The sequence below is a fragment of the Rhopalosiphum maidis genome, chromosome 3 (genome assembly GCF_003676215.2).
Source record: "Rhopalosiphum maidis isolate BTI-1 chromosome 3, ASM367621v3, whole genome shotgun sequence".
Classification (NCBI taxonomy): Eukaryota; Metazoa; Arthropoda; class Insecta; order Hemiptera; family Aphididae; genus Rhopalosiphum; species Rhopalosiphum maidis.
In genome coordinates this window covers 54,496,262-54,608,120 of record NC_040879.1, presented here as the reverse complement: position 1 = coordinate 54,608,120, position 111,859 = coordinate 54,496,262, and the positions used below count along the sequence as shown (strand labels likewise).

At 31.6% G+C, this 111,859-nt stretch overlaps 1 protein-coding gene across 4 annotated transcripts; it reads left to right on the top strand.

Moving 5' to 3' along the window:
- The first annotated feature begins 39,689 nt into the window (after positions 1–39,689).
- Positions 39,690–109,499, top strand: LOC113559426. Of its 4 annotated transcripts, none has more exons than XM_026965244.1 (9): positions 39,690–40,051; positions 76,671–77,961; positions 91,928–93,286; positions 95,133–95,773; positions 98,758–98,917; positions 103,746–103,896; positions 104,486–104,630; positions 104,710–105,250; positions 105,376–109,499. In XM_026965244.1, exons 2-9 carry the CDS (start codon positions 76,681–76,683, stop codon positions 108,475–108,477), a joined length of 7,380 nt encoding a protein of 2,459 aa, XP_026821045.1. In that variant the 5' UTR covers positions 39,690–40,051; positions 76,671–76,680; the 3' UTR covers positions 108,478–109,499. The 4 variants fall into 4 exon arrangements, with proteins under 4 accessions (XP_026821045.1, XP_026821042.1, XP_026821043.1 ...); XM_026965241.1 differs by lacking the exon at positions 39,690–40,051 and adding an exon at positions 49,233–49,411; XM_026965242.1 differs by lacking the exon at positions 39,690–40,051 and adding an exon at positions 63,093–63,297.
- Positions 109,500–111,859: the final 2,360 nt, after the last annotated feature.

Genomic DNA, 111,859 nt, shown 5'->3' with positions numbered 1-111,859 from the left:
AAAAAGTCAAAACTATGATAAATATGTCATATATATTATATGCCATTACAGTCTTAAACAGAATTCCTTATTTTTGTAACAATAAGTTAATAATCGAGAGAATATAACCGGAACAAATTGTTTATTTTATTGTGTTTTCCGATAGCCGTTATTAATGCGTTGTATTCTTTAATTCTTATTTGTTACATGAAAATAATTGTTTCATATTCGTTTATTTTAATGATAACTGTTATACAAAGTTAAATTTCTTACGTACCGTGAATAATTAGTGTTTAAACTTCGAATATATTATTACAATTTTATATTCGACGAAATTGTTAAACAATGTGTAGGTATATATATTAATATATTTTATACTAGGAGTTATTTTTTGCGGAAAACACTATTGGAAGATGGCCTCAGGATACTGTTGAATTTATAAAACATAATAATATAGGTACATTAAAACTTTCAAGTACCAACGAAAAATATTTTTAAATTACAACTAAATAACTGAAATTATTATTTTTCGTTTACATAACATATGTAATTTCATCCTAATTTGAATTTAAAATGTTGATAAAAAAAATTGTGCTTATAAACAATGTATACTCTCGATTATCCGTCGAGTAGAGTGGCAGGGGCATCCACGGATAAGCGTATTTCACGGATAATCCACAAAATTAAAATTACGAAAATATTTTAAATTTAATAATCAAAAATAAATTGAAAATTGAAATTTAACAACCAAAATTGCGATATCTTGAATATTAGGTTATAACATAGAACGACATATTTTCAATGATATTGGATAGACTTTTTTTTCATTAAACTTATCAACGTTTATTACCAAAAAGTATCGATATGTATTAAACAAGCGTATTGTATTTTACGTCATTATCGAGTAATCAGCTATCACAACCCAATTAAACCGAAAATGATATATAATTTAAAGATATAATTTTTTTTGTATACCTTATTTAAATATATAGATGATTCCGCGGAAGACAACGAATAATTGATAGTATATTGTATTTTTGAGATTTTTTGGTTACAATATAAACTACTTAAACAAACCTTGTATTAAAATTGTAATCTATATTTCTTTAAAAAGTTAATATTTAATACATTTTCAACTATACAAAATATTTTGTGTCATAATTTGAACTTGAAATACTTGTAAAAATACGATACCAATACACCTTTAATATTTTTTAATAGCTATAATAAAAATATACAAGAAAGTTTTTATTAAATTTTAAAACTTTTTATAGAATAAACTAATACAATCAGTCTTGCAACCGAATCATCTATTATTCGGGTTTATATTATTTAATATATTAGTTTTCAATAGTCCAGAAAACAAATAATGTAGGAGGCCAAACATCTTTTAAAATAAAATATAAATTCCTATCACGGACGCACGACAGTTTTTAGATATAACTATATTAATATCAAGTAATCGTAAAATAGGTAGGCATTTGTTTTAAAGGAGACATTGAAGTTCCGTATGTAAATTGATGCACCTTGTATAATGTTTTATACATTTTATAGTTTCATATAATTTTAATATTAGTAGCTAAAACTCATAGCATATTATAGCATGGCGTTATCACTGTCAATATTCAATACGTTGCTTTGTTGTTAACATTAGAGTACTAGATACCCATCTATAAGTAGCGTAACCAGGATTTTTAAGGGGGGGGGGCAAAATTTTTTTTTAATTTTAAAATTTAATTTTTTAAATATTTTTATTTCGTCCAGTCCAATGTTTGTACTCTTGGTGGTTATATTCTATGAATGTGATACGCTTATCAAATCACAGAATTCTTATAAACAATAAAATTTTTTTTTAAATTTAAACTCCAAATCGGTAAAGTACCTAAATAGCCAAAATTAATTAATTTAAATATTGTTTTTTATATACATATATATGATACGGTCAATAGGGCCGACTGGGGTATGGCTCCTGTGCCACTGCCATCAATATTTTATATTGTTATCAACTTTATTTCAATATTTGGGTTAATTATATACTAATAATGTATTAGTAATAAAGTAATAAATCATAAGTACTAATTATAAAAAATAATTTAATATTAGATGATTCGTTGTATCTAAATTAAAAATAAGATTTTATTTTAAAGATATTTTAAGAAAATATTAATAATCTTTACCTATAAAAGTTACATTTTTTATTCCCTGATGTATGAAACCTGTGCTTTGGAAAGCAATGTTTTCGGACATTCAGAAAAAAATACAATTTGCATTTAAATTCGTTCCCTAGTACCTATTACATTTTGAGGTTGTATATTTTATAAGTTGATACAATATGGTAGTGGTAAATATATATTATTATTATAATAATAATATCAAATAAAAATAAAATAAATGACTTTAATAGCTATATCAAAAAAATATGTCTCCCCTCAGAACCATTTTTACTTTTTAGTATACATTGGTAGGTATATCATTAAATTTAAATTTAACACACCCATAAATGTGACCCACTCGGCATCTAATGTGACCGGGAGTTGTAAGTTTCTACACGGTCGTAGCAGGTAAAAAATTGCATACGGTAATTCCTACAAATGCGATATGTAAGTTCTTTCGCGGTGGAAAAAAGTGGTATTTGTAAGTTCCTATACGGCTATACAATAAAAAAATTACAGTTCCTATGCCAATCGTACACTAATCTTACACCAATAGTTTATCTGTGTTTATTGGAGTATGCAGAGTATGTGTAATAATATAATCGCATTCGGTTCAATGGTTATGTGTGGTGCCTTTATTTTATAGTTAATAGCGATAGCAATAGTTTATCGATAAAGCTGAAATTTAAACTCCCTTTTTTCACATAAAATATTTACGACTTTTCATTATTGATAAAAATGATACAGAAACTTTATGTTGGTTGAATAATAATTATAACTATTTTCAGAATAATATACATTTGGTAACAATTTTGTTAGTACGAGTATTATTTGAAACATTCATAATATGTCTGACATATCCGTCTATAGTATACTCTAACTCTATATTAATCATATACGAAAACACGATGAACTAAAATAACAGTAGATTTCATGTTTAATAAAAAAAAGGCGAAAAACCGATAGTTTAAAATGATTTAAAATTTTTAAACATCATACATAAAAAAAATGAAAATACGTAGTGGTATGTTATAAACTTATTAATAAGTGTAGTCCAAAAATAAGCAACAAAAATCAGAAAAAAATAAGATTATGCCAAAAAATAAAATTGTTTAAATAACAATATTTTTGATTTTGAAATGTATGAAATTATATAATATATTATATAATACATTGTAATAATTACATTATACAATATAAATAACAACAGATTAATGATTAATGTAAAAACGTACATACTCACCTTATTTTTTAAGCATGGATGAACTTATTCATTAATAATTTTTCTGTTGTGTAAAAACTAACATACGTACCTTATTTTATTGTATAATAGGAACTTCAACATAATTTTTTGTTGTGTATGATCTAAGATTCACCCCAGCAGAGTTACTTGCATACCTTTTTTTCCTGTTTATTTTTAAAAGTACTTTTGATTTTTACTTTTGACCTTCTAAAGCAACAACTAAATCTGATTTGCTAGGAAAAAATACCCCCCCCCCCTTAAAAATGTTTAGATAAAAAAACATTTAAAGATCATGATTTATCTTTGAATTCAAATTTAACTGTAACAAGTGACTTACTGTTAAGGACACTCAACACATCCCACTCATTCACTATTTTATCACATTAACGATAATTTTTTGTGGTATGCATGTAATATAATAATAAAACTAATAATATTTTTGATTTAATTATGTAATTAAATTCACTTTTTTATGTCTTATTGTACTTACATTTCTAGTTTCTCCACATTTAACTGATGAACAACTTGATTTTAGTTTACAGTTGTACAAAGGATTTCTATATTATATTATATGATATTATATAATAGGTAGGCACTTAGAACTTTGTATTATTATAGTTTATTCATAACAAAGTCAAATGTTAATCTTTTAGCTAGTGCTCTCTCTGGATGATCTAATAATAATAAATAATGACTTCACAATAATGCACTGCTGTTTTCTAATTTTCTCTGATTGCGGCGTCTAACCATTTCTCTAAATGAGTTCTATTTAGGACTGTCATTACTTGCAAGAGAATCTGATTGATATGGCCATGTGGGTTAATGCGTTGAATTTAACGTTTAACATTTCTAAATGTACAATGACACTTTAGAGGGTCAATAATCCACTCGTCTTTACTTGCAATAACGGAGTAAACGTCCTGTAACAGTGACACGGTATAATACAATTGACTAGTTGAGGACATCTGTATCACTTTTGATCAAAGACTGAGTTTCCAGAGTGATATTGTAAGTACTAGTTGCTTATAAAGTCTTCAAATTGTTATTATTTGTTAGAAGTACTGTCGTCTATCAGTATTATGAATTTAAATTTTCTACTTCACTTAAGTCGTTAATATTGTTTGGTAGTTCGTCTCTATTTTATAGAATTAATTAAATACTTATTATTTGGCAATATAATAATTTCAAACTTAAATGTTCAGAACGTGAATTTTTAAAACTACTTATAATATTTGCATATTAATTGTCTAATTTCATATTAGTTTTGTTTACGTTAACAGAATAAAGTTGTTAAGCGTATCTTTATACATACTATTATTATATACCTATATGGCTATATACAGACTGTAACAGGACTATTTAACAAATATAGTAACATTTGTAATGGAAGTTTATCAAATAGTCTTGTTACACCTTATATATAACTATAAACTATATAAGTAAACTTGTAAGTTACAATATAATACATATTACATAATGCAATTTATTTTTTTGGTAACAAATATTGTTTTTAGTTATGGAATCCTGGATACCTATGTTCATATAACTATCACTTATCAGTCATCAGACAGCTTAAATTATATTAAGTTATATTATAATACTAGCCACTAGGTACTAGTTGATTAGTTTGACTAGTGATTAATTGTTGTATAAATTATTGAGTTTGACCTTTGGGATTTTGAGCATGCTTAGCGTTTATAGTTGCAGCATAATATATTAATATGCATTGTAATATTTGGTTCCTGTGCTATAATCTATGCACATACAAATGTAGTCTTCAGATAAAAAAGGTTAAGAATTGAATTAAATTTGGTTGGCTAGTCTCCGGTATCGTAATCTGTTCTTATAATCGGCTCCGGTAAACTTGTTGCAGAATATTATATATATATATATTCACAATCTGTTACTGCTGTCTAAAAAACAACGTATAATGTGTGAATTGTATATATATATATGTGTGTGTGTGTGTGTGCGTGTGTGTAAAATAACAATACTTGTATTAATAAGTCAAATGCATCAACAAAACTGTACACAGGGTTAAATGTCATAATAAATCCGATAAAAAAGTAAAAGTTCAACTGGCACGTTCACTATACACGTACCTATAGTTAACATATATAGTGAAGAGGTAAATTTAAACGAGTTGAAGACAGAATTTAATATTTATGAATAATTAGTTACAAATATTTTTTAATTTGTTTTTATTTGACTCGTTTATTGAATCATAGATATATTGGAATTTGTTGAATAGGTACATGGTACACTATATTATTAAGTGTTTTACAGTTATGACCAAGTATAATATATATTGTCTATTACTAACTCGTATTATAATATGATATAATATATACCTACAAGTCATAACTTTTAGTCTACTACCGTTGGTGTATTATGATTTAATGAATGCAATAATAGACTTTAAAAAAACAAAAATAGATTAACCAATTGGAAATTTATGTACTTAAACATAACCTGATCATCAATCTATTTTATGTTTATCCTTGATTAATTAAATATCAACTCCAAGCCATGACCTCTTCTCTCTGTTTATTCTTGTGACACATGAGTAGCATATTATATACTTATTATTTAAAAAATATCAAACTTGCTTATCTATATGAGGTTATTTTTATCCTTCAATATAATTTTATTACCTATATTCGTATATTACTTTTGCCACTAGATTAGTGAAAGCATTATGTACGCGCATAGATATAGGTTCCAGGTATAATATTGAAATTTAAAAAAGGTAAGATTCAGAGATTGAAAATACTATGTTAGATAATATGTAAGTAAATAAACCTGACCTTTCGTTAAAAGAAATGTGATATACACTATCATAATATAATATATATTCACGTATATCGTTAACCATTTCTGATCGGGCATGTAGATACTTAATAATATGTATGTGTCAAGTGTATGTGTGCGCGCGCACGACTGTATACATACCCAAATTACACAGTTACACTCACTACAATATTATTGTTTCTATTATTTTAATAGTAAAAAATTCAAAATAATATTATGTACATATATTTTAAAGTGTATACTCTATAAGTGTACATAATACGTATAGAGAGTTTAGACCGTAGGGAATAATAATGGCCATAAAACCAGTACAATTGTAAAAAATTTGTTTTTCGTATAAATATCTTGTGCATATTTAAAGTGATTGCGGCATGCAGCTATTATTATATTGTATTATTTTACGTAGAAAATAGCCAAAGATAAACATTTTCTACTTGGTTGAACTTATGCCTGAGTGTATGTGGTATCTAATGTAGTTTAAACATCTTGCTGTAGAATACCTGCAATTAATATATTTTATGTTATTAGTATAGTGTGCCTACAGTGTTTCTCAATCTTTGTATTATAACGACACACGCATTCATGTCCGCGTATACCTATTTCAGAGATCGCGCCTACCCAGCCGCGTAAATATTGGTAATACTACACGCGTGACGACCAGGCAAATTGATAAACATAAAAATGCCGAGAAATTTAAACCAGCTGTTTGTTGTTCTGTTTTAATAGTTATATACTGAGAATGGCCGTAAATAAAATAATCGAATACCACCAGCCGACCGTTTTAAATAACAAATAAAAATAATTGTCATATTATGACGACTACGGGTCTCCATCGGCTAGGCGTGCCCGACATCGAATGATGAAGACTACGCGTCAAATACCTATAGTTTTTGTAAATCGTATCTAAAATGTTTGAATATTTTGTGTAATTTAATATATACTTCATGACACAACTAGTGATTGAGAAACACTGGTATAGTACGATGATATGTATAATTTTGTTATTGTCAAAGTGCGTTTATAATGTTATAATATCTTATATTGCAATAATATATAGTCCTATGTACCTATTCGTTCGTTTCGATAAAGGGACACATATTTTCCGTTCCGATTGAAAATATACAAGCTTAGTAATGTTTTTATTATTATTATCAACATATTTGTTCAAGTGTATAATGAATAGAAATGAACACACACGTACCGTGTACAGACGTCAACATTTAAAAATAAAATCGAAATCTTTATATTATTTATCATAATATGTGTACATATTACATATTATATTATATGACATGTATATAAATATATATATAAAAAATAAAACTAATAATATTTATCTTTATTTTGTATTAGAGCTTCATTTTTATAGCCTCTAATGTTGACTTAATAGTTTTTATATTAAAAAATATATGAATTTCAGTTGAGCCATCACCATTTATATCTACATCTACAAATCTACAAATCTACAAAACAATATAAAACGTGAGTACGTGACAGTGTGACAATCGAGTATTATAACTAGTAACCAGCTATATAGTAGGTACTAGGTACTTAACTGTAATATGGTTTCGAAGAATAGTTTTTAAAATTATTTATACATCTATAATAAACATTATGTTTAGTTAATTTGAATTTAAAATATTATGCTTTATTTATATTTTATTTAAGTAAGTCATGGGAATAGTAAGCACATTATGACAGATTAACTTTGTATTTATAAGAAACAACAAAATCAATCATGTATATATAAATCATGTTTTAATAAAAGCTTATAATCTTTAAATACGTAAGTATCTACATAAAATTAAGAATTTGATGGTTTAAATATGTTAGTGTTCAACTATAGCAAAAAACAAATTTTTTTTTTATAGTAATTAAATCAAAATGTTATGAAACTGGTAAGCATCGACTCCATTTAAAAAATATTTATCTAAATATGTATAATATATAAAGAATAACGTGTACACATTAAATATATTAAATATTGATGTATGATAATATATTATAACTGCGTTAAAATATTATTCGTTTTTAAATTTAGAGGACGCCCGCATCTGTATTTGTTATCTAAACGTACGCAAATCTGTGTTCAGTAAAATCAATTTTGTGTTGTTATCTTTAGAGTTAAAGTTAATTGACCTAATATAAAATTTAAAGATAACAATATCACCTTTGTCTTACCATGATATACCAATACTTCCATCATTATTGAAGGTTTTTACTGACGATTATAATTTTATGCGAATTATCAGAATTTCAAAATTGTAATATTATTCATGGTTACAAATCACTTTAAAATTAAAAAAACGATGCAGTCTTTCCTTTAAGCGTGATAAAATGTCTATTTACTCTTATATCAATGATTAACAACATAAAATTGGTTTAGGAAAATTATATGTTTGTGTCTACTAAATAATCAAGTCAAAAAATATTTATTTATTTAAAATACTTATTGAAAAATTAAAAAAATTACCTTTTTGTTTTGCTAACCCTTGAATATTATTAAAATATAATAATATTATGTTTTAATACAAATTCAACAGATTAAGTTTTGGGTTTACAAAAAGTAATTGAATAATCTTTTTATAGACTAATATATTCATTTAAAAAAGTATAACGTTTAGTATACATTCACAACATTAACTATCACATATTATTCAGGTGTATTTATCTGGTATCGATTAATTTAACTTAAATACATCTTTAGTCTTACGTTATTTAAATTTATTATGTGATGTACATACTATATTATAAAAATATATAAAATATATGTATCTAATTAATTATTACTATAATATTACATTTCAACAATAGATACGTCAATTCGTGAACTTGTATTATATATATATATATATATATGTTTTTTTGTTAACGGTGAATATAGTTATGTAATCGGTTTAAAATGACACACAAATTCAATTGAATAATAAAAGTTTATATAGACTAAAATATTTCAATTGAATGAACTTGTTGCTGTATCAATATTGTGTTTTAGTAAACTGCACAACGAGCGTTTATACTTAGTGAGAGTAATGATATGAATGAATAAATTCCTATTATAATTGGTTTTTATTTGTAAGAAAAGTATTTAAGTATATAGATGTATATTTTATTTATTTGCTCATTGTACATAATTTACGCAGCTTTCGTGAGACTATATTATTATTTTTATATTATATAAATATAATATTCAGCACAATTCATCTCAGCAATGCAAGCTTAAGATATTTACACCTACGGGTTAAAAATATTTATTTCCTTTCTACTTAAGTGAGAGCACCATGATTTGTTTTCAATTACAACAGTACCTAAATTAAAATATACTGGGTAGCATACCTCTTTCTACTGTTGTCAGTATCTGGATACTCTTAGGCAGTTCATAACGGCGTGTAGCATTTCAATATTTAGTAGGTTATACCTATAATATATACCTGCTTGTCCCTGCTTGCACCGTTTATTTTATGTGTATTATAGATCGAATTATTTATATTTTTAACCAAAATGTTTTTTGGAACCATGTTTTCAACCACTCTGTGTAAATTTATTAAGTGAAATGTATCTATAGGTACATGACTTGATTAAATCATATAAAGATAGACTAAAAAATTATTTACCATGAAATAAAACAATCATATTATTTAAATTAAATTAAAAAATGAATTATTTAAATTATCATTTAAACACGCGGCAGTTCATGTTTATAGCGACAATCAGAGCAAACGGGTTTTAAGTAAACAATCAGATATATTATGATGTATGCAAAAAAAAAACAAGTATCCGAGTTACCGGCTAATACCGGCTTGGCCTCTCGCGTTTTGGCGTATGGGTATGGCAAAGTCATAGTATATACCCCACGGGACCGCAACACGCGTATATAAAAGTTTTGCGATGGTATAATAATATTATTTTTGAGATGGAGACATGCGACGTGAATATATATATATATATATATACATGTAACAGTTTCGTTTTTATTTTTGCCCCGTACGCTGTCGCAGAAATCGTACATGATCCATAAACTCACATGTATATGTGTGCATATATATAATATTTATGCACGTCAAATAAAAAAAAGCGATGGACCAAAAGCATCTCGTCTATATGGAAATACCAACGCCTCAACGATGTATGTTTCGGAACTTACAAATTTCCATATCCATCAACCGATAAAGAGTTGCGTAGTTATACGTTGCAGTGTTACACGCTAACCGCGTGTAATCAGACGAGACTTGTGCAGCGCAATTAAGTCGTTAGAGAACCGTAAGACCACTGCAGGTTATCGATATACAGCGACATGGTGTGATGATGTAAGGTTCGTTTTATTCGTGTATATACATATAGGGCAGGACGGGCAAGTATATTATATTATCATACACGCGCCATGCAAGAAAGTTTTGAATGCGACCAATAAAATTGGATAAGACATAACATATTGTGCACGACTTTCATAAAAATGCCGTACGAGTATGATCATGTTTATTTATTTATTGTCTGCGGGGGGCGGAAAAGCCACTCCTCCTCCATCACACTCCGGAACAACCGTATCGATATTATATTAGTAACGTTGGCGCAGCAACCTCTTGCAGCAGGTCCTACATGTTTAAACCGCGGGAAAAGCCTTCTCCCCGGTTCACGTGTACGCAATAATACATAGACAGATCGAGATGGATCGAAATGAAGAGAGAGAGAAATAGAGAGAGAATGAGAGAGAGATTGAGAAGAGAAAAGATAGGTGGTGACGTGATCCCGTCACGAGTGGGCTTAAACCTTATCCTCGTGCTTCACGACCGGAGTGCAGGATACGTACATGCGACTATTGTATTATATAATATATATATTACTATATAGCTATAGGGCACACTCCCGCGCGCGCGCAATCCATCAGGAGGGTCCGACGAGAGGCTGAAAAACGAACGTGGCGTCACAGAGCCGGTGGAAAATCAATACGCGGTCCCGTGAGTCGGCGGCGGCGCCGCCGAGGTCGTGGCCGAGCCGGTAGGACGGGGTACGCGGCGTTTGCCAGCGTGCGATGTTTGCGCGACGTTAGTCAGTCGGACGGACCTCTCTCGGGATGGACGCAGCGCGGCGACCGGAGGGCAAGAAGCGGCGGCGGCGGCGGCGGCGGTATAGTGAGCGCGGAGGAAAAAGGGATGACGAGGCCTTATATAGTCGTACTCTTCTAGGACCCTTTCTATGCGCGCATATAATATAAATATATATATATATATATATTATATATAAATGATCAAAGAGGGAGAGAGAGAGACAGAGACAGAGACAGATAGACAGATAAAGGAACAACCTATCCACACACATGCGATTTTTTATATTATTGTGTACGCGCACGCACGTATATAGAGACTTGTGAGGGGACGCGCGAAAACTGTGCGTGTATAAAGCCACGACTCGAGTTGCAGCGAGCCGGATTAAGGGATCTCCGGGGAAAACTCGATTGGTTCTCTCGGACACGCACTCGGCGGCGGTGGACTCACCCCCGAAAATCCTCGTCCGTACGCATTGCGCGTATATATCACATATAATATATGTATATATATATATATATATATATTTTTTTTATATTGTCGGAAAAACGGTTCCCGAGAAAACGCGCGGGACTTTCCTGTACGCGACCGTATAGCCGCCGTAAAGTCACGGTGGCTGTGTCCATTGCGATATCACTCGTGCGCTGAACAGGGTTTGACACGACGACATAACAAAGTTTTAAGATATTTATTATATATACGTCGATAGTACGCTTTAGTATATAATATAATACGTGGGTGTGTGTGTATATAGCGAATCAGACAGCTGTCTCGACGTCGTGGGAAACCAGATCGAATTCATGTATATAAATGTATAATACAATATTATTATGTAATATGCGTGTTGTACAAAATGCGCGCATTCGTCGTATCAGTTTTAATAAGTGTGTTAGAGCGCGGCTATGTATAGCGTAAACAGTGACTGCTTAAAACACGTATGCCTGCGAGGAGATGTAGGTACACCTTTTCAAGACGTCGCAATGTTTTGTATTCGAAATCTGAAACCCGATGGCTGATGCATTTTTAATAGACGTATATTATGACTGAAATGGCGCGCGGCAGCGGTGGTGGAAGTAGAGTCGTTTTGACAGTCACGAGAATCACGGAAAATATATTATAATATTTATTTAGTCCATACGTATGTGTATATATTATATATATATATCACGTTACACTCTTTCGACCGCTTATTTCAATTATGCAATGTATAATTGCGTTTGCTATAATGATCTTCAGTGTGCGATTAAGATATTATGTATTTAAATTACTGCAGTTTACCTATATCTAAGGGTATAATCGTCTGAGGTCTGACTACTGTAATCTGTAGCTTCTTAATCCGCCGACCGAAATACAACACAGGTCATAGGCGGAACTAGGAACAATGTTTGTGTTTTTATGTTTGGAGGGGTGGAGGGGGAGGATTAAATCTTTATATTTTTCACTTAATTGAACTGTGGAATAAATTTCACAAAGCCATATAAATTCTATTAATTATAAGTCTTTATTTGTAATTTATTTATAATAAACAGGTACTCTCATAAGACTATAAATTTGCGTTCATTCGCATATCTAAATAAACGTACATGTTTTCTATCATTTAATTTATTTTTTAATAAATTAACAAAATCTCTTTCAATGTTAAGTTTAGCCAGATTTGATTCGTCTTAAGTATTCTTGCATACCTACTGCAGCTTGTTCTTAGCCAATTTATTGTTTAATTAAAAAACATATTTTTCTTTACTTTTATTATCCAATATATAAATAGGGAGTACTTTGAAAATATTACCCTTCCTAGTTCCTATCTGGTTACGCTTATAAATTAATAAGAATAATTATATGGCAAGGCATTTTTAGTATAAAAGCAGAAATTATTTCAGCGTGTATATTCAATATTGAATATCTATATGACATTATAAATTTACAAAATATAGAATACAATGCTATAGATCAGGGGTGGCGAACTTACGGTACACGTGCCAAAGGTGGCACGTTGATCAAATTTCAATGGCACGAAAAAAATTGAAATTATTCAAAATTATTCTATTTATAATGTTTTGATTATAACTGTTATAAGAAATTCAACGAAACAAATTATATACATATTAATAACTATAAGTTCACCTACTTAATAAAATAATACATAATAAATCTGTAACTTTATTTTTATGCTTAGAAAATATAATTTCCTTTGGGCATGTGATAAAATTTTTAAAACTTTGATTGGGAAAATTTGACACTTGACCCCAAAAAGGTTCACCCACCTTTACTATAGAAAACAAAATTATTAGAATAGAAAATGTTAATACACGAATAAAACATTTTAAGTATAATATATAATTATTATTTATTAATTACCTACTTACATTATTTTAAAATTAGCAAAGAAAATGTTTTCCCAGCTAATCACTTTATTCGATTATTATTATTATTATTATTATCATTTTTCTAATGTTGTTATAAACTTTTAAATTACAAATTATAATATTATAATATTTAGATCAACCAAAATACGTATGTGTTTCGTCAAAATTATTATTATTATTACGAATAGACTTCAACGAATGTTTTATCCAGAAATCATGTTTAATACTAATTATACTTATTATTTTATTATTAAAGTTCCATGTTATAGGCTTGAATCTTTACAGAATAACTGAATAAGCTAAGTACAACTGTGTTAAACTAGTGTAAAATATTTAATTTGCATTTAAATATTTGTCAATAATGTTTTAAATACAATACACATATATTATAGAAATTCAAAAACATCGAAATTAAAATCTTAATTGAATCAATAAACATGTGAATTGTTATTACACAGTATACATATTTTTTTCATATTAAACTGTGTACTTAATGTATTTACTGCGTATAAAAAAATTAAGAAATTAGAAAATATGTTTTTATAAATTGTACGTTGATTAATACAAACATTTTAAAATTCCATTCATAAACCATACAATACGAATTCCTAAAATATTGTACAAATTAAAAATGTGCTGTGGAAATATTTTGGAAAAAAAACACTTGATTATATGGTTTTACATTTGATTAAAAAAAACTAAATCTAATCATTCAATTTTAATAGAAAGTGTCGTATAATATAAACTGGTGTATATGATCAATGGTAATAAAATAAGTTTTTTAATATACCTATACGGCTATACACTTGGTGCATTATTACTTATTATGATAGCGATAGATAAATTTCGTAAATTATAAATGATATTTTCAAAAGCCAATTAAAAGTAAAAGACGTTTGTGAATGAGTAACAGTTAAATATATTTAACGGAAGGTGGGAAGAAAGATAAAATAACTTACTTAGAGTTGACTACCATAGTATGATAGACTATAATGATAAACCGATAATCAATATAATTATGTTTAAGTCATAAGTATATTGTACGTAGCCACATATCATAATTAGAGCATGTAAGTATACATTTTATATTTTTAGTAGTTATAATTTTTAGGCACTGGTCAGTTTAAAAAATAGATATAGAAGAAAAATTATCAAACAATAATATTTTTCTCGATAAAGGTATAAAAATGATTTATGCATTACGAATAAATAACTCGATTTCTCACCAATTTAAGTTATCTAAAATAAATGCTTTCATCCCTAAAATATCCTAATAGTTGCCGAATCCGATTTCAATAATATAAAGCATCGTGTTTCGTCAAATTCTTCGAGTTCCGAAACAGCAATTTGTATTATTTTCAAGAAATTGGATGACTTCCGATTACCGATAATCATATGTATTATGTAATTACTTATTACCTATATAATATATTATTTCAATGTTAATGACGTTTTCATTTTCATTGTTCTGAGGCCTATGGGGTAGAATGTACGATAGAGATATTGTGATGAATGATTCCAAATGATTCATTGAATTCAAATTTAATACATACATGACACATGACTAACTCGTTATCAAGGTACTCGACACTTACTGTACAGCAGAGCAGTTACCTACTTACTACTTATTTTTTTTAAGAAGAATTTTTTGTTAATTATTTTTATTTTATTTTTTGAATTTTATAGTGGATTGTTAAATTATTCTTTACAATTATAGGACCCTCTGGATTGATCCCTCTAAAAAAAATCGTAAATACGATCCTATCATATCACAATTATTATAGTAATCAACGTAATTCCTTTGTTAGGTAATACCTATGGTAATTTACATATAATTAATTTTATTTTTAATTATAATCTAATTTATTCTTGTTAAATAATTTAATCTATTGGAAAGTGCTGAAATATAAATTAACAAACAATGCCAGCGAATATTTTACATCTGATGTTATATATATATAAAATGTTTACAGTATTATAGTAAGACTTTCTTATGCCATATTCGCTCGGGACCGACTGATTTTTCTGTTATAAAGGAGTTTTCGTTATACGGAGACTAAAATTTACGGGATGTAGATTTTGCGAGACTTGTTACTTTTTATTGTAAGGAGATTTTTGTCTTACAGGGAATCCGTTGTAAGGACGTTTTACTGAATATAAAATATTTAAGACAAAGAAATTACTAAATATAATTCAGTTACCTATAACTTTTTCTGGGTCAATAAATATTTATCATTGTTTATAAAACCGTTTATTCAAAAAAAGATTTTTGTACAACAGGTAAAGTAAATATAAAATATATACACATTTTTAATTTATGTATTACTATATTACAAATAAAATACATTTTAATAATTATTATTATTGTTTAAGCTTTAAACATCATTCAAATAAAGCAATAAGTTAGTATTTACGAAATTCGAAATTAATTTATAATATTATTTTTTTTTTCTATAATATATAATGTAACAGATCAGGAATGTATAATTTAAAGTTCATAAGATAATATTTTGCTGGTACCTATTTAGTGTTTAGGACTTATATTATTTACAAATTTGACAGAGAAATTGTATTTAATTAACAACTGCGTTTATATAGTATAATGTAAAGTATATCTGTATGTAGTTTAAAAATTGACTTTTAAAAAAATTTACTAAAATTATAATTTTTGAGGGTCATTAAATAAAATTACTTACCTAAATATTTGAATTCTCAATAAATAATATACAGCTATAGTCTTATATTTATTTTACATTTTCAAAGAGAGCTATTTAAAATAAAATAGTAAAAAGTAAAAAGTAAAATATTGCTTATAATTAGTTTTTACACGTTCAAATAGATTCTTATATTTTTTATTTCGAGCAGAGCGGAGCGAATAATAACGCGAAATTACACCAGTTTTCAATAAATAAATTGTTGTTTTGCTTTTATTATAATTCAGAAAGAAATTATAAAATTAAATAAATTATTATCAAATACTAATATTCGAGTCTCTAGTTTTACTATAAATTTATTATAAATTCTCAAACTGTTTTGGAATCGTTGAACTATTTATAGATATTTTCACTGTTTGAGCTATTTGCAATTTTTTATTTATTGATAAAAAACTTAAAATTTAATATAATTTACTTTCGTAATTGATGATTTAAAAATATCGAAAAAGACACAATTTTATATGAAATCACAAAAATGCATTATTATATAATATTATGAATAAAATGTATTATTCACTGCGTTCATATTATAGTTGCATTAACGTCTTCAGTCTTCAACACTTAACACCAGATTAGATAAAAAATAAATGAAAAAGCTTACATTTTACAACTATAATATGTATAAAAGGTTTAATAATGTCTTATGACTTCACGCGGTTATATACAATATTGTCTGGAAATGGAATCTCTTTGAATAATGAAAATAAAACTATTTCACTTGTATCAATTATTATCTAAGAATTGAACGTATGTATCTACTTAAAATATGAATAAATGTTTTTTTTTTCTGTATTGTACACTCTTCTCAAGAAATGTTAATCGGCTTAGTTGATTTGAGTCGTTTCAAGTTCAGATAATATTATGCGATGGTGAGAAACTTTTGTTCACGATATGGCGCTATTTATCCTTTGACTCGATGTTTTAAATACAAGTACACATCATGATACAATCTAAAATATTTACATTTATTATAATAATACATAATATAACTTACTATAAAGAATAACGACGATATGCAAATGGGACGAGGACGAAAATAACAAAAAACACCACGATACATTGTTGGACAATATTACACAAATAAAAGAGACACGTAGGTGGAACGGAACTAATTGAATATTTCTATTTACACTTAAATGTTATGTTTTTAGGCGGTTTATACTGTATATAGTATATCTCTGTGATAATCTTATTCAGTACCTATAAGAGAGACGCCATACTTCTACCGCATTGGCGTACTTTTAAATATTTTTTTTTTCCTGTGCTACAAGTTCGCTGTCAAATTAATATAACCAAATTTATACTAATAAAATTCAATTTCAAATGGTTCCTTTCCTTTCAGTGGGTCCAGTGCCCTCTTCAGCAGCCCTCTCTAGTACCTATATTTAGAACACAACTGTTTGGCCTTGAAATAAAATTTAACAAATCCACTTGAGTTTACTGTACAGGAGAATACGAGAATAAGAAAATGGAGTTCGTCGTCGTACGTGGACACACAACTTGTAACGTTGGATAAAACTGCTTTCTTATAAATATAAATCAAATCATTATTGTTATAAGTATTAACTTTTCAAGTATTTCTCTTGAGTCTTGTTGAATGATTTACGAGTGTAACTACGGAGATAATTTTAAAATATCATTATTATTATTACCTATTAGTGTAATAAAATATAATAGCAACGATATTATTATTTATAATGAATATTTTATCATAAATGACGTAATTGTCATAATTACTTGTCTATATAATCTTTAAAATATTTCAATTATACTATTCACTAATTTTAATTGCACTAGTCTAAATTTCAAAAACTTATACTGACATCCATGCCTATAAAAAAATATGGTTTTCTTAAACATATCCATATACAGGAAAAAGAAAATTTGCTCTATACTGTATAGTAGTTTTCAAGTGTAAGTATAACGTGATTGAGTAGGTTATTCAGTCATTGTAACGATTATGTTACACTTAAATTAAATTTGTATATAATCATTGCAAACGAAATAAGATTCTGGACGAAGACAGCCTGTCAATCTACTATCTATAGTTTATACGATATTTTATTTTTTGAATTAAAACAAAATAAATAAAAATTGTTTGAGAAAAAATCGGTGTATTACATATAAATATCTAATAAGTAGTTGTTGTATCCAACTTTTAACGTTATAATCGATCATAAAATGATCTGGCTTTAAGCTAGACATTTTTTATTTAATTTCCAGAAAAAAATACTCTGGAGAAATTAGAAATTATAATCTTGTATTTTATTTTCTAACTTTAATTGTCAAAATTGAAAATTCTATGAATTGCCAGCTACTAAATAATTTGTAAATGTTCGCGAATTTAATACATTTAAAAAAAATGTTAATTCAGTAAACACTTATAAAAACAAATTGTAACTGTATTTATTTTTCAACTAAACTTTTCTACTCAAAAACAATAATTTTATTATAAATAAATTGAAAAGAAACTCGTATATAATTCAAGTATCTACACTCTGTAGTAATTCATTTTTTATTTAATTGTAAAAAAACAAATTAAAAACTGATTTTCTTCAATTTGGTTTTGTTTTATTTCCTATAATTCGGAAAAGTATTGGTAATTTTTTACTTTTGAGCCCCTCTACTTCATTAGATAACATTAAATCACTTTCAATGTTTTATATTGAAGCATTTTTAATTTTTACCCATCCTGAATGTAAGGCCAAACAAAAAAGAACATATTGAATCCATTTTGAGTCAATTATAATATATTCTAACTAAATAATTTGTATTTAGGTACTTGTCAAATACATATGCGTTTATATTATTTAGTTCGGATATGAAGTTTGTTTATATGAATTTCAACTAGATCGTTTCCTGTCATATATGAACTTGTAGTTTAACTAATTTCATAATTAAACTGTTTTGACAGGTATCACTGGTATCAGAATCACATAGAAATATAATTTAACGAAATAAATAACTATATGGTTAGTGATCACTATCTGTAACTATAATATCTCATATTGTATTATGTTATAACAACTAATATGCCAATTAGAAATAAAAATGTATTATATTTGTTTTGTATCTATATATACATGGGTTCTTATGGTTTTTAATCAATCAATTAATAAATACTTCAAGGGCCGAAATTAATAACTATACGATAGAATTATTTTATAGGTATTAGGTACTTATACCTATAAGTGTGTATTGTTAAATGTTTCTGTATTTTTAAATATAAGGATGACCAATGTTTAAATAAATAGCTAAATTAAATAATATAAGTACTACCCACTTCACAAAATTGAAAAATAACGATTTATTATTTATTGCTTATGTAGTGATGTACTATTTTAGTAAAAAATACAATAGTGTATGATGGTATTTACATGATTTTAATAATTTTCAAATTAAACTCAAAATATCAATTCTATATTTCTGTACATTCTACGGAATTTTCAGTAAATGCCGCATATAATAGGTATATGTGTTTAAACGGTATAATACGAAGAAATTGATTGCAAACTGAAATATGAAGCCATTAAACATTATAAGTGGATGTAGTGAGCGTCTGGCCTTGTGCTGAGTCACCTTAAATGATCTGTTTACCGTTCATCATTTAAGAAAAATATGCAAATGCGGATTGAAGACGGATGAACCATATAATGGACCACAACGGAATTAACTTAAATGTATTGACCTTTATTGAGGGTCCAAATGTAATTATCTTTAAACAAATATTAATACAATTGGCGGAAATTTATTTATTTATTTATTAAGATTTAAGTTATAATATGCAATGCTGCTGCAACAATTGTGTATTTTTTATAAGTAGTAAAAATTAAACTTTAAACGGAAAGTGTAGTTTTTTTGTTGTTATTAATAAGAAAATAATAATTAATCATAATTTATAAATGCAAATTATTATTCATCTTTATTGTGTGTACATATATTATAATTATTATAATATCTATATAAAATTATAAACTAATATTTATTTTATATCAAGATAATATAATCCAAAATCAATAGTTATTAGTTAACACATTATAATGCTACTTTACTTTTAGCTGTTTATGAATTATCGACCTAATTATTTACAGTGGGTGTAAAATTTTTTCTATGTTTAAAGAAACATCTTAATAACGTGTTAGTATGTTAACCTATGTTAAATTCTGTTTTTTCTGCTAATGAATGAACTATTTTCAATACAACATATATATCGTATAAATTTTCATTCTGCGAATTGCAGAAATTTGATAGAAAGATGGTATAGATAATATTGTAATAACATAATATGATATCAACTTTAAATAAATCAATAACCATATATAGATTTGGATACATAATATATATATTGACAAATAACTTGTTTTTAGAACATCCAAAATGAATTTCTCTTGTTTTTCAAGTCCACATGTTTTGCTATCAACATTTCAGAGTGCTTATATTTTCGTTTATTAAAATAAATCTTGAATTATGTAAAATATTTTATTATGCATTATTTAAAACATTTTCATTCGAAATTATTTATGACCTTATTATAGGCATAACGATTAATAAAAAATGATGCACTATTATGTTTTCATTGGTCATATTTATTTATTTTTGGCTATACTGTTTTCTATTATTAAGTTAGTTCTTTAATAGATTAAGGATAAAATCCTAAACATAATTTTTTCCCGTTAAAATGTTTAATAATAATAGCCCCGCTATAGCTACTTACGATTTGCGCCTTTGTGGCCAATATTTACATCAACCTATCACCAACATAATAATATAATAATATTGCAGGTAGGTAGATATTGTATATTGTAAACAATATTTTGTTATATAAACGCTTAATCATATACAGTCGCTTTACCGACACGCTCTAGATTTGGTGTACTGGTATATAATCACTGGCTTTAGTAAGTCTTATTATTGATGTCTGTTTGTCTCAAACATAGACATTTCAGAATAACGTTATTTCATGTACAGCATAACCAACATAATTAGGCATTTGAGTAATGAATCACAGACTCATTTTTTGGGCGCATATTATAATAATAATATAAACTATGTTGAAACGTCCGGTTACAATTATAAGAACAATATTAAACAAATATTAATTTTATAGCTCATTTACGATTTGTACGCCACATTAGACAAGTATATTTTTTTACGCGACAGAAAGAGATACGGTTTTAATTGTTAAACCCAATGATTTATTTCGATGTTTATTGATAGCATAATATTGTTTGAACGGCATATGATGACTGACATTGTATTATATTATAAAAAATGTGTATTTAATATCATATATGCCGACAAAGTGCAGATAACGTAATGACTAATTTTTTCCTGCTTCGAGAAAACGTCAATGACGACATTTGGAAACGTCGTGAAATCTCACATTGCTGTGGGGCGGAGCAGTATCTTCCTAAATACAATTGGTCAGCAAATTACATATATACATATGTGTGTAGAAGAAATCTTTCGTTGAATCAGCAGAATTATAGATGATTCATGTGAAAAATCTCAACAGCGTTTAATTTATACGCAAGCAAAGCGTTTGCTTAATTGAAGGTACAGATAATTACGTCAGGTAATGTTGATATATAACAGGCGTGCACTAGGCAATTAGATAAAATACAAGCAATAAATTTAAGTATAGATATAATATATATATATATGTTTAAAATAAATAATATGACATTAAATGAAAACGTTTGTTTTAGTTTCCAATTGATAAAAAAAAAGTGATTGTAATAAGAGCTCAATTACTGTAGTTGTAAGTAGGCACACCTACATGGTGTATAAATTGTGTGTGATGAAAATGACGATTTTATGTTTTTGATTCAAATCTGTATCTGAAACAGCGCCGTAGACAGTACGTATTTCGTGCAGATTTAAAATATTAATTTTACTTGTCGAATTCGGTACTCGAATAAAACTAAAAAATTGAATTATAACCAGTGCCGCAACTACACCAATTTGGGCCTATGTGTTAATAAAATAATGCCCCCATTCCTCTTGAACATTTTTATCATTGGACTCCGGTTCCCTATTATAGGTTGGGGCTCTGGGTCTGTGTGTTTGACACACGCAACACACCCAGTTATTGCGGCACTGATTATAACACCGGTCGTATTTAATTAATTAAGGATGAAAATGAACGTAATTTCACCAATATCAGCAATGTTTTGCTAGCGACACATATCACGCGGGGGGAGGGGTCTGCAGTCACAGTAACCGCGGTAGCTGTGTAAAATATAGGTATTCCTCTTCGCGTGGATCGGAACACGTTTAACACACATTCCTAAAATTATTATAAATGCTATGAATTTTTTTTTTATAAGATACGTGACTAGTAGAATAAAAATAATAAATTGTTTGCGTCTCAGCGTAGATACATTTTAACCGGCAAGTCATTGAAAAACGAATTGTTATAGAAAAAAAATAAATCATCAATCCCAGCAGGCACAACGCGTTCTGTAAATCAATATAAGTACAACGCGTTGGAGATGCAATAATGAGACCCTTGGAGTGGCACATAAGTCTATTATTGGTGTGTATAAAATATATATGTGAAGTAAATCGTTAGCAACTTTCTATACAGGATAGGCCACCACGTGCGGTTTCTCGTTTCCCCCCCCCCGTTAGATCTGTAGGAAGGAGGGGGGAGACACAATGGCCTCATCCTGTGTACAATACTTATATAGAGATTTCTCAAAAACAGAATAGATATATTTATATACATAAGTGACACTTAGAAAGCTCGACAATTCCGTGATCTGTCGGTGTATTGCTTTTATAAAACTATGACCGAACGTTTGTATAATTCACATTTCACATAACTTTATAAGAGTATATAACTACTATTATATAGCTATGCGATCGGGTATTATCTGTGAATATAAAATATTATATGAATGTTATTATAGTAATAACTTATCACGTTATAATAATTGTATTATGTACGCGTCGATGAAACAAATATTATTATGATCTTCACTTTGTAGGTTTCAGAGAAATAGTTTTGCCAGAGTACGGCGACACTGAAACCCGAACACCGACCTTGGAGAAACTTATGCTAATATAAATAATATAATCTTTTTTTACTTCACGTCTTTTCTGTAGTCGTGTAGTCCTGGGCATTTTATTTTTGGTATGTCATTTTTCTCCGATCATCGTCATTATATAGTTATGCAGTATGTATATACTATATAATATTGACAAATCATTACTGGAAATTGAGTTAGGTACTGATTGTGAATATTATTATCTGTATTCAGCACGTATAGAAGTGTGTAATGTGTACAATGTACATAATGCATTTTCCCAGACGTACTTTCTTGATATTCCTTTGTAGAAACACATACATTATTGTCAATCACAAGATAATATTATTGAAATATAAACTAGTAAAAATTAAATATATTTTGTGATTAAAATAATAAATCAAATAAACATATTAATTATGTGTTTTTATGATTTAGTTTTCCAGAGTATTATGTATGTTCTAGACCTATACTTCTATTGTTAAATTATTGATCTTATTTAATCACTTAACTATTATTATTATTTTAATTTCTTATTATAATCTATACATAGTATTAACTTAACACTTAAGATAACAATTAATTATATTTATTTAAAATTTAATGAAACTATGTTATTAAGATTAAAAAATTATCATATCAGCTGTAATATACAACATTTTGAAATAAAAAATATTTAATTAAAAACTTCAGTGTTTTTTCAAATGCCAAATAACCAAGTTTAATATGAAACTTATATACTACCAATGTGGTAATTAAAACTTGTGGATTTTGAACATAATTATACATATAGAAAATAAGTAAATACTTCATAGTACTAGTGCAATAGTGCATACACATTTACACATACGTATAATGTACTTGCTGCAACAACACCTTTTAAAAATGAATAAAAATGTACTAATTAACTAGTCATCTGTGGCTTCTCGTGAACGTAATAATCGGCAAGATAAAAATTTCATACAACTACCGAAACATAATTATAATATTTTGAACACTAAATATATGATAAAGATAAATGTAATAAAAATTATTGGGATTATAAGAAATTAGATGAAATTTTGTCCCACGGTATAAGTAATGACTGATCAAAAATTAACTTTAGTTTAGATAATATTTTTTTTTGCCTAATTAGTAATTTTATAATATATTTTTTGCTCTTCTCCCTTATATATTATATTTGTACCGGTCGACCGAGGAAAACTATTTTCCGCCCTACTCGTAGTGTTACATGAACATGGGTCGTAACTGCATCACAGTTGTTCTGTAATTATATTTATAATACATTTTATGTTAAAAAAAGGTTTTCACACAAAAAAAAATTAAATAAATAAATAACTCAATCGTTATAAAATCAATACATCTACATCTATTACTCTGCTTAAATTCTAAAATATAAATAATTTAATGTAACTTTAAAATTACATCTGTAAATCATTGTATGAATGTGCCCCACTGATAGATATTATTAATAAATATACGATATATTATTTTGTAAAATATGTAATAGACAATTTAAAATCACAATAATAATCTATTTAAATATAATGATGTATAATTTATATTTAAAATCCAATCATATTATTATTTTGACAACAGTGTTTGATATTAGTAAATTATTTATAATAAGTTTTTGAGAGACTTTTTTGACGAAAAGGTCAAAAAGTCAAAAAGAGTTTATTTATTTTTACAAGTGTGAAGTAAATATCTACCTAAAAGATAATATTAACTTGATATTGAGAATTAATTTTAAAAACAGTTGTCGAAATCAAATAAAATATAAATATAATATATATTTCCGGTAATAATAAGCTACTGATTTTTTTTTTTTATGAATCTTTCGATGTATTATCTGAACAGTTTAAAGCTTAAACTTGAAATATATTCGTATACTTCAATCGTTTAATAGTATTATAATAAATTAACTTTGACATTTTATTTTTAAATAATAATGAATATATAAAAAGAGCATAAATAAACTTAGTATATTTTCTTTTAAAACCATTTTGGTTAAAAAAGTGTAAATACTTATTGATAAGTTCATCGATTTAACATTTAAAATTTAATTACGAACTTTTCAATATTTTAGATTCTAAATGGAGCGATGAATGTATTGACTTTACAATGATGTGTGTTTATTTGTTATGCCTGTGTATACAACAATGTAGTCAATAAAATGCTTAAATTCTCACTGTAAGAGTAGTTTTAAAATTATTTGGATAGAAAATTAGGTTTATTTTGTACTTTGAAGAGGTCAAAATCAATGTACCCTGTAACGAAGAAAAATTTTCGATAACCACTTTTTTACTATAAATTATTTAGCGGGCCATTTTTTTGAAAATGTTGATTTACTTATTCAGAATTCCAATGATTAATTACTCAATTATTAAAATGTTTACATACAAGAAAAAGAATTCTTCACATTATATTTGCGAAAAAAGTTTAAGTTCCATTTTAATTTGAAGAGTTGACCCTCGCCCATCCTCCTAAAATATAATAAGAGAATGTAAAAATTACAAATCGTTTTAGATGTACCTAAATAAAAACACTTTTGTGCTATACATTTTTTTCTATTTTGAAAATTTAAATGATACAATTACTATAACACAAATGTTGTATCACCTATAATGTAAATGTTTACACAATAACCTTAATTAAACCTATATGATTATCATTGATTATAATCGGACTTCTGGTCCATGGCGATTTTTACTATGCATTTGCTGATCGTTGACAACTTTAAGCGAGAACGTTGCTGATAAATCTATTGTAACACACCAACACATTTAGTTTTTATTCATGATTGCTATTAATCATTATTAACTATATTACCTATGTGTATACATATATATATGTATTATGTAGGTATATAATGTGGCAGCGATCGTTATCGTTGTTAAAAATAAAATTTGTTCTTATATTTCATAAGAAGATGTTTTTTTCTGAAAATGATCGTCGTCATCATTCATGAGTAAAAATGTAAAATGATACGCATTATACTGCACATTACAGATGATAATTTGAGTGGTATTTTGTTTACCGTAGTGACTGATTATATTTCGCACATTTTGAAAGTGAAACGATGACAACATCAACAGACGCTTTGGAAATACTTTGCATTGAATACTTTGCATCGTCGGCGAGGGTGGTATAGAATACCAGTGCTGAAGGTTGTGGCCTGTGACCTCTGTTGAAATTCTACTCAAATCCATCGTCTACGCGATTTTCCCAAAAAATATCTAAAATGTAATAAACGAAATACAAAGCAATATAGAAATTAAAATGACGTGCAAGTTCCGTTCAAAAAGGAACGCAAAATTCCATTCTGTATAGTATCAGGAATCTGCGTATTAAAAGCGTTAACGTCGCAGAGCTTATAATTTATAAAACGTTCAAAGCGATTTCAATAACCAAATAAACCAACTACGACAACAACAGCGGGGTTTAATCGCTTTAATATATTTTATAATATTATGAACACTCCTATAAACCACGAGTATTATACTTCGTCTATAATATACGTACCCAATTACGTTCGTAAATCGTAAGTATGTAATATTGTATATTATATGACGTTATTATTTATTTATTGTTTGACGTCTCGCAGTTGTCCTGCAGGACGTGCCATCACGTTATGAGTATCAATATATCGTAATATTATCTACACAAGACGCGTTATGTTTAATGTTTGGTATACCATTGTAGTACGAGATATTAATATATTATTGGAAACATCGATTTACCGTCATAACCATACATAATACATATATGAGGTATAATGTAATGAGTAATTATACTAACAATTGTATAACAAACACGCGAAATCGTGTTCAGGTCGAAATCCTAATTATAAAAATCATATAATATCTATAAAAGTACACACCATACATGTTGTATATGCTGATGGGTTGGCTGCTAAAAGTGCCCAAGAAATGAACCTTTAAAAAAACGTATACATAGCAAAACTTTAAAACGAATGTTGCATTTTATATCGTTTAGTTAAAGAATACTAAATAACTAATACATTAAACATAGATACCTATTACAGATAATACTAAATATATACATAATTATACATTAGTATTTTAGACTTTAGTTAATTCGTAATTAAAGTTCTATTTTTTAATGTGTATGTACAACTTAAACGAATGGTGTAACAAAAATGAAATGTCTTTAAATATTCATAATGTTCTTATATTTTTTTTTCTTAAAAAAATAATATTATAATTAATTTACATTGTATTTTAATTAAACTTTTAATAATACAAAATGAACTCGAAAATATATTGCTACTGATCTATGGGCTCTATTTAATACAGAATTATTTTTTGATAATCATATAATGATTTATTCGAAACAAATCATTCAGGAAATTATGGTTAAAACGTATATGTCTCAAGATTTCTATGATAATTCAACATTAAAACTTTTTATACTTGTTTTTTTTATTTTATATTTGGCTCAGGTTTCATGGTATTTTTAAAAATCAGAACTTGACTACTGTTCATAATAATTTTTTTTAATATTTATCTTATAGATGTAATAACGAGGTAATTTCTCATTCAATAGGTATATTAATATAATATGTGTTTTTTTTTTTAATAGTTTTATTAAATACAAGATACCAAATACTATGTTAGAAATTTTTTTGATAATTTCATTATATTTTGATTGATTGTCTCAAAATTCTAGAAAAAAAGCCCTTAAAAGTAATTTCAATCAATTATTCTAAAAACAAAGGTACATTTTATTTAATTTATCAAAATATAAAATATATACTATATTTATGATAATATAGTCAATTTTATTAGAAATTATATTTATAACTTAGATCTATCTAATATAATCTTCAATATGTTTTCTAACTGATTACATAACTAATGATATTATAATGTTGTACTTAATATATTTTTTTTATTGTGTATGCACTGTTATTACTATATTGTATTTTTAATTAAAATATAACTCAGTTAATAAAAAATATTATAACACAACATAAGTAGTACAAGTTAAAGTATCTTCTATATGTATGTGTTATTTTGGAATTGTTCGTTTTCAAGGGTTTATGTACTAATATATGATTACTTATTGGTTACCGCTTATGCTTATCCGAGAAAGTTATTATATATAATATATTAAATGAATAGATTTCTGACCTTCAGACAATAGATAAACCTACAGGCCAGTAAGAAAAAATTGATTGATATCTCCCCTATTTTAGGTGCAACAGTAAAAAAAAAAAACGATTTTTGCGAAAAAATGTCTTAATCCGGAATTGGTTCCGCGTGACATACCACTGTGGCGTGGTTCTGTTCTCAATCGCTTTATTGCGAATCAAGTACCATTATATACAATTCGCTCCGAGTATCCGCTGATGCGAATAGTTGATATAATGTTTATCGATTACAATGGATACACTACATTGTATAGTTATATAGAATATAAAATATAAACATAAATAATTTTTTTCATTTATATAAAATGTGAAGTATAAATTAATAAATTATATATATTAATAAACAAACTGTGGATAACGATATATTAATGCGTAATTACCAATCTAAAGAATTTTTAGTAGTTTTATATCGATGTATAATTTATTTACACAAAATATTTAAATTAAATTTGATTGAATTATTTGAGGAAACAAAATATTTCACAACATGTCCGTTCAAATAAACCATAACTATAACTATAACAATTATTCTAGTATTAATTCAATAATAATAATTAATAGCGATGGTTTATTAAAAAAAATAAAAATAAAAAAATAATAATTTATTAAGACTCCAAAATTAAAAATAATTATTATATAAATATACATTTTCAAAATGAACACATTTAAGTTTTCAAAGAGATTTGTAGGTAAAATAAAAATTGATTTAAGCAAAGGTTGTATAAAATAGAAAATACTCAAAAAAAAAAAAAATAAATATAACTTCATTCAAAACATTTTTTTTAAACGTGAATTGTAAACATTTTTATTTATTATTTCAAGTTAAAAATAAATAATAATTTTATTTTTATACACAAGTATATTAAGAATTAAAATAATAATAAAATCGATAAATTTTATGTTTTTTGTAGATTTCTTAAGTTTATTAACTAAAAAATAAGTATATTGCATATGCTCAAAGTCACGATTCTTCTAGAACGTTATCAGCTATATTTTATGCCTTTTGGATTTTATGAGTCTTTGAAAAATCTTTACACACATTATTTCTTTAAAAGAATAACATATTATGTCATAGTAGTGTTGTTGCCAACGATGAATATATTAGTGGTATAGTGGCCATCATACAATAAATTATTTAAATATTGAACACATACATTAAATTACTATTATAATTTATTTATTAAGATTTGGCAATATTTATTATTTAAATTGATTTTTTTTTTTTTTTGTTAGGGAGTGGGATTAGAGTGATAGCCTTTAAGATTAACCCTTGACATATTTTTAATTTATACCTACTGCTCTTATTATCGTTCTCTAATCTCTTTTTACCAAGTATTTCTAATCCTTTTCAACCTTCTATAGTTATACTACTTATACTGGGACGTAGAAACAAATTTTGAAGTTCCCAGTTGTATATTTTCCTCCATTTACCTGCAATATGAATACGTCTAAGTTTTCCCAAAATTATTTTAAAGAATATTCTGAGCTGTATACGTATTACACAATTTATGCCTGTAATTTTAAATTATTGAAGATTGCTTTTGAACTTAATTTGAAATAAAACTAATTTTATTATTTACATGTTATTCAAACTTCTTTCAAAATATGTCCATTGAAAAATAAATATACATTTGATATTAATATAAATATTTTACTGAATGCTCTTAATTCCAGAAACAATATAGTTCCTATAATTTAATATAAGTACTAAAATACGAATTTGTGGACAGTAAAGTAAATCTGAAATATTTTGTTTAAGCTATTATCAACAGACATGATATAATATAAAATATATTAGATTTGTATGCATATCAGTATATCACACACTATGAAATCTAGCTATTTACGTATTTATTTAATTTTATTAAATAAAATTAGTTGATTTTTTCCTGATTTTACGCTATATAACGTTCAGTAAATAATAATAAGTACATAAAAAAAAGCTATTAGATATATAACTATATAAGAAGTTTAGCCGGTAATTGAATCACGATGAAAAAATCATTATACAGAAATAATAAGGATACTAAGATTTTACATTTATTAAATGTTAACTTATTAGCTTGGCAAAGAAATTGCATATTTTAAAATAAATCACCTGAAGTAACTTATACTTTATTGAAAAACACAAAACAACTATCCAGTATCCTAGTATCCACGCCTGACTATCATCTACATCTATAATATCTTGTATAGTTATATGTAAATAATACGTACATTTAACATTGTGTATAAGTATACCCACACATAATACATAATATATATAAAAACTAATAACTTTTAAAACTAACATCAACCTTTAGTACAGTCCATAAAAATTTAAGCTCATTATGAATAATTTAGGTCTGTTTTAATTTACAATATTTACATACATGTATTCCAAAATATTCTAAATAGATGCCTCTGATTTGCTGCGTAGTAAATTAGTAACATGGTCTAATATAATTTAATTTTTATGTTTAGGTTGTAAGTTTAGGTAATATCTTTTTATTTTTCATCGACATATAAGAACGAAATTATATATATTTTGAACAAAACAAACGTCATGTAAGTACTAAGAATGCATATTTAAAAAGTATTGGAGATTAAGTCTTAAGCCTATATTTGTTGACTTATAACTATCATGTATACATAATTCGAATGTTATTCTCATTTAAATTAAGCATATGTATACGAGATTCTTACCTTCACTAAACTTTTATACAGCGCGGAGAACGAAACGATAGTTCTCGCTCACACTGAAGCTTCTGGGCAATATAGAAACTAACGTTTAAATAATAATAACGAGGTTGCAGTTAACAATGGTATCAATTTTGTTAGCATACAGATTTTTATACAATGACGCATCCAATGGTTAGTCCCGACAAAACAAAAATCTGACAGTTCTACGTATGTGGGGAGCTATATATATATAACGTATAAGTAATTTACTAATATGTAAATAAATGTTGTTACTTGTTATACCTATTGTAGTGTATATATTGAATAATGTTATCGGAACAGACTTTTTACTTTTTATAGATAACACAGACTATAGATGCTACCGAACCGAGACTTCAAGGTTTAAGCTTGTATCTAGTTAAAAAAAAAAAAATGTTACAAACTCTGTGTGGAATATTTTTGACAAGTCTAAAGGGGCAAAGATTAAAAAGAAACTATAAGTACGTTTAATCGTATTGACTATTTGAAATACATATTTATGGTTGAACAAATTGTCCAATCATAATTATTCAAACTAATTTTGCAAACTTTTGGAAAGTTTCAGAACGGAGTGAAGAATATATTGGTTTACAATTATCTTCTTCTTTTTTTTTAATTGTTGTGTGTCTGTTTACATTTTGGAGCAATGAATTTTCTCAAATCAATAAATATTGAAAGTATTAGTCGCTGCCCGCTAGTAATAAATTTAACCTTGTCAGTACTTATGATAGTTGAAAAAAATATCTTTCTAATAATTGGGAAAAACTAACAAAAAAAAAAAAGTAAAAAATCGAAATATTTACGCAATACCAGTTTTTATAAAAATCAATTTCCATTTTCTTTTTATTATGTCATCAAAAGTGATAAAAAATAAACATTCAAACATGAATAAATCATAAATGCTTTACAATAAATTATATACTTGTATTATGACCAAAGATATTGGATTTTTGGACAGTAAATTTATAATTTATTATAAAGTATAACAAAATATGTTATACATTTTTTTCTTATATTTGTATAAGAAATTTTAATAGAGGTAGCTTAATATTCTTTTATTTTATAGATATATTTTAATTATTATCATTATGATTTATAAAAAAAAATTAAATACTATTATATTTTAACACTAATTAAATATTTTTAAATATACTTGACGCTTTCAACGTTCGATGTTTTTTCAATGAATTTTTATTATTTTCTTATTATTTTTCAAGCATTTTATACATTGTTGTATAATTGTAGATCTTATATAATATAAATTCAGTTTTCGCATTTCGTAGAAACGAATGTTCTCTAATCTTCTTGAACTACCCAACCGATTAATTCGTAATTCCGCATAGTCATTCGTCTGAAATCATGTCATACTTATACTACCCTTACGTGACTCTCTGAATCACTAGGAAGTAGGAGTTTTAAAAAGGCCTTAGGATTTTTTAATTTATTTCTGTGGTATTATGAACAAAATTATTTGTCCAAAAGGGGATGTACGTATTAGTGTAAACTATTTTGAAATGCTTAAAAAAGATTTCCAATGACTTTCTTAGATTGTTTTTCTTTCATTGATGCTAATTTTTTTATTTAATTTAATTGTTTTCTTATTTTTGATAGCATTTTAGGGTTTTATTTTCATACATGCAAATTGTATGCATCTTGGTTCATTCAAATGGAGATTTTATTCATAATATTTTGATGTGCGTGAAAAACACGGCAAGCTTATGATAAAAGACGTTCAATTATTATTTGTGGAAACCGTAATATTATTGAATCAAATTGTTTAAATTTATTTCAACGGTAGTAGGATGATTCAAATATTTTTACGGGAAATAAATAAATAAATAAACTAAATTATTTTTTCTATTGGAGTAAAAGGAAAAAAATGAGTTGCAAAAGAAGACCGGGTAATACCTACTAGTAGTTAATAAAATTATAATAAATATTAAAAACATGCAATACAAGAAACTTTAAATTTTTCTTGTAGACAATTCTATTTTAATCATTCGTTTTAAATTCAGATGTAAAGATGTATAATTATTTTATAAAAAAAAATAATAATTAAGATTTATTATATTTTGTATAACTATTAAATATTAATTTATGACGATATAAATAAAATTACTTAGGTAGGTACTTACTAGTTTAAAACAATGTTAACTTGTAAACTTGTACATTATAAATTGGTCTTTATATTTTATTGAATATAAGTAATTTTTTTTTCAACTTTTGACATTTACATACGTACGATTTAAAATCTTGAACTAAACAATTCAAATTATACAAAACTAAACACTACAGGTACATTCGGCCGTACCTGTTTCAGTTAGTACTTATTAGATTGATTTCAAATGTTATGACTAGTATTCATTTATGCTGAAATGTTGTAAGATTAGTATTTGGTAGTTTATGAATTAGGACATTGTAAATTTCAAACGAAAATATACTTAATAAATAAAAGTGGTCCTTAAAAAAGGACCTCCCTATATGCCTATACACTTGATGATATTTCATAGTTTTAAATGAATTTTATATTAATAATTCTGCTCTTACTCGGTGCTATTATAGTATCATTAACAGCAAGTGGCAATACAAACTTTGTGGTTTCTTTCCAACTTTATTGTTACAATACACAATATACGGGCTATATGGTGCGCAGTAAACTATCTTAATTTATAGCCACCCATAAATGAAAAATACATATACATTTCAAGATAAAAATAACGTAAGTAAATAATTATAGTATGTAGATAGTAGATACGGCTCTATGAGGCAATGACCGATATTTGCAGCTCATTTGATAACTGCAGATAAGACGTACGAATTAATTTGGCGGGAAACTACGCAATAAAACCGCGAACTATCGGCGCCCGCGGTAGTGCGGTTAATGGTTATTGACGACCGACGAGTACCTAGGCAAGCTTCTTGTACCATGGTCTCTAGGACTTGAAATTATTTTAGGTATATACCGTGTATGAGGTCGGATAAGAAATAAAAACATAATGAACAGTGGAAAAAACTCTATTTCATCTCAATTGCGTTTTTTCTTTTCACCCACCGTCACGGGATGATTTTCGACGTCTAAAAGCTCACGGGTTAGTATTTTCTTTTGAGTATTTTTTCATTCAGTGAGATTTATGCAAATGCAATCTGTTATTGTGTTCGTGTGAATATGCATCAAATTTGTTGTTGAATACATTTCGAGGTAAGCTCTTGTATTTGTAAACATTAACATTTTTAAAAGTTAAAACGTATAGTGCAGATACTTTTAATAGGTATACCTGATATTTATTTAAAGAGTAAGACGATCGATTTATTATTCATTTGTATATAATACGTATGTCCATTTTTAAAATAATAAATCTTTAATGAACCTTAAAACATGACATTGTTATTAAAAAAAAAAAAAAAAATCGATTTTATCTAAAATTAATAATTATAACTACCTAAATGTATCTTTCTTGTTTATAATTATAGCATAAATTAACTTAAATTGTCACTTGGTTTTTAATACATAAATATGTATTTTTTTTTTTGAAACTCATGTATTTCAATGATTTAAGACTTTAGAACAGTAATGGAAAAAAGATCTCATAAGTTTTTAAGTTATAAAAACTTTCAAAGATTATGATTTTAGGTTCTTCGCGAATAAGCCGAAAGCTCTAGTTAACCACACGTTCATCCAATTTTTTTTAGAACTGACATATTAATATGTATATATTATTAATATATTAACGATTTAAAAACGATAGTGTAATCAAAATTCGTCACTCAGATATCGTATTGAAGTTATAACCATTCTAAGTATTTATCATTTATCACGGTAATTATTACGTCTATTCGGTGCAGATAATTTATAACATAGTCGCTAGTCTAGGTTCACAGCTGCTATAAGTGTAGGGAGCAACTATTCGTGTTACTTTAACAGTTTAATTAGCAATATTATATTACTAGAAGTCCCAAGGACCTCGAGCTTTGCGACAGTCAATTGGAGTTGGAAGGAGTAGAGAGCACTACTTGTCATACTTTAACTGACAAGGTGAAATTACACTCATTAAGATACTTGTTTCGATTACCTAAATAAAATTACAAAAATGGTTATTATAGCATAAATAAAATAATTTAATATACATAATAAAAATAGAATTTGTTTAGGTCCCGGTAAACTAAAGCATGCAGCGTATGTGTAAAATAGAGGTAATCAAGAATTCAAGATGGCTATAACTCAGAGTTGGGCAAAATATTATCTAGATAATTATTCGAATAATTCGAAAATGATATTATTCGAATGATTTTTTTTTATAATTATTCGAATAATAATGTAATTGAATAATTATCAAACAATGCTAATACAAAATACAAATATATTTGAATTCTTTACTTTCTAGTTTCTTCTTTAGATGTTCTAAATTTTTTTCATTCAACTTCTTTTTACTTTCATGTTAACTATAAGATAAAATTACTGAAAATTATTCGAATAACTATGTTTGAAAATTAGTCGAATAATTTTTTATTTGACTACCTAATCATAATCGAAAATTCTTTGAATAAAATAGTATCTAAATAATCATTTAAATAAAATTTTATTCGAATGATGCCCAACTCTGCTATAACTTAACCTAACCTACCTAAAATCCAATTTTTACATTTTTTTTTTTGTATCAATATTCGCAAGAATAACGAAGTTTCGTAATTTGAGAAATTTGTTAAGCCACACTCACTCTACATTTTTAAATTTAATTGTAATCAGATTTCCATTACATGGAAAATGTACTAATACTATATCAGTTTGCCTCTATCAGCAGTGTTACTAATTATAATAAATATTTTTTTTTTTCATTTAAGTTGTTCAAAAGCAATATAAAAGTGTAATTTATTAAATATTTTTTCATATCAATGATGAAATAATTTTATGATTCGACTTGAATCAATCAAACAATAGCTGGCCCTGTTATTGCATAATCAATATGAAGTTCATTATTAGTCGCGTAGATATAAATAAGAGGTATAGCTTAGACTTTAATGAGTACGTGTTTTTAAAAAAAAAAACAATTGTTATTATTTGTAAACATTTCTTAAAAATGATTAGTACATTTATATAACTATGCTGACAATTTAATGTTTTGAAATAAAATAATAATTGGAGAATGCGTAAATATAGAAGCCTCAGGCTTAGCACACTTATTCATCTTGTCGTTCCGGTTTTAATAGTCAACGATGGATGTTGATAACTAAAATATTATAAAAAATATATATATATATATGACAATAATAATATTATGTTTACAATGTTAAAAAAAAAATCCAATGAGCTTTCACATTGCAATAACGTTCTTCGGTGAATCCACTAAAGATATATTATATTTATTTAAATTAAACTATATGTGTACATAGGCCACGGCGCCACGCGATATTGTACGTACAATCAATGCGTTGGCAAAAATATAATTTAATTAATAATGTAATTTTTTATAATTAGAAGATTTATTATTCATGTTTGTAAATTTGTATTTAACGGAGAAAACCATAAGAATACAATAATATATGTCTAGTATTGATAAATATACAAATTTATATGTAGGACGAAATCAGTAAATAAAAAATAATGCATTAGCCAGCAAGGCTGGGCATTAACGAATTATAAGTTAAATTTAAGTTAGTTAACTCATTACTTTTTTTTATGATTAACGTGTTAACTTCAAGTTTATTTTATTCAAAAGTATCTAAATTAAGTTAATTTTCATCCGAAGAATAACACAAATAAAATTCAGAATTTTATAATTTATTTTAGAAAAGTAGGTTTTTGATAGCTAGTTGGTACTTTGATGAATCATTTTTAATTTCCTCCAGTAATTTTCTTGAGCGTAAAGAAAAATTATTAACAAGCAAGAATTGCTAGGGCGGAAGTTCGGCACTGGTATACCTAACGCGAATATGCGACTATAATGCATAGTGAATTATTATGCTCGATTAAAAATAAAATAATGCAATAATAAATATTATAAAAATAATTCGTATTTTAGTGTTTATGTTTGATTATTATTTGTACTCCATTTCATTTTTGGAATTTATTGTTTAGAATGCTTATTTATATATACATGCTCTCGTCATGCAATATGTTTTGAAATAGCAACCGCTGCAAATGCTTATAATACTAGAAGTATGATAATAGCCGGATGGTTATTGTCATTATTGACATTAATGAATAATGACGGTTGATGACATTTTACGATTCGAATTGTTTTTATTTATGTACATATTTAGCTGTAAATAGTGTATTGACTACGGGCATCAACCGTAATATTTCCAAATGCCATCAATATTCAATATTATAATAAATTGTAGTGTTTTCAATAATTATTAATTTTATTCTGTTTTTCTGTAATATAGATACATTATTATACTTATCAGTAAAAAAAAAGACAAAGAGGGGTTCTATCATATCACCCCCATAAATACGCCACTGGGCATGCCGACATCTGCACATACGTGATTTTTAGCACTTGGCAATCGTCGTGTTACGTATTTGTTACCTGTCGTCCCAGAGTGTAGAATAAACTAGAAAACTTATCGCTCGCAGCCCGCAGGTATCTATTGACATAATGCTCAAGTGGCATAACTCATGGTCTGCGGCCTCTTATAACTGAGGGAACACGAGCATTTAAGAACATTTTGCAATATCCTTAAATTAAAACCCCAATAAAATAAAAATATTGACGGATTAACTTATATTTCAAGTTTAATTTTATAACAATAGCGGTCTATCTTATTGTGTCTAAATTAGATTAATAACTATATTTACTTCTTGGTTATTTTGTACACCAATAAAATTAAAAGTTTAACATTTTTTCCAATTCCTATAATGAGTATATAGTATATACCTAATGTATAGCGCGTTACATATATAAAAAAAATCACCAACAGAGAATATCTCGAACTGCTTTTGGCTATCTGAATCGTATGATAAATATCGTATTCTCGTTGCGGTCGGGGTAAACGTCAAGAACACTGGACAAGACTGCCGATGGTGGCGGATGTGCGTCTGATGTCTGTATCACGTGTTAGTTGGTAGGAGGGGACGAGGAGGCAGAGTGGCGACTCAAAGGAATTCGCAAACAAGGCGATTGCGGTTGTGTCGTCGTTTAACTACAGGAAAGGCGCATTTCCGGTGTGGTGTAACTGGCGACGTTTTCCTTTCGGGATTGGAAAAATAACATTATTGCGAAACCACCGCACTCGCCGCTGCAGAAGTGTACACCTATATAGCTATACGTTATATTATAAAACCGCCACGACGACTGTGCGCAAACCGCCGAGCATATTGTGACGCGCGCGCGCCCGCATCGTAATGGTTGGCGGATGTGGGGTGGCGGGTACACGTCCGCGTCGCAGTGCGTTAAGTGTGTACGACGGCGGCCGGCTATATGGGGCCGTATAAATCGGGGAGACTCGTATAGCCGTCGTCGCTGCGCGGCGGATGACTAGCGGTGACGAATTCGTACCACCGGCCGCGGCCGCACAGGGTCCCCGACGTCGTTCGCTCGGGCGTTTTACGATGCCTTTCGTGCGCGTTCATCCGGTGACGGCCCGGAAGGGACGCGGGCGCGACAACTACGATGCGTCAACGTCAACGTCGTCGACGGCGGGGCAGACGTATAGGGGCCAGAGGCAGACGACGCAGCGGCAAACACAACAACGGCGGCGGCGGCCGCCATCGCCACCATGATATAGTAGTTGTTCCTCGTGCGCGCACCGACTACGACGACCGTGACACTCTGTCGCGCGGCTGTTATACGTCGTGTGGGTACGGACAACTACTACACACGGCCGGCTGAACTTTTGCACACGTTGGCAACATTGCGCCACGCCGCCGCCGCCGTCGAGTGTGTGTGTGTGTGTGTGTGTGTGTGTGTGTGTAGCTTATCGTTGGTTTTTTTTTCTGTGCGCGCCGAGGGCCATCCGCATCCGCCGCCAGCAGTAGCGTTACCGTCCGCTCGCCGACGCTGTAGCAGCCCATAACCAACAACAACAACAACAACAACAATAACAATAATGGCAATTTAGTATTTACCGATATTCCGACGACCACGCTCTCGTGTACCACATTATTTTTGTGTTTTACTCTTTATACGACGGTTCGGTTCGTATTAATTACTAATAATATAGTTGTAGTGTACTGCGTACCTATAGTACCGCGAAGTTATCGGTCGATGCCGTTTTTCTTCTTTTTTTTTTTTTTGATCTCGTCAGAGCTGCAGCAGTGTCCGCGTACATATATTTCTTTAATAACACAACGTTATTATATTATTATGTTTTAAATTGTTGGAAACAACAACCGATACCACCTATACCGATTATCTACATAATAACATGTAATGTGCACAGTAAATTATTCGTATACCGTAATGTTGTGATATTACATCATGTTAGAATCAGTGCCGTAGCGCGAGAAGCGGAACACCGCATTATTTCCCAACACGACGACGAGTCGGCGGGCGACGATCAACACGTGTTCGCCGGTCGCCACCGCATCAGCAGTGCGTCGTAGCACCAGCAGGGCAGCGGCATCGCCAGCATCGCGGCAATAGCCAACCGGCGACATCACCAACAGGAGCAGCGGCAGCACAGGCACCAGCACGACGGGCGGCTCATTCCGCCACGACGACCGATCGCGTTCAGTCGATGCCACCCTTTCCGCTGCGCTTTACGGCACGACAACTTCCAGCTGCATATTCTACCTCGCCGCCGTACTGTCTGTTACACGCGTGTCTGTTTGAGTGTATGTGCGTGCGTGACGCACCTCCGATGCAGCACTAGTAGCCGACGCGCTGAAAGTCGATCGCAGGTAAGAGACCGTTATGTACTTTTTACGTTTTTTTCCCGTATAATTATCTAAGAACCTGAACACGGTGTTATTACTCCGTGATTATTATTATTATTATTATTATTGTTGTTGTTATTATTATTATTATCACAAATCAGTCATCAATCGTAAACCGGGCGTGAAGGTATTTCTTACACCTATTTATTTTTATTTTAATAAAATTTATTTTTCGATATGCTATTGCATAATAAATTTGGTGGGCGACATTATGTATATAAAAAAAAAACCGAATAATGACAAGTAATTCAATTATTTTCATCTTGCACAGCTGGATATTTTTGTTCAAACCTTCGTCGTCTGTGATCGGCACGCATGGTGAACGCGAAAACCGTAATATCTGTTAAATTTGCTCTAATGCGTGTGTAGGCGCATCTGTATTTTTTTTTTCAAATATTTATAATACGCACTCTGTGTATGTCACTGTATATAATATTATGTGCAAGTGTACAGCGTTGCTGTGTTGTGTTTTTCTGCGAACCGTCGAATCGGAAACGCTGCCGTCGCCGTGCGCTAGTCACGTGTTTCACAATGTGACAATAATGTGAACATCGTACGCGCTTTGCTGTCGCCGTAGTGGCGTAGTTGTAGGCACCTTTATAATTTATTGTGATACGAATACGCCGAGCGCTATGACCGTTTTTGCGTCGGATACATTTTGTGCGCGCATTCGTTTTGCTTTCCTGTGATTTGGAATTTTGATTCATATGTAATTTTCTAAATATAGGTAGGTATTTTTAAGTTTTCGTTACCGGATAAGTGCTTCCCGAATTGGGAATCAATCGTTGACGCATCAAAATGTATACCCGTGGAGAAGGAGTAGGGTCCTAAATAATAATAATGATTGTAACACTAAGTAATAATAGCAATAGGTTTTTGAAACCATCGCTATGATATTGTTATGTTTTTTCGTTGATAATCGACACAATCGACTTTTGGCCATCGAAGAAACTCGATAAAACTTAATTTTCATTATTTATTTATATCATTTAGTTGTGTGTACTACTAATCTAGCAATAAAATATTATTATTTATTTTAGACTTTAGCAGTGTTAATATTAGTGATATATGTTAGTGGAAATAGAAATATGCCAATGAATATAATATAATACACATTGAAAACTGTGGCCTATAGTTGTAGCAAACTGCTGAGCGCTTTTTGTAGGCAATCTAAGTGCTTCCACCCGCATTCGATGTTTATCACCGTACCACGATATTAACCACGATATGAATGCTATCGCCACGGTGTCGAATATATTCCCACGACAAAGGTCAATCTAGACATAATATTATACGATTACGATATTTTGTAGACGTGCACCCACAATTGTGGTATTCGCCTTACAAATACGTAACTCTAATTTATATTCAGCAATTCACGGTTAGCTTCGTTAATTTTGATGTAAGTGAATTGAATATGTTTTCTACTTAACTTAAAAGTAAGAAAATTGTGTGTTTATACATACATTGATTTTAAGATATTTGGAAAATTTAATGTTCAGAAAAATCCGTTTTACTATATTGTAAATAATATTATTTATGTATTAATCTCATTATTTTAAAATTATGTGGTATAATGTTTTATTTAGGTAATAGGTAGGTCCCGAAATTTATTTTACTATTAACAATACTAAACGCGAGCTGCTGCGCGTACACTAGTAGTGGTGTAGTGGAGGGTATACGCGGGTATACGGCGTATACCCAAAACGTTAAAATTCTTAAATGCGTATAGGAAAGAAAATAAAACAAATACGCGGGTATACGGTCGTAGCCTTTTGGATGATAACCATATTACCATTTTGTATGCTCGCATAACTTCAATATTAATTCAAAAGGTAGATAAAATAAATAAATACTATCATATCATTATTAATTATCTTGTATTTAATATTTCAATTTAAAATATAGTAGCAGCTTTTGTTCTATTGGATACAGCTTTTATAAAAGCAGAGCTGGCTTAGGTCTCATCAAATCAATATTTGAATTTGGAATTTTATTCTCTGTATTATGCAAAAAAAAAAAATCATATTGGTCAAATCAAACTGTATAAATAGTAATTATACACTTTACAGCAATTTAAAGTGCTAAAAACAAAATTACATATTTCAAAATTATTATAATCTATTTTACAATTAATAATTAAATAGATTTACATTTTTTTCATACGGTTTAATTAAGTATTATGTTATATTACCAATTTATATTATTATATTATTAATTCAATGGTACAATGACATAATTAGGTTATCGATTAAATAAACATAATGAACCAGTCAGCTAAAATATTTTACTTCATATCTATTGCTAATACTAAATCACTATCGACCGTAAACAATTATTTTTTAAAAGAAAACAATTAGTAAGAAACTAAGAACTTAATATTAGAATAAAATTATTAAATTAATATAAAAAATATAGCATACCTATTAGTATTATTATAAATAATAATACAATGAGATTTTATTATACGTAATGACAGCATTCAATTTCCCGTAGTTGACAAATATTTTTAAAAACAAACTCACATAAGTTATTTTCTTACAGTATTCGGTACAATAAATGTACCTAACTAGAGTTAATTTATTTTAAACAAATTTATATATTGCCTTATATCGTATTTTCCTTAAAAAACATGTATAATATGTAGGGCATGGGTGAACTAATTTCCTCACGTGGAATGATATCGTTTGCTTGTCGTTGTAATACTATAAGGAGGGCTAGGATATTTAATCGTGTTTTTTAAAATATATTATTTAAAAAATAGTTATATCACCCAAATCTGTTTCTTTGCATTTAAATTTTAAGAAATTAATATTTATTTTGCCTTTTTATACTTTTAAAACTTAGGTCAGTTAAGATTTTAAGACTTGTTCGGCATCGGTCGATCAACAAATAGTGTCAAATACCCACCTATTTTCTTTTGATGTTTACCGACTTTTGGTCTATCGGGATTGTATCCGACGTGCCGACGTCAAACTAATGTGACGTGAACATAGTGCAAATTTGTGTGTATGATTTAAGCCTTACAATGGATTTTATTTTGACGAGTAATTGTTTACTTCTTTCTACCTTTTTCAGCGTATTTCTTGGTAATTTATTAATATATTATATTACTTTTTCTTATTTAATGTTATATCAGTTTTAATAATACTCCGTTATTATATAAATAAATTATATAGTTTTATTGTGTCACTTACTCGTAAATCATTATAGATACACCTAATTAAATAGTTGATTAATATTTTATATTTATAACTAAAATGCATATTCATACTTCTTAGTTTAGATTTTGTTATTTCGGTTATTTTGTTGTTATGTATTTAATGTGTACCTCATATTATATTTTATCTATGTTGATTATAAGTTAACGTATAAGTATATTATAAATGTATAAACAACAAACGTTATAAATCATGTCATTAAATTAAAACTACATATTGTGGTATTATTGATAATATGATATTTAAACCCCCATGTTGGATAACGTCGATTAGAACAAAAATATGTTTATTTCGAATCGTAACTATAACCTTTAGTATGAAATACTTAAATGTTTTATTTAATATCATAAAATAATTAATAATAAGTAATTGGTATTATTAGTCGACAATGGCAATAATATTATTAAACAACAAGATACAAATATATCATATTATATATATATTATACTGTCATTAGTTACACGTGTTCATATGCATCAAGATTCGGGATAGAATTTTATTGTATATTCTTTATTAGTTCTCTGTACAATTGTATTAAACCAAAACACGATGTAATTCTAAAGACATTGCGAACGTCTACGCAAAGATAAGACTTATAATACGTGTACAGTAACGGTTTTTGGCTCAACTTCAAAGAGCACATTAGCGAAATTAGCTTGACATATGATTTTACGAATTCTATTAATTATTATTATTATCACAACAGATGTAGAAATCTATCACCACGATTTCTACACTCAAATGTCTGCTATCTAATAAATAATAATATTTTGACTGTCGTGACATCGCATTATTGTAGAATAATCCATAAAACAATACACAAAATTAAATCAGAGACAAGGACAGTGTACCATATAAACTCCTTCGATATCTACTGTTCGATTAATTGCTAACTTCAAAAGTCATACGTAATATCCAGGGCCGGACTGGGTAGGGTGCGGCCCATTATCTCAAATATAATAGCGGTCCTACTCTCTCTGACCATAGGCGTATTTAGTTAAAAAGTTAAATGTAGTTAAATCCAACATAATTAATATATAACTTAATTAAATTCATATATAGTATACAAATAATTAATTAAACCCAATAAGTATAAAATTTCATGATAAAAGTTTTATAATAAAAGCGATGAGGAATTTTTTATAATTTCCAAGACATCTTATTGGAAATCAACCTCCTCCAAAACTAGTTTTTCTGTTGACATCATCATAAAGATCTCTAATCGTTCTTGGTTTAATGAGGAACGTAATCTGTTTTTATTATTTTCAGAGTGCTAAATGCACGTTCACAGTTAACTTGACTAACTGATAAACATAAAACAAATTCATACATAGCATATAAATTTGACAACGTTAATCTATTTTTAGCAAAACTAAATGTTCATATTTACTAGGAAATGGTTTATGATTAAAGAATAAAGACAAACGAGAATCGAGACAATATCGAATTATTATAACTAAAGTCTAAAAGTCTAAAACTCATAATTATACATAATACTAATATAATATTCTATATACTGCTAGACTGCTATTACGATTATTACACTATGCCAAATTACACCTATGTAGGTATGTCTCATATAATTCTATTATATCACATTACTATATTTTAGTAGTTACTTATGTACCGATATAATTGTATTTACAAGGCAACGGCCCAAAACCCATCTAAAGACAGCGGCCCACTGTCCTCTAGAACAGTAGACCCTTGGGCCAGTCCGCCCCTGGTAATATCTATTATCCACGGTAATAACTAAAAAATGTATTAATTTATTGATGCCGTTTATATATTTGACTTAATATTAGTAATGGCTTGGTGCATCATATTTATATATATATATATATATAAATGGTTTTGCTGAAAATAAACATTTATTAATTTTAATTATACAATTAGAAGCAGTTACACGGGAACACGATGACTTAGCATAGCGCCATATAGTATATTATATCATATACACAGTGGCGCAAATTATCACCAACTAAATCGTTATTTATACAAGTTAACAACACACATTTTAATTATTCCCATATTAACGCAGATTAAGATAGGTGTAATTAGATTAGTCTTAAAAATACTGTAAATATTTGCATTTATATTCAAAAACTATATACTTGTAACGATTAAAAAACTAAAAAAGACCTTTTTTATAAAATGGATTTTATTAACTTGGTATATTAGGTGCAAATATAAATCAATTTCCCGTAATTTTATCGATTTTAAACCGTGTTTTTCTACTATAATAAAGAGGGGTATAAATAATAATTTATAAATTTATATTCATATTAATGATTTGTAAACGACTCGTTGAACCTTTGTTGATTTAATTTAAACTTTAAATTAAATAATAATTAATTTACATTCTGAATGGTGGTCAGGCAGAGGAGAGTGGTTTGATATCGGAGACTGACAAAAATTCATTTCAAAGTGTTATTTTAATCAAAAAAAAAAAAGGGTCTATAACATAGTTACATTATTATAACGGATAAATACTTTAGAATCCCTCCAACCTACTGGCCTTTTGATGGTCTTACCGACAGCGATAATTTCCCCCTCGAGTACATAGCAGTAAATTATTGCCGCCGCATTGGCGACAAGATATCTCGCGCATAGTGCTGTAAAATATGCTGATGATGCAATGCAGCTATCTCTTGACAAGGCCCTAGAAAAATCAAGTTCAAATACATTTCTTGTGTTTAAAATTCAAATTTTAAACTTGTACTGGGAAATTAAAAAAAAAATGTTTTACGTTCATACACAATGCACACAGGTACGTGGTACATAAATTATATAATTACATATTATAATATATAGTAGTAAACCAAACAGTTGTATACCTATTAATATGTATTTAAATATTTTAAATACCAAAAACTATAATAATAACTAATAACTATTATGAATAATGTTTCGGCGATGAAAGTGTAAGCGGTATGGGTATCAAACTAAATCTTAAAACCTAGTTACACCTAACCTAACCTAGTTGAATATTCAAATCTATAGTTTTGTTTAAGTATTTGTATTTTATACATTACTTATTGTACTTTTTATTGTATAAGACTTAAAATCTGCAGATAGGACAGTGTTAGACAGATAGAGCTGACTGTACTTTTTAACTATAAAATTATTGTTTTTTTTTTCGTTTTAGTTAAATAAATTGTATTATAGTAATTGAAAACTCTAGCCTTAAATTATACAGATGGTTGGAGTTTTACTTGGCAGTGTTACGTGTTATCGTTGTTGTCTTTCGCTTTCTATATTAATTTAAATATATAAACGCATGGCGCAAAAATACCAAATTAAACTTTTTTTATTCATCGACGTTACTTACGACTGTCGTATCCGCATATTATGTAAATATAGTATATGTAAATAATATGTGTATCCGACGCCGTACGTGTTAACTATCTGGCCTCAGTTCTTAAGTAGGTTGAGAATAAATGTAGTAAATCAAGTACAATAATATTGTCTTTTTAACAATGTAATGTCTACTATATAGTATTTACGAGTATACAGTACATACTAGTGTCAAAGTTTAATATTATATAGCTAATGAAATGTAGTTCATAAGACCTAACTTATGCAATAACCATTAAATAGTTTAAAAAATAACAAAAGTCTACAAGTCTAGAAATTCACATCATCTCATTTGTCTACTAACTATATTATACTATATCAACAATTAACTGTCGAGGATTTCAATACTTGAGTTGTAAATTACCTAACCTATACGTACACTAATCGTATTTACAACTTACAAAGATGACTAATATTAACGAACCCTTTCCGGTTCACCGTACTGTTCAATTTGTTCGATGTATTTTTTAAATTAACAAAAAATCAGACAAAATATAGGTATAGCGGGGGTGTTTTCCATTTTCATTATTATTGATTTGCCTGTTAGATTTGAATTATGAGATAATTATAAAAGATAATCTTAGTTTATTAATATTGGTTACTTTAAAGCGAAAATAAAGATAATCCTGATTGTTACAAAAAAAAAACATTTCTTAGCTAAGATTGGTTTATTATAATACTTATAAAAATTGTAAGTGTTTATAATGAATATACAAACTGTATGTCGAGGTCTTTTTTTTTAAATTATAACTTCAATTAAACTTTGTACCAAAATCTTTGTATATACTACATTTACACACTTTATTAAAATGACAAATTAATTAAATGTGTATGCATATAAGTTTATAGTTTATATTAAAAAATAAATGCATAGAACCTATACACAATTTTAATACATTTTATATAATAAAAATATAGATATATAATATCTGTATAATCAAATATAGTTATTATAATTCATAACGTAACTTACTATTCTTGATATTCAAGATTTTTGAGATTTGGTTATAATTAACCTTGGAAGGTTATGGCAATTTCAAAAACTCGTCTTTCAAAAGTCATTAAATGTAATTATTTATGAATAGTTATTGTTTAGTATACGTTTTTTAATTTAATAGATTATTGTTATAATGTATTTATTTGTTATATATTTTACTATATGATATTGATTTTGTTTTACAAAATTGACGTATTAGCAATTTTGAATTGGGCACCCCTGATGTTGTATTTAATAAATGCGTTGAAACCCTTGCATAGTATTCTCATCCTAATTAAATTGACCGCATCGCCACATTGGTCTTTTAATAATAATATACGCGATACATAGAAAGGCTGCAGGGAGGGAACCCTTTTATAATAAATCGGCCGCCACTGATGTGGATGACACACAGTTTAGTTAATTTACAACTACAACGGAAATGACGTATGACAGTGGATGGTAGTGTAGGACAACCGTAGGATTAAGACTATTTTTCTGTCAGGCACTGTTGTACACGTTATTCGATATAAAATATCTTCATTGTTGCCCTTACGTTTAAATAGGTTACCTACCAGCATGTTGGCGTAGACTTAGGGACATATAGTTGATGTCTGGTCTCTTATATTATACTTTTTTTTATAAAAGTTCTTTAACTTCCGCGAATCCACGTTTCTTGTTGTGTAGCCATTCTTTCTTCGAATAAAACGAGATATTTCACATTGAAAATAATATATTTTAGAACATTACAATTTGAGGTGGAATAAAAACCACAGTAAGGATGTAAGAACTCGGAATTGTATGTACCGCAGGAAATAGCCTATTATAATGTATTTTATGGTATAAAATAAATTCGAAAGGCAGTTTTCTGTGAAGATCATATTATTTTTGAAGTATAATGTAGTGGGTAATAGGTATAGTAACAATCAATATGGGTATTATATAAATGTCATTTGTCTTTGGACTGATCTTTTGCTGACCCACAAAATCCACTCCGGAGATGATCCTTTATGAGCCTAACAGTTGACAAATACACATTGTATACTAACTCATTATTCTCGTCGTTATTATATTGTAGACGACGGATTAGGTCTATTCGATTTCTGGTGTTTCGAGAAGCCTCTGCCGCAATTTTGGTCAAGGTCGTCCTGTGTTTGATTTTTATTTTAGTGGTATATAAATGGTGTGCCGCCTTGCCTCTACTCCTCCTTGTCATTTCTTCACCGCCGACCGTTAGACACGAGGACACGTAGTATTCGCTTTTTAGATTATTGCATCCGATCAGTTCACTCTCGGTAACCGTGTGCGACGTGTGTCATCCGGCCGTGCATCTGTCGTGGTGTATAATATAATCGCATTGGATGAGCAGCTCACCTCCACCGTTCGTATGTGTATATATCGTAGAGTTGTTTTCGACCCTCTCTTCACCACTTACCGGTCATATTTGCACATGCGCCAAACGGTTTGTAAAACGTTGCCACGAGGTAGTGTTGCTTTTAAAAATTTATAGGGCGCGAAAGCCCGACAACTTTTTTGTGTTTTTGGTGTACTATTAATTATAATATTATATACATGATAATATTGCTGTTTCGTTCCGAACGACGGCATGGCATTGGCGGCGCCAAGCGTTTACGCGCAGCCGAGGAGACCTGCAGGGTTGCCAGCTCTGGTTCCGGCCAAAATCGGCTCTACTCTCCCCGCTACCGATACTACTGCCATGATCGTAATGCGGCGGTACCAGCGAATCATACCGGACAACATTAAGTTTGAGTGAGTCGTACAACATAACATGATAACATTATAAAAAAAATTAGTACGTTATAAAATAATACGTTTCATATTATTATTATTATGCATTTGTGCGTGTCGTCAATGCTACAATCCATAGGTAAACTACCAACAGGTGGCTGACACGTATAAAACGTAAATACTATAATATTATACTTCATAGTTAATGCACACTACAAACACGCACGCATCCACGCGATTTAAAAAAAATATTATAATATTATGTTATACACAGGTACATATTATTATTATTATATTAAGCGGAGGTTTTACTCGGATGACGGTTTTTTCCCCGACATTCGACCGTCAGGCGTCAGCGCACAGTTCGCAAAACATTGACCACAAGGATTGGGTAAATTTTAAAACGATTTAGAATATAGATGGATTAACATATAATAGTACTTTTTATCGCACGGAGGTCTAGTGATCGTCATTGCAATCAGTTCGTGCTCTATGATGATGAAAATATTTTTATTTTCGTAATATTATGTAATAATATAATATAAGTTTGATCGTTCAAAAAAAACTATATATACACGTTAATAATGTAGTAGAATAAATCTGGGGTCTGCTGTTTCAAGTGTATAAATGCAGCTGATTGCATAGTTAATATTATAATATTTTTTTGGAATTCCGAAAGGGACTTTCCCTGAACTTTCTACTGCTTACTGTTAACAACTGGCCTTCACAGAAAATCCGATATGACATTTAGACTTTCTATGCTGTAGAAAATTCGTACACTAAAATTATACTTTTTTTTTAAAAATGAAAATTTTTGGCGTACAGCACTATTGTTGTCCGAAAGTGAAAACTTTATGTTAAAACGAACAAACTTACTAAACATATACTAATATCGTTATTGCGCGCCTTTTTATAATATTATATAAAATATAAAAACACCCATCTCTGTGTATTTGTGTATCGATGATAAATTGTGTTGCATTCCGTAATGTATATGAGGTTACTTGGTACTTGGAACCGCGATCGCTCTTGTCTGTACTGCGCTTACTCGGGAAAATCCCGTCCGATCCGGGAATTTAATGGAAGTTACGTCGCACATCATTTGTCCGGATTATAGGGTTTTTTTTTCTCTCCCGGCGGTGTATAGCTCGATAAAGGGGGCTTTCGTTCATTCACCAACCAACGCCGCCGCGCTTTTCCATTCTGTGTTTTGCGCCAGTCTTTGAGCTTTTGTCTGAAAACGAACGGATCTATACAATGTTGTTTTATTATTATAATATTAGTGTAACAGTACAATGTCTGGTTGTGTGTGTCACTTTATTATCTGCGTCGATGGCATTATTATGCATTGTCCAACTGTTTGCGCCCGACAATGGTTTCTATCAACTTCCGGTGATAATAGTCCTCATCTGGGTTGGACTAGCTATACAATAAAATATATTATTTGAGTAGTTTTTATTTAACACATTTTTCCGCAATGAACGTCTGTGCATGTGTAACTATAACTTAAAGGCCCGGAAAATGATCGCTATGTCATATATTAGTACATGCTCGTATATTATTATATTGTATAATCGTTATTACGATCCTGAGCGATCCAACTTGTACCGTCAACCCATTTCATGATAGTAAAATGAAATGTTATATTAACTTGTTTTTTTGGTTTAACAGAAAAATGCAATGGCCTGACAAATGTTTAGGTACATAATGCATATACTATAATTTATAACTTTATAAGTATAATGTATTAAATAGTATTTACATATTGTTATTGTTTACTCTTAATTTTTATCGATCTTTACGGATATACTAAAAATATAAATCATTGTTTTTTCATACAGTCTCTTTAAAAAAATTATAATCATTTTAAAATCAATGACTAATATAATAATAATATATATATATATAAGATTATATATTTATTATGAATAAATATGAAAAAGTTATGAAAATTTATAATTAACTATTGAAAGATCAAGGTGTTTGTGTGATATATAATAAATATCGTTGCTCTGCTAAGGCTTTTAGCTTTTCAACGGTCGTTTCCATTCCACATAATTCGTATACATTCAGTAATATATTGTAATAAGTACCACATGTTTTTTTTTTATTTATAATATTTAATACTTTACATGTACGTGAATCAACGCCCGTTGTGCGATAAAGCCCTGTTGATGGGTCTACAAAGGCTTGCAAACAATTCACTATTAAGTGTTGGCACTATATAGGTAGTATAGTTTGTGCGTTATATAGTGACGCGTTGCTCATCATATTGGAGTGGTTTTTTAAAAACCAAAGTTGAATATTTTTCTTTTTAAAAACTGTGCAATGATGTGTTGACAAAATTATCCATAAAATTTTATATATTATAAAATGTTAGGAAATATTTTTATTGTCTCCATTTCCTAGTGGTGGGGTCTCAGCACTAGCGTACACCGACAAGTTCAGCTAAAAGATTGAAAATCAACGGCGACGCCGTTGTGGCGCCGACAATTTTTGTCTTCGCGTACGCATTCGGGTAGATTATTTGTATCATTTAATATTTAGTAGAGAAATAAATCGAAAAATGTGCGGCAATGACGAGATGTAAAAATTGTTTCGGTTGTACGCCGTTTACACGTTGTTGTCGTCGTTATTAAATATTTACATATTTTTCCCCGACCCCGTTGTGAACTCTGTCCGTCGTGCATTGTGTACGCTACCGTCGTTGTCGCCGAGTATCGACTAAATCGTTTCAAACGTTTCTGCATAGGTAATATTAAATTACCTGACTCAAGTTCCTTTTTCTCGTGCAAAAGTGTGTAATGTATACGTCGTCAGTTTGTGCATCACCATTTATTTGTTTTTTAGTAACCTTGGTTTTTAATACATTTTATAGTTTTTAATCGGATTACACGAAAATTCATCTAAATTACATTAAAGTAGGTAAACAGATAGAAGTACACGGCGTAAATAAAAAACCAAATGTGTATAAAAAAAATCTGAGATCTAATTTTTCTTACGAAATTTTAATCTAGTAAATCCAATTGTTTATCATCATTGAGGGTCTGTTACATACTCTGTATAATATACAAATTAACAATTAATATTGAAAAGAAGATATATGATGGCACCTAATAACAATACAATTAGACCATTTAAAAATTGAACACAGTATATAGAAACCGAAAGTTACAGTGCATTGTTAAATGTTTAAATATGATCATTTAAATTATAATAAGTCTCGTGTACTATAAGGAAATTTGAACTTTGGGACCACCAAAAGTCTGGCCACTCGAATATTAATTCGCGATCCCTCTATATAGTATAACCATATATAGCCACCATTTTTTTTATTGAGACAATATTATATCAGAGAATCCACCAAACGATTTGCAGTAGTTAGCTAACGGTTATAAACACACTTAAATATAATAAAGTCAACACAATTCAGTTGAATCGTAACAGCGCCTCTTTAATAACCGTTTTAAAATAATGATTTACAACTAATACAAGAGAGAAGTAAATAATCAATTGTCAATTTAATTAATTTTCCTGTTTAAAAAACGCATGTTTTATGTCACTAACAATCTATAATAACGTGTTAACACGTTATCAATTCACCAATCATTTAATATTTATATAATAAACAAAATAAATACTATCATAAATTCAAAGCGGCCCAAACCGCGTTTTCGTAAAAACTTTTTCGATTAGCTTGCCGTTTTCAGTATAGTAAAGACGACGTGCTTATAATTGCCTTACTATCGACGTAAACCGACGTAAAACTTATGATGACGATGTTTTTGCAGAGCTCATTAAAGTTGTTTTTAAATATATTAATGATCACTTACATATTTTTTGTTTGATTCAAAAGTTTATTGTTTTAATTAATTTTTTGAAATTGTTGCTGTCGATTATAAACTATATGGTAGATTGTAGAATAAATTTTCGTTAGTTGAAATCTAATCTTAGATTTTTATGATACGTTTTTGCTTTTACAAAAATACAAAATATCTAAGGTACTCAGACACTCAATACGTGTGGCTACATCCAGAAATTTACCGCGTTGTCTGTAGAAACATCCTATTTGAAGTTGACGATAATAACAGTTGTTTGTAATCACAATGGCCTTTGGGTTTCATATTCAAACCGTAATTCGTATGATTCGTATGCATTACGGAATTATCATATTTTCCTGCAGTAGTTGATGAAATAGTACTTATATAATATACGTATATCACATGGTTGTTATTCTATATACAACGTATACTGAGTAATATAGGTACATAATATAGTTTATATTAATTTGGTTTGGTAATCTTGAGTACGACCGGAGTTTTTATATTGTGTGTATATGAAATGCCCAGGAACAGCTATGCTATTACGTGGCGGTGTCAGAGGCCAGAGTGTAGAGTACCCATACTGGTGTGTTTTATCTTTTGACTTTGATCCGTTGGATTTGTAGACGTTGTACCCGTAGTATATACTATATCTTTCTGCCACGGTGTTTATAAAAATATATAATATTTAACAGGCGTCTTTCGAAATTGTGAGACCGCCATAAAATATTATGTGTACTTACTGGCGGTGACGCGATGTCTATAAAATCTATAAGCGGTCGGAACTATTTTCAGATTACAATTACGTAAATTGATGTCAAGGAATGTTTACATAATTTTCTTTTTTAATAAAATCAATCTTCTTTAATTTTATATAGAATTATAAAATAAAGTATTATTCATTTTTCATGGCTAAGACATTTTTTCAAATATTTTTATCATTTTTCATACTTAAACTCTTATGTACTATAATTTATATTATAATATTAATACGATTCTCTTATTAATGCAGTTATTAAATAATAGTAATAATGGGTCGAGTGTAGTAGTTATTGTTATGTGGTATCTTAGTATAATCAATATTATATAGTTCCTGGACAATACTATTTTAATGATAACATATGTTAATAATAAATTAATGGTTATTGTAAAAAAAAAGTTATAGACTATTAGTTTCACGACTAAAAAAATAAATATTTTAGATTTTCTGGTAGTGTAAAACAATAATGTTGATATCTTATGTGGTGGTGCACTTATGTGTAATGTTTCCATAGTCCAATTTGTATCTGTTTATATAGTTTATAATATATTATTGTTTATATTGTTCTTAAATATATATAGGGTGTAGTAAGTATAAAATTATAAATACGGAGTGCACTTGCGTACAAGAATTTACATAATATACAAAAAAAAAAATTATTATTTATATCGATAATTACATAAAGTGAGCTTGTGAATAAATAAATCATTTATATTTTATTGATGCTGGCATTCTTCCGCAATACCAGGAGTACTGATTTATAATTTAATTAATGTAATAAAATATTTTATAGAAAAAACAACAGCAATATCGATTACGTGTGCTTGTGGTCAAGTTGTGGGTTAGCTAAGGGCGGAACGTACCACTTCTCCCGTAATGATTTTAATTTAACACTTAATTATTTACTTTTTAAATTATGATTAAGTAAAGTTTTGTTATAGTGTAACATTTTTCATCTGTTTCCAATTGTCTATATACATCCCCCTCTCTATTTGCGGATTTTCATCATACTTGGATATTTATACTCGTGATGTAAGCAGCGTACAGTTGTGTTTTGTTGCCGGATGGCACCGTAGGCAATAACTACCGTCCTTGAATATTGATAATTTAATTTAAACAAAAAACACTTCACGAGGTTTACCGAATTTTAATCGGTACCGTCTTCATTGTGTGCATCCACTGAGTTGACGTTCCTGTTTTAATAAGTATCTAAAACTCGTATTTAGATTATATAGGTTTATACGTTTTTATAGTTAATTTTAGTCACCTAGATTGTTGAAATATCTATATCAAATAATTTTACAAAAACAAAACAAAAGTGACATCTATAATAATGTTTCGTTTAAGTCGTAATAATAAGTGCAGTGGGTAGCATTTCAAATTTAGTATTTATTTCTTAAGTTAATATACAAAATAAGTTAGTGAAATGAAAAATATCTTATCCAATGGATAACAGTGTTTTTTCCTGCAGAAGTGTTAAATGAAAAATACTGTGACCCATGCTCTGTAGGTTCAGTTTACACGTCGTAAAGTACATTTTTAATCTGACGTGCAAGTAAAAAAAACCACAATTTAATGAGCGCATCTATACAATTATTCATAATATTGGGAAAATTATTCGATTTTTACTTGCTCATAAACTAGACTGCAAACTTTAAAACTACTGTTTATTGCTTGCTACACCATCAAATTATATTGTTTTAACGCTATATTAATGAGAGTTGTTTTATTTTTTCCAGCAATAAATAAATCGAGTTTAGTTTTTTACAATTATAAGTGTGAGTGCGTACACCGCAAACAAACTCCGTGGGGTTCATAATATGTGCAAAGCTATAATATTATGACGTGGGTAGGCGTAGCAGTCTTTTTTCTCTTTTGTATAGAAACAAACATATATTTACAAATATTTACCATACATGGCCACTCAACTTTAGATAACTTTTTGAGTGTTGCTTTTAAAGTCAGTTGTGTTTTTTGTCCAAATGGATTAATGATTGATAAAGTCGTGCAGTTTTATGAATTGTGTAGTAAATATATTAATAATAGTTAACCATATTTTAAAAATAATATATTTTTTCAAATAGTATTTTTACAAGTTAATATTATGAGATTCGTCACCTTAGCACTGACTGTTTGAAATTTAATTTCAAAATTATTTAGCATTATATATTTAATTTTGGCCAAGTATTTTAGATTAAAATTTAACTCGAAATTATGTTATGTAATAATGTGGACATTGGATGAGATATCAAAAACATTGAATCTAAATGGTCGTTCTACTACATCAGGGGAACTATATTATAATATTTAATAGTGGTTTACGTACAATCCTAAAATTTACAAGTGGTAATCTTAAGGTATTCATATGTAGGATAAATAACTATTGGAAAGTTTATGATAACTTAAAAGACATCATCACACTACCAAATGTCGAAGTTCTAATATATACACTCTAATATTGTGAATAATACAAATAATTTAATTTTTATAACTACTATTTAAAAAAATTATGATAACAAATTTTTAATATTTATTTTATAAAAGTTTAAAATATGTTTTATAACATTAATTAATATTGTTCCCATTTTGTTAGAGTCACTGGGCCCGCAAGTAGACTATAATATTATTATTGTAGGTCACGATGGTTGTATAATCTGGGATGTTATACATTATTCGCCTTTGGGAATCCAACTACATACTTTATTTCTAGTTGATCCCCGACTTACGTCTTAGATTATATGTTGTTAGGTAAAAATTAATATTTTGTTCGAGATTCGTATTTATTTATTATTATTATTTTATATTTATAAACACGTGGTAGTATCACTATAATAATCATGGTAAATATTATTATTCTAAAAATATTGCAAAAATTAGCAAAAAAGTATATTTAGGGGAAAAGCCAAATAAAGTTAACTGCATTACAATCACAATGATGTGAAACGAATTTATATATAAATTACCTATTTATCACACATCTCCAAAAAAGCATTTGCTACAAAACCTGAGCCTTAAATATATAATATATGATTTAAAATTATTTATCATTTACAATTTTTATGTAGGTAGAAATTAATAAATGTTTATTTCAAATTTTAGTTTTTTCATTGATATATTAGGTTTAATGCCCTTTCCCTTCCACACCTAACCGGTGTATGTACTAATATTATTATAATATAATTAAGTATTGGAAATAATATCTATTGGTTACATAAATCCTTAAAGGCGGTACCTATATTCATGTTTTTATTAGTAACAAAAATGGATGTGTATGAGTTAATATTGAGATACGTCATGTATAACTGGTATTTTATTATTATTATAACACGTGATTTCGTATACAAATTTATCAGGTGCCATGCTATTTCTAGACCTTTAGTTGTAATTTAATAAGAACCCACCTGCAAAGACACCATTGTATAATTATCTATAATGCATTTTAACGTTGGATATTATATGTTTATCTGTATGATTTGGAGTTAACAGACAATTTTTATCTACACAGACGTAATTTGTTTTTATTTTTGAAACATTTAAGTCGTATACGTTTACAATTAATATGTTTTGTAATTTTGTATACTATTTAAAATTAATTATATTGCTCTTATAACTTAAATATTAGAGGAAGCAGTATTAGTAGAGTGTCGATACTATACTTACATAAAAACCGACATATGAGTTTCAATAGCCTTTGTAGAAATTTATTCACTTCTAAAGCTGTTGCTAAGATTTTAATATTATTTCAATGTTATTCGGATTTGTTTGAAACACCAACATGATGCTAGCCAAAAAATTAGCAGTGAAATAAACAAAACTATCATAACCTCTTGTGTGGGTCTAAGAAAAAAATACACAATAATACAAGATAATATGTACTTACTGTATATTATTATTATATGGGTACATATGAAAACGTTTTATTATAGTGAATAAAATTAGCTTTTACATATATTTTTAGCAAAGGAAAATACCTACAATTGAATATAACATACACAGGTAATAAAATAAAAATATAATTTTTTTTAGTGTTGTAGAGACCTACCCATTGGCCGCTGTATTAAAAATCAAACGATTCAAACGTATCGTTAAATTTTACAAACTCAAATCAATCGCCATTAATAATAGTTATAAACTATATAAACCAAATAATATAAATAACTATTAATTATACATGAGTTAAAATTAAATCTCGAGTTATATGCACATTATTATTGACTATATAATTGGATATAGATAGTATATTAAATATTAATATACTTATAATTGTTGATAAAAAAATATTAATTGTGTTTCAATCACATCTGTACATCTATTTTCAGATAAAAACGGAGAAAGTAGGGAGTAGTATTAAAATACAAACATCAAATATAATCGTAGACTTATACAGTCCAGAAATAAATATTAGGTATATATATTTGGTCAAAGTTTTAGGAGTTAATTTGCAAATTATTTACATATTGGTAAAATATCAATTTATTCGTATTTTCGTTGCACAGACTTGAGACTATCGTGCGCTGTTGCTGATTTTGAATAGGTAGGCTAGTTTTCAACATTAGTTAACGTAGCTGAGTCGATGCGATAAAGTTTTCGAGAACTCTGCACTTGAAACGTCATAACAACCTGAAAATAGTTATTTATTATTAATAAGTTCGTTTATAAGCGTGGATTATTTGTTGTAAGTATTTTTAACTCTATTTCTTTTCTCGTGTTATTCATTGTTGTTATACATTGCTTTTTCGTCAAAAATTGTATATTTATAACAAATATTGATTACAATTTAGGATTTTTTCGACAGAAGACTTCAGAGATTTTGTTATAATTTAACTGAATCGTTCTTGACGAACAACGATAAACCTTGATCATCTATGGGCGTTTTATTAAAATAAATATGAATATACCTACCATAAGAAAGTAACAAACATAAAATGAAAAAGTAGTTTGATACACAAAAAAATCCTGTCTACCCTTTTTTTCGATAGCTAATTAAAAATCAATATTATATTATGTTACATTTACGATAATTGAATTATCATAATTCTATTTATTTTAAAATATTTTAAAATATTGATTTACTTGTTCTTAAACAGATAACAAGCTTTTTAGTAGGATCTTATACTTGATATAGTATACGTAATATAGTCTCTATGCAGTGGTAGCATATAACTCCTTAGCTCTGAGAGGTGGTGCATTCCTGTTCTTTCTATATATATTTTAATTTTTATAAACGTTAGCTGTTTTTTTTATTTTGTTTAAAAACAAACCTTATATTATTTGTCATTCCACTTTTCATTAAATTATCAACACTATGAGTTCAAATTTATTACAAACGCAAATGGGCTACACATTTCTTGTATTATTTGATATCAATTTATAAAAAAAAATGCATGTGCCAATCATTATATAATATAAATAATACGATGTACAATAAATTTAGGTACCTACTTAATATTATAAGATAAAAATATAATTTATTATGTACATTTTATCATCGCGATAATTTGGTCTGTGATATACTATCATATTATATCCGAAGTAATTACTAATTGGCAAAAGGCGCTCATATTAGAAAATGAAATCACGCTCAGATATATGATTTATCTAATAAAACGTTCTCAAAACGTTCGACTCTTCTCAACAATAAAATTTACTTTCGACTTGTTCGTTTTTGACAGTTTTTCGGATGGCGTGTCTTATTGAATAGCTACCTCTTGTGGACGTCCTCGCGTAAAATTAACTGGATTAGGTACCGATAAAGCCAATCGCCCAAAACACAAAACCGCGTATAAACACTCGAAACACTAATGGGCGTTATACTATATTTTCGGGAGCAATAATAAAACGTCGCTTCGATTTAGTTTTGTCGGCGTGTGAGGCGGACGTCGTTAAACCTATATAACACTAACATACGCGCACTGTTGATATATATATATATATATATATATATATACGCTATATTATACGTGACCTTTGTACACTCTAATCAAACATTGACCGATATACATTCGGATCGATGGCTTTTCAGAGTGCTTATTCATATTATATTTTATACACGTCATACATTCCGATTCCATATGCTTTCGCCGTTGTCGTTTCGTCCGTTATTATGTTCGTTCACACATATTATATTGTCATAAATAATTATCATTGTCATATTATACACTTAATGTGTGTGTACTATATAATAATTGCAGTGCGCTCGTCCACGTTTTTATTTCTCGATAAAGCAATGTTCGACGGCGAAACGTCGTGTAATTATCATCACTTAACACGCGCGCTTGCAATACCTATATTATACTGTATTATAACTGCTGTTTGTATAATATATCATAATATATTATGTGCAGGATAGAATTTAACAATTTTAACACCTAGAGATAATGATAATCATTTTCATTGAAATAGTTTTATAGTAGGTAACTGAAATTTTTACTCGCATATTTCATTATATAAAATTAGATAGGTGATACCAACCCTTAAAAAAAGGAGATTACTTCACTCATATCAGTTATATTTCATATTTTCATATTATCTACACATGGTAATATTAATAAGTGGATGTACAGAAAATTTATTAATTTAACAACAAAATCTTATATAAAAGAAACTATTTATTTATTACACAACAATTATTAAGTGATATTAAAATATTTTGAATTTTTTTTTTTGACTTCTTGGAGGTTCTAGCTAATAAAATTGTAATTTTTAACATTAGTATCTGATTATTTAAATACAAGCTTAAGTCGTTTAGTAATAAAATATTTATCACATTTTATAATATTATAGTTGAATAGGTAGTTCTAATAATTTCTGAAAATTTTAAAATTGTTGTTTTGATCGAGCATTTAATTTAAGTTGAAATCTTCATGTGATACTCAAATCGTATACGTAATAAAAAAAAAACGTGCCTTACTTTGATTTGTATAATTATTGAAAACAAAAAATAAATATAATTTACGTCCGACTAATTATTCTAACGTATTATTAAAAACTAATATTATTATGCGCAGGGACGAGTCCACCTTAGTATTGGCCCTGCAGATTATGTGTGCACGTATTCGTCGTCTTCAGGAGTAGTTATAATACATCGAATAATGTAAATTAGATATTATTTTCGTTTAAAATAAAAACAATATTGTAGTGTGCCAATTAAATATTAATATAATTTTTTCCTGTCTTTTACAATCGCGATGGCGTTACGCTCGTAACCTGTTTTCTTCGTTTCGATTTTGCGATAGTGTAATATATTAGACATCGCGCGTCGTTCGCGCACCATATTATAATAATATCTCGCGGAGGCACGCTCGACGTTGTTGTTGTTGTGGTTGTTACTTAATCTTTGCAACAGTCGTCAACGGTCAATGTCGCCCGAATTCGTGTCATGTACACTGCAATTGCGTATAATAATATTATAGTTACATAAACACATTTTATTTAATAACAATTATGCGCCGCGGAATAACGAGTCTTTCGGCGACTTGACGGACACCCGCCCACCCACCGCACCAACAACGACGCGCCGCACCCGACAGCGCAGCGACGATGACCAGACGCTCAGGAATTTGACGTCCGTTAATTCGGAGGGCCATGTGGCGACCGCGTGCGCGGTGTAGCAGACGAAGTCCGTATACGGTCAGGGAATGGGACAGCATAAGCGGTTGGTGGAACTGATTCCGCTGTGTTACAGCCTCCCCGAGTTACAGGCGTGCCGCCGCCGTGTGTGCCGTAACCGTCGGTGACGCTTTTGTCTCTCGTGCGCGCCCGATCCGGCAACGGGTAAGCGCCTTCTACGCGATACGCTCCGACGACTGCGCGTATAACCCTTAGCGCGCGACGCGCAGCTGCTGCTCCGTCGAAATCCGCCGCAGGACCTAATAATACGCGCGTACGACACGGTCGCGTCGTGTGTGTGCCGCACCGTGTTCGGCGGCGTTTCGCAATCGCCCGCCGAACCGGTTCCGCGCAGCGGTCGTCGCCGGCCACCCCTTTTCGCGCGCGCCGTCCGGTTTTCTCCGCTCCCTCTCGGAACCGGTGAACGGAAAAAATAGGAAAGACAGAAACGGACACGGACAGGCACGGCCGGACGATTAGCCGTGCACATGCGGTTCGCGCCGTTTACAAACGTATACGCTCATTACTATGTGGGTACCGTTTCGGCGCTATAATAGTATTACGCCGCAGCCGCCAAGTATTGCGTCGTTTCGTACTACTACTACTACTACTACTACTGCGCCGCCTAACCTTGACACATATGGCGCACGCGCGACGCCTGTGCACAATATGCAAATTATGTTATGCGTATCTCTGTCTTGGACGGTGCCGGCGGTGCTGCGTGCCACGGAGGCGGAGGAATCGTACACGACAATTTTATCGTATAGTTGTACGATATACGCGCGACGACAAAATACAGTAAAGTTAGCGGGTTTCGTGTTATCTCCGGTACACACGATGGTCTTTGGCAGTTGGAGAATTTCCTCCGCCGGCGCGGCGTTCCCACGTGTTCGAACAAAACGGGCCGCCGCGCAGCCGCCGCTTCCGGCTCAAACTCTATACAGTGGTGGTGTTCTGTCTGTCCGTCCCCGCTCACCGTGCGTCGCCGGTTCTGTGAACTCTTGTGATTCTTTTCCCCCGAATGATTGCCGACCACCACGACCCGCCGCGGCGGTAGACAACGAAAAGTAGGGACGACGCTCCAGCCGCTCGTGTGCGTGCGGGTGTGCGGCTGCGGACGCTTGTGCGTGCGCGCGCGCGTTCGAGTGGGACCGCTCGCCGCCGGAGTGTCGATGGCTTGTGTGCGCGCCTTGCACGCGTGTGCTGAACGGGCCGTGTCTGGTCGACGACGATGGTACTACGCTGTGTCATACCAAGAGCAGTGCGGCGGCGGCGGCAGTAGCGTCGCTGTTGGCGGCGGTCGGTGGTGGCGGCGGCGGCGGTGGAAGTGGCGGTGGTGGTGGTGGTAGCCGTGCAACCTTCGTAACGGCTGCCGCCGCCGCTGCCGCCGCCGCCGCCGCCGCCGCCGCCGCCGCCGCGCCGCCTGCCTGCCTGCCTGCCTGCCTGCCTGCCTGCCTGCCTGCCTGCCCGCCTCGTGCGGTCGGTTAGTCTGTAGTGCGCCGGCCGACGGAACAGAACGAGACTCGATAGCCAGCAGCAGCCCACCGGCACACCAGCTGCTGCCGCGACCGCGTGTATTGTCGGTGTGTGTGCGCGCGCTCGCGCAATTAATAATAGTAATAATAATAATAATAATAATATTAATGATACGACGTTGTACACCGGCGTGTTCTTCGCTAAAGCCGCGGACGTAACGAAACTTTATTATAATAATTCCCGTAAGTATCCTTTTTACTCATCGCCCACAATAATACCACAACAATAACAGTAACGTCTTACGCACAGTACGAGATAATAATATATTATAGTATACAAATCGTATATAGTACTATAGTATATTTTTGTTATCACAATAATGATTACTACACGTTTATAGTTTATTATTAATATTATAATATTATTATTGTGTTCATACTATCTATAATGATATCATCACGTGTGCGTATCATATAGGCAGTAGTATTTGCGTTTAACGACGAGTGCACCTCGTAAAATGTGTAATATTATTAAATAAAATAGTAAATTATTTATAATATTATATAATAATAATTATGAAATAAAGACAACAATATTAATGTGATGTATGGTACGCCGGTGGTGTTTCCCGGTAACCGTCGACACCACCTGTCATCGGCACTATACTGCTGCTGCTGCTGCTGCCGCCGCCGCCGCCGCTGCTTCTGTTGCTGCTGGTGTGCTGCTTGTTGTGTGTGCTTCCTCGCCGTAAACGCGAGCGTGGTGGTGGTTACCCTGTCGTGTATACCTCACCGGCTTTTGTTTTTGTCGCGAGCTTCTTTTTCACTTTGCGCTCCGAGGGCGACGGTGGTATAACGATCGGTGGCCACCTCGGCGCGCGCGCTATGATATACACCGCCGGCCGTAACTGAATTTCGTTGCGAGCGACGGTGGGAAACCCCTCGGCTCACCCGCCCTCCGCCGCAGCCACCCGTTGTGTAACCATCGCGAGCGCCAGAGCTGGGAATCGATAAACCCGACGACGACAGGCCCTCCGCCATAATAATACACTACAACGTGCCAGCAGCAACAGCACTACACGCCGCCGTAGCCGCTATTGCTCAAACCGCCGCCACCGTCATCGTCATCGTCGTGGCGTGCCACTTATTTCCAACACTCGCGCACGAGGATGTATGTAACGATCTGTTGGGCAGCGACCACGTCCACAGAACACTAGGACAATTCCTGCACTTAAGAACCCTCTCGACCAGTTTTTCCGTTACGCCTTTCTACATCGGTATATAATACAAATCCTTTCTCCTGAAACTTCATCATACGTACGATTTCCTACGTCCTTTGTATAATCCGTCTCTCTATAGAAATAACGATTAGGTTTAACATGTCTTCTCCGCCGGTAATATTTCGTCGTCGTCGTTACACTTCGTGATCTCTCGTGTCGCGTCCGATTTCGGGTGGCGGTGATGGGGTTGAGGGTAGCTATACATGCGCAGAAACCATTCGTAGAAATCGCTCATGACGACCGGACATCCTGTCTTGCCGTCTATGTGATATTACGTACAAGCGCCGAAGTTATCATAGTACTCACTCGATGACGCAAACGGGGTGGATTGATGTTTTGGGTCAAGTTTTTCGTACCAGAAATTCCTGTCAGTCGCTACGCGTTCTCGTCGTAGAATAATCGACGACCACGCGGTGTGTTTTGTTGCAATCAGACGTCATTGCCGGTCGTATAATTATTTGCAACTTGCATAATATCGTACTCTTGTTATGCGCCGTGTAAATAATAATAACATGGTGTTTATTACACACCCACCGCGGCGGTCGCGAACTATACTGTACCGGAAACAACGTTCGCGAGTGCGTTTGTTTCGGGCCCGCGTTCATCCGCTTGCAGCCGTGTGCGTATTATATTATTGCGTTTCGCGCGCTCGACGTTACGACGGCGGCAGCCCACTGGTTATTTTTAAACCCCCTCCGCGCGACACCCTCTTGAGGCTATACAGCGGCCGTTTGTAAAATACGTCTGTGTAATAATAACCTCCCGACTGCTGGCCAAGTGCTCGCTGTAGCGCAAGTATCGGCGAATTCAACCAAGCCGTCCAGCAGCGCGCTCATTTATACTCATATACCGCCTTACCCCTACGGTTCAAAGCCCGACGTAGACAATTCACCACTCCCCAAAGCAAAATTTCCGTCACACTAAAAGTGTCGAAGGGTCAAGCCCGATAGTGTCTTCGTACACTATATACGTATATAAATAATGTCTTCTACGATTATGGATTCGGATATGGGGAGGGGTCTCGGTCAAAAAGATTTCCGAGTGACGCATAAGTGTATATAGATAGTATGACTGTGGATCAAAAATCAACGATGAGGAGGGTCGTCGATAATGCGATATACAACCCATTGGCTGTACTACGTAATTTATTTGTGGAAAATCTCGTGTGCTATTACCAGTATTACCACGACGTTTATTAAACGGTACTTTCCGCAGTTTCTAATTGCAGTACTGGTAAATTTACTATCGACTCGGCGAGATTAATATTTGCGGTGACAAAACACGACGCACAAAATAATATAATATTGTAGAAGTTGCGGTGGTAACATAATTTAAATTTCTTATGAAATTTTCTCGCATAGATCATTATTATTATAACATATTAAATCCAATAAGCTTAATCTTATGTTGAAAAGTTCTCTAATCCCACGCATTTTCAAATAACCCTAAAATTGTGAGAAGTGAAATATATCCCGTTTGGACGTTATCTGCCATATCATCTGGCGTGATTTTTTAAATCGACTTCGGCGATCGTGCCGCGCATCACTGCCTTTTTACGTACTCATGGACGTCATCTTTAGTTGTCGCAACGAAACATAAAATTGAATATTATCAGCCAATATAGCGCGGACGAGTTTTTATTTTCCGCTGCCCCTGTCCACTTAGTGCGATGTATAATATCTCATGTACCTGTACTATGATCGGATTGTTATTATAATATACCAACGAGATACGTTTTGGCGGCTGCGGCCTTGGCACAGAGTAGTTTGTATCGTCTTCCTTCTCGATTCATTATAATAATATGTACACGAAGCAACGCTAATAATAAAGCTAATGAAGCGTGACATGACGACGACAATTAAACACGCGTGCGTACTATATGCGTATGTATGTATGTATGTATGTATGTGTGTGTGTGTGTTTGTTTGGCGGCACACACTGCGAACATCAGCAACGATGTATACCGTTTACCGAGCTAACGCCTATATCGACTTTCGTACGAAATTAGTTTGGTTCTAGAACCCCCTCCATTTGCCCGCCTGCGCGTATTACAATGATAATAGTATATTATACTTTTATCTTCGAGCGCGAAAACGCCGAAAACCAACATGTCGTCACTGTGCGTAAGTACAGATTGTGCGACTGTGCGAGTGTTATATAATAATATTACGCAAAACACTCCAGTCAGTACGGCGATTTTATGGTTTAATATAATGTACCTATATAATATACATGACGGAAGGTCGACGAATTCTCTAACGAAAGTAACATTTTTAAGTGCGTGTCGTTTTAGTTTGATCAACCGGCAGCAGTATGCCTATACCAGAATCTAGACCTGATTACGATTAAATATACTGCCTATAATATCTCAATTTTATATTGTTATAAATATTCAGATGGTTTTCCGGTCTCGAGCTGCGCCGCGCACGTTTTTTTGGATAAGTAAAAAACGACACATCTTGTATTTAGATAAAATGCAGCGTTAGCGGCGGCGATCGTCCTCGTGGCTACTATGTACAGTAGTAATAATATACATTACACTGTCTTATATTATATTATGTATGTACAGTAAGTTAGGCGCGTACGAACAACGACGACGATGACGAGAAGACCATCGCCGCCGTTGCCGCTCCTTTTCCGTCATGTCTTGTTCGACGACGAAAATCTAGCAGTGCTCATATCCGTCTACCTTCCTCCTACCCACACCAACATCACCCTCCCACAATACAGTGAGTAGAGCAGTTGTAGCGTTAAGCGATTATAAAGATCGCGTTCGCCAAGGTTCGGCCGGCCGGCAATAATCGTCGTATCGCCGTGACTTTGTATCCGTAAGCATCGTAACATAATAATAAAATACAATATTATACATCTTCGATAAAGATATACAACACATCTGTGATGTTGCTTAGCACATAGTATAATCCATTTATGGATAATAATATTATATGCATTTTTAATGTATAACCGCGCGTAAACGCACGTGATGCGGAGTTCTAATATAGGTATAGCTTACTGATTAGAGTAGGAGATTTTGGTACCAAGTCTTAAGAAAATTGAAGTTAAAGTATACTATAATATCATTGATTTTCTTCTATTATATTCTAGGTATTATTATTATTAATATCTTTTTTCGAAAAGTTTCTTAAACATTGTTTTTTTAAGTTATATATCCAATACTATAAGTCTACGATATCAACTTGCAGTAATCAGTAATCAGGGTTTTAAAGAACTTTTTATTTTCATTAGTTTATTTTTGATGTTTGATTATACTTCTGTTTTGAAAATGTTGTGATGTTTTTTTTTTTATGTTAAATACCCCACCCACTTAATTTTATTCTAGTGTTCTTTAGTTAGTCTAATCTAAAATACAGAGTTCATTATTAAAATGTCTTAAATTGCAAACTATTTCAACATTGTTTTCATCATAGTCGATTATTTCAACCTGCATTCTTAAGGACGCATAAATAAAATAGCAATCACAAAAATATCTAGTTAAATCGTGTATTACACGTATTTTAACAACTATATGAATATTATATTGAAACTTTAAATTTATTTTATGTATACTCGTACTATGAGTATAAATTGAAATATATTTATATTACAGATGTGTGGTGATCAAAGTTTTGATCATCGACACATTCTCATCAATTGCATCCCCTCGTGATAAAACGTGTTTATATGCCCTAAGAATTCTAATTGTTGCTGCTTTAATACTTTGTATAGTTCGTCGGGAAAGGTTATTTTCGAAGGTATAGTTCTAACCAATGATCCGAACTGTCTCGTCTTTAGAACGATAATTAAGTATTATTACGCATTTTTTCCGTATTGATCCGCAAGTAAAACTTAAATGCATTTTTGAACATCAACTATTTTGTAAAATATAGTATATCAACACGGCAACTAGATGTGTACACATAATAATAATATGATTAAACATAGAAGTCGTGTGTTGCAAGAAAAAGGTAAGGTCTTACTCGTGCGGCATTTATTGTGTTTCGTGTTAGCTTTTATTTTCCCATCCGCTACGATATATATTTGTATATAATATTTTAATGTCGATATTATATTACTATTATTGCACGTGATAAACGGCTGCAACGACAGGCTTCGAGTATATGTTATGTACGGTAGGAAACGTTACGAAAATTGTTTGCCAAGGTCGTCGTCGCATCGCCATATTATATATATTATTATGTTATTACGTATTGTCATTATATTATGTGATATATAGGTATGGCCGCCACTCTCCTCTCCGGTAGATTCTTATAGTATGGTTGAGCCGTGGACACGACGAGCTAGAAATATTTATCTTTGCCGCCGCGAAACGCTCTCTGCGAGAACCGCGGCCAAATGTCCCCCCGCTGTTTGGCAAGAACTGTGGTGCGGAGACCGCTCTCGTCGCCGTTATATCCATCGCCAGGTAGACGGCGGTCTATTTCCGAGCGTTCTGCGGTGTGTGGGTCGCTGGGGGGGGGGGGTGACACCTAAAACGCGCCGTCGCAGGGTTTCGACCTGTATAGCTATTTTCTTCCAAAAATGAGATAGGATATGACCGTATCCGTATCCAACATTAAAATAAGATCCGCTTTCTCATGGATTTGAATAGGGTCCTATTATTTTCATACTCTGGCCAAAAATATTTTCCTATAATACCTAATTGTATGAAATAATTAAAAATTAAAAATCACTGTGATAAAAATATATATCAAAATATATTTTTTTCATAACATTTCAGAATTATAATAATTCCAAATTAAAATGTAGTACATAAATTACCGTAAATTACTGTCATTTTTTAAATGATATAGTATTAATATTATTATAGGTGTTATATATATACTCATGAATATATAATAATACAAACTAAATAATTAAATGTACAGATACATATTATAGTGTATCATAAAGTTTGATTATGAATTAACTTTTGTTTAATACGTTCTATTATTATTATTATTATTATTTTATTGTAAATAACAGTTCAATACTATCAAAGTAGATTTTAGTCCCGTACTCCCGTTTATTGTTTTAATACTGTAATGGTCGTACACCCTCGGGTTCACCCCGCTGAGTATATTTATCTATAGATATTGAGTGTTATAATATACAGAGCTGCTCGTGGTTGTTTATAGATGTATTCTGTGCATTAGTTTGATTTCTGAACGCGTTATGCCTATAGCTTCCAACACGTATTTCGTGATAGTGAGCGAGTTAAATCATATAGTAATATACCAATATATTATATATTTCAACACGGCTGACGCCACCAGTTGCCTGTGTAATTCGAAGTTCAAGGGGAAAAACAACATTCAAGTCATAAATTAACAATTTCGAGATATCAAAAACCAATTAAGTGTAATGCCAAGAATTTTTTTACTCGGGATGACGACTTATTTCGAGATATCAAAGTTCGAGTTACCGATAGTCGACTGTATAATATATTGTATACGAGCTGAGTTTACTTTGCTCGTATATTAATAAAGTATCGATCGTTGCGGTTTTATGTCATATATCACATTTCTTCTATATCGTCGCGCAAACCGCGTGAATGTCGTCGTCGCTCGCCGGTCATGAAAAATATAAACTCGGTGGCCTCACAGAAGAATTTCATCGCGAGTCTCCTCCCTCATAATATAATAATATTAATAATAAACAGAATTTCTTCCGCGGTGTGGCTATTTCATTTGCCGAACGCACTATATAAACCTATATATATATATATATATATATATATGCGCGCGTCGAACCGGGGCGGGCGTACTCCTCCGGGTCTGTGCGCGGAGTGAAATATGCTGCACCGGACTCTTATCGGCGGATAAGACGCATGATTTATCGCGGTAGTAAAACGTCTTGATATACTCGTATTATTATTATTATTATTATTATTATTGCCGGAGGAACCCGCGAGAGTTTGAGCTTTTTAACTTGGCGCAAGGTCGACGGATTCGCCGATAACGATTATGGCGATGATGACGGCGCGAAGAGACTGAAACGACGACGCGATGACTGTATATTACACACGATGACGACGATCAACAACGCGCGAGACCTCTGCACCGCTGCCCATAAATATTTAACGACGACGTGTACATAATACGCGTTCGCAAACCCGTAACGGCGTGCGCGCGTGTGACCTAAATAATATTATATTATCGTCGTACTGGCGACGCCGCCGCCGCCGCTGCCGTCGGTGACAAGCGGCGCGGCGGGGCGATGAGGTGGTGTACCGCGCTCGCCGGACGACGACGTCGACGAGACAAAAGGCCCGCTCGACCCTGAACCGCCGTCGCAGCGGCGCGGGGACTATGCTGGCCGAGCGCGCGAAACCACTGCGCGTCCGGGGCTCGCGTACACGCACGGACGCTCCGTTTCTTTTCCCCTCGCGTCGTCGTGACCGATTTGCTCCGTCGGATATCGAAATATTACTAAGCAGTAAATCCTCCGTCGCTTACGCGCACGTGTTTCCGTGAAAACCGACGGCTGCGGCGGTGTATTGCGTGAATCGTCGAAAAACCGAGAACGCGTACGTCGCTCTCGGAGATTTCGGAAAGTGGCAGCGCCCGAAGTGGAACGAGGACAGCGCCGGCCGGCACGTAAAAAGCCGCATCGACCGCGCGCGGACGTCGCCGCCATACGTCCGCCTCGTCGGCCTTCCACCGGCCTTCCCACACTCGCCATTAGGCGACGCGCGCGCGTGGACACTCGCGAAACACACCCGAAGACCGACGGGACGCAGCGTTCGTCACGGCTGCGGTGTCTTGCAGCAGCGGACGGCGGCGGCGGCCTCTTCTTCGGCGGCCGGGCGCCATCGCGGGCCGCGCCGATTCGTCCGCGGCGTGTATACCACCGTGGTCGGCGAGGTCAAAGACCTATATTTAGTCGTCGCCGCTGATGACCGTTTCCGCCCGCTCCAGAAAACCCGTTCGTTCGCCTCTTCCTTTCTCGCGCGCATACCACGTGCGTCGTCCACAACTATACACTGCCGCCGCGGCCGCGTTCTTCTTCCGGTTCTCCTTGCAGCGCAACAACCAGTACTCGCAATATATATATATATATATACATATACATACTGCTATACGGTTAATTACTTCTCGCACACGGTCTTCTTTTTCGCGCCAACTCTGGACCGTCGACGGCGCCGTATAATCGTGACTTGTTGTAAACGTCATCTGTCGTGTTTGCTGTATATATACTGCACGTGCATATATTGCAACATCGAGTCTATTTATATTATCAACGTTATTACAACGCATTAAAATACTATATATATATATATAATATTATTATAATGATATAGGTACATAGAATAAGTAAGGTATATAACTTGAAAATATCGTAAAGCGTAACCGCGTATACGGTTACAACACTTATATCATATTATTATGATATATACCATCGTCTAAATCAATTACGCACAGGGCGTAAGTTTGTGTGTGTGTGTGCGTGTTTAGAGATGATGTGGTGGAGGTAATGATTGCGGACGATATAATTATTATATTATTATTGTACACATACACTGCAGTAAGTATAGGCATCAGAGTATTATGTGTGTGTGTGTGTGTGTGTGTAAATAAAACGATATAATGACATCGTTTTATTAGCTCACACGTGTGTGCAGTACGCGGCTCCGAACGTTGGCGGTAATTGTATTACAACGATAGTGTGTGTGTGTGTGTGTGTGTAAGTGTATATACATATATAAATTATTATACTATATACATACGCGTCTAGCTACTACTTATTACTACGCACTATCTCTATACACGAACGCCGCTCGACATATATTTTTCTGTTTAATAATCGTTCGTATATTATATTACATTATTATTATTATGTCTCCGCACGTCGGCATGTGTGTGTGTACAACACTGTTGTTTGACTATCTAATCGTTATCATCGAGAGCGAGTGTGACGTATAATATGCTGCGTGCGTTAGCGACGTTATGAAACGGGCAATGCAGCTCTACATTCTGCTCATTTTTTTTTTTTTATTAATCTTAGGATGCGACTGTAATATTATAATGGTGAGGGGTTCCTCCGACGATGATCGTAACGAAATAAATTGGACCCGGCGAACGGGTTGTGTGCGGGAGATGAAAAGGGGAAAGGGGCTCATGGTTGTTTTCATAAAATATAATATTGTTGTTGTTGTTGTGTATTATAATAACAAGAATATGACGGCGTACTCATCTATATATACGTCTGCATATAATAATATACCGGGGCGGTTGGGGTCCTAGCTATATATATATATATATATATTATATATTATAGGATGCGTATATGGTAGTATTTAATTTTATTGAATTAAAAATATTTTCGTCTTGTTTAATACAGTATATTGTAATATGTCGTATACGCGGACCTTGACTTGTTTTTATATTTAAATGCAACCAATAGCAGTGTAGAAGTATCGTCTGTTTTTACATTTACAAGAGTATATTCTAAATACCACTGTTATCACTGCCGCATCCACAACTACTACAATTATATACCATACATTAGGTATATAAGTATTGTACAAATGGTTATTACTTATTATATAAATCTCATATACCCCGTACAATACAATTTAATATAATAATTATATATATATATACCGATAATGCGCAATGTGGATCGATATCGCCGTCGTAAACGATGCGCGCTGTTTCGTCACCGCGGTCGAGTGTCGATGATCATCCGTCATCATCCGGCCATCCTCGGCCGTCGCTTTTTTATACGTACTACATTGTTTTTTTCGGTGAGAGAAAGTCGACGTCCAGTCTCGTGTGTACGACGCGCTCGCTGCAGGATTGCTTGTTTTGAAAAGCACATATAGGTACGCTTAAAAAAATACCTTGGCCGCCGGCACTGGTTGTCTACGCACACGCACACACACACGCATACACTCATATATATGATATTCAAGTACTCCACTGTATAGATATACATAGTTATGTGTAAATTGTACATAGTATTGCGAAACAGCTAGTAGTACGCTGCCGCTGCGGTATAGGATATTCATTCGGTCGATTTAGTATATAATATCATATATTATTATTGTCGCTGTCGTTGTTACCTACGATATGTTCGGACGTTTACGTTTTTCTGAACGGTCATCGGTTTTAACGCCATATCGCTTTTCTCTTTTTTTTTTTCTGACGAAACGATATACGAACGTCCGTCGTCGTTCTTCGTGCGCATACGATTCGTCTCGTATAATTATTAAAACAGAAACCTCTGCCGTCGCGTCCGTCTTGAGAACGGTGTCAATCGTAATAATCATCATCACATCGTCGTCTCGGGCGCAGTCTGTAGATACGTCGGTGCATGTATATGAGCGACAGATGACTACGAATAACTCATATTATAATAATATGTGCAGCACGGCGGGACTGCGACGACGATTTTTTTTTCGTTTATGCGCTCGCGTTTAACTTTCTCTGATTCTGTTGCAAATGCGACGCGCCACGTGCGGTTAACTTTCGACCGTAAACGCGCAGCTTGTGGCTATTATTATTGACGGGTTCGACATGCAGCATCAGGATTCGTCCGACGAGACTTCTTCCCGAAATCGTGGTCTTGCGCACATCCAAGAAAAATTTCGTAGATTATTCATATACTTAATGCTGCAGGCCACGCGGTCGTCGGTTTTTTAAGTGCCGACGAGAATGACGTGGAAATCGTAGCTGCCGCATAAACAATTAGCGTGCGAACTCGCACAGCAATAATATGATTATATCGTTTATTTGTACATATTACGAGGGTATGCTATCATATAAGGAGATCACTCGACGATGGCTCGAAGTGACACATTTTCTTATTTTTTATATCTCAACTGTGGCCCGTAAACTAAGTAGGTATAGGTATAGGGAATACTGTTTTGAGTGGTTATTACGACTAGAAACAAGTAGGTACTCCCTATGGCGTTTTACATAGCCATACATTTTAGCACATTCGCATAAACTAACAATATATGACTATATATAATATATAATATTCAAACTACTGCAATGATGCTATCAAAACCATTGAAGAAAGCAGATGAACCACATACTGTTGCAAGCTAGTAAAATGTGGCTGTACAGACAAAAACAAAAAATAAAATCGATCTTAATCCTTCACCAGTATATTTTGTTTTTAGTATAATAATATTAATCAATACGTATATAATATTGGTTCTAAGACTTCGTATACAAATATTAATCATTACTTATAAATTAATTAACGAAGATCAATTTACTTATTCTATTATTATGCTTCACAAATCAAAAATAAATGCTTGTTATCTCCTAGTACCTAAAATTCAATACCTATTTATTATTTGTTATTTTATGACAATAATTATGTGGTTGTATGCTCATGCATTTATCATCATTTACTTTTAACTTTCAACTTTTTACATTCAAAAAATCACCGCACATACCTAAACCAGAACACCATGTATAATCGGTGGTACCAACATACAATATCTAACTTAATTATATCGATTTTTATCTTACAAGACTTTAGCCAAGTTTCCAACACATCGTGGCTTTTTGCGTTCCGTAATTAGTAAAAAAATGTTGGTAACACGTTACCTATACGTGTTAAATGTATTCAATTCTACACGACACGAGTCGTTCAACCTACGTTTCATAGTGGAAACTCAGTTGTATAACTCTCACAGTGTCTAAGTATTTCTAATCCTAACTGAGGGTACTGCCAACGATGAGCCACTAAGATGCCAAGAGCGATTAATATCGTAATATAAGTATACATTGCTAAATTTTTTTATTTAGTTTTAGCGATTTCTGCAGGTATCGTAAATTCATAATCACAGCAGTAATTTTTTTTTTATATTTGTTTATGTATATATCGTTTTGTTCATTTAAAATTGTGCCTTTGCGGTTCTGCTAGGATGAAGTTCTCACCTCTTTAGAATTTATATTCTCGTTGCCTTACTTAACTTTTTACTTTTATATAAGATGAGTTTAAGATGTGTTTTATACTGTATTTATTTTACTTACACAATTGCATTGACGTCAATAATATTATATATCGACTTAATTCCTGCGCACGCGCCACATACGCGCCCGTGTTTGCTATACACACTTGAACAAATGTTACACCGTGATTCGAAAAACCGATACAAGAAAATCGCATAGTGTTCCTATGAAAACAATTTTTCCCGGAAAACCTTTTTACGATGATGTAAAATGTATACATAATGCATATGCGATGTAGATGACTTTCGAACATCAAATTATTGCCGAACGCGTGTCCCCCCCCCTCCACAGACTAGTTACCATACTATTATACTTACTATCGATTTAACCGGTTACGCCTCGTAGTTACGTTCGAATACATATACAAAAAATACAAAATTAATACAATTATAATCGTGATCGTTCTAAAAAGCGTCAGGAATCTAACGATACAAATCGATATTGGCTCGGATTCCCACCGCCACAGCCAGTATACCTTGTTATTCTCACCCTAGGTATATGCAGTATATAATAAACGGATCACCAAGGTTACGTGTGCGACGCCGCACAGTTGCAGGACACGATATAATAATAACCGCTAGAGTTTTCGTCATCGGTAGTCATCGCATTGTCTCGTCTCTATAAACGCAAGATTCATCGACAGATATATTTTTGTCGGAAACGCACTCGTATGGTATGACGCGGTTAAAAAATAATAATAATATGTCCTACATAGAAACATGTATATTATATATATAGTTGGCCGTACATCATATACACTGCTTGTACTACTGGTGCTGCAGTATATACGCCAAGGTTTCGCGCTTAGCCGCGCCTCCTTGACATCGATATTTGCCTCGCTGTCGTCGGGGGACTTTCGCGAACGGCGTTACACCAACAGCAACAGCGGGCAGTCTTCTTTGCCATGTTATTTATAGAACGCACGGCAGCGCACAGCTTCTGCCGGCGGCACGTCGTATATATACAATTTCGTTTCATGTTTTCCGATCAGCGCGACAGCGCCAGAATACATATTGATAGTTATACTTAATAAAATGCGATCCAACGACAGTCTTATAATATCAATATATCCTACAGTATATATGATATGTAGAGGCTATCGGATATACGTGTGTCTCTTTTAATAATAATAACCACAGCTCTGACACTATTTTCACATCTAACGACCTGTAGGTACGCGTCGTAGTAAAAGCCAGCGAGATTATGAACCTTGGTCGTAGGTGGTTACAATTGTACACGCGATTACTATACTATAATATACAAATAGTTTGATAACGTCCACGACAAATGTCAAGTCATAATTTTAATACTTAAACAGATTCGGTCAACATTGATACATGGCGTTTTTTTTTTTTTTTTGCAGATACTTTAAAATGGCGAAGACGGCATCGCCGGCTCCGTCAGCCGGTTCTTCGGGCGACCCGCAGCACCAAAAGCCCGGACCGAAGCCAAAATATTCTCACCAGCAGTCGTCTTCGTCCGCGCCACCCTCGTCGACGTCGTCGAACTCGAAGCTCCCGCTGCCACAGTGTAAAGTCAAGCGAAACTACGCTTGCGCCAAGTGTCCGTACTACACCCAGAACCCACGCAGCTTTCTGCACCACCAGAAGAACGTACACGCCGAACGACTTAAGGTATACGAATGTTCGCACTGTCTGTACGCGTCAAAACACAGCCAGAAACTGCAGCGGCACGTGCAGATGGTCCACCAGTCGAACAAAAGTGGCAAAAATAACCACGGATTCGATGACAGCGGCAAGCCGCTCTTGGTGCCGCCTGTCCGGATCCGTGTGCAACGTTTCGAAAAGTTTACGGACCAGCATCTAGCCAAGTTGGTGATCGTGGAAGACGTGGATGTCGACGAGACTGAAGTGGTGACCGGTGTCGAGGAAGAATCTGGTACCGAAGAACATATTGTTTCCGGCGTCGAAGAAGGGACCGAGGAAGAAGCCGAGCCCGAAACCGAAGCCGATGCCGAGGAAGACGAAGACGAACTGGACGACGAGGAGGCCGGCGGAGAAGAAGAACAAGACGACGAAGAAGAAGACGAGCCGGAGGACGAGGCGGACTTGAGCAACGACGGTTCGGGAGACGCGGACGACCGTGTGCCCGCGGTCTCGTTACTGCAGACGGCCCCGCCGACACCACCGCCTGCGGCGTCACAACCACCGCCCCAACAACAGAAGAAGTCGTACAAACAAGACAAGCAGTCCGTGACATTTATCCAGTGTTCCGTGTGCCCGTTCGGCAGCCACAGCCGGACGCTGGTCAACAGACACGAGAAGTCCGCGCACCTGAAGAAGAAATTCTTCCGGTGCATGAAGTGCAACTACGTGACGCACATGCGGGCCCGGTACACCAAGCACGTCAAGTACCACACGATGCCGATGATCAAGTGCGACGACTGCGACTTCCGGACGCCGTACAAGTGGAACCTGGACCGGCACAACCGCAACCACAGCGTCATAGCACCGGGCACGTACAAGTGCTCGCACTGTTCGTTCTCGGCCGACATCAAGCAGAGCCTCACGGTGCACGAGACCAACCACCACGTGCCCCCGGTCGGCGGCGTGTTCCCCGCAAACGGCACCAACCGCCGCCGGTACCGGGTGGGCGCATCCGACGCTCCTGGCTCGGCGGTCGACGGCACTGAGGTACGTACATCTATTGTGTAACGGCGAAATGCCGCGTATCGTGTGTTAGGTAATAAAAATTTAATGTGATATGTACCTAACCTAACGTATAATACTGCAGCAGCTGCGGGTTTGTATAAAACGTATTTATACAATATTATTATTGCTGTCGTCTAATTACTTTTCGGTTCTATATCCGCCGAAATATTCATTGAATCAGTACACCTTTCTCTGTCATAAATGCCTTGTCAATGTTCGTTGTCACTACTTATTATTTATAATAATAATGTACACTCACTTATGTGACATGTGTTCCCACTACTGACAAAGAAACCTCTACACGCTCTGTTAGACAGTTAACTGCTGTTAACTACTTGTAGAGTTGTTTTCGGGGTCGGAGGAAGTTGCTTATACCACCTTCAATTTTTCTATGTAATTTTACCCACCTTCCCCATCTAGATATGCCAACAATATTATTTCAGGAATTGCTATTACAAAATACACATTTTTTTTTCTTTAAGTTATCGCATATCTTTAATGAACTTTTATGTATTTATTTAATATTTATCATTTACACGAAATTGGTACCTCCGATTTATTCAAATCCATAAAATGAGTTTTAAGATTTATATAAAAACTAAAATTATATTATATGATTTTCAAGTATATAATATAACGAATTACAAACTTATAGGTATGTTAATGTAATATTATTTACTTACATGCAGAATCTTTTTAATATTACTTCACGTGTGTATTTCTTATGCGGTACATATGCGTAACATGTGTACAATTTATTAAATTACTATTACTTATTATTTATTAGAAAAAATTTTAAATATACTAACTTATGTTCCCTACAATTTTGAAATATTAAATGAGTCTATAATACGTCCATTGGTGCCCAATGAGATTTTTAGATAAAAAATTTATACAGTAGTTAATATAGTAAACTGTATGCCACGTATAGATTTTAACATTAGGCAGATGGTCAACTATGACGTAAAGAATATCGGAAAATTAATTTTTCTATTAAGTACACATATTATTATGCACTTATTAAACAATATTAATTTAAAGTATCTACCATAAACTTCACGAACAAGTTCTTTAGTTAATAAATTTAGTTTATTATAATATAATAATTCATAAATTACATATGATGTAAGTTTTAGCTAAAATGAATACCTACTTTAATTAAGACTTTTAAAAGTAATATGATAATAATATGATATAAAATAAAGATTATTAAGTGTATCGAATTAATATAATATAATTAAGAAGATAACTAAATAACTTGCTGGATGTTGTACTGAGAAATGCATTTCTTTCGATTATAAACTGAAACATAGTGCGAGTTTATAATAATATGCATTAATGGTTGTCAGTTCTAAAGACTAACATTTATATAGATTTAAGTAAAACTTATTCTCAGTGAACATGCTATTTGTTTGTATCCTTAAATAATTTTCTCTATATAGTACGTTCGTACACATCAGAATTTTATGTTTGATCGACTATATATATACTTTATATTTATTACTTTATACTATATTTATTTAATACGAATTTATTCATAATATTCTAGCTTTTTTTCTTAAGCGGATTGGGTTATGTTAGGTTGGGGTCGTCTCTGTCTTACAAACATAATATATAACACAACAAATTTTTGTTAAGCAGTTTAAATTTTGAATAGTAACTTTAATAATAGAGTGAATTGACCTATTATTAACTTATAAAAGTAGAACATAATTTATGTTTAATCATATTTTTTGTATAGTATGTTAATTTTTAAGCATGTTACAAATTTGTTAAAGTATACGTTTGTAAGACAGAGACAACAAATACGGGTGTTATATCCTTTTAAAATACTTTTTAACAGAGTTAATTAGTACTTTTGTATTTTGCATAACATTAAATAATTTAAAATCACTTTTTTAGTCATATATACTCAATGCAGAGTAATTACTTATTAGCTGTAATGCTACTCCAGTTTTGGAATTAACAAAACTTTTAGAATATTTACTGTTTTCCGCGTTATTTTATAATTATTAAATTATATTATTATAATATATACTTAATTAACATAACAACGGTATTGATCTTACAACCCCAACATTAATATTATTAATCCATTAAAGGTCGGTGATAAGATTTAAATTGGCACGGTCGCATATAATACCGAATCTGGGAGAGCACGATACTTCATGCTTTAGTTATTCAATACCATTATAATTTTTATTTGTGAAGGTTATTGTTAGCTACCCATTTGTGTGTGTGTGTGTGTGTGTATTATATCTTTTATGCATATTGTATAATATAATTCATGTTTTACTCCTACATATCGTCGTGGTGTGTTGCATATACCTATAGGTGATTTACAATTTAGGAAGTTTATCGGGGATTTAGGAGGGTGAATGAATATAATATCCTTATAAAAATAATAAATATCAATTTCCAATGTATCAGGTGTAAGTTTATTTTATATATTCTACAACAAATAATGTTTACAATTCATATTTGATTATAGTATATTATTATATAGTCTCCAAGTACCTGTTATACATTATATATTTTATCACCTGTATAGTTTATGTAGGTATAAGAAATTATATTATTTTTAACAATCCTTTAAATTATAGACGTACCTATAATATTTTCATTATTGTATATTTGTACCGATGAATAGGTTTCTTTATTTTGAGCGTTCAACATTCGGTCATCATTGGCGTGCGCGTTCTGCTGCTAAAATTGCATGTTGTGCGCATTTAACATCGCCATTTGCTGTCGTGTTCGACTGCTGTTGTGTGTTTCTCATTGTATATAAGTATGTATTTATTACGGCACCATCGAAAAAATTCCTTCCAATTGCCTATATTATGTATTGCTGTTGTATATACGTCATCGTCATGCAGTCATCTATTATTATTCTTTCACAGTGCCGTTCGACAGATCTCATAGTTATCACATACTATCAGTGACAATATAGGTAGCATAATAGATATAAAATTTAAAATATAGTTTTTAATTTTTATATAAAAAAAAATTATTTCATTAAGTAACTTCCCCGTATTCTGCAATGAAATAAAAAAAAACAACCTAGTGTTGGTATTATAGGTATGATGGTTATAAACATAATCAGTTGGTCTCTTCGCTATTTCGTTACTTTTTCTTGTTGGTGAGACTTTATTACAATTTAAGGGGGTATCATGAATACTGACGTTTGAATAAGCTTCAAAAAATTAATACAATAATATAATAAATTATTTCTGTTGTAGACCATGTAATACACATATATAAATAATAATGAATACTTTTTTACGCATCGCAAATAAACATTGACATTATTTTTTTTTAATAAATATATTTTTTATTGTATATATTGATTATTGACCGGCACAAACACACTATTACTTACTAAAAGGTCCTGGATACCCAATGTCATACGTAATTTATATGGCATTGGGTGACTGGCCATTTGTCTCACTCAGAAACTATTTCCATATCAGGCCTCGTCCTGAGACTGGCCTGAGCTTCACCAAGTGTGTGTCATTTTTATGAGCTTTTTTATGCATTTTAATTGTTACAATTTTATTCGATTCTGTTTTTGTATATACCTAATGGTGTTTTAATATTATTACTATTACAAGTTTATAGCTAATAGAGATTCAAGTTTTATTGAAGTTATATATGTATCATAATTTTTTATAAGAATGGCTCTGACCTTCTGGGAACTTATAAACCTAAATATTACATTTCAATTATTAAAGAATTCGTAAAGTAATCACCACGATCTTTTTCTATAACATTTCCCTGTAATATTGAATATAAAAATGTAATTTTTTCCGTAAATTTCGATCGAAATCGATAGTTTGATATTAAAACAATATAATATATATTATATACGTATCAGTCGGTGGCTCACCGCAGCTATATATTATATAGCGAGTACGGATATGACGTATACGCGTTTTAGTTGGTCGATACTGACGATAATATATAGGTAATATAGACATTCCCCAGCTATCCTCTACAGAGCTTTGCCGTGGTGGCCCCGTAGTGCCAAAGACTATTGTGATTGGAGGGTCGCGGTTCAGCGACGGGGCGGCGCGTTATATTATACGCTATTGTTATATATATACGGCTCGATAAAATTTAGATTATATTTCGCCGCCTCAACGGAGCGGAAACTGCCGTTTATACACCGCGGACTTGTGTCATATAAATATAGGTATATATATTTTATACAGCCGGCATGGTGAAAAGAAATACAAAACTATACACCCGTATAATAAAAATAATAATAGCAATACGAAATTCTCTCTCGTTAGTTTCTATCAATTTTGGACGGCGATGAACGATGGAGTTGGCTGGAGGGTGGATATTTTCCATAGCGTCACTATCATAAGCGAAACTATGGGTCAGGACAATGCCTGGCCTAATCCCGAAAGGGCGTTTTCGTTAGCAAATATATAGATATAGACAACAATTTAAAATAAAAACCAGAGTAGTCTCTTAGCTGTATAATACAGGTATCGAGTAGATCACTGTATTGGATATTGTGATATTTAAGGAAAACGATTATGTGCGATGACGGTCTTTAATACTTTAATTTTAAATTGTGTGTAGTAAATAATAATAAACTTAATGGTAAAAGTTTGAATAATCCATGACAATACAAATTTTTAAAACACAACATTTTGTAAATACCTATCCAGCTTACAAAATAAACTAAAAATGTTTATGCTTTAAGCATGTGCACTTAAAATGTCTGTAAATAAAAATGTATATACTACTTATTGTATGTATTTTTAAACTGTTTATAAAAACTTATGAGGTGCTTAATCTTATATTTTAAAGTCTTGGCTATGAGAAATTAAAACTGCATGTTTGTAATAAAATTCAGATGATTGTTTTCCTCAATTATTTTGAAAAATATTAGGAAATTACTACTTTTGACACCTCAACACTAGATCCAATTTGTTACTAAAAACTTTCCTCGAATTTGTAGATCAAAGTATATTGTTTTTTTACTACAAAAAGTGACTTCAGGAATAAAAAACAACTCACAATCTATATAAGTGATGATTAATACCTACCAAGTAATATTACACTTGCAGAACTTAGCTTTCTTGCAGGATTCAATTATCACAAAATTGACAAAGAACAAATTGATTATTTTCGGGTTAAAATAAACTTTAATATATTATATATATTTAAATATTTTTTTTATGTATATAATATAATATTAATAGCATAACCTATATGTACTTCTGTCACGTTGACGCGTCCTTCGAAAACGGTTTTGCAGCGAACGTCGCAGCTTGCACAACACATTTCAATGCACGCACACCGCGCAGTCAGTGTGCTGTAGTGTTTATCAATTTATATAGGTACATGATATTATTATATAGTACTGCTTAATGTGGTATAGGCATAAAAATTATAACACAACCATAGTAGCAGCAGCAGCAGCAAAGTAGTAGTAGTGGTGGCGGTACCTATACTAACAGTCCGTTCGGTGAGCGAGAAGTATATCCGCGGCCGCGAGTTCGTTAACAGTCGTTCGTGCGTTATTAACTAGCTGTAGACGTATACACGCGGTAAACACAGTTGTGAATACACTTGGACGGGACGTAATTATAATCTAATTAGAACAATATTACAATAGTGCCGTCTCCGCCGCCGCTGTCACCATTCGTATATGTAGATGAGGTATATGATATTATTGTATTCAATTTATAAATGTAGACAATTTTCCTAACTTAACTTCGGCCGCTTAACTGGTAACCGCCTATAATACGTGTTTATTGAATTTCATTCTCCTTCGTTCTACACTTCTACGCGTCTTGGACGTTTAAAATATGATATGATGAAAAATTCCTACGAAATTTATTTATTTGGTACAGTTTTTTTTTATGGATAGAGACCGTTGTCGTTGTCTAGTGTCCGGCTTGATAGGGTTGCGAGAAATACTTAAGCGGTGGTACTTACGCTGATATTGCGATTAATTGCAGTTGTATTAATTTGTGAGATTGTTGTTTTTGACCAAATATCGAGGAAAATAAAAAGTATACCATTTACCTGTTTACCTTATTTCTTTACATTATTTATTAAGAAACGCTGTTCGTAGTTCGTACAATGAATCTCCAATACAGGTTAGGTTATGTTATTGTTGAATTGAAAGTCACTTACCATAAACTCGAGAATTTATAAAGGTTTACCATAATATTATGTATTGTGGTAGTCTTTTTTCACATTTCTATAATTAATGTATTGTATTTTGTTTAGCATGTAACTTGTGTTTTTAAATTTTTTATAGCAACATTAATTTTAAACGAATAACTGCTTGAACGAAAATTATAGTTTCAGTAGTTTCTGTGAAGTTGTTGCGACAGGTCATTAGTGACCCCAGATCTTATAACTCCGGAGTATTGAACGAACCATATTTTAAGCGCGTCCGCGTGCTTATCGTCCAGAGTTCTAAAAAACGATAACCTCTAGATCGCCTACATTATGTGATGTATCGTATCATACGCATATGCGTAACACTACAAAATAAAATATTTTATTTATTAACATATACATCATACAACGTTATACTGCGTATAATATCATGATATACACGTGCTTCTGCAGCAGCAGCCAACAACGGCCAGAAATGTGTTACACAAACACGCCGCCTCGCGTTATCTAATCTGCTGCGTTAGCTGACGGTTCAGCCGCCTCCGGTCTCTCATAGGAATTACTACAAATATGTATTATATTAATATTGTATAACTAAAAATTGTAGTTTCTGTACTATATTATAACTTATGATAAAAATATATACATCAGTATTTAGATTTGCACATCTTTCAATTTGCTACATAGTATACGGGGTATGTCATAATAACACATGTTATCTTATTTTGTATGTACTGTAGTTTATTGCGGTGTACTGCGCTCATTTTTTTTTTACAATATTTAGTATGGTCGAAACTTGTTATGTATACCTATCATCTATAAGTCGCGTCGACGTGTGCAATTAATTGTTATACACCTACACCAACAGGGATACTTAACTGCGGTTATTCCATGCATTGATTAAAATTAAAATTGTCGTTGTTTATGTTATTTAAATATAATAAAAAAACAATATTGCGAGTTTGGCGATGAGTATCTACGTTTTTTGTTTTTGGTAGTCTGGTGACTAGAATTTCTTTTTTATCTAATACAACACGCAGTAAACTAGTAAACTGGAACCAAGGTGCTGAATGTTCCCCATTAATATTATGTTTTGTTCCGCCTATATATAACTAACATATTATTGAAATATTTTAAATGCTTATATTAATATTAATTTGTGTGAATAATATAATACACTATAATAGCCTGACTTTATCCGTAAAAAAATTAAGAAACATAAAATACCGCACTATATATATAAATAATATATATGTGTGTGATTTAGTGTATATACCTCAATTCACAAGCAAATTAATGTCGATGTATATCTTGTTTTGTGATCTAATTCGATCGAGATGGGTAATTTACCTGTGGAGGTTTAGATACAGCACTTGATTTATTTTCAAACGTATATTTCTAAGAACAATTTGACATTTTTGCAAATATTAATCGATCTATGTATATAGATTATATATAAAAGTATTTTATTCCTGATAGCAGCTCTATTGATGTATGTAAAATAAAAAATATTCAATTTTTCTATGGCAACCTATAATATAACTTATAAGGGTTGGAAAACTAATATGTTTATACATTTTGGTGCCAATTGGTTCAGTCATTTTCAAATCTATAAGCGCCATATAAACTTACATTATGTTTAATACATCAAAATATAATTTTTATACAACTTATATTAAGATATTATTTCTTTATTATCTTATACTCAAGGGCGGATCAGGGGGGAGGGCACTGGGGGCAAGTGCCACCCCCGTTGGATAAAAATAATATTAAAAAACATACATTTTTATCATATTGTTTTTTCTTTTTTTGTGGGGGACTATATCTATATATTATATATAATTTTTCCTATAAAGTGCCCAGACCGTTAATACATGCTGGATCCGCCCTTGCTTAAACTGTGACATATAATCGAGATATTTAGAAAGTAATTTATTTTTATAACATTCTATTTAATTTAAATTTTTAAAGTTATGCTTTGTTGTATGAAAAATATATATGTATCAAAATTAAGTAAAAGGATAACGATAATATTGAAATTTCGCTTCCCTCTTTTAATAACCATCAAAAAAATGTCTGTCACCACCACTGTTCTTGTATTATAGAGATTTCAGTACTGTAACTTTTATATACATAATTAGCATTTTTAGTGAATTTATACATATTATTCAATTTTTTATTAGAATAGAAAATTAATTAGAAAAAAAACAAACAATTGTTTTATTTATTGTTCATCTGCTCAAAATGTAATACCTATCTAATTATACTTATTACTTATTTTTTATTGAAAGTTCTTAGCTTATATCATTAACGAATTAATCCTAAAATTGAATTTATTTCAAGATTTTAACGGAAATATTTTACTTTTTCGTTTGTGTAATTTAAAAAAAAAACCTTTTTCTTTTGTTCAATCTTTAGCATTTTAAGTTTGGAAACATTATATCACTGTATTGTTACTTGAATGGATCATCTCTGTGGTACGCACGCACATCCACGTCACTATTCGTCTTTTTGTACCTATACAAAGCACCGGCGCCGCTAGTTTTTGTTTCCGCCGAATATACCGTCTGTAATCCGGGTCAGCAGTATATGAGTATCGAATGTTATTATTAACCTTTTTTGTGAGAGTAACTGTTATAAAATATTAACTTACGAACAACGCACTAAGACTGGAAACCTTATAGTTATTAAAACACGTGGTCGAGATTTAGGAGTAAGTGTCTGCAGGTACACTACAGTGCATAAATGTTACAATGAGAATATATATATATATAACTAAAACCAAAAATATATACCTCCCCGCGCATGATTTGTTTCGATTGGGATTTCGGTGTGAATATTATATAAAAACATCCTAGTCTAGAAATATGCCATATGGCATATATTGAATTTGATAAACCTATAGAAAGGTTAGTCATAAAAAAATACGGGTTTTCAATAAAATATGATTATTAACTATACCTAATTTACTGGTTACTAAATATCGTGTTAAATAAACATAATGTGTATCATATATTATGCATGTTTTATCAATGTTTTTTCCTACCAAATACACGATTGTAGTATATATATGTACCATTATATAAATATTGATTTTTCACGCGAGTTTCTATTACAAAATTTTATTTGCTTATTCATTAGCAATTGAACATTGAACTTTGTGACCATGTAATCAGAAAAAGTTACATACAAAAAAAACTATTTTTCTGGAGTAGTTTAATTTTTTTCTCGACGGCATATCTCTTTCCGTTTCTATTATATTTGTGTTATAGACAGTCGTTTGGCCTTTGGTCGCCATCGTCGTCGCCACGGCTCGATGTTCTCTCTTTTATTTGGTGCGAAGCGATAACCGGCTGCGTATCTCTGACCCGATGACGGCGCGGTTCCTTTAACTATATATAACTGTTATCGACAACAGTTTTACCACTCCTCATCGTTGTATTATTGCGTGTATTTCACAAAAAACAGCTGCCGTTTGCGCTATTCGACTGTTGTGTACAAACGTAAATAATTTACATCTAAATTCTGTTTAAATATACTCTTGAAGAGGGGGGCTACGCATGCTACTCACAACTCCAATTATAGCGAGTCCATACATTTTCGGAATTTGTACATTACCTATACAATACATAATGCATTAATATTTTGCTATTTATAAAATATGTAATTGAATAACACTTTGATTTAAATAAACTTTTAATAAACTATACAAAATAAATGTATAATAAGTATTAGCAGCGAGCAATAAAAGATTGTTTATTTTTTTATTAATATAATGTACATGATCGTCTAAATTACCCAAAATATAAACAGTGTATATAAACCTACACTGTCTGGTACTGTCACTATTACGTAGTTCGCTAAGTGTGCATTAAATATGATCTAAATACACACAATGCATACTATATGCATTGTATTCAAGTGCGTAATTGAAGATTACCAAAGTGGTGTTACGTGCAATTAAATTTATGGTATCGCCTCACCACCACTGATAATAAAGAAGAGAACGCTTTACCTACATACATTATCTGGCAATTTTAAATTTTAAAATGCTCATAACTATCTTTAAAATGAAAGTAGATAGGTATAAAAAAAACTTACGGAAGTTTATAAGTCATATTCTTAATTTTAAATTTGATAATATATAGGTCATTTCACTCTAATATTAAACAGACTTAAATGGATTCTTCAGAACATAAAATTTGCTATTTTATACTTTGGAGTTTGGATGACCGAAGAGTGAAGACAATGCATATGGGTGTAGCACCCTCTTAAATATAATTATAACTTCAAAACACACTATGACAAATTATATTGTAAAATAATAATAAATAATATATACATTTAAATAGATTCAAAATTTGTCAAATAGAGGATTGATAAAATTGTTTTCTTTATTATAAACCGTACTCGCAACCGCATATTATGACCATTATGGTAACAAGTATATATTATATAGGTTGTATAGACTTCGATCACCGTGTATAATGTATATGAAGTATATGTAGGGATGTTCTATCCAGTCATGCGTGAATATATTATCTATGCGGGTATGTGGTTTCCCAATAGTATAACGTCATATTTTGTATCCAAAAAAAAATCGACAGTCTTCATAATCGTCGCAGCCCGCTACAGTGACGACAAAATAATAACTACGCCTTTTATACATTATATTATGTACATTCGCGTCGTATGATGTGAGTTGTGCGCGTGTGTCGTTCGCTTCGGCCTAAACGTGTTTTTGCATTTTTAGGCCACTCGCATTACCATAATATAATGACAATGATATCGTATTGTATATGGTCTTACAACGATCGCAATATTATTAAACTCGTCGTTGCATCTTGTATATATATATTATATTCTATGATATGATATGATATTACGACGGTCGCTTTATATTTATGGGTGTAGCCGTTTTTTGCCAAAATCGACCTTGTCGTTTACTGCCAGGTCCGTGTATACGATATGATATACTTTTCCATTTTCCACTGAAATGAAATTTTCAATTTCTTCATATTCGTCATTGCACTTTGGTTATTATAAGAGTTAAAATAACATTTTATTATTATGCAATTTTAGAGTTAATATAAAAAAAACTGTAAATTTCTTGCGTACTCTGCTGACAACTAACAGATAAAAATAAAAAGGGGGAAGTAGATAACCGTTCTGCAGTACAGCAGATGTCGAGTATACCTCGTCGTTGAGTACCTTCCTAAGTCATTCAAGTCATTGTAATGCAAGGACTGAAATATTGTATGAGTACAACACACTTTGTGTAGTATGAAATACTAAGTGTGTTATACGAAATTAAAAAGTGGGTAACGGCTTAACTGATTTTTACAGTTTTTTTTTTATTTTATTTATAATCGATTCATTCGTATAGGTTACATATTAATACATATTGTATACGATAAACGATTCTATGAAAATACTAAATATACGTAGGTATTTCATAATACGCTAATTTTTTTTTAATTTCAGTATTAACTATATGTATAAGAAACTTTTTGTTAATTGTTTATCTTTTTTTACTTTTGCGAACATTTTTTTATTAATATTTAAAAAAAAATAAATAACATTTTTAAAATGGTCTAACTTGTTGGTAATTGTGGTAATCAAATAACTATTTAAATAATAACTTTGAAATGTTAATAATAAAAAAAAAACAATTAAAAATAATTAAACATTTCTCATACCTATAAATAGTTCAAAAATAATCTAAATATATATATATATTTTTTATAACAGATAGTTCATAAAATACAAAGATTTCAATTTTTGGCATAAAATAACAATTGAACATTATTGTGTAACGTACACGGTAACGTAAAGATAAAAAAAGTGGAATTATATCCTTTTATGACCACGTTTCTAAAGTTCGGTCACGATTATTTTTGGATTGTTTTTGGTAATTCGCACCAAATGACGAGCTCTCGTCCATCACATTTATTTCCCTTAAGCGTTCATTATAGTGTTTTATAAAAAATTTTATGTATTTTCGTCGCAATTTATGAGAAATATTAGTACACATTATAAATATAATATGTATTGCGAAAAGGCAATATAAATAGTTATTCGCTGACCGGATATATAGATCGTTGGACGTTAAACTTTGATTTTTCCGTAATTGGATCATTCTGACATATTCTTTAAGTAGATAGTATTGTTCTATTTAGTGAGTGTCGATTTTGTATATACCTACATAATGCACATGTTGACTCAGTGTAAATTAATTACGTTCTATAATATACCTTCTATGGCTAATATGTATTGTATTGCGATATCGCTATGTAATCACAAGTGGACACAAACAATTAATACCTTTGAAGTCGTTTTCAAACGTAAGTGGTGATACTACTACTCATTCAATCTTATAAGGACGAGACGAATCCGAGGTCGTCGTTTGTTTCAATCTTCTGTGTCCGACGAATTATAATATATACTTACCTCTTAATTTGTAAATTTTTTTTAAAGCAGTTTCGTTTCGTTTTTTTCTGGTGCATGTTCCTTGCAGTTATTATGTGGCATAATGATTTACACTACGTATGTATTATTAAAATTAAATTTAATACAATTTGATTACTACTGAAATTAAGAAATACGCATATAATATGATGATAGACGGCAAACACGTATAGTGATATACACCACAGGAACGTTGCAGTGTCGTGCAATCTATTCCATTCTGGAAGTTTACTGTTTTTCTTAGAGAAGCTCATGTATTGTTTTTGTTATCACATATTTTATGAGACGAAAATGCGTCTGATACAAAATTTTTTCACAATTTTAGTCATTGCAACATTCTATATATTATATTGTTTACGTAGCAGCCTGTGTAATTTATATATTATACAGTATAACACGTTTATGGTATTATAACTAGTACACATCGTTATTATATAAAATACAATTGCCGGCTTAACAAAATAAAGTCTTTGGAGACTATTACTCTCGAGTTGCCAATCGGGTGTATTATCTATATGGATTAACGTGCTCTGGGTTAGGTTAGGTTGACCCTACTTTTTTTTTTTCGTTTTTATTGCCGACGTTTACTACTTTTATGAATGTCAAACAAGCGAGTTATTATTATTATTTATTGTAACTAATGTATTCACATTTCAGTGGGGAAAAAAACATTTAAGTTAGATCATAATAATAATTTCTAAAATATACTTATTATTTGGTATACATTAACATACCTTATTAGTAGCGGGTATTAGACTAACCACTAATGTATGAATAGATCAATCCAATGAAAAGTAATTATGTGCAGTTTTCCCAAAAATATAAATATCAATTAGAGTGCGGTGTTATTTGCTGTCACTGTATAAGTTAAAAGTGTATGAAAAACAAATTGTTTATTAAAATTAATTGCTATACACTTTGGGTTATATAGTACATGCTTGTACGTATTTATTTTATGTATTTAATTTATTTTCTACAGTTGTCTAAGCTCTATAGTAATGCAAAATAAACAAATCTGCTTGATCCGCTTACACTGCTCATTAAACTAGAATATTTTTTATTATTCTAGTTTAGATATTGTAATTGTGATTTAATTAACCATTCAATTAGAAACTGCTACTATTAAGTACTGATTATTTATTATAGTGTTGTGCACGTACGGGGAGTGAATCGTACGTATTATATGATACTTACTTTTAATGGATATCGCAATCCTGCAAAAGTTCCTGATATACCAACCCTTATAGTATTATATATTTATAATATGTAATTATTGTATAACAAACAAACAAATTAAATCTCGTTAATTTAAAGAATCGTTTATGGTTTTCAGATCGTAACATACGAGACGACCAAAGAAGGCGGTATCGTCGAGATTATGACCGAGACAAAGAGTGCCTCGCCGTCGGTATCCGCCAGCGGTGGTGGCTCAATGTCCAAGGTCGCAACGACAAAGATCGGAGGCACCAGCAGCACCTGCACAGTCGTGAAAAAGACTACGACGACGACGACTACCGCCGCTTCGTTGCCGCCGGCGCCAATAAAGATAATTTCCGTGACCAGTCCGCCAGAGGGCAATATCAAGACCGCCGAGCAAAAGCCAGCATCACGACGCCGGCCCATGCCCAAGCTCATACCGATCGTCGATCAGCAACAGCAACAACAGCGACGCGTGCCCACGGTTGTCCGCATGCGACTTCCCGCGACGACGACATCGTCGACACCACCTCCGCAGGACAACGCTTCCGTCGTCACAGCGGACGACTACTACAGCTTGACGGCGGGCCAGAGCGCGCTCAGCGATTTCGCGTCCATTATTGATGACGCAGATTGCGCGTCGGGCCCGTTCAACTCGACCGGCGGCTTGGCCAACGCTGCCGGCAGTGGCCTCGCCACCCCCGGAACTACGGCGGATAGGCGGCGGAGTAGTAGCAGCGCCGGCAGTAGCAGCACCACCTCGTCGCCGAAGAGCAAGACAGCTTCATTTTTCGACAAGCTCAAAGCCAAAGTGGATGAGACCGCGGACTTGACGTGCAAGGTGTGCCGTCACGAGTCCAAGTGTCTGTCGGAGTTCATGCGACATCAGCGGACTCACGGAGCCAACGGTGATGACGACGCCGCTACCGCAACCGCGGACAGCCTGAAGATCGAACGTACTGCGACGACGCAAGAGCGGACACCTACGCCACCACCGCCGGTTACAGCCTCCGAACTCAAGTCGACCAGATGTCAGCGGTGCCGGAAGCGGTGCAAGACCAGTGCTGAGTTGCTCGTGCACTTGGCCACTTGCCGAGGAGCAAACACTGCCGTTTCCACTACGGCCGCAGCAATCGACATTTCGAGTCAGTCCGTCGCCGCGAAAGAAATCGTTACCGACGAAGACCTAGACACGCAACAGCATCCGATGGAGAACAAGATTTTCGTGTGGAATACCGCCGCGGTGACGACACCGCCTCAGGGCGACGACGATAACGATGACGACTGCGATGAACGAGATTCCGTTACTGTGACGGAAATCGGAATGCCGCCCAATGTCGAATCGCCGTCGGCGGACCGAGAACCGCACGATGAGTCGGAAGACGACACCAACGATACACCCGACACTAATAATCCATCCGACCGAGAGTTGTTAATAAAGCATCAAGAACAACTAAAGCACGCAATCAGAAAGGAAGGAAAAATGTACAAAACGGTAAGTTTTTTAGTTACTAGGTATTTGACGTTTACTATGTATGTATAATATATAGTATACAGCAAAGTATCCATGAGCCTATTTTGACAATATTTTGATTATTAATTACTATTTTGGTTGTGTTACTTGATTTTAGTCACACTTTTTTTTGAAAAAAATAATCTATTATTTCACTTTATAGTTTTTACGTTTAACAATGATCATATAAATATCGTTGGGAGGTCTTAAATCTTTTGTTTATACATTTAATCGTAAATAATATGATTTTTTTTTTTTTGACAATGTGTATTATAATATGTCATAAATCATAAAGATACCTAACAATCAATTTTAATGGGAAATAAAAAATATTTATCGAAAACTATTTAAGTATTATGTTCACGTCGTTTCAAATATATTTTCTATTGAAACGTACTTAAAATTTACTTAACGTAACTGGTGTAATTGTATAAACACTATAAACTTTATATTTAAGTAAAAAAGAATTTAAGAATATTTTATTTTGTACTTTTGAGGCTTTGAACTATAATTTTAACATGCCATAGTCTAAATTAATATTTAAAAATATACTTTATAAATTCCATAATTCCTACAAAAATAGTTTTAATTTTAATATTTTTTTACGGCAGCTTTTTGTTAGGTTAACTGTATAACAGTGATATAATAATAGTAAATAATTTTATAAAATCGTTTATATGAATGATAAATTCATATTTATATAGGTACATTTAAAATTCCGTCAATGTTTGCGTACATTTATTTTTACAATAATTTTATTCTTACACATTTTGCAATTAAATATATTTAAGTTTTTTGAAATAAAATACTATACAATATGTAATAACGATAAAAATAATTAAATATATTACTAGAACCAAACTCATTTACAATTTTTATATTGAGAGTTTGAAACTCATTCCCTGTAAGCTGTAGGTATATTTTATAATAATGTATCCATCTGTATAGCGATGTGACCAAAAAATAATAAATGTTATAATCACTAATATGAATATCTCATTTACGTTTAAAATTTAAATAGTTTGTTTATTGTATTATTTTGTCGACAGAAAATTTAAAGTGTAAATAAACGTACTTATAATCAACATCAATGATATTTAAAATAATTAAATATTTTATTTAGAGTAAATATTGAATAAAGGCTGACCTACCTACCTACAAAAAACCTTATATATAGTGCGCACGTATAATACGTATAGTACGTTACACAGCCAATAATCATATATTATAATATGTTGCATGTAAGGTGTGGACACTTAGGCTTAAAACTTTGCATATCCCGCGATTTCAAACTTGTAGCATCTCTCGAGGCTTTACATATATTGTACACTTGTATGCCTAATTTTCGAATATGGAAATGTTCGGGGATGATCATCTCTGTACCGCATTACAGTTAAGCAATATGCTTGAAAGAGACCAAAACATATTCTTACGCGCTATTTCGTCCATACTAGATATACTTCCCTCCACAAATCAACATTTACAAAGATTTCGTTAACCAATTTTGGATTTCTATCCAAACTTTAACCAGTAAAATCGATTCCCCTCAATACTTTCAATATGCCTTTTCGCTTTACTTCGCTTCCATGCTATCTCAACTTATTCATAGCAAACTATTGTGACAATATTTATTTTATTTTTTATTGATGATATAAACTCAGCAACTATGGCCATTAGTTACAAATGAAATTGAGTTGAAGTATTTACAGTTCTTACAAATATTTTATTGTATAAATCAACTTGTTTACTATGACATTTTTTTTTTTTTTTACTTATCTCGTATACTTACTAATGTATAAAATATAATAAAATTATAACTATTCTGCAGGTGTTCAAATGCCCACACTGCACGTTCTGGGCGGCCACCGCTTCGCGGTTCCACGTGCACATCGTCGGCCACCTAAACCGCAAGCCGTTCGAGTGTTCGTGCTGCGCGTACCGGTCGAACTGGCGCTGGGACATCACCAAACACATCCGACTCAAGTCGGCCAGGAAGGGTGGCGCCGAGGAATCTGTGGCGGTGGCAAACTCGCACCAGGGAGCCAAGGTGCTGATGACAGACGAGACGGGCCGCCGGAATTACAGCAAATACAACCGGTACCTGACCGTAATGGAAATGGACATAGCTGACGGGGCGGATAAGGCGGCCGGTGGCGAGTGCGAGGACGGAAAGGGCGTCCGCAAGTCCGTAGGCGGCGGCATCGCTAGAAAGCGGCGAGCACCCGCTTTTGTCTATAACAAGGGTGCGACGTCATCGCTCAAACAGCACCAGTCCCAGACGTCTCTGACAGGCAGGGCCGCAGCAGTGGCGGGACAGTTGAAAAGGTTCAAAGCCGCTGCGATCCGGAACCAACAGCTGAACCAGCACATGACCCACAACGCGGCGGCGTCGACGTCCAATCCGCCGTCGGCTACTGGAGGCGACAACCGCAGCAAGACCGTTTGGAAGTGCAAAAAATGCTTCTTCAGGTAAATAAAATTATTATAATATGATAAATATCTACTATGCACGTGATACGGGTTGACGATGTTTCTATTTCACTGCATATACGAACATTTTTCTGATGGCAGTAGAAGAGCTGAAGAAATTTAATATAAGCTATTTTTATCAACTTATAAGATTCTTACTCAATTTTTATTAATACTATACCTAGTCCTGTCCAGAAAGGTAGTGTTGTCAATTTCCTCTCCCCATACATATACAATATATATCTATAAGACTATAGCACAATAAATTACATCACCAAACCAAAAAGAATAAAGAAATGTGCTAACTAATAGGTACCGAAAATAAAATAACCACTAATCCTTATTATACCACAAATTATAATACAATATTATTTACATAGAGTGTCTGCACTTTTGCAGTGCACTATAATATTTTATTTTATTCGCCTGTGACCCGGGCTCCACGTTTAGCATACGTTCGCGTCATCTATAAACTAATCTAGTTTTGTAGGCTGTGTCTGAGTTGACCTATTATCAATTAAAATCCACATCATTTACGTTCATACGCCGGATATTTTACTTTATTTTTATTTTTTTTTTCTGTGATATGATGATCATTTTAAATCATAATATTTTATATACTAGTAGATTGTATGAAAATTGAAATATAAAAAAACCGACGTACGAATGCTGATAATATTTCTTATCTTTAAGTTTAATAACAGGTCAATTGAACTCAATTCATTTTAATATTAAAGCTAACAACACAAGATTGGTTTGGCTAAATGCAAAATGTCCATGTTGCGTGTGGTTCACAGAGTGAAAATAAGAGCACTGATATCACTTTTAATCAATTTTATTCATATTTAATGACAAATAAAATAGTAACGGATAACCACAGTATGTTTAGGTTCACATCAGCTGTGGTTTTAGTTAAGTAGGTTTTATTGATATTTACAAAAAAATTTTTTTATCAATTTAAAATAATTTGTATTTTAAATAATATTAAAAAAAAATGTATGTGATTAGATTATATTAACGATTTTATTTACTATTAATTGTAACAAAGGGCTTGGGTTCATAAAATGTATTAAAAAATATCGAAAGAAAACATCAACAATTTTTTAATTGACTTACCTACGTACCACGTAAAACCCATGTTTTATTTAAAAAGTATAATTTTGGTTTTTAATTAATGCAAAATAAGTTACAGAAACGTTTGTTCATTTATAAAATACTATATAATTATAAATTTTGAAAAAATGATTTACGTATAAATTATTGTAAAATTCAGAAAAATAATATTTTATAAAAACGAATTTATTTTCTCAAATATATATATATATATTTTAAATTAGTGAAATGTGCTATAAAAATACTAAATATAAATAACATTTAAGTTGTAAAATATACTTTTATAAAATAAAATGTTGAAATATGCAAATGCGTACAAATCTGAACATTTAACTTATTACGGTAGAACAAAATTTTTTTCTAATTCATTCCAAATTGCTCTTTTGTATTTTATATTCCAAGCGTCATAAAATAATATAATATAAATATTGAACATATTATTATAGTATTATACTAGTATAATCTTCAGTCATTAAATAAAAAGGTTATGCTTATATCTAATCTAACTACACATTTAACGAGATTTTAATGTTGAAAACCAATTTTGATTCATTAACAAGTTTCTATGTTTCAATGTTCTAATTAAAGTGATTTTTAATATTTTTTGAACTACTTATAGTATGTTGTACGTAATGTAAAAATGTAAATATAAAAAATTGCATAATTATGTAGGTAGTTAAAATGTTAATGAATAAAAATCCGTTTTAAATATTAAAATTTCTCCAACTTATATATTCTAGTTTTGACCGACGATAACATATTTTAAAAAGTTTTTGTGGCATAAAAATAGTGACTATAATTATTCATTGACATTTGACATGTGCCTAGCATGTATGAATAGCGGAACAGTATCGGAATTTTTTGTATTGCTAAGTGCATCGACTATTTCATTCATACGGACGATAAAATGTTCAGATTAAAACCACAACACTTAATATTTCAATTTACTTGTTGCATATTGATAGGCCATCAAAATTTTTATGTTTTTATTGTAATTCAAGAATTAAGCAGTGACTTGAAATTTCCAGAAAATAATTATATTAACATAATACAATTTTCAAAATATTTTAACTCTTTTTAAGCTATTTTTAGGTATCCTTTTAAACTTTTTTTTCGATTTGTTAAACAAATTATTTTTAGAGTCAATACACTTATTGAAAATCTAACATAAGGTTGCAAATACATTTCTATTATAAACTTCTAAGATTTAAATTGTTATTATTTCTTTTATTATTTAATATTTTCGGTCATAGAAACTTTAAACATAATTCCGCCATTATTCAAATTATTATGTTCTATGCATAATAATACACTACAAAAATTTTAAAATATTTTTACTAGTTTTAAGCTATTTATTCTAGGATTCTAGCTATTTATACCTTTTTATTTTACGGCGGTATTAACTTAGATTATACGACGTTTTTGGAAAAAAATTATTCAACGTTTCATATATATTAGTATATTACTAATAGTACCTATAAAATATTTTTAGAAATAGAGACTGCTGACTCCTTTATAAATAATTATTCGCGTACAATGTAATTGAATTCAAATTTTACACATCTATACTAGATATACCTACTTAATGATACTTAAAACTTACTAAACAGCATCAGTTAAGCGAGTTTCTCAGTTTTTCATTTGAACATTAAACCGTATGTTTTCTATGAAATAATCTTATTTTTTATCAATTAATCGTATATTTTGATTTTTACTTTAGGTGAGGGTAGAGTGGGTATACACAAATATAGTATGCTGTATTTGTATTTCCTTCGCTGCCTCATGCCCATTTTTTCATATTATTTTAGTAAAATGTATTATATTTTATAATTGATTTATGATTTTTCCTTTTCCCTTGTTGCACATTACAGAGACTGCGATCGGCTTACTGTTTTGAACCATGTCAAGGCGCACTACAGAAGAGGAGAATTCGGCAGTAACACCAGTGCGACTAGAATGAATTCGTCGCAACATAACGACGGCACTACTGCCATTGACATATCCACCAACGCAATCAACAGTGAATTATATGTACGTACCTAACACTAGTTAAAGTTTTTATAAGAGAACCCGCCAAACACCCATAAATTGTTTTTGAAAACCGTGTTTCGTGTGAAAAATGACCACGTGGTTAGAGCCACATACAGTTGAAAACCCAAATTTATAAACAATACAAAATACAATATTTTTATGTTTTTATATATTGTTTTATCAGCAATACAACAAAAGTTATTTAAGTTTGAATAACATAAATAATGATAGTAAAAAAAAACAAAACACGAAAATACAAAAAATATTGTCTTCTTTATCGTGTTTAAATTTGGGTTCGTATTTATGACTGCATGTGACTCTATGTATGGTTCCTTTACTTACGAAACAGTTTTTCTGAATAATCTTGTAATTATATAACAACCAACAATAACTAGCTACGGTTTCTACTGACATAGAACAACTAGGAAGTTGCTTTGAATTAAAATTTTAACATACTTAAGGCTTAAAATTTTAATTCCTCATAAACATACTTGTTAATACAAAATTTAATTTAGGTAAAAAAAAATGTATAGCAATCCCTATTGTCTATAATATATTATAATATGTATAGTATATTTACTGAGTTAGATTACACTATACTTGTTTAACTTAGATCTTAAATAATTTAGTCTCTTTCAAAAACTGAAAACGAACTTAAATGTAATAACTGTCTGAAGTGATTGATTATAAAAAAGAAACTAGTTGTTAACTACTTAAAGTTATATCTTCTAAATTTCAACGATGTTTTTGACACATTACTATATAGATAGAAAGGTCATCGCCACGCAATTCAAATTACTGCAGTTATATATTGTTTTATTTATTTTTATAAGTTAATTGATATTATGCTGCAATGTTTTGAACTTTTGATTAACGTAAACAATCGCTATTTTATCACTCTGGTTTCTATCTTTTTATACATGGCTGATAATTGATGTACTTATTACTTCTACTCGTATATACAGATTAGTAGATTACTATACTTATTCCAACTCATCGTTCTGAAGAATGATTTCAATACATTATTTGTTTTCTCTTTAACCAATGGCCGCAACGTGGACCTTTTTATCTTTCTTTTTTTTTATTCACAAAAAATCGTTTTTCATTGTTTTGAATAATATTAGAAGAAAATTATAGAGAATATTTTTATTTTAAAAAGCGTTAGTCTATTTTAATGTACATTTATTTATATTTTTTTGAGTAAAATAATAACTTTTTTCCACCGAGATTATTAAAAATTATTTTGCGTGTTAATTTTGTTTATGTTGTGTGTGCGGTTCAGAAAAAAATAAATAATGCGCTAACAACCTCTTTTGCATTTAGCGATTGCCCACGAATCATAAAAACATAACAAGATAAGCTGATTTTACTATAATCATATAAATTGATAATAATATTTTTAATAAGTATACTTTATACTTAAAGTGGACATACTATGTATTATTCAAAATTATACTATGACATAATTGGACGATAAATGTTATTAAATTCAAACCCCCGTGCATCATAACTCGATCATATTATATTTTAATCTATTACATACCGATTATTATAGTATTAATTTTAGAAAATAATAATGAAACTTAGATGTATAAATGGTAAATTACCAATAAGCAACCTTATCGAAATTCGTATAATTATTTATAATGCCAAAAGACAGTATATTATATAATGCGACGTGATAATAACATAATCGATAACCCCCCCATAACGAAACAATTTATATGAACTATATTTTTGATAACTGTCGTTATTTTTTTAACATGTAATCAAGACGTATAATTACATTTGCAGTTCTTAGTACGATTCGTCGTTGAATAATAAATGCAACTATAAAGTCATTATATTTATTATTCTCCATAAGTTGCGTGCATGTCCAGTTTTTTCTTTCAAAAATCCGTAGAATATATCACACGTGTCTTATGGTTCGAAATGGGCTTTACCGATTTTAATTCGTGTCACTAATATTATAGATAATTAATAATGCACGTTTAATAAAATTATATAGGTACTTATAACATTCCGCTCTAAACGCGTATTCGGGTACGATTAACCCGACGGTAGCACAATAATACCCTCTTTCGGCTGTGTTTTAGCAGCGTCGCTTACTGTTTTGTGGATAAGTTTACGTCGCTTTATTCGTTTTAACTTTGAGCGTGACTTCACTCAACTGCAGCTTTCGTATACCAATTCCACTTCAATTCGCAACCTCCGACGAATTATTTTTTATAGTTTTTAACTTGACTTGTGTCTCTAACTGATGGTCTATAATTGCAATTAACTTTGCGCGTCACTCACCACACGACACGCCTATTAATTATCAACATAACAATAATAAGTTATTTGGTAATATATAATTTAACTGTGGTAAATATGTTTGACTCTCTAGCCCTGTGAACATTATACAGAATTTTGTTGCTCGTCCCACACGACGAAATTATTTAGCGTATTTTTCTCCGCGTACGTCCAAGATTATTTTTGATTTACGCATCGACTTTTCATACTTTAAATGCAGTTTCTGTCTTTCTTTCGCACCGTTACTATGTCTATACCATTCTCTGCGTTGTATTAATTTTTGATCTATAATCGTACAACGACGTCACTAACTACTGTAGTTCTAAAGACCTACAAAATCACTGAGCATTGAGAATATATTATTTATACATAATCGTTTGGACGCTTGTGCAATCGAATTCTCAAAATGGCTATCTTCGAGTTTTCGTCGATGAATAGTAGTGTATAATATAATATTGACACTCACGACACTTGCCCGAACTTAGTAACGTAAAAACACTTTTACCTACCTCAGTGGCACATAAAACAATATTTTAATAAATCGATATTATTTTTAATCGACTGAATTTACCACACAAATCATAAACATTTTTTACTTTAAACAGAGCAATGATTGTGTTGGTTTTAGAAAGATATATTTTTCATCACAATTTGTAGCTTAAATTTTTAACTTTTTAAAAAACCGAAATATTTATCAAATAATTTTTTTTACAAAATAGGTCTTGTTATTTGGTTATAATTCTAAAAAGAATAACTATAGAAATGTTCATCTTTTTTATTCATTTATATTGATACAATTATTATAAGTCATATTGCTTAAAAATATATTAAAAGATTTCTTAAATGTTCCTCCTAAGGCTATGAAAAAAATATCAAAAATATATTGTGTCATTTGTATTTAAGCGTTTGAGAATTCACTGTCAGCTAAATTATGATAAATGCAAATTATTTTATAATTAAAAATTCATTTCATTTTAAACTAATGACTACAACTTGAACATTTAGTAAAATTTCCTTATAGGATATTATTCTCATTGAGATTAAAATAAAAAGTTTATTATAAAGCCACATTCATTTTTTTATGAGTGTTTGAAATTAACATTATTATAGTAGGCATTGGATACTTATTCGGAAAATAACGATTTTTCATTAAACAATTTTAGTTATTTTATTATACTTAATTCAAAAAACATCATTTATAAAAAATAAAAACATTGTTTAATATTTATATTACCAATCATTTTCAGTAAAGTTTTTAAAATATTTAAATTATTATCTCGTTTCATACCATCTTATTGTACATCAATAGCCGCAATAGCTTGCAGGTTAATAAATGTTAATAACAATAACAATAATACATGATAAAATGTTTTAATAACTGCTGCATAATTTATGTGTTATTTTTGGAAAAATTAATTTAATAGTATCATTTATTGTATGTTATGCTTAATTATTGAATTGACTCAACAATGCGAGGTACGCTCAAAACTACTGTGTAACAGAAAGATTTATCCGGTTTTTAAAATTGTTATTATTAGTATCCAGTTAATGTCAGAAAAATATAAAACTGTTGTTTTCAACCTTCAACGTAACTGTTTCTTAAGTGCTAACACTTCATATATAATAGTGATTTACTGTTATTTATTTTTCGTTGTGTATACGAAATAAATATTCTTGATTTTACCTTTATGCCTGTGAATCGTTGTTTTAAGCGTTTTTTGTTAAATAATAATTAAGTTACTCATACCTTTCCAACTAAAAAAAAAAAAAAAACAGATAATAATATATTATTTATATATATATTATTATATAATTTATTTCTATATAATTTTTAGTTATCATTTCTCTTTAACCTTCCTCAATAATCGATAAAAATATATTCTATAATTCGATTAATGCATATACAGAGTGTTCGATAAGTTTGGAAACAGTCATTAGTCTATTTGGGATTGATAAACGATATTATGATATAATTAATGAGATTTTTAAATATTTTACATTATTTATTTTTTGCAATATTATCTGTTATTGCTCTATGTAGGTGTTAGAATAATATGTATACAATAATTAAGAGTTTCCAAACTTATTAAACACCTGGTATACATATTTTATTTCATTTAATATAATGTATACATAATTATTTTAATAAAAACTTAAGAATATGAATAATATGATGCATTATTGTATCAACTAAATAACAATGTCTATTGATACAATTAACTATTAAGTGTAAAATATTTATATATATATATATATATATATATTTATTTTTTTCAATCTACATTTTGTTATTATTATTCATAAATCAGAACTTTTAATAAGCAACTTAACATAACTACTTAACTTAAGCGTATAATAACATGACGTAATAATAATAGCTATCATTAAACTCAATGTTTACAAACATTACGGGACGTGATGTGTGTACTCGTCATGTACGCATTTATAACAAATTTTTTATTACGGTTAAATGTTGTCGACTAAAACGTTGAATTTTATCAATTAATAATTAATCCCATTATATTTTATTCAGGTTCAAACAAAAAAATCAGTAGAAAAAAAAGAAACGACAGAAAAAAATTCACCAACTATCGATCGCAGAAAAACAAAGACTCCCACAACCGGGTCCACATCCGATACTTTGTTGTTGTTGTCCACCAACCCTAAGTCGTTAATGCTTTATGGTGAGTATTATACTTATTTATCTATCTCTCTTTGTTGGGTTGTACTAAAAATATTATTTTAATTATTACATTATTTAGAGGACTTAAGAGGACGCTATATCCGCATGTGTTGTTTCTGTCTTATACACGCGTAACATAGTTAAAAACTGTTTTACGAGAGACAATTTTACTCCCTCGATATTTATATCAAAATTATCAAAATTTTAAATCGCATTTAGAAGCACTTTACCTGTGTTATAGTGTTTTAATTTTTTTGATAGTGGTAACCAATAATTTTTAATAATTAAATGAAAAAAACCTAAAAGTTTTCAAACCGATAACTTTAATTGCATTCATGTTATCAAAAAATTAAAACGCTACGACACAGGTGAAGTTCTTCTCAGTGCGATTTAAAATGTTGGTAATTTTGATATAAATATTGAGGAAGTAAAATTCTCCCACGCAAAACAATTTTTAAGTATGTTACGCGTGTATAAGACAGAGACAACACATGCGGGCATAGCGTCCTCTTAATCCAAAAAGTTAAAGCTACACATAATAATTGATGTTTATATTAGTTAATAAAACATTATATTATTTTTTTTTTCAGATGACGAAAATTTTCTGTCTTGTCCGCTCTGTGATGTGACAGCTGCTAGCCCGGGTCAATTGAAGGAACATATGCAACGCACCCATATTCCAGAAGAAACTAAGTATAGGTGTGAGTACTGTCCGTTTTGGTCGGAAGAAAAAAAGTGAGTTGATTTCAGTTTGAAAATCTGAATTCCGTAACACCTTTTCAATAAATATTAATATTATTTATTTTTAATAAAGAGCTATGTTGGATCACATGATGTTTGCGCACGAGATGGATGATGGTAGTGTCAATACCGATGTTAATGCCACCGATGTAAATTACGGAACCGAACAACGAGACGAATCGGCTTCAAATTCAATCAACTACGATGACGAAGAGGAAATGCAAATAATCGATGAAAACGGTAGTAGTAACGAAGCAACAGCTAATATGACAATGTTCGACAACGGTAGTGATGACACTAACGTCACGACCAATATGGAAGTGTTGTTCGATACCAGTGACGATAATATCGTCGTGGTCGAAACGGTAGAGTGTAAACCTGATTTTGTTGATAATGACGGAGGATCAACTATTGAAACATCGTCGATACCGAGCAAAAGCTCTGAAAAAAGCAGCTTTAGTAGTACTGCCGCTGATGAAAAAATAACTGATAATATGATAAGTTGCGAATACGATGGAGTTGAAGAACCGGAGGAAGACGAGCAAGTAGAAGATGAAGAAATAATAGTTAGAGCAGAGGAAGTAACTGAACCTACATCAGTTAAAATCATCAAAGTAAGTTTAATTCTCCATTCTTCCTTCCCGCTAAACAAGTTAATATATATAACTAATAAGTGTATTAAACATATTAATTTTGTAAATTGTATTATATTTATAATATAATATTTTTAAAATTGCAGGCCACTTTCGCGTCTACAACGTCGGAAGGAAATACCACAACTGTATCGCGCAAAGAAATTGAAGTGTTTGAATGCAACGAGTGTTGGTACTATTCGACTAGTAGAAGAGACTTACTAGCACATAAACAGCTGCACAACGAACGGGGTGCGTTATATAGTTGTACGGAATGCGTGTTTAATGTCACTAAATCAGCTATTTTGTACCATCATTATCGACACGGGCATGTGATTGAAGAACCAGAGCTTCTATATCCAGAAGATTCCATTGTTCGAGCTGGGCAAAGAGACATGAATGCAAAGAATTCCGAAAATAAATTAGAAAATAAAACAGCTAATGCAACAGATGTGGATGAAACTACCGGACCCCCTATGGTATGGCATTACAGGAAAGAAAACATCCCACCTTTTACGAAAGTATTTAAGTGCCGGTACTGTCCTCACACTAATCGCCGACGTCACAACACAGTTGAGCACGAACGGATGCACTCGGATCATCCTGATCATCAGAATCACAGACAAATGCAACAGCGTTTATCAGGCTGTTCAGTTCCTCCGTCTCCCTTACACCCATGCAAACGATGCACTTATGTGTGCAACAACGCGGGTGTCTTGGCATCACATGTCAAGGTACACTCAACTAGTTACAGCTGCTCAACGGTGGGCTTTTACGATATCACCGTCGTGGACTCGGTTCAGATACGGGCCATTGAATACGTAATGGAGCTAGAAAAAAGGTTGCTGTTAGACAAGAACACTGCCACCAACAGCGGTTTATTACTTTCTAGTAATGAAGTGTTGTCCGATTCGTCTAGTGATAATGAAAGCCCTGAAGACGTCACAAAGTATACAGAAATTGATGAGCCTGAGCTTAAATTTTGTCCTTATTGCCCAGCTCGGTACTTTTTCCGTGCTGATCTCCGATTCCACATCCGGTTCCACAGATTCCGAGGTTGGAAAAACGCGTGCGACTGTTGTTCATTTGTAGCTCGTGCAAGAAGTCACGTCAATGCGCACGAAATCGTACATTGTGATGAATATGCACAGCGTACTACTGAACTGCTCACTTCCGGATATCCAGTTAACCCTAAATATCCACGGCGTTCCGAGTACCCGGCATTGGTGAATGACGACCCGCCTCAACTTCAAAGACGACCAGGGTCTCCGCCTCAATTACTAGATTACAAACATTCAAAAACACTCTCGTCCGAGCCTGACGGCCAACGTCAAAGACGAACAAAACGTGTGCGGCATTCTGAGCCCAACGTCGCCACCGCAGTGCAACCACCGTCAACCGAGGACGTCGATGACAATAGTAAACGCCGACGTCGTTCTATGACAGTTGGCGTTGCTATGAAAACCGCCAATGCAAAGCCACCACCACCAGCATTACTGCCAGTGTCTAAGATGATCAGTTCAAAGTCACCAGCGCCTAAGACCACAGTGGCTACTGCTATAAAATCTACCAGTGGTGCCGCCGTTAAGCCCGTAACTCATAAGACCACTAGTGGTGCCACCGGAAAGGTTGTGAAGACTACTAAAGCCAGTTATACACGACAGTTTATGTGCACCATGTGTCCGGGTAAGTTCTTCAAGTCTACAGCCTTGCAGTACCACAAAACGTTACATGGTGGTCCGGGGCGTCACAAATGCAGATGTTGTGATTACGCAGTGAGCACTTATGGCAACTTGGTTCGTCATGAAGCAGTACATCGAGACCTGCCTGTCAGAGAAAAAATTAAGAACAAGACATCAAAAAAAATGAAAGCTTTGTCAAAGTTAAAAGCTAGAGGTAAAAAAATCCCCTTGTCCGCAACTGCATTAACGACATCTACACCATTAGATGCAAAGGGGGAACTTTCAGATGAAAACGACGACGACGACGACGATGATGACGATGAAGAGTTGGGGATCGATCCCGAGTTCGGGTCCATAATGCTGGGCAACCCATCTTTCTTTTATCCGACCACAATAAAAAACGGCGTTATTCGATCCAAGCGGTACAAGTGCCCTAAGTGCCCGTCAGCTTTCGATAAGCGTGACCAATATGTCGTACACCTGACCCTGCACGGGGCTGTGGACAAGTACCAGTGCGATAAATGTGACTATGCGGTGCGATACACAGCCAATTATGTGCAACACCAGCGGAAGCACGCGCGTGATGCTGAGATCCGGAAGAACAACGCACAGGCAGCCGACAGGGCGAAAATGATAAAGGAACAAGAGGAGGCGGCCAACGCGCAACGGATTCGCAAGCGACCTACCGCTGAAGATCGGAAGCCACTGCGTACGACCAAACCAGTGGTCAAACTACAGCCGCAGGACACGGCTTTCACGAACGAGATATCGGACCAGCAGACTGCATACGAGCTGAACGCCGCCTATGGGGCCACCGGAAACTTGGTCGGCGAGACGACTACGTCCCTGTTCCGGTGCGCACACTGTCCGTTCGAGTGCGACATACGATCGCAGCTGGACCGGCACAACACGCATCACTACGCGGCTATGAACTCGTCGGGGGCCGCGTCCAAACGGTCATGGAAACGGTCGTGCAGGTTCTGCACATACCGCACGCACGGCGAGGTCGACCTGGTCGAGCACACCCGCGTCCATTTCTTACGATCGACCGGCGAACCGGTGACTACTAACGAGGAACACGCGACCGACGAAAGTACCACGGCTACCGTGCCCACGAATGTCGGCGACTACGTCGAGTTCCACGGCAAACGGGTTGTGTACAGCCAGCGGCGACGCAACAACAACACCGACGACCAGGAAGCCGCGGCGGCCGCGGAAAACCTGGACGAAGGAGACATCGAACCGTTTTTCGTGTTCAAAGACTGTGGCGACGTGCGTTACCGCACCGACGACAACACGAACGGCATGACGACCGCGGCCATCATCAGATCGCACAACAAGAGGTTCAGTCCGGACTGCCCGCCGCCGCAAATGGCCATCGACTACAATGACAACCGCACCGGAGACGGTCCCAAAGTGCCACCGGCTGCGTTCGTACGATTCTTCGACAGCGGCACCCGGCTCGAGTTCCTGGGCGACGATTCCGTCGAACCCATGGGCAAGAGGAAAAGGAGTAGTAAAAAGTAGTGGACAGCGTGTCGTCTTAACCATTTTTCCCCGTTCGTTCCGTGTCCACTCGGCGTTCGTTTTTCGTACGTCACTAGAAAATATTTTCATTTTTCAGGGCACACACTCCTATAATTATTATAATAATCGTACGTCGTCCGTCGTGATCGACGTATTTTACGTTTTATTCTAGTATTGTGTAGATTGTAATTTTTAGTTTTATCTTTTTATTTTCGTTTGTTTATTCTTATGACCACGTTTTTTTTTTTTTTTATTGGGCCTACTTTCATTAACCTTACCCAGATTATTACTTTTAATGTAAAATATTTTTTTTATACATACAATTAGACATTTTGGTGTACTTTCGCGTTTTACCCATCTCTGTGCTTTTTTACGCCCAATGGATTTCATTATTACGTACGTTCTGCCCATCTCCCCCCCACCAATTTATTTATTATTATATTCTAATTGTACATAATATTTTATTGAATTCGAGTACGATTGTGACCATTCACCTTTTATTTTTATTATAGTTAACTAGTATAATTTTTCAGTAGTAATGTATCGTTGTTATATAATATTTATCGTAGACACTTGTATCGCATTTGGACCAATATGATATTTATTTATATCATCGCCCTCCCTAGCTCATAGTGAGAGCAGAAAAGTCATAGGTATCCAAGTAGTCTTGTTATTATTATTATATTATATTTTTGTGTTTACACTCAAACCACACTATATAGCGACTATATTATGTATTTTATAGGTAATCTTAAACATTTAATTTTGAGTATTTTGTTTTGTTTTTTTTTTCTTCACTTTATATTGTATAAATTACATTATTTAGACGATTGCCGCCGATATTTTATCTTATGCGCTGCACGTGTACCTAAGCCGTAAAAGTGACATTTGCCGCTGTATACGCGCATTATATAATTTTTATCAGTTAATCAACAATTAAACTATGTGTATGTATTTATGAAATGTATTTATTTAAATTATTTATGTGACAACGACGAATAAAAGGGATTAATCAATTAAAACTATATTTAAATTATTTTTAACAGTTTTGTCGGTTTTGAATATGTATGCTTGATTTAGTGGCACATATTTAAAGTCTAATATATATTTTTATAAAATATAATAATGTTTAGTGGCTAGAAACACGTCAAGAAATAAAAACGTATTATAGTGTTTAAAGCATTTAGTATGCCACTATTACACCATAGTCCATGAACACTTAATAAAAATTCGGGGAAGTTCCATGTGTATTTTATGATTTTGAAATTTTCACCAAACATTAATATTATTTTTTTTATTAAATGATAAAATTTTCAAAATATTTTAACTTTTTTTAAACAATTTATAGACATGACAAATTGACAAGTATTCGATTTTCAGGGTCAAAATACTTGACATTAAAAACAACATCCCGTATAGTTCTTATATCTGCATAAAAATACATATTATGTACAATTTATTTGGTTAACGGTCATTTTGTACGGTCCATTGCTGAAATTGTATAACGCGGACACTTTTTGTACGGTCAGATAAAAATTTAAGTTTAAAAATGTGTACACTTTGTACTATTATATAGATAAAGTATATATTAATGTCTATAATTATATAACTAAATAGTAAATACCTATATTATATAATGTAAAAATTAAATATAAAATAAAAAGTAAATTACAAACGTTATAAGAGTAGTATAGATATAATATATTTACTACAAGTCAAAATAATCAGTTCTTTTTAATCATTAGATTTTAAAAACCCTAACAAAAATATTATTTTGTATAATATGTAAGTAGTACATACATAGTAGATAGAAATTTGTATAGCAGGTACTTACTGGTTCTTTATGATTTATATAAATTTAGAAGATAATTAGATTTACCAAAATAATATTTAAACTTAAATAACATTTTTAATAAATTTGGTCATGACTTCAGAATTTTTATATTACATGACGTATACTTCATGAATATATTATAGTACAAATTGTCCGCGTTTCGCACTGTATTGCTTGACCGTACAAAGTGACCTAAAACCAATTTATTTTTATATGTATTTGAAGTTATAATTTTTAAAATAAATATCAAATAAAAAAACATATTGTGAAATATATACTTAGTGATATTATAAACTGATAGGTAGTCTCCATTTTGAATCATATTTCGTAAATAATATTATACTATTACATCCAAATTTAACATTTTCATTACAGTGACCCACTCAATACCTAATATATTTATGCAGTAGAATGGTCACCACTTCTTGCATTTTTTTATTTCTAGTTTTATAGTGTTCATTTTATAATTTTTTTTTTTATATTTATGTAAAAAATGTATACCTAATGTACCCTATGTTTACCTAATGTATAGGTCGTAGGTGGTACCTTATCACATAATTAATATAGATTTATTTATCTAAAACAATAGAATTATAAAAATAAAGTAGGAAAATGAGTACCATTCTGCTGTGCGCCTGTACATACGTTGTCGAGTGAGCCACTGTAAAGGGTGTGTTAAATTTGAATTCAATCTTATTTCATGTAAACAATTCTGAGCGGACACGATCTAAATGTCTATTAAAATCGTTTATTTTATTAAACTTAGTATTTTATAGGTTGATTTAATTTTTTCTGAAAACATTTCCTTTATTTAATTATTATATTAATATTTATATTTATACCACATAAAATTATTATTATTATTATTTTAATAACTTATAAATTAAAATACCTTACCGTAAATACCATAAGACAGTGTAAATTAGTTCATATAGTTGGTATAAATAGATAATATCTTAAAATTCATAAAATATGTAAAAGTTTTAAATTCCCGTGAATATTGTTTTTGAATTATAACAAAATAATTAACACCGTTATTCATTGTTAAAATTTGTATGTAATTTCGTCAAAATTTGATCTTCAAATGTCTATAAAATATTGATTGTATTATATATTTTTTAGATATTTTGGTTTTAGTATGAACCACCACTCATAAAAAACATGGTATTTATCATCAAATCTTAGCTGTAAAAATGGGCAGCTTATGAATTTTTGACTGTAAAATAGTTTTCAAATGTTCCGGATTTCGACGAATTATATTAATATTTGAACTTCAATAAATGCTTTATAATATATTTTATAATATTTTCAGTATAATATTATACTATATTAAAAAGATATATGGTATACATTCTATAAGCTTATTTAAATGGTAACAAGTTTTCTTACAATGTTTACAAAAAAGTCTGATGTTATTTAAGTTAGTAACTAAATTTTTAGTAACTTCAAACCGAGCGAAAAATATGATTTTTTAATGTGTTGCATTAAATTATTTTGCATTACACAATGTCAAGACACTGAGTGTCTTAGGGACTCGGTAGAAATGCA

Excerpts from the sequence above, each read along its gene's own strand:
- LOC113559426 (XM_026965241.1), top strand. The coding sequence starts at position 49,248 with ATGGCATTGGCGGCGCCAAGCGTTTACGCGCAGCCGAGGAGACCTGCA. Across the intron at positions 95,774-98,757 it reads TGCAAAAAATGCTTCTTCAG|AGACTGCGATCGGCTTACTG; the intron begins GTAAATAAAATT and ends TGCACATTACAG. Across the intron at positions 105,251-105,375 it reads CATCAGTTAAAATCATCAAA|GCCACTTTCGCGTCTACAAC; the intron begins GTAAGTTTAATT and ends TTAAAATTGCAG.